The following is a 144179-nucleotide window of genomic DNA, read 5'->3' as shown; positions in this document are numbered from 1 at the left end:
CTGCAGGCCCATGTGTAGACACGCCAGATTGTGTGTCATATCTGCCCTGGGGTAGATTAGTCTGGGTCGGAGTGGCCGCGAGACTAGCTGATATGTATAAGATATGATAGAAAACCCATGCATGTTTATTGCTATTCCCCTATCCTTAGGTGTGAGATGTACATATATGTATCCATATTCATTGTAAATACGTTCTAAGGAGAGAGGTGGTTACGTTCTGACTGGGTTGGAGGGGCCCCTAGGGGCGGATTCCATCTAAGCGGAAAATCCGGTCATTACAAGGATATTTAGATATCGGAAACAAGTTCACCAGGCAGTTTAAGTTCCTATGTCAGGGCTGAGTATCTGACCCAGCTCTGCGTTAAAACATTGCATTCTGGGGGTTGTAGTTCGGAATTTTGTTAGGCGCCGAAAAGAGTACAAATAATAGAAACACTGGAGTGGACAAGGTGCCATCTTTAATCCTGTGCCTGTTATTACTGTAGGATAAATTCCCGCTAACCCCTTCCCCCTTGCACTTTGGCCCGTGGTCACATCCTGGTCAGGTGCGGGCCACTAACTGCAGTTAATGGCCTCCCCCTGCACACGCTGCCAGGCTCGTTTGGGGAGAGTTAATTGCCCTTTTTAAACACGTCTCACTCTCAGCTTTCGCCGCCTGACTCTCGGCCCAATTTGTCCTTCGGAAGATTAAAAACGCGAGGTTGGGGCGGAAAGTGGCACTTCTGAAGCCCGGACACATCCCCGGCCCCTTAAATTGGAAATTGCCGGAGTGAGCTGTCCTTTCGGGGTGATTTACGCCTCTGTAATCCTCGGGCGCGGGCCTCCTTAATAAATTTCACTTTGGAAGGCAGGCAATGTGCCTCGGTAATTAGTGCATTTGAAGCAGGTTCGCCCTTTGAAGTGCCCGTCCTGCTGGGATGACCCGCAAAGACCGGGCCGTGTGCGCGAGATCGAAAGGTGACCTTCAAGGCAGCTTTTTTTGTTGATTCACTTTTTGAAATGTTGTTCTTTTGTTCATTTTTTTTTTTTGCAAGTATGAGACGGCAGTTCCTGCTCCGCTATCTTTGAAGGATTACTTTATAAACGACTTTAAATCTTATCCCCCTCCCCCACAGCAGAGTCTGCTTCTGAGGTATTGTGTGTGTGTTTTATTGTTTTACCGAGCTGTGTATGTGAGCTTCAGAGTGCAGAGTGGAGCTTCAGAGTGGAGCTTCAGAGTGGAGCTTCAGAGTGGAGCTTCAGAGTGGAGAGTGGAGCTTCAGAGTGGAGCTTCAGAGTGGCGCTTCAGAGTGCAGAGTGGAGCTTCAGAGTGGAGCTTCAGAGTGGAGCTTCAGAGTGGAGCTTCAGAGTGGAGCTTCAGAGTGCAGAGTGGAGCTTCAGAGTGCAGATTCAGAGTGGAGCTTCAGAGTGCAGATTCAGAGTGGAGCTTCAGAGTGCAGAGTGGAGCTTCAGAGTGGAGCTTCAGAGTGGAGCTTCAGAGTGGAGCTTCAGAGTGCAGATTGGAGCTTCAGAGTGCAGAGTGGAGCTTCAGAGTGCAGAGTGGAGCTTCAGAGTGGAGCTTCAGAGTGCAGAGTGGAGCTTCAGAGTGGAGCTTCAGAGTGCAGAGTGGAGCTTCAGAGTGGAGCTTCAGAGTGCAGAGTGGAGATTCAGAGTGGAGCTTCAGAGTGCAGAGTGGAGATTCAGAGTGGAGCTTCAGAGTGCAGATTCAGAGTGCAGAGTGGAGATTCAGAGTGCAGAGTGCAGATTCAGAGTGCAGAGTGGAGATTCAGAGTGCAGAGTGGAGATTCAGAGTGCAGATTCAGAGTGCAGAGTGGAGATTCAGAGTGCAGATTCAGAGTGCAGAGTGCAGATTCAGAGTGGAGCTTCAGAGTGCAGAGTGCAGATTCAGAGTGGAGCTTCAGAGTTCAGATTCAGAGTGGAGCTTCAGAGTGCAGAGTGGAGCTTCAGAGTGCAGCTTCAGAGTGCAGAGTGGAGCTTCAGAGTGCAGAGTGGAGCTTCAGAGTGCAGAGTGGAGCTTCAGAGTGCAGAGTGGAGATTCAGAGTGCAGAGTGGAGATTCAGAGTGGAGCTTCAGAGTGCAGAGTGGAGATTCAGAGTGGAGCTTCAGAGTGCAGAGTGGAGCTTCAGAGTGCAGAGTGGAGATTCAGAGTGCAGAGTGGAGATTCAGAGTGGAGATTCAGAGTGCAGAGTGGAGATTCAGAGTGCAGATTCAGAGTGCAGATTCAGAGTGGAGCTTCAGAGTGCAGAGTGCAGATTCAGAGTGGAGCTTCAGAGTTCAGATTCAGAGTGGAGCTTCAGAGTGCAGAGTGGAGCTTCAGAGTGGAGCTTCAGAGTGCAGAGTGGAGCTTCAGAGTGCAGAGTGGAGCTTCAGAGTGCAGAGTGGAGATTCAGAGTGCAGATTCAGAGTGCAGAGTGGAGATTCAGAGTGCAGATTCAGAGTGCAGAGTGCAGATTCAGAGTGGAGCTTCAGAGTTCATATTCAGAGTGGAGCTTCAGAGTGCAGAGAGGAGCTTCAGAGTGCAGATTCAGAGTGGAGCTTCAGAGTTCAGATTCAGAGTGGAGCTTCAGAGTTCAGATTCAGAGTGGAGCTTCAGAGTGCAGCTTCAGAGTGCAGCTTCAGAGTGCAGCTTCAGAGTGGAGCTTCAGAATGCAGAGTGGAGCTTCAGAGTGTCAAGAGCAATGCCAATAGCTCTAACTTTAACAAAGGCAAAACCATTGCATTGTAAATGCTTGTTGTATATTTTTTTCAGAAAAAGAAGGAGCAGAAATGAACCAATCATTTACATAGGAAGGTTCGGAACCAGCTCCAATTAAAGAGAAGTCCTCACACGAGTCAGCACCTTTGTTAACACCCATGGACAAGCTTAGAGGGTCAAGGGAAGAAGGAAGAACTAATAATGGTTGGAAAGTGGAAATAGTTATCTCAGATCCAGTGTCTTCCGGAAGTCTTATAGCGTCAACAGAGGAATACATGACTGAAAGGAAACCATCTTAAAAAGAACACGACATAAAACGGTGGTTGACTCACTTCAAATCCAGGATTGAACAAAAGTCCCCGTCTAGCCCTGGGCCAAGGAATAGGAAAGAGTACATTCCGAGCCCGCAACGAAAACGAAGAGCAGAAATGAAGTTTCCTCGAACAAAACACACAATTGTCTGAAGCGGAACGTTAGGACGTCTGTACGTGGGGACGGTGTGATATCTTTATGACTAACTGGGGTCTGACCTCAAGGAATGTTCAGCTATAAAAGAGGAGGCAATTTTCAAAGCGTAGATTAAAACGCTGAAAATTAGTAAAAAGAAACGGGTTAGTACGAGCATCTGGAAATAAACAGACTTCCCCATTAAGCGTTCGATACATACGTTTTATCACTGAAAGAAAGTGTAAGTTACTTACCCTACACAATAAATCCCTTTCTCGTACAGGCGCAAAGTCTACCACATTATGTCTATCCTAACCACTCTTTTCGGCAGAGCAGTGTGTTTTTCCAATCCCAATCGAGTCTGCTAGGTTATGAGTAATGTGGCCATTATGGGAAATGATGCAGATTGTCACAGGTAAACAGACGTCATGAACATTTTCCTGTCACAAACTTTGACAATCTATAAATAATGCTGTTGCAGGTCTTGGGGTTCCCCTCGGACACTGGCAGGAACCTGAAATGTTCCCATGCATGTAGAAAGTAGTGTAGGGTACATTTTTACTTTCTCACAGTCTGCCACCTCTGGAGTCCGTTTTGTTATTTTTAGATCTGAAACCCCATCAGTTGCAGATTTCCAGTCACTTCAGTCACAGGCTCAATTGTGAACAGTGGTTCGGGTCGGATTACTGTTTTTTTTTACAGAATAAGAGTCAACTGGATTAGCAGCCCTTTTACCTATTCACCTCAACCACAAACACAACAGCATGCAGGAAATATGTAAAGAAAGACGCATATCTATTGCTACCCCCTACAACTGAGATTTCACTCTTGCAGTTGATGCCCTTCTAAGAGATGTGGGGGATGTAAGACTAACACAACCTTGATCAAGTCGCACACAGCACAAAAGGATGCTGGTTACCTCATTCTCAGTTTAAACACCACTAATCGGATTCCCCTAGCTTTAGAAATCACGCCACTGGCTTCCTGTAACACAAAGAATTCCCTTAGTATTTAAAGCTCTGCAGGCCCAGCCCTTGGGATTATCTCACCAAACATTTACTCCAAACCGTCTGGTTAGGAGCCGATCTCCGGATTCCCAAGAGTCTAATTCCACGTGAACACTGAAATGGTTTGGAGTAAGAGCCAATCGCCAACGAGGCTCCTCCCTCAGGAAACCATCGAGCCATTTTGCAGACACCTGAAGACCCACCTCTTCTGACAAGCGTTTACATCCTAATACTCTTAAACTACAACTCGCAGCCATCACCCTCAATGCAGGCACTCTGTAGTTTCTTCCGGTCGCAGGGCCGCCCTCTAAAAGCAATACGTACAAATACCAGTCTTCTGAATGGTTAGACTATTACCACGAAGTTTGACCTTAGGCACAGACTGTCAAGTCTTACTAATCTTTACGCAATGCAGAGTGAAGTTAATTCACCAAGAGCTGCACTTACTTGGAGAGTATGAAGTAGACCTCTTCCCCTCTAATTTCACCATCACCAAGCTCATTCTGGCAAATCGAAGGTCCCCCCCATGAGCATTCTATATCTACTATCACTCCTGTACCTGTTAAGCTAATAACTGTCCAGGTATAGAGTGCAATGCTTCCCTTCCACGATGAATTGGGGCGTTTGCTGTGCATGTCAATAGTACATTTTGACAAACCGTGGGTTCCTTTAGAACAACTCTCCTGCAAGATTCCCTTTAGCCATTTGCCTTGGCTTCCTCAACAAATTCTCACAACCACAGGTCGTCTGTTATCCTCTACCCTGACCATCTTGTACCATTGGAGGAAAGCGGCACGCACTCGACAGATTAAACTACATTCTCCTCATATTTCCCTATTATAGTGAATTCAGACTTTCTTCCAGGTATATTGGATAGGACATTTCTGCAAATTTTACATATAGAGATGTATATGTTCATGGGGTCCCCAAAACTAGAGACAAATGTGTAACAACATCTCTCTTCATCAACATGATCTGTAAAGGGTGACAGCTTGTACACTGGGATCGAAGAGAACCTACCATCCAGGGAGGAACACATGAAACACATCTCACGAAGTATATTGTGGGGGAGCTAGAAAGTACGAAATCGATTTCACACCTATCCAGAGCACTGAAAACTCCTCTAGATATCTCAAAGTTTAATTATATTGCACAATGGTCTCAAGATTTGGGAATGAAGGAAGAGTGGTGTGCTATTTGGCAGAGGGCGGCCAAGACCTCCATCTGTACCAAATATAAAGAAAACACATACAAATTACTCCTGCACTGGTCTCTAATTCCGGCCCCATTATCACACATATTTTGGGGTTGTGGATGGTTGTTGGCGGGGTTGTGATCATATGAAATATATTTCCATATGTGGTGGGAATGTCCTACAGTGGCCAATTTCTGGAAACAGCTGTTCCACCAAATAATTCCGCTTAATGCCCACCCCCTCCAGGTCCTTTTGGGAACACCAAACAAGGAGGGCCTCTACCCCCTTAACCCCCCTTCATGCAAACTGATTACACATTGCCTCCTTACTGCTAGATTAGTGGAAAGGTCCAGAAGCCCCCACTATGATTCTTTGGTGGGCTAAGATTTGGGGCCTTTATACTATGGAGAGTTTGACCGCCACAGTGCATGACATGAGGCCTCATTTTGATAAGATATGGACCCCTTTTCTAACACATTAAAAACAGATCCACACAGCAGGCAATGACATGCCCCTACGGCCTGGTAGCCACTGCGGGTCTGGAGGACCACATGGATGACAGAACAGATAGACTTGTTTGGGAATGTGAAGGCTCCTTGATTATGTCTGGGGCCCTCTCCTTGGTTGTAGAGGTGCTTGCTCTGTACTTGGACAGGCTGGGATGGGGGCTCACCCATAATGTATGGCTGCCTGAGGGGCAAAATGTAAAATTTACTGGAGATGCTAATTAATTTTTCTGATTTTGAGCTACCTAATTTGAAACTATCTGTCATGACCAGCGTTCCCTCTTAGGTGCGTGCTTGAGCGCCCGCGCACTTGTCATCTTGCTGCCATGCAGAAACAGTCTGAGAGCGCACATTGAAATGCCTAAAGCTCAGAGAAAATCAATTATCACCCAGCATTCAGGCCGGATGTGCCTTTAACTTCACTTCCAATAAGCCATTAAACACTTGGCGGACAGTTCTCTGCTGGTTTACAGCTGCCTCACACGCCTCATCAGGCTTCAAGATCAACAAATGCTAAAATACCATGTCTTTGTGATGCAACTACTGACCCTTGGCAACATTTACCTTTCATATGCGGGAGCCTACTTCAGTTATAAAAATTGCTCAAACAAGACCCATTTTAAGTTTGTCTTCAACAAAATAACATTCATGGGCATTGTTCTAGTTTGTTGTTTTTCTCACCTCTCCATTCTATTGTGCCTTTGATGTTTCTGATACCTTTAATTGTGCTCTGTGTTGTTGCTCACATTTTGAGTTCGGTTCAGTACATATTTTTCATGCATGTGTCTTTACAAACAGTATAATATTTACTTCAAATGTTCCATTAAGTTTAAGTACGTTGTAAACATAGTTTTCCTTAAAAGTGCAAATTTATTTTCATTTCATTAATAGTTTTAACACACTTTGCCGAGATTTTGACTGAGTCAGAGAGCAACAAACACATTATTTTGTACGGATGAGAAAACACACAAATCAAATATTTCTGAGCTTGGCAAGCTGGTAAAATGGTTAATTTGTAAAAGAAAAAAAAGGCTATTAAAATCAAATGGAATTGCATATGCCAAAAAAATAAACAGGATAAAAGAAATAGGATTGCAATGAAAAAACAAAGAAAAAAAGTGTTGCATATAATTTTAAGTCAGCAGTACTGGTGTTTCCTACCAGGCAGATGTGTATATATAGCTTGGGTTTAGAGATCCTTTTTAGTTTTTTTTGTGCATGTCAGGAACATTTGATTCTTATTTGCAAAACAGAATAGACTTTTGGGTTTGCAAAACAAAATAGACTTTTGGCTTTGAATTACTGCATCTCAATGCCAACTTTAAACACACAAAGATGACTTAAAAATACAAAAGCAAGATAAAGAATAGTAAATAAAAAAAGCATTGACAAGTAAAGTATTGGCCCACCATCCTCATCACTGAAACACCCTTCTTTTTAGGTGGAGGTGTACATGTGATCATGCAAAATGATGTGAGTCACAGAGCAAGTTAGTCAGTGGCTGAAGTGGACTGACCCATTGCCAATTACTGTATGCAGTGGTAGCAGAAGTAACATGTGAATGAGTGCTGAACAGGCCAATTGATGAATAGGGCGATACAAAGCCAAGGTTTATTATGCTATTTTAAGGATACTAATGCAGCATATTTACATCAAAGTTTCTTGGTGCTATAAAAACTAAGTGGACCAGCGGCAGTTGTAGAAGTCAAGTAAAGAATAATAAAGTTTTAAAAGTTTCCTGAAAATGATTGAAGATTCAGAATGAATGGATATGGAAAAACAATTCCACTTTGTAGTGACCACAGTTAAGACGGCAAGATTTTGCAGGAAGCTAAGTACCAAGAGAATTTACTGAATTAAATGAGAGAAAGTATGCAGTCCTGATAGATACCAAAATTGAGTTTTGGATTCACATATGTACGGCAGGGGTGCCACGATTTAATAGGTGTGCATTTTTATTTATGATTTTTATTATTACTTGAGGCTGGAGAGATACCTAAAGCTGGCTCAAAGCCCTATACAAAATTAACTCCATGAATAAATCATGCATCAAGCTCATGTTAGCACCTAGGTACTCTGCATTAATGTTTACAGATGTTAGAGTTCAAGTATTGCTTGGCCACTTCTGTAGACCAACCCAATACCATAAAAGTGTTTGAGTTGTTTTTGGGCATTCATTTTTTGATTAGTTTCTAAGAGTTGATGTACTGTTCTCTAGGTCCCTGATTTGCCAATGTGCATGGTGTTTCTGATTTTGAAATGGAAAAGTCAACATAAATACAATGACCTGGTGCTCAATGTCGGGTCTGTCCTCTAACTTTATCAGTTGGATCAATATTACCTGGTAATAAGTCTAGAATTCTCTTCCAGGACTTACCCTTTCAAATATCTTTTGCTTAACTTGAGTGTAGCCTCACAATAATATGAACTTTTTTTGTATATAATACTCTATAATGCTCTCCTGTCATTTATTAGCGATGTAAATAAGAGGTAAAATTGGGCTAGCTAGACTAAACAACTGCTGATCAATATTTATATCATTGGCAACCTTTTAACTCACTGAGAACTCCTTTACATGGAGTTAGTATTGTTATTTGCCATTAGTATAATTTGTTTGGCATTTGTGTGGCCTTCTAGTGCTACTTCCATCGTGCATGATAGCACGCTGCCTATGATACTCCTCTGTGGCTCATCACAACTCTATGTTGCGCTCACTGTCTAAAAATGCACGCACACAAAGATGCTGGTGCCGCACACAGACAAGAAGAATTAGAGGGAACATTGGTCATGACCACTGAATAGTAGGTTATTCTTTGTGCGTTAATATGTATTAGGCTGACCAACAACTGTGGACACGTTATTTCTTGTTTGATTATTTTTTTTTCTTCATTATATATATCGCCAAAAAATGGAAAAACGTATATGCATATGGATTATCGCTGCCGGGTTTTCCTGCCTGAGTTTTTCCACTCACCATTCTTCCCGCCTACCTGAAGACCTACCTAATTCAGGCCACAGCACAACCGCATCAGTAGGCACCTCTACACTTAGCCTGCCTCTTGCCTGTGGCCTCCAGTTCCTGCTTGTTCCAGACTGATCCAGTGACACCGCCGCTGCCTGGGTTTTTTGGCCCGAGTTTTTCCACTCACCCTTCTTCCTGTCAACAGGAGCACCGCCCACTTAAGCACCTACTAAATGCAGGCCACTGGTGTTCCAAAGGCAAGCATAACTGTACCCGTCCAGGCCTGGACCTCACCCAGCACCACGACCCCTGGCCCTTACCCAGAAGATACACCATGACAGAGCTCTACACCCTCGACATCGGACACCGCAACAAACACGGCCACTGTGCTGACCCACAGTCAACAGTAGGATCTTTCACCACCACCCACTGCCACTTCACCTGCCAGAGCGTACACACCAGCCCCACCCCTAACATACCACAGACACCACCTAAACAAAAACGCCAACTTACATGTGCCCTACTCAACACATGCTCACTATGCAAGCATTCCACCACCATGCTCGCACCCGACATCATCTTCCTCACTGAGACATGGCTTAAGCCCACATCCACCCCAGACATTGCCAAAGAGATCTCAGACAGATATACAAACACTCACCAGGACTGCACCAACAAGTCAGGAGGAGTAACAGCCAACATCCACAAAGAGACCGTACAGTGTAATAACACCACAACTACCCCATGGAACGTCTCAATGTCAAGCTCCACACGGATGACAAGACAACCATCAAAGGAACCCTCACATACTGACCCCCAGGCTTGCGTTCCAGCTTCTGCAACACCACAGCAGACTTCGTTGCACCCCTAAACTTAGACTCCAAGGACTACATCTTTCTCAGCGACCTACATTTCCACATCGATGACCCCAACAATAACAACACTGCACACCTTTTTGAAAGTATGAGTAGCCTTGGATTGACCAAGATCGTCCACGACCCTACACACATGGCAGGACACATGCTGGACCCCATGAGAACTGCATCATATACTGCCTCATCACAGAATTCACATGGACTGATCACTCCATTGTCCACTTTAGCATCTCTAGGCCCTGCACCACCAAGACGACTAGTGCCCTCCCACCAGAGCCGGAACAAAATCTAAGAGACCAGCTGGACGGATGCCCTCAACACCTCCAACCCTGCTTCCGCCACCAACCTCGAAGAGGGAGTGAAGAATCTCAACACCTGGATCACCAATTGCGGTGACAGAATTGTCCCCATCAAGAACATCCAGAGGAAATCCTCTCAAAAAGACCAGCTAGTACATCCAAGAACTCATAAGAGAAACATGAGACAGCAAACAGCTGGAGAGGAGATGAAATGCCACCAGGACACCTCCGATAGTGCAGTCTTCAAGACGTCCCTCAACCTGTACTATCACCTGCTGAGGGCAACAAAGAAGACAGCCTTAGAAGCAACCATTGCAACCAGCTTCAACACCAAGGAACTTGTCAACATTGTTAAGGAATTATCAAACCCAGCTGCCAGTGAAAAAACATCACAACTTCACAGGAGCTGTGAAACAACCTCGCTGACTTCTTCTAGGAGAAGATTGCAACCATATACAGAAATTTCGAACCCACACTTAGACTTCCTCAACAGATAACCCACTATTACAATGATACGAACCACAGGCTGACTACCTGGAACCTCCTCTCCACCCAGGATACCACCTCCACTAAGAAATCCATCCACTCAGGAATTCACACAGACCCATGCCCGCACCACATTTTCAACCTTGGAAACCAAAGGATCGGCCAGGAAGTCACCACCCTGCTCAACACCTCCATCACCACTGCAACATTTTCCAATGCCTGGAAACATACCAAAATTAGACCGCTACTCAAAAAAACTTCCACTGACCCCAGCAATCTCAAAAACGACTGGCCATTCTCCTTGCTCCTATTCCCAGCAAAGTACAAGCAACTTATGACACACCTGGAGCAGAAGCAGTTACTCGGCACCTCTCAATCCAGCTTCTGCAGCAATCATAGCCCCAGAAACGCCCTAATCGTAGCCACAGACGACATCCAAACCCTCCTCTACCCAGTAGAAACAGCTCTAATCCTCTTCAACCTCTTGACAGCCTTCGAGAACATATCCCACCATGCATTGATCAAAAGTCTCCACCACATCGGCATCCAAGGGGACGCACTCAGATGGATCACCTCCTTCCTCACCGGAAGAAACCAGCAGATCCACCTCCTACTGCTCACCTCCAAACCCTAGAAGATTAACTTTGATGTCCTCGAGGGCTCATCCCTCAGCCCCACAGTCTTCAACGCATACATGACCCCGCCGGCCAACATCATCAGATCCCACAGTTTCAACATAATTTCCTACGCGATGACACCCAACTCATCCTCTCACTCACCAACGACCCCACCAGAAATAACTTCCACAGATGCATGACCAGTGTCGCTGACTGGATGAAGAACAACTGCCTGCAGCTGAACACAGACAAGACGGAAGTACCGATCTTCAGCAAAACATGGAATGAATCCAAGTGGCCATCAGACCTAGGACCTGCACCCACTCCCTCCGACCACACCAGAAACGTCAAAATCATAGGCAACAAGCTCACCATTAAATCAGAGATCAACGCCGTCTCCTCCACCTGCTTCCTCACTCTGCACATGCTACATAAGATCTTCAAGTAGCCACCCCTACATAGGAGATGCAGTGACAAAGGCCCTCATCTACAGCCAACTGTACTACGGCAATACCCTCTACGTAGGAATCGCTGCACAACTACTACAGAGACGTCAAACAAACCAGAACACCGCAGCCAGACTCATCCTTCTCCAATATACCCACATTACACCCCACCTCAGGCAACCCCCATTGGCTCACCGTACAGAAGAGATGCCAATTCAATCTGCTGACCCACACACATAGGCTCTACACAACCAAGGACCCGCCTACATTAACCAAATAAGGAACTTCCACCAACCATTGAGAAGACTACGCTCTGCCTCCCTCTCACTTGCCCATGCTTCACCCATCTATCGAAGGAGAAGTGGAAGACGCTCCTTCTCCCATATTGCAGTAAAGACCTGGAACAGCCTCCCCAAGCAACTCTGGACCATCACCTCACTTCTGGCATTCCAAATGGCCCTCATGTCCTGGATGTTCCAATAAGCCTTCGGGATCTGCAAACGCTCGATACCCTGAAAAGACTAACTATGCATCACTGCCAAACACACTCAAAAAAGTATGTCACAAGGAGAACCAAAATTACACACTCCTTGTGTGAAGATTAATGTATGGAGAGCCACGAAGTGACTATATGAAACACAAATTAGACAGGTGTAAATTGCAACTCTTTAGAGAGTGTAGATGAATTAATTGGTAGTCTATGTTTGCTTGAATTCTGGGTGAAAATTAAATACATCTGATTACTTTACGCTGTTTATTTTTACTTTCAAACAGTATGTTGCCATATTATATTACACTCTCTTAGGTTCCCTCAAACTAATATAGGTTGTAGTGAGCAGTGACAGTTGTGACGTTGTTGATTCAATATACCTTATTGTGAACCATAAATTGAAGAAATGTAATGTTTTCCAGATCTGTTTTAAGAATTTGTTTTATCTGTGCAAGCCTGCTGTTAATTTCATACTCTATTCCTTTTGTTTTCGGGTTTAAAACAAATGCAGACTGTCTTTTTAGACTCAATCACGTTGCGCCGAGGAGATATGCATGAATAGAATTTGTTGTTTCGATGTTTGAGTGCTTCCCTTGTTGACTCTGGGTATGTACTTATTGTACTTTGGGTGCGGTAGCACACCAGCAACATCCAGGTTCCACAAATTTGTACTAAAAGCCATGCGGGTCCAAATGCACAAACTCAAGCACAGATAAAGGAATGCATGCAGCAATACAAAAGACAGAGGCACACAGACGTCAAAGACACCCAAATACACTCAGAGAACCCACATGACATGACAGGTCTACTACACACATGCATGCACAGATAAAGCAAGAGATAATATACATTGGCACTCGAGCACACAGAGGCTGGAGTGAAGGAGTGTGTGTGTGAGAAAGAGAGAGAGAGAAAGAAACGGTAAAAGGGGACCGAAGTAAAGACAATGAACAAGGCACGGTAGAAAAATTGAAATCCATATAATTTATACTTCAATCACGCTGCGATTTAAAAAAACAATTCCAGAAGCATAATGTAAGTTGTCCACTTGGAAGACCTGCAGACAGTAAGCAAAGCTGGGGCATTATGTGATTCCAGTATAAACCACTATAGTAAAGCCTTTTTTTGGTGAGGATTTGCTAACCCAATTTGCACATTGATTATCAGCTGCCATCGATTTGAGTCTGCTCCTGTTTACACTGATTTTATTGCATGCTTGCTTGTTTCCACAGCAGCTGGGGGGGGGGGGGGGACTAAGGGGGTAAGGGAGGAGACTCCCTATCCCTCTGCCCCACTAATCGCGTATTTGCACATTGGTAATTAATTATTATTGAGTCTGCTCTCTGCCTGGAGGGACCAGAAGGCCATTATACCCCTTCCTGAAGGCTTTGAGGAATTACGGGGCAGCACAAACCACTGACACTTGAGTTGTGTGAAAAAGACTACTTTATTGAAACAGGTGCAGATTACAACATAGCCTGGGTCTTTGCCTTACAAAATATTATCCTCATTATACATCTTTACAATGTAATAGGTCTCGCCTTCGAAAAAGTTGGAGCTATTGGCATTGTAAATGACAAACTTTTTATTTATGGGTTTGTTTTGAAAACAGATAAATAAATGGCATTGCCATTTACAATGCCAATAGCTTAATCTCTCGCAAATGCACACAGAGAGCCACACACACACACACACACACACAGAGCCACACAGACACAGAGCCACACAGACACAGAGCCAGAGCCACACACACACACACACACACACAGAGCCACACACACACACACAGAGCCACACACACAGAGCCATACATCATTCAACTATACCTCAGCTTTGTCTGTAAACTTCTGGCACTCAAGTATCTACGTAGACGATAATTAAACTGGTGTATTTATTGCCAATTACAATGAGGAAAAATTGGAGCACAGTCTGATCTCCTGGATTAGAGTAAAACATGCAACTCAAGTTGCGAGACCTTTCATCACCTTTCACATTCAGCTTAGGGGAAGGCGGCACTGGTTATGACAAGTGTTTCTCGTAAGAGTCAGAACCTGTAAGGAAGTGGTTTGTAGCTCCCCCTTTAATTCTCCCTCAGATACAATAACTTACAGCAAGATTCAGCTTCTATTGTATTTAGTAGTTTTCGTTAAAGATGCGGAATAGTTAAAACAATTTTATACTGGCGTTTAAATAAATCCAGTGTATGTGTGCATTTGTAAGACTCGTATTACCCGTACCATACAACTTAAGAAGAAGTGCTCGAAGGGAAAGACAATGTACTGCCTGGCGTCCATTGGAGAAAGAGCTCTCTCGGTTTACATTATGTGCGTATCTTTTTGTTACAATCACAGCAACAGTTCGCTAAGGAAGGCACAAGAAGGGACATATAACACGTGGTTGCCCGTTTTTAGCAAAGTGACGTGTATGTACTGTGGGTGGGACACAAGGACATGGCTCACTCTGGAGTCACTTCACACGCTGGTGGCGTCTCCTCCCTCGAACGAGAGTTTAGATTGGTCAAAATTGGACAGAGTCAGAGTCTGCTCAAGAATGCTGTAGTGGTGTGACTAAAAGTAGGCACCTTAGGGCTAAACTAATCTACACTGGCAGTGCCACTACTTGGAGCACAGTCTCTGTCAGTAAAGTCCTTCTGATCTGAAATCCACTAAGTCAGATCTGCCAAATGAACAATGTTGCTTTAGTAATTGTTTTTTTTTTCACTCTCTGGGTCTTTCTGTCAGACACTCAAAATAAGCCCTCCCACCTTTACCCAACCAGACCGGAGCAGTATATCCCCTCTTCAAGGCACTCCACCGACAGACACCTTGCCTCAAAGCGCGTGAACTCACCCACCGATCACCTCCACCCATATGCCCCAGCACTCACCCCTTCATTGTGCTGGGCCCTCGGGGAAACTTCCAGAAGGCACTAGGCTCCCGCGAAGCACCGTGGCAAGGGGGGGGGGGGGGGGGAAGTGTCCGATTACGGCCTGTTTGGGGCAATGCTCCGGGGTGAGGCCTCCTCCGCACTCTCCCTCCATATGTGGATGGCGCTCCTCACTCTCCAGCCAGACACACCTGACCTTTCACCTGGCCCGCCTCCTGCTCGCGCGCCCTCAACCATCCAACCGCCAACCCTAAAAAAAAGCCTGAGACCCAGGCGGCGAAGCTCCACCCATACAGAGGATAGTTCACTGCAGCGGCCATCTCGGAGAAGAAACCTTTATTTGATCGCCTGATACAGCGCGCGGCTCAAACATGATTTTGTCATAAATAACTGTCGCTGGTTTTGAAAAATGTCTAGCTATGCAAAAGTTTGAATAACATTCATATACAGGTGAATTAAAATAATATGAAACAAACGCCAGAAAGGAAATACATATTCTGCAAATTTCAACAATAATTTTACAACAAATATGCGTACTCGATAAATGCCTTTACCTGTAACTCGGGTTCTGTGAAAGAAACTATGAAAAGTCGCACCAAACACACTTCAACGGAATCCAAAGGCGGAAATGGTAGAGGCGCATGGAAAAGGCTCTGAAAACGCTTTGGTGCAGAGTCCGTGCCGCACATACGGGCATAATGCAGTCAGTGAGAGCCGTCTCACTTGGACGGGCTTGGCCCGACTTACGTGTGTGGTAAAAGGTTTCTTATCTTCTTTATGGGGCCATCTGTTTCACCCCATAAAGAAGATAAGAAAGCTTTTACCACACACATAAGTCAAGGAAGCCAGTCCAAGTGGGACGGCTTCAAAAGAGAGGAGAGTACGTCACTAACACCTCTTTTCCAATGGTTGGCTAACGTTTAACATGAACGGTGACGCCAGCCAATGTAAAAGAGGGGCGGGGCTTAACCTCGCTAGTGAAACTAACTCTAACTCATTAAATCTCACCAGTGAGACTGCGCATGTGCGCAGCCTATGCTAGCCGAGACCTAAAAAGGATTTAAGGGATAAGGCCTGGTCAAATCTGACTCGGCAGCAGAGACCAACAAGAATATCCTGTTCTGGAATATTGTAAATGTCCCATTTTTGAAGAGTGATTCTATTCCTGAATTAACATCGCTTATAGCTTTACAAGCTTGGGTAGATAACGTTAAATGGATCTCTGACCATCAGGCTGATAACATGTCAAAGCCAAGCCCTCAGTTGAATGCAGACATGAGTCCCACTTTGAAGAGTAGGCTGCTTTTGGAGTTCAGCCAGTAAGACGTTCTTGTTGCTTTGAGAGGTTGTGCCAAGAGTAAAGCCCCAGGACTTGATGGGGTCCCGGCTGATGTTTTCACTGGTCTGTGTGAGCTATGGGGTACTGTTTTGACAAGTGTTTAATGCAACAGAAAAGGGTTCTGTACCTCTTACAAGGATTAACTCCATCATTGTTCCCATTTTCAAGAAGGGGAATAGGTCTAACCCGAGGTGCTACCCCTCCATAGCCCTCATGGACTCATATGCAAAACTCCAGGGAAAAGGTTATTTTCCAGAGATTAGAGGGCTGGGCATCCAACAATTCCATTCTCTTGGATATCCAGAATGCATTCAGGAGGGAACTGGGGACAGTAGGAACAATGTGCAAACCTTGAACTTCTTACCGGGAAATACACAAAGGCGTAGGCAAGATCCCTTCATTTGTGCTTCCCCAATCTTAGTAGTGCATTCGATTTAGTGGATAACTCAATTCTGTGCCAGACACTGCTGCCCCCTGGAAATATTGTTTGTCTTCGGTCTCGGCTGTATGAGAATCTTACAGCCAAGGTACATTACGGCCCTAATGGTGAATGTTCTCCATCTTTTACAATTATGCAGGGTGTGAGATAAGGGTGTGTGTTGGCCCCATTTTTATTTTCACTTTTTATAAATTGTGTAGATAATACTCTTCAGTCTTTGCAGGCTGACACACCAACCGGTGGTGGACGCTCAGTGTCTATACTCTTGTCAGCAGAGGAAGTGGTCTATTGTCTAGGACCTCAGGGATTCATATATTCCTTTCCTCGGTTTATGGAATCCAAGAAACTAAAAGATAAATAAATCCAAGAGTTTTACAAAATCTTCTGGAAAATATCACAGAAGACTAGGTGGTTCTTCTTCTTGGAGGGTACACCAATTGCAATGGTGAATTCTTATGGTTATCTAGGCATTCATTTTTCTAGGAATGGTCCTTGGCACCCAACACATCCAAAACGCCCGACTTAAAATGAACAGAGCGTGCAAGGGAGTGTTTAGGTTTACCTGTAAACTCAGCTGTCAACCTATTAAGGATATGATCATCGTCTATAAAGCAAAGGCACTAGCCGTAGCTAATTATGTTGAGGTTGTGTGGGGTTACATGTCTAGCAGTCCCCTACAAGCGGAGGGAAACACCTTCATAAGGCGTCTTTTTTGTATTCCTCCTTCACCATCAACCTCCATTATCCATCAGGAAGTAGGGCTAACTAATTTGGAGGACACGTTGTCACTCTAGTCTAACGTATTCTACTGTGGCGTTCAATTTGGGCCAAACCAAAGACTCAATTCACGAAAACAATCCCACGGAATTGCCTAACGCTAGACTTTGCATGTCTTACATTAATGATACCGTTAAGTAGGTGTTAAGTTTCCCAGGGCTTCAGGATCCATCCAGAATTCTTGTGCTCCAGAAGCCAGAGATGAAAGCAGTTTTTCATGGCATGCGGGCTGGAAAGAGAGACACAGATGACGCCAGCAAACCAATGGTTGATGCATACCCGTCGTACAATCTACCCGAGGGTTTCCAACTTTAATTGCCCCTGGTGACAAGCACGCAACACTGTTTTGTTCTGACTAGATTACGACTGGGCACTGTCCATCACCTGGTGTCTTTCCCCATTATTAATCAATAAAAAAGAGTTTGTTCAGTGAAACATGTGACAGAACTTCAAAACAGATCACTTTGCAATTTATGCTTTTTTGTCAATTTTATTTGGATGCAAGGATTTTTCTTTAAACTGATCCCAATTGCACATAATATCAGGAATCACTGTGTTTCAATGCGTTTCTTGTGCTCTATGGGGGTCTCCTGCTGTGTGTTTTAGTGCTGCCTCTTACATTTAGAGTGCAATTCGTGTTAGGAAAAACATTTATGATTAATTTTACCATTGCTCTGTTTCTGTGTTATTAAGCTTTGGATGCATTTTGTATGTATGTTTTATGCTGTACTGTATTTTAGCCTTTGCTCTTTGCACATAAAATCAGGAATCACAGTGTTGCCATGTGCTTCTTGTGCATTATGGGGTCCCCTGCAGTGTGTTTTAGTGTCGTTTTTTACTTTTGGAGTGCAAGGCATGTTAGGAAAAACATTTCTGAATAATTTTAGCATTGTTCTGTTTGGGTCATTAAGCTTTGGATGCATTTTAATGTTCCAGCTAGTCTTACAATGTATCGTATTTTTGACACCGGCTCTTTCATGGCCTTCCTTGATAGGTGCCGAAATAAAGATTTTGAAACTAAACAACCTCTCAGCGCCATGTCAGGGACATTCTTAAGCAGATTTTATGGCACAAGCTTCTAAATTTTAGATTTTGACAAATTGATTTGCTTCTTGGACTAGAAGATGGGGCAGGCGGAGGGTACATTTTAATCCAATCTGTAAACTAGACAAGTCTCTTTACACGTTATTACATCCTGTACGAAATTAAAAGGCTATCAACTTCTATTAAAAACAAGGTTATGGATGGAATGCTTGAAAGAAGATCAGCCACAGGCAATCACTTCGGGTTGCATCCCAATCCATCGCTTTTCACTAACCATGCCGCCTCAGTTTGGACTATCAGAATCAAAATCAGTCTTGACACTGCTCCAATGGGAAAAGTCCAGCCCGAACTGCCAGGCCAGGGACTCCCTGACCCAGAACACAAGCAACGGAGGACTGGATTCACCCTTATTAGGACACATCAGCCATGTACAGTTTGGTTCCAGTGGCACAGTGAGCATCCTGATCACATTTAGGGTAAAAAAAATCTGTTTAGATACAGCAATATGCAAATCAGTCTTTACCCAGCTCCGAAGGGAACAGACCAGCCCAAACTGTCAGGCCAGACCCTCCGTGAACTGGAACGCAAGAAAACCAGGGCCAGTTTCCCCCTTACTGACCTGACAGCTCAAGTTCGGCAGCTCCCATTGGAACAGGGTTAAGATTGATTTGCATGTGGCTGGGTCCAAACTGAGGTAGCTGTGCCGGTGAAAAAGGATGGATCGGGATATGGCCGGAGCGATTGCAAGTGAATGAGATTATTTATTTAATTATTTCTTCCATTACCTGTTTTTTTGTCACCTACTTCTGTCACTATTTGTAATACCTTTAAACGTATAGCCCAGGAAGCCCATTAATTGCGCTATGGAGCCAAAAAAAATGTGCAAGAATTTTTTCAGTTGCACAAGAATTCTATCCGTTTTGGATCTCAATTTAGGGCTTTTAGGAAGATCAGATGGCTGATGCAGTGGATCTTATCTATGGAAACAGTTATCTCACATAAATAATTGTGATTCGGTCATCGTCAACTAAACAAATTTGTTTAGTCAATTCATTCAGCCTTCTAAGTTATTTATTGATTGTAATTTCTGCATAATTGTTTTTTATGGATTGAGATAAATGCATCAAGAAAATGCCTAAATTAACTGCAGCAAGGTATATTTTTTCCAACCACCCAGGATTTATGGAGCCATATAGCGTTCAGGTGAGAGTCAAGCTGACTAAAAGCATCCAGAGAAGAATAACTCATAAAATGAATACAACACAGCAATAACCAAATAACAAATGAAAAATGCGTGCCTTAAATCTGGTTGCAGTTAAAATGTGGAGCAAAACCAACCTGGGGGCACAGCATCTTTACCTTACGATAACAATATTTTTGGGTAGTTTTTTGCATCTAATTCTGCATTTCAGAGACGGAAATAAAATATAATGTGTTGTACTAATCTTTCTGACTGATCACAACACATAGTATTGCACTTTGAGCAACGTTAGGACTGTACAGATTGCTCCGTGAAATACCTGGAAGAACCCGTGGAGACAAAACCTGTTAACACCGAGCAAATCACGAGCCAGATTTATATTTGGCATCATCTGTAGACAGTTTCCTCCTAATTTCAGATTTAACATGCCCCCTCAGAACTGGGTTGATATTGAAAAGACAAGTGAAAAAGAACGTGTAGCTTAAGACCCAAGATACCCGTACAGATGGCCACGTAACCACTCAGGACGCAAGGGGATAGAGTTCCATAAGTACCCTATTGCTTACGGTCTGGTGGATATACGTGAGATGTTAGGAGGTGCCAACAGTACGGTTCCATCTTTTAGAGGGGGGTTGGGGCACACGCTAATAGATTATATGTTTGTTAGTTCTAACGTATTGAACTTGTTTTACAAAGGGGAAACAATAATGCTCTATGTTCCCTCACGCCTTTACCGATTAAGCGATTCACTCCTAACAGCAATTTAGAATCTACCACACAACCCTTCCTCGGATGGTTTAAGACTGGTCTGGCGCCTGAAAAAACCCACAGAATCATTATCAATCCTTCTCAAATAACACAGAGGAGTATTTCTCAACTGTTTAGCTGAGTATGGGCAAGAATCGATGGCTATGCATTACCATAGGTTAATACGTACATTTAAAGAGTCTATGCTTGAGCCAATCCACTCAAGCAACATGGACCCCAGCTCAAAGGCAAATCGAAAGCTCGGGAATGTCCTAATTGTACGACCCAGGGATAGTAGCAAGATCACTCTGGCATGCAGAGTATAATAGGAAAAGCGAACTTTACAAACAGGAGCGGTTAGAAAAAGCAGCCCTGGGGAAGGATAGTAAAACATTTTGGGATCTTGCAAAATTAATTAGATCTAGAAATTCCCCCACTAACCCATCCTTACAAAATAACATCCTAGGCTCAGATTGGGTCACTCATTTCGTTTCCATCTATTCTATTGAGAAAGATCTTAGTACGCTATCAGTACTATGCAACAGATTACAGAACTTCTTACCCTTTCTAATAACATTGCAGGAAGTAGAATCAGCCATCCAACACAGCAAGGGAGGGAAAGCACCAGGCAAATACAGGGTACCTATGGATTTTTTTTTTTATCCATACCGGAGATTTGGGGCCCTCTTATTACCATCACATTTAATTAATCTTTAACAGCCAATATTCCCCCGTCCTAGACCACTGCAACGGTTGTGCCAATATTTAAAAAGGGGGACACCTGTCCCCAAAGTGTTACCGCCCCATTTCGATTATTGACAGTACGGTCAAAATCATCGGGAAAGTCATATATTACAGTTTAGTTAATCGAGCTGCGGAAAATGACAGTCTTTTCCATTTTCCATTTGGCTTCCGGCCAAACCTAGGTACCAACGAACAGTGTTTGGACCTGCCTTTGATAATTTCTAAGTACACCAACAAAAATATTTTGCTGGGCTATCAAAGCAAAACACTGGCCCACAACATATTAGGGGTTTTACATGTTTTACTACCTGGCATTGTTAGTTCAAGTGAAAATGAAATAGATTGAAGAAATTCTGGTTACAGAATGATTGGTTACAATGCCAGTACTAGGAGAATTAGGCAAATAAAAACAAGCATTGGCAAAGCCAATAGGTCTTGCCTACGTAAGATCTATTGGCATGGTCAGCGTTTTTAGCCCGGCTGTACAGCTGCCCTCCTGCTGTGGAGAATGGCTTAGAGTATAAAAGAAAGTGCTATGACGCAGCTGCCACACAGCTGAAGATGGCTTAAAAAACATTGAAAAGCCAAATGGTAGAGCTAGTTGGCTTTGTTACTGTTTTCTTTGCCATAATGCACAACTGCGTGTTTGCATGTTTTTTTTTTGTTATATATTTTTATTCGGATTTTATGAGTAGTACAATAGTCATAAACATCTCTTGTACCGGCCTGGTTAACTCTTAGGAGAGTGATAATAGAGGGACAGGATAGTGCAGTAAGTGGGAAAAGAGAATAGAGAAGAACGAAGAGGAGAAGGATAGGTAAGCCCTGTATAGAGAGTCCTGCAGCATCGCCTATGCTTCACACCCAATAAGTAAAACGAGAACAAACGCTATAAAAAAAGACATTTCCCCACTACAGATTCTACTGGCTCGGCCAGTCGCGGGCGTCCGAGCATCAAGGGCAAGAGTTGTGGGGCTTCCGTACCGGCGTTTCAAGGAGGTTTATGGGGGGGGTGAGGTACCTGTCCAGGGCCTCCCACAGCCCCCTGGTAGCTTTTCCATGGAGAGTACTGCAGCGCCAGGCTGTCTGCCCCTCTTGGGTACGTGATCCAGTTTAGCCAACTTTGAAAGGTTGCTTTGCTTGAGTCTTTCCAGTTGTTCAGGACGGATTTGACCGTCGCTGTTAGCAGGAGGTCCATAAGTTCCACGTCGTTTTCCGTGGCCATGTCTGATCTTATTCCCGCTGTGACAATCGAGATAAAGTCTCTGCACGTATTGCATTTAAAAATCTCGTCTGTGAAGTCAAAATACCCTTCCCCAGAAGATTTTGAGTGTATGGCAGTGGAAGATTAGGTGTGCTAGGTCTCCCTTCTGTGTGTTGCAGTTCCAGCATAGCGTGTTTGCATGGTTTAAAGTAAAAAAGAAAGTGCTACAAAGCTGCCAGCGTCAACGCCCTTTAAAAAAATCTTTTAGCCATGCTGCCAGCAGCTGTACTGCTGTACAACAAGCCTAAAAATAAAAACACCGGCAAAGCCAAAAGATTTCGCATACATGCGACCTAAAGGAATACAAATATATTTTTTATTTATTTAAAGAAAGCAGTGTTTTCTCTTAAGGTCTGATGTGTGGGTGGGAGAAGGCAGACTCTCGGTGTCAGCTCATCATCCTATGATCCTGGGCAAATCATTTGAGATTAAATTATCGTGAACTTGCATAATGCAACTGCTGCTTTTGGGCATATCGAATTAAATTAAAATGAATTTGATTATTGTGAACTTGTGTAATGTAACTTGTGCTGATTGGGAGCAACGAGGTGAGAAAGTGAACAGTAGCCAGGAGAGCCCTCCCCGCCTATTGAATTGGGTGCAGGAGTATTACAGAGAAGCCAAGAATCCAAATGGAAAAGGAGTGGGTGAGAGGGGGAAGAAGGATGTGGCGCTACGGCCACAGCTGCCGACTTCCGAACTGGAGAACCAGGTTCAAGTCTCTGGGTCAGATCAATGTTCTGTGATCCTGGGAAAATCACTCAAAAGAAAAATATTTAAATTAATGTGAACTTGAGTAACGTAACTAGTACTAATGTAAAGCGCTTCAATACTTTCGGGTTTGGTCGTTATCACGCTACATAATAACCAGTAGTTGGGCAGTTATTGGTCGACTTCTGTTCAGATACTGTGCAGCAGGTGAGCAGCAGTGCCTGTCCCTGCGGGTGAGCAGTGCCTTGCATGTTGCTCCACACTGGGTACTATACTGCAATTGGGTTACAAGTGCCGGTCCTGGTGGCGGAGCAGTAATTGGCTTGGTGCTTAAGTGTGTTCTGTTAGAGGTTTATAGCAGCGCCTATCCGGATGCAGGTCTGACACTACATTGCAGGTAAACAGCAGTGCCTTCTATGGCGATTCTACTGTTTTAGGTGGCCCCCGTAACTTGCCCCACTCCGGTTCCTTGTTATTTTTGGCTCCTTGCCTGATAAGGCATCTGAAGATACTTAGGGCCTGATTATGAGTCTGGTGGTCCATGGACCATCAGACTCGTGGGGGGCACGGCAGTCTCCTGACCGCCCTATTACGATTAGGGTGGTCGGACCGCCATAGATCACCAGGGAACCACCGTTCCCTGGTGGTGTTGTGGCAGTCAGGAGGCATCAATATGCTTGGCGGGACAGTCACAGTCCCGCCAAGCATATTAAGAGTTTCCTCTCTGCCATGGTTTTCATGGCAGTTCCTCCTCCATTAAAACCATGGCGGAGAGAAAACAAAGTGGGTCCTACTAGGCTCCCTTTTGCTTCTGTGCCAAAGGGGTACAAGCAGATGGGAACAATAAGTGCCCTCCTGTGAGCATACACACCAGTTCCTGAACGGCATGGACTTTTCAGTCCATGCCATGCAGGAACTGTTTTTTGGCATTCACATTGCAGTGACCATTTTCAGGCCACCACCGAGGGAATGTAAAAAAAAATGGCTCACCAGAGAGGAGGAAACTCCTAATCTTGTGGGCGCCCCGACCACGGGGTTGGCGGTGGTGCAGTGGGGAGTACCCACTGCCACACTGCCAAACTTGTAACCAGGCCCTTAGCTAGAAATTGCTGAACAACTTTCTCTGTTCCTTAGAAATGGAGTAAAACGGTATGCGCACTCTCGCATCAACAGACACAGACAGGACGCAGGAGGCTGTTAATCCAGACATCTGGGGGCAGTGAGAGGAGATCAGATCATAAACTCCTAATCAGCAAACAACACTCTTCGTGGAAAGCATTTATGGCCATGTTTAGCTAAGCTCAGAAGTTAATTTCTGTGTATAATTGCGAATAAAAGACACTGCGATACCTTTATATTGCGCTGTCACAAGGACTACACTTTACAGGCAGTGCTCCCTTCTGTATCATCAGCTGCATGGAATAAGAAGACAAAACATGAAAAACAGGTGCCCTCAGAAGACAGCACCTGACATTTTACCTCGGTCTTTGAATGCCCATCAAAAGTGATGAGATAAGAACAAGATTTACAGGCCTGTTTATGAAAGAAAACAAGTTTGTGGAAGAATACTGTAAACACGTCTTTGGCATCAGGAGAGACAAACTCAAGCTGCACAGCCTGAAGCAAAAAAAGCCAGAAAATGTGAGTTACAAACAACAAAGCCAATGGCAAGCAACGGGGAAAATGCATTTCCAGGTCAACTTTCTGAAACTCCCCAAGATGTCTTAGGCAAACCAGACAGCTGCACTGTCTGGTAGACTGCGACCTAAAAAAATTGAACTAAAGACACTTTTAGTGCAGGAGGTTTGAGAAGAATAAAGTTTATTTTATTACAAAATAATTTGACATATACATAAAAACATTACAAAATTGGAGACAACATAGGTGAGCAAGGGCAAGTAATCAAAGGAAGGGAACAAAAATAAGTGACACTTGAGTTAGGTATTTCTGTACGAATGCTAGTACAAACTAGTCTTTTTCATGATTCGTAAAAACTCTTGTTCGTTGATCTCTCCATCACCATCTCGATCGGCTTCATCAATCATTTCCTGAAAAAACATAATTTAAGTTATCTGGAAAGCAAAGATTAATTGCTGCAAAATGGAGAAACATGGCGACCAAAACAGTACGCAGTGAAACGAACATAAGATGGAAACTGTTGCTCTAGATTATTTGGAAGTATGGGATTTGGTTCGCAGGTGAATCAGTTTCTAGCTGACATGGATCAAAAATTAAGATGTGATAACAGTTTAATTTTGACTATTTTGTTAGATTCATCTTAGATTTTGTTGATGGCATTACAGCAGTGCAACTTAATTCTTCGTAAAGCGTTTTATCACTTTGCCCGATTTAATTCTAGGGCCCTTAATCATGGTTGACCACTACAGATGTAGTGGTGATACAGACACTCTAAAACACTCTTTTCATCTAAAATTAGCATCCACTGTCCCCGCCCGTATGCCGCGCATTTAGGATGTCACTCCCAAAGTCATTGATATGGATGTCAAAACATCAAACTGCTAACTGGATCAGTGCCTTGCTGACCTAAAGCAACAATGACAACTAGTCGTCACTCTGTGACACCATAGTACCTGCAGACTCAAAGAACAGTATCTCTCAAGCAATTCAACATTGAAACCCTCAAAAAGGCGTCAATCACCACACACTGTACTCAAAGGGTAAGAAAGATAAAACATAAAATGAATTACCATTTTGGAGAATGAAGTTCCAATTTTTAACAAAAGTTGGGCCCCAAGATATAATGAATAGTAACTAGGGGTTTCTACACACACCTGTAAAGTTGCATCCTAAAGAACCTAGCAAAGACTACGCGGTCATACTCATCCATATAGATCGGTCAGCAACTGTTGATACTAAAGTAGAAAATGTACCAAGCTGCAATGTAGAAAGTCAGTTCAATAAAAGACATCTCTCTCAACAGCCCCCCGCCACTCCCCCCCCCCCCCCCCCCCCCCCATCCCGATTATCCTTCTAGGCAGTCAATATGGCCCGCTACATAGCCACTCTTTGCTCCTATGCTTTTGACTGCTGGCCAAAAAACATCAGGTTGCTGTGAGTGAATATTCACCTACATCTGGCCAACCCATAAGTCTAATAAGTCTTCTAGTGAACAAAGCCTTCAAAAGAAAATCAGCACAAAATACTGGATAACAGCAAACTGCCCCCAATTTACTCTTGAAGAAACTGAAATAATGATCTTCGAGCCAAAAAGCAATGCCTAGAATATAACCAAGCTCTACTTCTAGTGTTTGCCCTGCTCTTAACAATATCATCCAGGCAATATTTAATGCCTGGTCTATTATCTCAGTGAAAATTTGTCATGCTGATTTTTCATGTGCAGATATGAATGGAGTAATGCTGTGCATTTTGGTTTGATAAAACACATACATCTTAAACCAAAAAAAGATAAAAGTGCTTTCTTTAGTTCTTTTGAGGACCCGCAGTCTTCTAAAATTCACTTCCATAACTTCATTGCAACTGCACTTGCAGTGTAGGTTGGCTGCATCATGTGGCCTACCCCTGCTGCTCACAGCCAAAGGCCAAGAGCAGTGGAAATTGGCGAGAGTATGCAAACATTAATTTCTTTTAAAATTGACAAACATATTTAAAAAATGTGTTCCAGGATCTTTATTAATTGGAGTTAGTCTACAATTTATTAAATCAGTGCAAACACCCATAACGAAAATGTGAATTTACAGGAACATAAACTCCTACTGTAATTTTTCTTTATGCAGGGAATATTTTGGGTATGGTGCTATGGCAGAATATTCAGAAGCCTACTGTTGCTATTATGGACCGTCCAGAATTTGCTCCTTTGTTATAGAGCAGGCTTGTTTAACGAGTAGCTCATGACCCACTGGTAGCTCTCCTGTGTACAGCCCTGCCTACTAAATTATAAGATTTTGCTTGGCGGAATGAATATATGTAAAAGGAATATTTTAAATGGGAAGGTACTGCCCATCTGAAATAATTTGAAAGTGAGAGTATCTACACCTTTTCAGCTCTGCTGCAATACATTTAATGGGAGAGGACCAGCAGTTCTATATTTCAATTCAAAATGTTGTGTATAAGTAAATTGAAAAGTGTGTATTGAAGACGAAAATGTGTGCATTTTTAGACCTCATAAGCTGATGTGAAATTGGTTGATTTTCCAAAATATATTTAAAGCTGATATTTGAGTGATACATCATGCAGTGTTGGGGAGACCTGTATTGATATTAAATTGGTGTCAGGGCAGTGCAGCTGTGGCTTTTGTGTATTACCCATGCAGAGTAATTCCGCAAAGCACTTTTTACATTACTGTTGGTAGCTGTGCCCTACGCACGGAGGTCATTACAGTTGGTAATCTTGTATAAAGTGGACAATAATGTAATCTTGTCTGATGTGGTCACAACCAATTTTAATAATAGGAGTAGCTCTGGATAATTTTAATTGAGCATAACTAGATATTATTACAGAAAAGCCTAGAGACCCCTGAAAAAGAGCCTTCGAGAGTGGCCAAATGCCTCAGTTCCATTTGAACACATAAGAATGTTACTCATCGGCTCTCTGTACTTTTTGATTCGTTTCTATGAAATGAAGGAAAAGATGTGATAACAGGTTGACGGGTGGGTAAACTTGTATAATTTTGATGAGAAGACCTATTATGGTAAGACATCAGAATTGTAACTCCCTGGCTTCATCACAATGGGGTAGCGGGACTAATGCACGTTTTACTTCTGAGATTATAGGGCCAGTAATCTATGAACAATACATATTTAGAGTTGGCGTTGGGTGGCTTGACGCACAGAGACAGAGTTATGTCCCCTTCTTCCCCTGGGACTTAGAGAATAGGAATACACTACTGGTGAACACTTGCTTAATAAATACAAGTAGGAAACTCGATTTGTCTGAATTGAGGGTTTGGCTACTAATCTGAAAACACACTACACCGGTTTGCTTCGACTTTCAGAGCAGTGCTTATGACGGTTATCAGCTTCAACAAACAGGTTTACTGGAACCGCAAAAGACATATACACGTGCATAAGGTCTTCAAACAAAAGAACTTCAGCCCCAATGCTGATATGAGTTAATTGAGCAAGTGTGGCAGCCTAGATGACACGCTTAGGCACTGGAATGTTCAATTTTGTCATCAACTATACAAAGGCTCCCAGAACCAAACACCTTCTATCCAGTCTTGGTTTGAGTATTCATCCCATCTTTCACACACTGCACCTTTGTGGACTAATTTGGGAACAATTCAGAAATTGTTTTTTCATTGAAAAATCGCCTCTTAACCATTAATACTAACTGCATTTTCAGACTGTGATCGGTTTGCAGAAAATAAGGGCAGGCAGTGGAATGCATTTTGAGCATCAGTTATACGTTTTTAGAAATCATGACAATCTTCCCTCTATCGCAATCCCCAAACCACCATTTGATATACAGTCCCAAATTTTACCATACTATTACCCATATTTTCTTTAGCCCTCATGCAAGGAAAACAAATACCAGAAAGGGGAGTCTCTTACCCCATTAGATATCCACACTTTTGAATTTTATGAAACCGAAGTTTAGTTTACAAAAGTAGAGAGTACCATTTGTATTTTAATGACTTACTTTTCGGTTGCATTTACCTTGCAAGTATGTCGAAATATACAAAAGTAAATGTTTGCACTATGCAGAACTAGTTGTTAAATACCCAAAGCAACAGGCATACGATGTAATTATTATTATTTTTTTTTTTTAAATACCTGGAGTTCTTCATCTGTCAGATTTTCTCCGAGCTCTTTGGCAACCCGCTTTAGATTTTTGAAGGATATCTTTCCAGTCCCGTCATCATCAAACAACCGAAAAGCTTTCATAATTTCTTCTTTTGAATCTTTTTCACTCTGTAAAAACAACCCCAAACAAGTTAATGAACATTTTTGTTCCATCAGAAATAGTTTTAATAAATATTTGTTCCATTAGAACATTTATATTAATACAAGAAAAGGTAGAAGATTACCATTTTAAGAGACATCATCGACAGGAAATCCTCAAAGTCAATTGTGCCTGATCCCTCCTTGTCAATGTCGGCTATCATTTTCTTCAGTTCCTCTTTTTTCGGCTCAAACCCAAGAGCACGCATAGCCACCTGCAATAAAAAATTCTCAATTTACAGAAAACGTAACAGAGCTCCAATTTGGGTAGATAGTAAATGATGTAAATCTCATAATTTGTCTTCAATGGTCAGAGGTCCAAAATAAAGTGGTATCCGTTTTTTTCTGTATCACAGAAGATGATTAATTCGGTTGCCCAGACACAATGACCGTGTCCAGTACACCGACTGGGAAAAGGGTTTAGTTACCAGCTATAAACATTTCTTACATAGCTAAATGCAATTAAAACAGTCCGGAAATGACGGCCTCTTCTTTGAAATGAAAATTATTAGTTTCATTATTTAAAAAAAAAAACACAAAATATACCAGAGAAACAATTCTCAAAAGAGGAATTATGTCAAGGGGGCACTCAGTGTACAGAAAAAGCTCCAACATTGGACTTCTCTTTGTTAGGTCGGATATCTTGAATTTTGCAGTGTCCTAAAAGAGATACATACATTATGCATACAAAATACAATACCGTTTTGAAAGGTTCTTTGCTAAAGGAAAGAGGTGTCTCTAAAGGCATAGACTGTGAACATAGAATATACCCAAACTGAAGACCAGCTCCAAATCATAACTGGGATTGAAGGAATAAAACAAGAACAACTTTTGCACATGCAGCTGTGCTTTCTGCTGAGTGTTTCAACAATGCTGCCCTCAGAATAAAACAAACCTAAGGGCCAGATGTAATAAACATTTTGACTTATTCAGCGTTAACGGTTAAAATGCTTTTTCTTATACGCAAATTCCATTTTAGGAGTCAGAAACTTTTTCAGACTCCTAAAACGGGGTTCCGAGTGGATGTGAATTCAGTATTTGGAAGGGGCATGATGTAGGCATCCCTTACAAATATCAAATCAGTATCTAATGTATCAATGTTTTGCGAGGGAAATTACTCATAAACAGATATTTTTTTATTTTTTACCAACACCTCAAAAGAAATGTGGCAACCCATTCACAAGGGTGAATGTTAACCCATTTACTGCGGCCCCGATTTTCCCGCAGTGCGGCACTTCCGCAAAACGGGCGGGGCCATTGGCCGACGGCAGCACTGTGGAGGTAGTGCTGCCGTCGGCCAATGGCCGACGGCAGCAAGGGAGGGGTTAAAAAAGCAGTTACAGACATGGATTTACTTTCTCAAACAGGCTGAGAAGATCAGGAAAACATCCTGCATCTCTATATTTGCTAACTTCCTCCCTCGGCACAGCTCCTACAGACAGTGTCCTCATTCCACATTCATTCCTACTTTGCTGAAGTGCTGCATTCAGAAATTCCTTGGCCTCTTTCCACTTCAAGCTCTTGTGGGCAGATCCAGACGAGAGTTCACCGAAAGAAGGATTTCAGTGGGAGGCCAGGTTTATCAAGGTTTTTTGCCTGCCATGAGAAAGAGTGAGAGACCTATTTATATTGTGGGATTTTCCTAATGTGTTTTCCAAGGAGCAGGAGGGTGCATGGGGTTAGAAGACACATATTAGTTCATATTTGGTGGCCCTCTTGGGAAGCAGAAATCTAATGTAAAATCCACTGTAAATAACTGGGCTGTCATCAATGCCTTCTTCTCGAATGTTAACTTGCCATAACCTGTTATTGGAAGACTGTTCACCCATACTCAATGACGTAGAGCCCCAAAATCTGATTTTAAAAGCTTTTGTTGTGATCACCCCTAATGGCAAGGATGAGGTGTGGATAATATAGATTATGAAAAGGCTTTCTAGTTTTCAGTTTATTTTTTTGTTAATTCAATGCTTTTCAGTCTTGAGAAAAAAGTAACATTCATTGTTAGCAGAATTTGTGCAGTAATTCGAAACCATTTTACTTTTATTTCCTACCTCCATTTTTTAGTTCCCATTATCAATTCTTCCTTCCTGCTCCTCACTCCCCTTTACTTAAATGTGCGCTTTAAAGTAACTTCTCATTATTTCTCTCTTATCCATTGCCCATCTGGTTTACCCATATTTATACTCCAGCAGTCCACACCCCATGATAAGGGTGTGCATGAATAGAGATATGTTTGTGGTGCATCAAGATTTGATCAGAGAGGATAAAAGCTTAACTCACTGCCAGCATCAATGGTCCACCAATGCTGGTAAGTTTCTTGTGATCCTCTCCACAGGCAGGGGGTGGGGGAGATGCTGGTCCTCAGTCAGGGAGGGCGCCTGCTCTGGTCACTACGGCAGACTCCTTCGCATGATGACAGTCTCAACCAGACCATGCTCCTTTCCTTGTCCCGGTATCCCCCCCGGCATACAAGGTCATCGTCCTCAACCTGTACACAGGCTATGGACTGACAGCATTGCAGCAACCACTTTGTGGCCCCACCTGGCATACTGGGTCGCCGACTTTCGAAGTTCGCTCCCTCCAGTCCTCCTTTTGCTCACAGGGCACACTGGTCTTGGCAAGCAGGCAGGTACTAAAGCTCCAGGCTCTAGGGGCACGCTGTCTTGCAGTTCCTGGGTGATGTCCTCTCACCAAGTTGGGTGTTTGGCAGGCCTTGGCCACCAGTCCTGGTCACGGGCAGAAGTCTTGCAGAGCTTCTCCTCTTCACACAGCCCGACTGGTTGCTTGCCAGTTGACAATTTTGGGGGCCTCGAGCACCCCTTCTTATAGTCCATTTCCAGAAATCAAATGGGATTTAGAGTCTTTGAAGATTATGTTGGGGGTCTGCTTCCCTTTGAAGTGTCATATCTTCTGCCCTGCCTTTCCTTCAGAAAGAAGTCTGTTACAGCAGAAGCGACTCCAAATCCGATAGCCGAAGAACACAGACCATGGGAGTGACTAGAGGTTCAGACCTGGATGTCAGCCACAATGATAGGTGTCAAAGGGTTATCCCTGGGCCTCAGCCCTACTCTTTATGATTCTCTTATCGATGCTATATTCTTCCTGATATATGCCCAGAACCCTTCCTAGTGGCCTCTCTCTGAATCAAAGAGTACCAACTGAAGACCCTGACCCTCCCTTCCTCCAGTTTATTTATTTATTTATTTATTTATTTTTAAGATTTCTAGAGCGCGCAAATACCTTCCGGTGTCTCGGCGCTCAGTGCATGGGTACTCGCAAACATTTGCCCAGGGGCCACAAAATACGGTCTGTGGTGTAACCGAGGGCCGCACTGATGCCAGCAGGGTGGCGGTAGGGGGTCCAAGTGGGTCAGGGATTGTTCAAAAAGGTCTAAAAAAAATTCAATAAACAGGCAAGCATTTATTTTCAAGTTAATAAAGGCTTGGCCGTTTATTGAACACATTTTTCTGTATATTAGTGCTCAGCAACTAAACAGCAGCTCATGATGCGGTTCATCAAGGGGCCGGATGTAAAAGGTCAAGAGGGCCGCAAGTGGCCCCCAGGCCGTACTTTGAGTATCACTACTCCAGTGTGTCCCACCCTGCTCACAGGAATGCAGCAATCCACAAATCTGTCTGGGGGAAACTACTCTACCTCTTAATTTTCCTCCAGTTAGCCCTTGGTCTCCCACAATGGAACCAAGAATCTTCCATGTAGTGTACCATTCGGTCACACGTACACCCAGCACATTCACAGAACACACACGCACTGCACCATCCCTGTATTCGGCCATTCACAAGCACACATACACCCAGCACATGTATGGTGCGTAGTGCTCTTCATTTTATACATCAGCAGAACTATAAATAAGTGAGCTGATAGGTCTCACTCCAGTGAGACAGGTACACAGGTCTGTTCTCTCCTACTGATCACTAGTAACCTTTCACCAGTATGAGGGTAGCACTTTTGGCATCCCCCCGGTACAAAAAAAAAAACACAACTCATGAGACAGGCCTATGTCATGGCCCAAGCACATGATCCGTGTTCACGAATAACAATAAAAATCAACATAAAGGATCATTACAGTTGGGGGCTCAAGGTAGGGGTGGACGTCCATCACCATGATGGGGGAGGAGGTGGTGGTGGTGGGGGTGGCGATGGTGGCAGTGTGTGTGTGTACACCACATATGCACTGTGTGTTTCTGCCCCAGCAAGGTACTGTTTCAATTTCTAATTAAACTAGGAGGGCGCCAAAAAGCTGGGCCACAAGATGGCCGCCACAGCATGAGGCTTTGCCGTCCTGGAGTAAAATCCATCCATAATCACGAACAGAGGGGTGCCATGCATACCCAGCTGTACTGGGAACTGCCTCAGCTGACACCAGGGCATAGTCAGCAGGACCAAAGAGCAGTCGCCATGCGGTAAGGGCAGAGGCGGCTGCAGTGAAGTGAGGGAGGGCTGTGGTGGCTCCCAGAGCAGATGGGCCCATAGCTCCAACTTCCCGCCACCTTGGCAGGGGAGAGAGAGTAGCTCCCCCCTGGACTGCTCTGAGGTGGGGCTGCCTCCCCCCTCCCGATTGCTACTCAGGGAGAGAGAGGGCCAGGGCCAGGGCCACAGCCCAACACCGCCTGACTGCTTTGCAGCCCGCTGGTTCTCCAGGGGAATGGAAATGAAACAAGGCACTGATTGCCCTACACTAGGCACAAAGAATAAACTGGGCCATGTTGGGCTTGCCCAGAGGAGAGGCCTTACGTGCTTGTTTATACACCAAGGCCTGCCTGTGCCTCCTGGGTCACCTGCTTGGTTGGCTGCAGCTCACCTAAACCTGGGATGTGGAGCTGCCCCTCTCCAACACAACTCCGGCAGCATGACGGACAACTGCAAGAGTGCATCAGTCAGTAGCACGCACACAGGAGACCTGGCATTAAACCATATTCATTGCCACGCCTATATGACTGCAACAACCTCCAGGCTTCCAATTGGCCTAATGTTGGGGAAGAAAGACAAGACTTCGGCAAGCGGCACAACCCGAAAGTCATGGGGGCCGCATGGGCAACCACCTCGACAAACACTCAACAAGCTTAGCTCAGTTAGAATAACACGTCTCTGATTCGGAGGATGGAATCGCAACAGGCACGGAGCAACTTTTACAAATGGATATGGTTCATGTGGTAATCAAAGGCAAAAATGAGGACCCGAATCCTCGCACCAGGCACAACAACATCAGAGTCCTGGACCTCCCGAGTCTACCACCACGACCACCGCAGAGGAATAAATTGAAACCCTTTTTGTGCCCTGTTGGAGGACCACTTCACCACCATGTTCTTGTTGGAGAGCACACATCGATCCTTGGGACCATGGCCACCAGGCGCTCTGGCATGACCCATCATAGTACTATTGCTACACTACAGAAACATCATTATGCACCCCACATGCGAAAGGGGTGAGATTCGCTACCAAGGCAGCAGAATATCCATCTATCCTGACTTTAATCTGGTGGTGCAATCTGCCCGCAGAGGGTTTCTCCCTGCAAAGCGCCTCTTGATGAACTCGTGTCTCTTACACCCTGCTCTACCTGGCTAAACTTCAAGTCACTGTCAATGGTAAAGCGTCATTAAGTTCTGCTACTAGTTCCCCTGCAAGTCCCAGGACATGAACTCACAGGCCAATCCAGAAGAAGATAGCATCTCAGCGACAATGATTAAACTCTTACACTGCAGCTTTCAATATGCCTACTCCGGGCCACGTGTCCCACATCCGGGATGGGAGACCACCTGCCTCTTTGACTGACCCAAGAGAGGACTCCCGTTAAGTGTGTTCTTTGCTTTCTTGCTCAGGGTAAAAAGTAGATGGGGGTAGGAATGTTGAGATACATACCAGTCAGAAATTCCCATGCTTCCCTATCTGGTATCATGGGCATCACATTTACACTACTCAGGTACATCAGTGGGGCACCATACTAGAGACGCAGCTACCTGGGTAGCCAGAGTTGCCTCATTGATCCTCTGGACACCATGACTAAAGCCACACTGCTGACCTGGAAGAGGTTCATCTTACAAAAGATACCCAGGAACGGTTGTGGTCCAGGTGGTTCGGGGGAGGCACACATTTCCACATACTTAGCATATGCGCACGTGGTGGCTGTGTTTGTTTGGAAGGGAGTCCAGCTGCAGATGATGGAGGCCTTGATAGATGCAGAGGGCAGATATGCAATACTCTAAGGAGCCCTCTTGGAACAGTGCATCATGATTGCCTGTATATATGGCCCCAATGTTAACTCCTCAGGCTTCTTTACGGACGTGTGGGACAAGATAGTTGCTCTCAGTCACTTGATATTATTACAGGGAGAAGACTTCAATGTTATCCTCGAGCCTCAGATAGTCAGATCCCACTCCGACTGCCACCCACACCCCTGCGATGCAGCTAAGATACATGACATCATGGCCAACCAGTACTTGATAGACATCTGGCTTGCAAGACATCCCTTTGCGAATAAGGGTACCTCCGTGACCACTGCCCGAGGAGCCTGGTCCTGTACAGACTATTAGCTCACTACCAGAGACATTTGCAGATTCATTGAGAACATCAAACAGCTAGCCTGTACGCTTTTGGACTATGCGCCTATCACACTGACCCTCACACTGGGGCACCCAGTGAACATGTTCTCACCAGATGGGTCCCCCATGGCGCACTTGCACTCTTCCATCTAGAGATACGTAGCTCTATCACCGACTACCTCACAAACGACATCGGATCAGTTGATTCTCCGGGGGTACTCTGGGAAGCTTTCAAAGAGTAGATTTGCAGAATATGCATAACAATCAGGAATCCTTTGTAATCTGCGTATCTGTCTACAAGCGCTGAAGCTTGAATTGTACCATTTTGAAACCGTTGATGTAAGCTGGTTAGAAGAGTTCTGAGACAAACTGAGGGAATATGAGGACTGCGTGGACAGGGAAGTGTGCTTCCTTCATTAAGGAGGCATGCTAGTTTGGGAAGGGTGACAGGGAAAGCCATACTCTTGTAGTATTGCTCAAAAAGCAAGGGATCAGCTCTAATATCACAATTACTTGATCCTGCTGTAGATCCTCAGTACACCTGACAGCAATGCTCCTACAGATTGCAAAGAGAAGGGTGGCGATACATCGGGGAGGCCGCACAAGCCCCAAACCAGAGATTGGCAGAAGGACATTGCGTATTGCCAGGAAAGGAAAGAATGGAAGATTACTGGGAACTGATGCTGGTGAAATCTCACCCCACAGTTATTTGGAGACCCCTCAGGTCCTTTCTGACACTTGTCTGGCAGAGAAAACATCTCTACGACGCCATCATTATTACTGCCATACCTGCATGAACGATCGAAATATGTTATTTCCCTCTTTGTACTGGAGTACTTGTGCATTTCTTGTAGATTACAAGATCACTGAATGTGATGGGAGACTTCTAATGTAGTCACAGAAATTTCGAAGAGTACGAAATGTTTTCTGTTGTACAGATTCACAAAACTTAAAAAAACAGCATTTTTTTCTCATTAGGCTAAGAAATAAAATCTAAATTGCTTCTGATTCCTTGCTGGAACACAGAACTGTGCATCTGTGCCCCTGAAAAGATACAGAAGCAGATTGCTTTTTCATTAGCCAAAGAAAAAATTCAAACTGCTTTACAAGGAGCCGAAAGTTGTTTGGGTTCTTACTCAGCCTACGAAAAAAATCCAAATACTTTGCTGGGGAACTGACACACTGCTCTTTTATTTTACAATGCTTCTCTTGGACAGAAAAACCGTATGAACCTAAGGAGCTTTGTGAAACTGAATTGAATTGGGCACCCTCGTCTACCGACCCCCCGGACCCCGCCACCAGTTTAGCGACTCCATAGCCGACTTGATCAGCATGCACGCCATGACCTTCAACGACTACATCCTCCTCAGAGACCTAAACTTTCACCTTGAGAACAACAGCGACAACAACTCCACAACCCTGATCGATAACCTCGCCAACCTCGAACTGAAGCAATTCGTCACAACGCCCGCCCACTCCGCCGGCCACACGCTTGACCCAGTCTTCTCCTCCAGACCGTACGTCTCCATCAGCCACACCACAAACTCCTCTGGACCGACCACAGTTGCATCCACTTCGCCTTCCAGAAACCCACCACCGCACCCAACAGATCCCCCGCCGCTGCTGGAGCAAAATCACCGAACACCAACTACACGCAAACCTCGCTCTCAGCACACCCACCGAACCCTCCAACACCGACGATGCTGCCCACAGCCTCAGACGCTGGATCGAGGACAGCGCCAACACTCTCGCCTGCTGAAGAAACCCCAGCACAGAGACACCAGCAAGAGGGCCAGCTGGTTCCCCCCAGAACTCCTAGCCTCCTGCCGGAAACTAGAGAAGAAATGGCACAGTGAACAAACTCCGGACAGCCACGCAGCACACATGGACGCCATCCGCAACCACCACCACCTCATCAGGGCCGCCAAGAGGACCTCCTTCAAAGACCGCTTTGACAATAACGCACACAATAGCAAGGAGCTCTTCAACATCGTGAAGGAGCTCTTCAACATCGTGAAGGAACTCTCCAACCCCAGCTCCAACACCAACGACATCCTGCCATCGCAATACCCGTGTGACCCCTTCGCCACCTTCTTCCACTGCAAGATAGCAGACATCCACGACAGCTTCAACACCCAGACAGCAGCAACAGACAGCAACACAACAGACCCGCCGTACACCATCGACCACGACCCCCTGCTAGCCTGGGCCAGCATGAGCATCGATGACACCATCAAGACCATGCACTCAATCCACTCCGGCTCTCTGTCGGACCCATTCCTGCACCACGCCTTCAACAGAGCAAGTAGAACCATCGCACCCCACCTGTGCAACGTCATCAATCTCTCCCTCGAGACCGCGACCTTCCCAGAGATTTGGAAACACGCCGAGATAAACGCCCTACTCAAAAAACCTAAGGCAGACCCAAGAGACCTCAAAAACTTCCGGCCCATCTCTCTGCTCCCCTTCCCGGCCAAGGTCATCGAGAAAACCGTCAACAGACAGCTAACCCGATACCTCAAAGAAAACAGAATCCTGGACCCTTCCCAGTCAGGGTTCCGCAGCAACCACAGCACCGTGACTGCCCTCATCGCCCCCACCGACGACATCAGGACCCTGCTGGACAACGCCGAGACCCCAGCACTCATCCTCCTAGACCTCTCTGCCGCCTTCGACACTGTCTGCCACCGCACACTACGCGCACGCCTCCACGCCGCAGGGATCAGAGACAAGGCTCTGGATTGGACCACCTCCTTCCTCTCCGGCAGAACCCAGAGCATCCGCCTCCCCCATTTCCGTTCCAAAGCCTCCGAGATCATCTGCGGTGTACCCCAGGGATCCTCCTTCAGCCCGACGCTGTTCAACATTTACATGGCCCCGCTCGCACACGTAGCCCGACAGCATGACCTCAATATAATCTCCGACGCCGACGACACTCAGATGATCCTCTCCCTAACCAAGGACCCTATCACAGCCAAAGACAACCTCCACGAAGGAATGAAGGCCGTCGCCGACTGGATGAAGACCAGCCGTCTGAAGTTGAACTCGGACAAGACGGGGGGTCCTCATCCTCGGCTCCAATCCTTTAGCCTGGGACAACTCCTGGTGTCCGACGGCACTGGGGGCAGTCCCGACACTCACAGACCACGCACGCAACCTGGGAATCATCCTCGACTCAACGCTCTCAATGACCAAGCAAGTCAACGCCGTCTCTCCTCCTGCTTCAACACCCTCCGCATACTCCGCAAGATCTACAGATGGATCCCGACAGACAAGAAAGACAGTCACCCAGGCCCTCGTCAGCAGCAAACTAGACTACGGAAACGCCCTCTACGCGGAAGCCACGACCAAGCTCATCAAACGACTACAATGCATCCAAAACGCCTCGGCACGACTGATCCTTGGCTTACCACGCCAAAGCCACATCACCCGCCACCTGAGAAACCTGCACTGGCTCCCCGTCAACAAGAGGATATCCTTCAAGCTCCTCACCCACGCACACAAGGCACTCCACAAGACTGGCCCAGCCTACCTCAACAGACGGCTCTCCTTCTACATCCCCAACCGCCAGCTACGCTCCGCTGACCTCTCACTCGCCACCTTCCCGCGCATCCGAAGACCAACCACCGGTGGGAGATCCTTCTCCCAACTCGCCGCCAAGACATGGAACACCCTCCCACTGAGCCTACGACAGACCCAAGACCTGCTGACCTTTAAGAGGATACTTAAGACCTGGCTGTTCGATCAGTAGCGCTCCCCCTCCCAGCGCCTTGAGACCCTCGCGGGTATGTAGTGCGCTTTACAAATGATGTATTGATTGATTAACTGAATTGGTAAGTGGGGAAGGGGATAAACTGGGACCACTCCAAAATGTATTCCATTCCAAATCCCACCTCCTTTCACTTCTTCTGTTGGGGTGGGAGGGTCTAGGAGGATCTTGGTTGCTCCTCCCACAAATAAAAAAAATAAAAATGGATGGGCGATTGCGCATGTTTAGGGGGAGCTAGGGTTAGCAATAGCTGCCCATAGCCCTTCGTATAACCCCTGCCACCATCTCAGTTCTTGGATGGACCTGGGAGGGGCCAGAGAATCCATTTTACGCCCTATTAATGAAGTAAGCACAGGGATGCCTCATTCAAGAAGTTTGCTGCTGCATAAGAAGAATTAGGCACAAGCAAACTCCTTCCCACTGCCTTCACAATAAAAAGGAGTTCATTTGGCACACCTTCCGGTGGCTCTATTCTTCAGTGATGTGGCAATGAACGGCTGAAAGATGATTTTTATTTAGGACGCATGATATTCATTGCAGCGTGGCCAGTGCAAAGTTTGTCTCATGATACCAATGAAGCACTAGGTTAATACGTGTATTACAGCCTGATCAGAGACAATTTCTGATCTACCTCATCAGAGTGGAGAAGCCAGTTAAGGAATTAATAAATGTACTGTGGGCTCTGGGGCCTTTGGTGAGAGCAAAGAGTGCTGCTGAATGAAAAAGCAACTGAGGTAGTAAAGAAATGTCATGCCCTGTAGGAGGCATTGGATCATTCGCCTCTGCAGTTCACACCATAAATGAAAATGGACTGGTCAGGCCAACGAGGTGAACTTGTAACTGTATTATGATCACCAAATCAAGGTCTACCTGCCATAATGCATCTTTTTTTTCCTGCCTATGTTATTTAAATTATCAATTTTCTCAATCAATTGTGAGGGAGGAGAGGAAATCGTGATCCATTCAATTCCCTATAGTTAAATTATAGCTAATCAAAAAGGAAGGATCACTTGTCCTGCATAACATTGGGTATGTGGGAACGGTTCTTAAATCCCAATAAAAAACCCTCATACACGTGTTCACTGATGGTAACGTTAAGCAGTATATTTTCGTTCTCCACTTTCTCTCACACGTGTCTGCATAATCATAGTGTTTAGTGGTTATGCAACCTCCACCTGGAGGTAATACCCTTTGTTAAAACAGTAGTGACCAGAAATGGTGCTCGTGAAAGGTGAAGTGTGTTAAAAGTCTCTAGATTCCAGATACAATTATTTATTCTTTCCGGGTTCTAAGAGGCAATAAAATCAATGTGGGTGATTAAGAGCTATTATGACTCAATCACGCAAAGAATGTGAAAATAGGTCGACATGTTTCAGCCCTCATTCGCCAGGAGGTCGGGTGGGCTTTCTTCAGGACCAGGGGGTGAAGTGTAAAGAAGTGAGAGTTACTCCTAAGTATTACTTAGTGTAGCTATTACAGAACTTCATTTAAGTTGTAGTTCTAAAAGGTCCTTTGGTACCTGTGGAAAGATATTTATAAAATCAGAGTTTTAAGAAACATAACAAAGGGACGGGGTTCGGGGTTCAAACAACATTAAGTACGGTATATACCGATAACATACAATGCTCATTTGAGTAGTATGTGGTCGTCTCTATACTACTGCTCTTACTCCCTATGGCATGGGTAAGGTCAACTCTCTCATGTTATTTGGCAAACCTGTGTTTCAACATGATGTCAAGTCTTTAGGTGCAGTACCAACTGCACGGGCGGGATAAGAAAGGCGTATTTCATATACCTTTCAGATGTTATATTAATACTGTTTTCATACAAAGATCATTCATTTCTAGAAGGCATATCTTATGTACCCTCAATAACGTTACTTTGACACTCTCTCATTTGTTTGTCAAGTGATAAAGGGGACCTGTGGTCTGGAAAGAATAAAGAATTGTATCTGGAATCTAGAGACTTTTAACACACTTCACCTTTCACGAGCATCATTTCTGGTCACTACTGTTTTAACAAAGGGTATTACCTCCAGGTGGAGGTTGCATAACCACTAAACCCTATGATTATGCAGACACGTGTGAGAGAAAGCGGAGAACGAAAATATACCGCTTAACGTTACCATCAGTAAACACGTGTATGAGGGTTTTTTATTGGGATTATTCCGTGTATTATCCATTCAATGACAGGACTCTCTGACATTGTCAATGGTAATCTCTCAAGTTTTTCGATGCTCAGGATTGTATAGTCTGCTCCTTTCTGTGCCAAACTGATCTGTTTATCAGTAAGGTTAAAACTGGAAAATAATGACGTTGTGTTGATTAAACGGCAAGGCACATAGCCTGAACGAAGATTTTGCAGCGTCCAGCCTAGTTCTATAATAGAGCGTAATTGAGACTGGCCATGTTGTAACATTAGCAAGTCTCTGTCTATCACATCAAAGGCAGAGGATACAATATTGTCCAACGAATATATTCTGGAAGACAGAGTCATTAACCCATTGTCTACTACAGAAAGTGATTTCTCCAAATTAATACGATCAATTTCTCGTATTTTTTCGGCAGTTTCAATTTGCTTTACTTTCCAAGCCTCGTTGTAAGCAGCATAGATACTGGTCGCTATGAAACGCTTTTGACGCTGTTTGCGTGGTCCAAGAATGAAGTCGCGCAAATCAGCACCATCTTTTAGCAAAGACAAGTGTTGCTTAATTTCAGCCAGTGTGGATGATGTTAGCCATTCAAGGCAGAGTTTCCCTACACTGTATGTTGTTATAATCCCTGGATGTTGTCTCTGGGAATATCTCGAGTCTAATCTGGTCATTTTTAACCCCTGTGTTTTATTCAGGAATCTATCTTGACAGCTATTTGTGTCTGTAGGCCAGATTAACCACTTTTTACAATCAGGATGAGTTCTGTTGAAATGTAAAATTTGTGACACGTCTAACTCAATATCTGCAGTTATATTTTCTGGTATTGCCTTTGGTATAGACGGTGTTTTAAGGTCTTTGATCTTAGCTAGGCCAAGACAAGATGTTTGGTGTATTGTGTCATTTAAAAATAACATTTGTTCTGGTATCATGCAGGTTCTAAATAGTGCTTCAATGCCTTGCACCTGCCAATCTTTTGTACCCCAGATTGTTTTCGTTTCAATATTATTTTTCCAATAATCAAAACCAAATGTCATCATTTTGTCATAAAATGCTTCTGAATATATCAATTTAGAATTTGTCAGCATTGTTTTCATTCCTGTTTTATCTAACAGTTTATAATAAAACGTTTCTGCATCACTGGTGTTAAACCGTGAGAAGTATTTGAATTTCTCAAAAAATGCTTTAGAACTGCTTTTAGGTGGTGTAGAACAATGTTCCCATTGATTATACATAAAAACATTTCTAGGCTGTGCAGATTTATGCAAGTAATGATCCCCATAGTGGGTGTAACAGAATAACTGCTCATAACTAGATGAACCTTGTAAATAATCATGATCTGTGAATCTAGCTGACATTACTAAATCAGACATCATGTCATTAATACTGTTAAAGTCCCAATCATCAGAGAATGTACTAGGTGTCACAAAGTCACTTAAGGAAACCTTTAGTTGATGAGGATACTTCAGGATTTCGACCGGACCATATATCTATAGTCGGTTTTCTCCCATACTACCCCACCAGGTATTGGAATTGCTGTGACATTTACTGTTGACAGTTCTCTTTTCTTCACGTGGGATGATCTGTGTGGTTTCAGGACTAGGTTGATGTTCTGACTTGCTGTGTCCATTCTAATATATTTTCCTTCAATGAATTTTCCCAAACACAGTACCATGATGAGCCAAAGCAGGAGGAAAAATACACCTAGACCGAACCAGAACTCTAGCCAAGGGGAAATTAGGTAGATTTCCTTCAGTTGATGAAAGAGTTCCGTTGCTTTTTCTTTAAAAGTCTTTTTTGTTTCTGGCATCACTTCGGGGTCGTTTAAATCTTCAGAGAAGTTGTCTAAGTTGATGAAATAACCAGAGGCAGTTCTGTCAATTGATGGGATTGTTCTTTCAATCTGTCTCTCGGTAGCACTTTCTGATGCCACATCATTGTAGACTGGTGTTGTTTCTTGACAAACTGTTTCAATCTGTGTTTCAAGAGGCACGAGTTCCATGGTATTATTGCATAGTCCTTCATTGTGCACTGCAGGCTGATCGAATGTGATGAGTCTTTCAGTTTGAACCTCTTGGATTGTTGCAAGTTTGGGTATTCTGTTGTTTCTTGGGAGTCCACTGGGCCTACTGTTGATTATAGGCCACATGCTTGTGGTTTTACCAGATCGATAGACACAACTCTGTTCTCCTTTTTACCAGCAAGGGGCGGTAGCACAACTGATCTTGTTCCGGTGACTGCCAAGACAGGTACTGCTTTTCTGTAAGAAGGCCCAAATTCCTTCTTAACCGCGATCTTTTCTCTGACTAGATCCCCAATCTTTGGAATCCAGACAGGCCTTGCTGGGGCTGTTGCGGGTGGTGCCTCGTCAGTGGTACTTGGCTGTTGCTTTAACTTTATGTTGCTTAATGATTTTCTTGTTTCATTCAGTTCCTGTAAAACAGCCAAACGATCCTTTACATCAAAGTGCGTTGTTTCTTCTTGTACCACTGACATCTGACTATCGAGGTCCTGAACACGCATTCTAATTCCGAACAATAGTTCGTATGGGCTGAAACCTTTTAGAGAATTTCTTGGCATGTTGTTAAGACTAGTCTGGATACTTATTAAATGTTTGAGCCACCCAGCGCCTGAACCTAATACCTTCGCTGTTATAGATTGCTTTATGTCACGGTTTTTTCTTTCTACCACACTGTTCCCTTCTGGGGTATGACGGACAAGAATACCGCAACCCAATTCCCATGCTGGCCATGGCCTCCTTATAAGCTCGAGAGCTAAAAGCAGGACCCTGGTCAGAATGGAACGTGGTAATTGCGTATGTGCCGATATTGACTCGCAAATCTTTTATAACCGTTCTAGCGTCAGCCGAGCGCTGGAGGCCTCATTTCTTAAGTGCTTTTCGTCTTAACTGTTAATAGGACGCAGGATGGGGTGTAGGCAGCGTTACGCTCTTTCTGACTGGTAGCCGGTAGCAAAGTTCGCTACTGCGATCCCTATTACAGTTTTCACAGTTGTTTGCATATATTTGGTGTTCTACACTCATTCCCGGCCACCAGAATACTGATTGTAATTCAGTCAGTGATTCCTTGATCTCTCTGTGCCTTAGACCCAAACCCATGTGTGCGTCTGCTATTAAAAATATTCTCCTGTTCATGTTTGGAATTACTCTGTCCCCCACTCCAGGGATTCGAGCAAAAGGAACGGAGTTTGCATCGATTGTGTATGCATAATTGAGTGGATAGTTTACGGGTAGTGCTGCACAGTCGCCTTTTACGGTCGTTTTTACTGCCAGCATGGTTTCCCCGTCTATGTATATATCTGTACGCTTTTTTGTGGCTGTACGCTTTTTTGTGGCTACGGAAGCCGGTTTAGTTGCTTCCGCTTTGGCTGTATTAGCCAATGAATTCCCTGCAACGTGAACGCCATCACGTTGAAGACTCTGTGCGTGAATCACGTGAGTCTTTTGTAGTTCTTTGCTTAAAAGAGCTACCTCGTTCCAGAGCAATTTATGCTTTATTGTGGCACCTGTGTCATCTTTGTAGTCGTTTTCGATCCAACTCTGCAGTTTATTGTTGTAAGAGCTGACGCAAAAATGAGAATCGCACACGATAAGTGTCGGGAATTCACGTTCTGCATTTTCGAGCGCCATCTTTAAAGATCTGATTTCAGTTCTCTGAACCGAACAGTTTCTTACAGATTCGGTTTTTGTTACTTTCGGTCTAATTTTACTGCACAGCCAACGACATTTAATAATCGCACATGCTGCATCGTAGGATTTTCTCTCTACGTTGAAATGCTGTACAAAGCTATCTGTATAGATTATACAGGCGTATTGTGGGAGAGGCAGAATTTCGATTGGCAGAGGATATTCTTCTTCATATTCTAAATCATTCAGTTCTTCAAATTGCGGAGCGAAATAATATTTCACGTCTTCCGCTCCTAGAGAATCTATGCACTGTATCCATTTCGGATCCAGTGACACTGTAGGCAGGTTTACTGGGCTGAATAGCGCTTCGAAGGCGGATTCCGCTGTAAGGATATTAATCCGTTTGCCGTGTGCTAGTTCTCGTTCATTTGCTAATGCGATTTGCACTGCTTTCACAGTTCTTTCTGTGGGACTGAATGCTTTTTCTGCTTGTGTGTACAAGTGAGATTTAGTTGAAATTGGTACCTTTTCTCCCTCATTAGAGGTTAAGTACGTGAATCCGCATCTTCCTGGGATGACTCGGATTACAAGATCACGTGTGTTGTCACGTGTATCTAATTTTGTTTTTGCTAACATGTCTGTTTGCAGTGATCTCAAAATTTGTGTGTTTTTGAGTCCAATTGATTTGTTTAAAATCAGGTTTAATTAGTTCGTAGAGAGGTTTAACCCTCTCTGCGTAATTTAGTATGTAAGTTCTTCCGAAATTCAGAAAACCTAGTATGGATTGTAAATTCTTCAGCGTTTTTGAAGCTTGGAGTACAGCGCACTTCTCTAAGAAGTTGTCCGCTAGGCTTTTCCCTTCACTTGATAATTCGTACCCTAAGAACAGTACTGTCAGATGGGCAATTCGAGACTTTTTAAAGTTGAATTTGTAACCCTCTGCTGCGAACCCAAGTATAATGGTGTTCACTCTTTTCAAGTGAGTATCCAAGTCGTCGTCTGTGAGATAAATATCATCTACGTAAGATAATGCTTCATCATCATAGATTTGTAGTAACTCTGTTACCCTAGCTGAGAATAGTCCTGGGCTGTTCTTGAACCCCTGTGGGAGTCGACAGAATTTTTTCTGTGACCCAAATGCAAAGAAAGCGGTCAAATATCTGCTTTCTGGTGCAATGTTTTGACAAAAGAAACCATTAGAAATGTCTAATGTCGTTTTATATTTTTTCCTAACTATATTATTCATTAGGGCTGCACTATGCGAGTTTTGTACTGCAAAGGTTTTGCTACATGTATTAAGGTGTCTGTAGTCCAAAACTAGACGATATGAATTGTCTGGCTTGGAGACAGAAAACAAAGGATTGTTCATTTGAGAGGTGCATGTTTCAATCACCCCCTGGTATTCAAGTTGATCTAAGATCTCCCTGACTTATTTTTTAGCTTCTTGCTTTATGGGATACTGCCGTTGGGCAGTTGGTTCACTTTTTAATTGGATTTTGTGAGGAGGTGAGTCCTCATCCCATCCTACATGATTTTTATATAATGCAGGTGCCTGGGCTACTGCCCATTTCCTTGCATATGTATATTTTTTGTGAATCGGAATGTGATTCGAGAAGGCAGGCATAATCACTTCTTCGCCACGAGGGCACTCCCTGACAAACTCTGAGGGGCCAATCTTTTTCAGCTAACAGAATATCATAGCCTTTTGAGAGCTTATCCCAAAATAGACCCTTAATTTTCCTAGTCTTATCACCCTCTATACGCAATGTTATTTCGTATATTTTATGGGACTCGCTAAGTCTGGCGTCGGCAGTTTCAACCTGAAAGTATTCATTCGTGTCCACTGTCTCCAGATGACTCATCAAGATCTTGCGCGCTATACTGATTTCTGCTGCACTGTCCAACATTGTCAATGCCCACTCCCCGTTTTTCAACTGTGTCCTCAGTATTCTCGGCATGGTTGATTACTCTAATACTGGCTACCTTCTTTTTCTGAAATTGAGATTTCTTATTTTGAGCAGGTTCCTTGTCTTTGGACTTGGTGTGCTCTCCTGGGTCTGACCGTCCTCTTCTTTCCGAATTCTGTGGAAAAGATCGAGAGGGACTTGTATCAATACTTTGATATCTATCAGGTTTTTTCAGATTATCGCTATTTCTAAGGTTATATCTTTTCTCAGAGGGCTCCCTCTGGGGAGACTGGCGTTTTCGAGTCGGAGTTCTTTCCCTCCGTCGAGGAGACCTTCCTCTGGACTGGAAAACTTTTTCCTTGGGAGTGGATTGTTTATTTCCATCCCAGCTCTTTTTAGGAGTGTTTAAATTATTTTTAATAAATAATTTTTCAGGATTTTCGAGCAGTTGGGGCTTTACCGGTTTCCCACCCAAGCTGTCTCTACCTAATTCTTCATAGCATTTCTCTATGATTTTTGCAAGCTCAACAGGATCTTCTATAACTGTTTCCTTCAACTTCTGGCGAATCGCCACAGATGCTGCTTCTCCCTTTATGTTGGCTAATAATATAGCCGTGACCTGCTTGAAGTCTTTCAGTAATTTCATACCTAGATTTAAAGCGGGCTCTGGACCGAATTCATTTTGAATCTGTTTTAGCACTTCTGGTATTACCGCCATAGATGGAACACCGTGTGTTTTTGTGTAAATGGAAGCAAAGGCTGGACCCCAAGTGTCACAGTCCTCCACGTGTGGTGCGATTCCCATAGGAAGGCAGATGGTCAAGATTCTGTGTTTCTCAATAGGGGTAGTATCAGGAAATACTGCCTCTATTTGAGTGATTTTCTGTGCTAACCAGAAAGGAATTTGTTCCCGTTTTACGGGTGTTTTACCAAGACATGACTGTATGTTCTGTGGTGTAATTTTATTTGTGTTCCCCTGATGAGGGGTCAGCTGTGGTACATTAACAGCTGGCTGGACTGTTGCAGTCCGCATTACATATTGGACTAATTGCCTATGTATTTTTATTAATGTGTTTAGCTGTACTAACAGCTCTTCTCTAGACATTTTTACAATGTCAGGATGTGGTGTGTAGCTGGCTAGAACCGGCCACGTTGCTCCTGGTCTACCTAGTGAACCGAGCCTGGTAATGTGATCATTGTGTTTTAGGGCGCCATTAAACCAGAGCAGGTGCTCTTGAAATTTAAGTGGAATTTCAATCTCCTCGAAAGGAGCGTACTCTTCCGGAGGTTTCTCTATTTTGTAATAGTGAAACTCTTTTGTTCTAGCGTTTACCGCTGGAAAGTTTTATCCATGAATAGAATACCTCTGTCTGCCGATACTCGTGAGCCTCTATCACGAAAATTACTGTACCACCTTGTGGTGTCAGTCCGTTCTCTATAAGTTTTAACGTTATAGATCTTCTTAAGTGGACCGGGATGATTATAGCATCCGGGTCTGCTTCTAGGAGACTCGTGTCTTCCTCTATTAGTTGGGTTGCCAGTCTAACTGCTTCCCTTTCTTCTTCACTGTCTGACATTTTTTTTAAAAATGCAGGCTTTGCAGGGTAGGTCTCCAAGGAGACAAAGATTAGATGCACAATATTTTGGAACACTGTATCCTTCAACGTTGAATAAACCAGAGCTTTACATAGGAATCTCTTCCTACTAAGTTCGGGCGGATTTTAACCTTTCACCCACTCCAGACGTCTATTGGAGTATTTACGGGAGAAAGGGGTCTGTGAAATATGCACGACTGAGTTACTCTAACTGTCTTGCGTTAGTTTATCGCCTTACCAAACGTTAGGGCGCCATGTAGTGTAGTTCCTAGTTTCCCACTAGGCCCTGCGCATTGGAATAACATAAACAGTAGTATCGACGTGGAACTGCGGATATTCCAGGCCTCCACTGACTATGCTAAACTTAATTGGGTTGTGTTACCAACTAGCTCAGAGGTCACTGGAAACTTTCTTCTCTGCATAGGAAGTGATCAGCTTCCTTGGCACAGACAAGAAGGGATTCAGCTTTCCAACAACCGTGCAACATGACAACTTTGCTCCTCAGATCAAGAGTCAATCTCTAGGGTCGTGTGAAACAATAGAAATGTATTTCACTCAGTCAGTCTAGTGCAGTTTACTTTCACGAGATGTAGAGAATAGAGAGACGGGCGTTTGTCAATAAAGGGTTAACATTTATTGAACAGTCTTTCTTCTCGTACAAGAGAAATGTATTGCCACAATTGCAAGACTTGTTATTATAAAAAGTACGTACAGTAAGATAAGTATTGCGAAATAGAACTGTAAAAGCATTGATATGGTTTCTTAGCCATACAATGGTTTAAAAGTAATAAAACATATATACAGTCATATATACATTAGGCTAACATACTCAACTGGTGCTTCTAACTAAGCCTACCCCAGTGTGCCTGACCTAAGCCTAACACGTGGAAGGGGAGTAAGTAAGTAGCTTTAAGTTAAGTTGGTTTTGCCAAGGTTTGTTTCAAGAATTCTCGTCTAAGGGTTTAGTCAACACCATACCTCTGAATAGAATGATGGAGGATTGGTATCTCTTTCAGGGGTCACTCTCGATATCCCAGTCACCTGCGAGGGTAGACCGGAAACGCCGGGGCTGGATTTCTCTGCAGGAGAAAGGCAGCGGGTCTCTTCAGCGCGTCGAGGAAGGAGGGGGGACAGCGTCCGCGGGCAGCTGGAATCTGCTGGATGTCTTCGCAGAGGGACGGCTGTTCAGCTCCTAAGCGTACTGCACCATAGTTCGCGCTTTAGCAGCGATAATGGTATCAGCAGCTTCACCACCACAGGGACAGCAGGCTGCAGCGACAGAGTGCTAGATTCACCAACACGGGGTCTTGCAGGCAGCTGGCATCAGCAACAGTAGCTCGCATTGCTTAAGGCAACGTTGGTAATATTTATACCTGACAGGTGCCGGGTTTGACGCAAGTTTGTTGGACATAAGACGTCAATTAAAGATGTCACTCGGAAGTGATAGTTATCAGTTGCTCATTAGAGTTCCATTACTAATCAAAACACAGCAAGCGGGGATTTCCAGGTTTGCTGAGTTTTTATCTTGTTGAAGAACTCGGAGTGTTAATCTAGGAATATCAGATAGTGACTTCTGCTATGTCATTGCACTAATTGGTCGCAAAGGAAGTGGCAGAGAGCTATGCTGGAATGTGACTCTGTTCGTGTGAGGCCAGAGATGACTTTTCTGAAAATCGCACTTGAACGGTTATGCCAATATAGGGAATAAATGGATTTATAGCCGAATAGGGGCATAAGGTCACAGTATCGATCAGGAACCTAGATAAACACGCAACAATGGTGAGGGCCGGCAGCGCCCACACCAATAAGGTTTTACAAAAACCATACCAATACAATTCACACATTGACAAAACTAAAAAGCTGACCACCAATTTCAGACCTACTGGATTAGCCATTGCTTGTTTATTTTTGTTTCCCGTAATCGTACAGAAACTGGTTACACTGAACTTCCATTATGAATATTTTTGGGAAATACTAACATGCATCAACACGTTACCAAATGATGCTGCAAAGAAATGGTACCTGAAATTTCACAGTAGTTTAGAAAAACAAAATGTTTTGCCTGCTTTTATTTTTTTATGAACGTTTAATTTTGTAAGGAAAGAATCCTCAATCTTGCTTTCAAGCTTCTGAAAATATTTGCATCAAATCAGAGAGCATTTTACATAGCCGCAAACTGTTAAATTTTGAAAACGTGTGTACGCCACTGTCAGTAGTGCAGTCAGAGCTTACAACATACAGCGCTCACCCTAATAATAAAGGCTTTAAATTAATGAACCATAAATACAAGTTTGAACAGCATTAACATATAACAAAAATATTACCTTAATTGCAGACAGTGCCCTTCCCTGATACATAATGTGGTACTGCAGACTGGCAGCTAAAGGGTTTGTGTTGAAGGGAGGGGGTTTGGGCCTACTTGTCCCAAGGACAATATACACATGAAAACTTGTTGCCCTTGACCCCAAACAATATGTCCTGGGCATCGGGCTATAGGAATTCCACATCCCTGCCAGTTTCAACATCAGCTTTTAACTTCTGCTGGGTCTTTGAGCTGGAGGGACCCGCACAACTTAAAGCCCTGGTCCCAGCTCTGGCTCAGTGGAATACGAATCATGGCTGTTCTTGGCCGCTCCTTCACATTTCCAGAATCAAATTGTGCTTTTGTGAAATAGACTAAATCTTCTGACTTACTGACTATCCCTCCACTATTTAAATCAAAGCAAAAAATGTTAAACCCAGATTGCCAATTCAAGATAATCAATGAAATGCCTCAGAACAATTATATATCATTAAAGAGGGAGATCATAAAAACTTGTTGCTAACCTTCAGTTCTTTCACGTCAATGTTTCCAGAACCATCAGTATCAAACAGATCAAAAGCTTCCCGGATCTCTTGCTTCTGCTCTTCAGTTAGTTCAGGTTTTGTTCCAGTTTTTTTCCGCTGAGCTGCACCCAGACCACCAGCTTTTCGAAAGCCAGTAGCCTTCAGTGTAAAAAAGAAAACAGTGAGGTCAATTTCATGGCTAGCAAGTGCTGCTTTTAGAAAATGAAAATACAAAAAAGTGATGGATGGAATGCTTGAATTAATCTCAGACACTGGTAATTACTCAGGCTGCACTCCAGTCCAACTTTATTTGCCGACCATGGCACCTCAAATTAGACCAAGCAGTTTGTAACTAAACATTGATTGTGCTCCAATCGGAATGTTCTAGCCCAAACTACCAAACCAGGTCCTCTCTGAACTGGAACACAAGCAACCCACTCCTATCACCTTGTTGTTTTTGCAGTAAATTCTGGGTATTGTGACGGATATGCCCAGACGTAGGCCCAGTGCTGATTGAGCCATAGGACTCAAGTCATACCTCACTGACGACCTAAGTAAGTCAAAACCAGTCTGGATGGACCTTATGTCCATCTGGAGGGGACCTGGCCTGACTAGACTGTTCCTTTTGCAGATGGCCCAAAACTGATTTGCAAAAGGCAGGTCTCTGTCTAAAATGGTACACAGGGTGAAAAACAAAGGGCTGGTATGCGCTGAGATTAATTCAACTATTCCTTCCAATACTTTGTTGTTTTATGTGTATGCTGCATAAGGAATAAGACTTTGAAACCCTATAGCTACATCACAACCAAGGACTTGCAACACCTTTTCACAAGCAATCACACAAGATATGGATGGAAGGAGTGGCTCTCTGATCACACCCTTGTAATGTATTACGGCACTACTTCTAACTCATCTTCTCCAGATGTAATTAAAAATAATTCCTTTTGCTTGATCACTCTGTGGTCCCAGCAATCCATAGCACCTTTGGTAACACCATCACATCTAATTCCTCCCAACATTTTACTCATGGTCTCAAATTCGGAAAATATAGATTTTGTTTCCTGTTGACGGGGAAAAATGTGAATTTGGGTCTGATTTAATGTTTGTCGGAGTAGGTACCCTGTTGCAACATTAAAGTCACTGTCCGCACGTCCAACTTAGAGGTGAAGGGACAGAGTGACCATATGGTGACAACAGAGCCCACTCCAGCTCGGTCGCCAACAAGCTCCTCTGATGGCAAGTGAAGATAACATGGCAAACGGAGCACTGGATGAGAACTGGAAATACCATTGTATGTGAGTCATTGACTCAAATACTACAGGGAAAATGGGAATATAGCTCTAGAGTGGAAAACGAATCAGGGTACCCCAATGTGAATGAATACCTAAGCAAAATGAGAAAACACTGGTAAAAACTGGTTCGTAAGATCTCCAATTGCTGAAGAACATGCAGGGCCCCTGGGCTATGTAGTGCAGAAGTATGTAGACTTCGCTGAAGGTGTGTGCCTCTCCTGATGTTGCTAATCATTTGAGCAGAATACAAGCACAATAAGACTTCGATTCCTCAACACAATTGTAGCATTCAATAAGGAAAATGCTACTTACCAGTATGCATCTTTTCTTGGCATGTAGAGCTGCAGAGTTGTACACTTAACATTAGATCGCCACCTGGTGTTGGGCTCGGATGATTGCATGTTGTTGTCGTCTTGGAAGAAGTCTTTGTAGTCACGAGATAGGCGACTCCTCCCTAGGACGATAGTGCGCATGGGTATCGGCTCCGTCCTTAGATTGTTTTTCGCCATGATGGGAATGATGGAGTTAATGGAAGTAAAGAAACGGATGTGCATCTAAGTAAGATATAACTGGAATGGATACAGGTCCCGTGGAGGTGGGAGGGCATGTACAACTCTGCAGCTCTACATGCCAAGAACAGATGCATACTGGTAAGTAGCATTTTCCGTTCCAGGCATATGAGCTGCAGATTGTACACTTAGCATCGATTCTGCAGCAGTGTCTCCCCTAGCGGTGGTCACCTGTATCCGTTGCAGTAGTTTGAAAGAGAGTTTTAAGGACAGCTTGGCCTGTTGCAGCTTGCTGAATGGCTTGCACATCAACACAATAGTGTTTAGTGAAGGTGTGTGTTGTAGACCATGTTGCCCCCTTGCATATGTCCTCTAGGGGTATGTTTCCTAAGAAAGCCATAGAGGCTCCTAGTTTGCGTGTGGAGTGCGCTCTAGGAGGAACTGTTAATGTACGTTTTGCTTTTTGAAAGCATATTTGTATACATTTTACAATCCACCTTGTAATTCCCCCTTTAGAGATGGGGTTGCCTTTATGAGGTGGAGAGAAAGACACAAACAGTTGTTTTGTTTTTCGAAAAGACTTAGTTCTATCTATATAGTAGAGAAGAGCTCTTTTAACATCTAGTGTGTGTAAAGCCCTTTCTACTACAGAGTCTGGGTTTTGGAAAAACAAAGGTAACTCTACAGATTGGTTTAAATGAAAAGGAGTAATGACTTTTGGATTAGTTCTTAGAACCACTTTATTACGATGTAGTTGTAAAAATGGTTCTTGTATTGTGAAAGCTTGTATCTCACTTACTCTTCTAAGAGAGGTAATAGCAATAAGGAAAGCTGTTTTCCACGTGAGGAATTGCAGTTCACATTTATGTAAAGGCACAAAAGGGGGTCCCATGAGTCTTGTAAGAACAACGTTTAGGTTCCATACTGGAGAAGGTGGCAACCTGGGAGGGATGATTCTTTTTAATCCCTCCATAAATGCTTTATTTGCAGGCACTCTGAAAAGAGACAAATGTTGTCTGTTTTGTAAATATGCTGCAATTGCTGCAAGGTGCAGGCGTATAAATGAATATGCTAAGTTACACCTTTGTAAAATGTAAAAGGTAACAAATGATATTCTGAATGGAGGCATCCAGGGGATCAATTTGGTTATTGTTGCAATAGATGGCAAATCTTTTCCATTTAGCAGCATAACAAGCTCTGGTAGTAGGTCTTCTGGCCTCTTTAATAATGTTCATACAATCAGGTGGTAGGTTAAGATAACCAAACTCTAAGACTTCAGGAGCCAGATCACAAAATTCAGTTGATTTGAGTCTGGATGTCGGATGTCTCCATGGTTCTGCGTTAGCAGGGGTGGATTTAGTCGTAGCTTTTGGTGTGGGAGCTACTAGGATTAGTTTGAGAGACTGTTGTCTGAGCTTGCGTACTACTAATGGTATTCATGGCATTGGCGGAAAAGCGTATGCAAATCTGCCTGACCAGTTCATCCATATTGCATTGCCCTGGGACAGCGGGTGTGGATACCTGGCAGTGAAGGGTGGGCATTTTGCGTTTTTGTGTGTGGAGAACAGATCTATGTCTGGATGACCCCACTTGTGAAAGAATGGTTGAAGAACCTGCGGATGTAGTTCCCATTCGTGAATTTGTTGTGTCTGCCGACTCAACAGATCTGCTATCTGATTGTGAACTCCTGGAAGGTGCTCTGCCAACAGATATATGTTTTGTGGAATGGCCCATCTCCAAATGTTCTGTGCGAGCTGAGACAGTTGTAGAGAGTGTGTCCCCCCCTGTTTTTGTATAGAATACATAGCTGTCATGTTGTCAGTCCGGATCAAGACAGCTTTATTCTGTACTTGTATTTGGAACATTTTGAGTGCTAAGAATATTGCTAGCAGCTCTAGGTGGTTGATATGGAACGATTTTTGTTGACTGTTCCATTTTCCTCGAGTTGTATGATGTAGGATATGGGCTCCCCATCCTGTGAGAGATGCGTCTGTTGTGAGCACTAGTTGTGGAACAGGCTTGAGGAACGGCCGCCCCTTTGTCAAGTTTTTGGTGTATAAGATCACTTGCTTGTGCCTTATATTGGTCAGGAAGATGTTATAGCAGTTTCTCTACCTGATCATAATGAGCACTATCATATCGGGAAAGGAGGCTTGTGTATTAGCTATACGCCATATGTTGGTAGCTTGCTCAGCTATTCTTTTGCCTGAGGCATCTATGACCTTGGATTCTTTTTCAGGTGGGGGTGCCTCACCTGAAGTTTGTGAGTTTGCTCTCTTCCTAGCATTTGACACAACTAGTGAATCTAATGGTAGTTGTCCTTTAATGTAGGCTGGATCTGCAGGTGCAGGCCTATATTTTTTCTCAATTCCAGGGTTTAAAATCCTAGTACGTACAGGGTCTTTAAAAATGTCTGGAGTATGTTTGATGACCCCTTTAATCATAGGAAGAATTTGAACAGATCTCTGCGATTGTTCAAATGTATCTAATAGAAAATCTTCCTCTGCCTCATCAGAATGCATAGTGACCCCATTGTAAATGGCAGCTCTGTTCAATAGGTGCCCAAAGCCAATGTTATCTTCTGGGGGAGAAGGTTTTGATGGGTATGACTGTGGGTCAGGAATATCTGGTATATCCTGTGGGTTTGGGTACTCCCAGTCTGGGTCATCTGTAGGGTATGGGAAAGGATCATCCGTGTCTATCCCTCCCGCTAAACTATAATCATCATCCTTTTGGAGGTGAGTGTGGGGATAAGAGAGGAGAATGTGAAGGAGACATCTGTGGTGAATTGTTAAGAGGAGCAGGAGATGAAGGAGAAGGAATTATAGGTAAAGAAGGGTGCATAGGGGATGTGGCAGAGTCCTTCTTGGCAGGAACCACAGGTGTGGATGTTTCATCTGCTTTTCTTTTCTTATGTGGTGTAGTGGACACCTGACCTGTCTTTGGGTCAATGTAGATCTTCTTTTGCAGAGGATCTGGCTGGAAAAGTTTTTCTCCTTGTGGAACCTTTGTCAGCGCCGATTTTTTCGAGACCGGACGAGGTTGCTGCTAGTCTTTAGCCTTAGGAATGGTTGTTACAGTGTCCTTTGGCGTAGTTTTTGGCACCAAAGGTGTTGTTTTCGGTGTTGAAGGCTGTTTCGAGGTCTTGGACGCGTCGGAATCAGGCCTTGTTGGTTTCGGCACCTAAGACGATGTCTTCGGAGTGGAAGCTGGTCTCATCGGCTTCGAGGCGTCGGACGCTGGCTTCCTACCCTTGTCTTTAGAAGTCGACGGTTTCGGAGCCGAGACTTTTTTCGGTTTCGGTGCCGAGGGAGCTGGTGGGATCGGCACGTGCGGCTTGCTCAGTACCGAGCTACCGGAAGGCTTAGTTACTTTCTTCGGAGCCGGGTTCGATGGCGGGGCTGTCAAAGTGGTTTTTCGGTCGCGACTGGTCCCCGGAGGCGGAGTGTAGCAGGGTTTCCGTTCTCCCACAGAACTGTGCATAGAGATCTAGAACCTCAGTGAGTTAGGATGATCCAAAACTCATCTCAGTGTCAGAAATCTCCTTACCTAGCTAGCTACAGTGTCTCATGGATCATTATGGAATGAACCATGTCTTAGACAAACCAGAACATGATCTTTAGAATACCTCAGGAATCGTGGAACACATGAACACTCTTTCGTTATATAATCATTTCAAACCAAAACTGGGAGTCAAAGAACACAAATGCAAGTTTGAAATATTTATTATTCAATGCAAAGTTCTCAAACGCAGTATCTTGTATAATACCAAAATGCAGATTATAAAAATCAGAGTTAGCAGCATAGTCACTAATCCATAGTAAGCAAAAGGTGCTAGCATGTTATAATGCAAAACCTATAGAATCGATATCACCTATATTTCGCGCACCCTATCTAGTATATTATTTTATATCTAAGAAGGTCTCATTCGGGCTTTAGCAGGGCGGCCCCATACCTCTCAATGTCAGTAGGAGCAGTTCACATCAACAGCTACCAGCTCTCTCCATGCGCAGCACCAAGTGTCTACGTTCATTCCGTGTAACTCTATCTTAAACCCGCGTAGAGCCCAAAATGTTGGCATCAACATTATTTGTGTTATGTCTAATGTGGTGCGAGGATCAGGCCTCTCAGCAACCTTGTGTTAGGTTAATCTTAGAGTGTGTAGCTCTCAGTGTGCAGACAGTTGTACCAAGTGTACCAGGCAAAGCTGATAGCATAGAAATAACATATTATTCTCTAATAAACCACCTCACCGCTTCTAGGGTGAAAGCTACAACAACAAGTATGTGTCGTGTGCAAAACTGAAGCCGAAGGCAAACGGGCTGTTTAAACATGAAATACACTCATGCTAACTTAACGCAATATATGTAATGAAGTATCCATATGACACCCCCCCATTGGTCCGAGCACCGTCAAACATAAGGGAAAAGGCAATACTAAATCAGACACAACAATTGAAAGCAAAGTTCAATAATCTTGAGCTAAAATAAGCTAAAAATATGTATGAATGAATATGTATGAATGCCTACAGTGGCCTCAAATCTAAAAATAAAAACAAAACTTTTGAACCAAAAGTCATTCACCAGGTCTCAAAAATATGAAACGTAGGACCAGGTTTCATCAAATCAAATGTTTGGAAGAGAAAAAACAAGGCACGTAATCGATTTCCAAAGTCATGTGCCACATTGACGTTATCCCCAGCGACATCACATGATTGTACTCTCCATCAGCTGAACATAGTCCATCCCTCCAATCCAGCGAGGGGAAAGTCATATTTCACAACAAAGCATTCCTCCCAGGCATCTCACGATTGGAAAGTATATGCAAAGAAAGTTGCCACAGCCTCCAGCATGAAATCACTGCCATCATCCGAAAATAGTTCAGCAATCCAATTTAGCAATGGGAAAGAACATACGTGCTCCTCCAGCATCGGATCCTCCTGTAACGTCAGAGGACAACTCGGTGGGTTCACCAGATCGCTGTGTGTCAGAAAGGCATCCGCCGCTGCAGAAATCTCCCATTGGCCCAGAACTCCATTTATCGCTGCCAAGGCCATAACTCTCTCGCCAGAACAGATCAGTTCGTGAGCCACCACGGGACGCATTAGCTGATCAAAAATCGACGTCAGGAGCTGTTCTCAAGCATAGGCACAAATCAATGGCCCAATCGAACTCGCAGCTCAGGCAGTGAAACACAGGTTGGACACACGTGAAGTCGGTGAACCGAAATGACAATCTATAGGCCGTGCTTAATGCTGCAAGCGGCAATGTTCCATAGTAATTGAGCATCCGATTACGGCACAGTGTCAGGAGGCGTTGAACGGCGTCTTGCGCAGGATGGGCATCCATGTTTTATGAAGAAAAACACCAACAGAATGCCTGCTGCTATAGCCAGCAACACAGGTAGTCCACCAAACAGACTCGAAAAAATAGTGTGGAAAAACGTGGGAATGATACCAAAAACTTTTTCAAACGTAGTCACGAGGCCACTGCTTACTAACTTAAAAAAATGTGCAAGTCCAGTCGTTGAAGAAGCATTACAAATCTGGTGCACCAGTTCACAGAAATGAAACGGCAAATCAGTATTTAAAAGCGCCTGCACCTCTGTGCGGGTGTTAGCTATGTGAAGGACATAAGTTTCCCGGGCCGAACTCAGGGTCACTTGTTTTTGAGACAAAAGGGCCCTTATTCTGCTTAAACCATTGAATTTTGCTTCCAAGGTTGGAATTCGTGGCCAGATGGAGACATCTGAAGACCCATGCGTGGGTGGGTATAGAACATTCTTGCAGCACACCACACGCTCAGATACAGTTACCACATAAGCCACACCAATTAATAAACCACAACATAACTCGTTGTTTAAAAGTAAATAACTACCATTAGCTAATAATGTGAACGTGGGAACCACTGCTGGAACTGGTGTGCCTTTTAAAACACATGCTAAATTTGGGCGGTCCTGATTACAAGAACCGTGTAACTGAATGTGTCTGCATATTAATGACTGGTCAGGTGACTGTGTGCAATCCTCACCATTAAGATTCACTTCTTTTCCATCCTTCAGACATCTGTATGTGTATGGTAACGACCATGCCTCGTGTAAGAAAGCATTGCCTAGTGGTTCATATCGTCCTATAGCAATATACCGCATACAGTTAGTAAATTTGTATAAAGGAAATGGTAATGTAATTAAACTATGAATCAGCCACGTGGCAGTAGTTGTTTCAGCAACAGAGAAAGGCAAGGATTCAAGCTTCTCAATATGTAACATAGAAAATGATGCATCACGCATTGAAAGCATGCGCTGTTTTTCAGTAAGATTAAAAGGGGCGAAAAGGGATGAAACGTTTAACGAGGTCCAGGGAACTCGACCTGCCTTAATTGTCTGTAGAGTCCAAGCAAACTGCATTACAGAACGCAATTGATTTTGACCATGGTATAACGTGGACACTTCATCATGTACAATATCAACAACAGAAGAAACAATATTATCCAATGTGTAAATCCTGGAAGAAAGCATGTTAATACTGTTATCTACTACAGCCAGCACTTTTTCTAAATTTGCTTGATCAATCGCTCTCAGGCGTTTAGCTGCCTCAACCTGTGAAAATTTCCAAATCTCATTGTATACAGCATAAATAAAGCGTTTAGATCTACCCCTAGTCGGGCCTTTTATAAAATCATTTAGCTCTATATTCTCATTCAACTGGGACAGATGCAGTTTAACAGCAGCCAAAGTGGAATGTTGTAACCAGTTCTGACACAATTTACCTACTGAATAAGTGGTGACAGTGTGATCTGTGTCAAACCTGGGATCTGGCCTGATGTGCGTAAAACCTTCAGATAAACCCAAAAACCTACGTTGGCAAGCATCAGTGCTTCTTTGCCACAAAAGCCATCCCTCCGGATCAAAACGGGAAATATTAAAGGAGGAATTCTGCAAAAGTGCTTGTATCCCATTTATGGATATTGTAGTGAAATTACTCCAACCTGAATACTCTTCCAAGTCAGGGATAGTAGGGGTATTTAATTTTTTTGATGTAGCCAATCCAAAACATGTTGTTTGAGAAACAGTAGAATTTAAAAACAACATGTGATTCGGGATGAGACATGCACGATGCAAAGCCTCAGTGCCTTGTACCTGCCAATCTTTGGTACCCCAAACCGATTTAAGGTCAATAGCATCCTTCCATAACTCATAGCCATCCACAGATAACCTATCTAAAAAGGACTTTGAATACAGCAATTTTGTATCAGTAAGTCTAACTTTGGGCATGAATTTCTGGTTCACTTTAAAATAAAACGACTCAGGATTTGATTGATTAAAATCTGTAAAATAAGAGTATTTTCCCAGAAATGTACTTGAGCTCCCCTGTAAGGGAGTAGGGCAATGTTCCCACTGAGTGTAATTCACAGGAACCCTCCTGGAACTTGTCTTGTGTAAGAAATGATTCCCATAATGTTGATAACAAAACAAATCACCATAATTGACAGAATCTAAGTACAAATCCTCAGCATCAAAGGCCGCATAATATTTCAAATCAGAGAACAATGCTTCTACGGCCTGAAGATCCCAATCATCAGAACGAACATCTTGCTTAATCACATCTCCCATGTTTACTCTAAGCACATTAGGAACATTAATAACTTCTGTGGGGCCATGTATCTGAAACCTAACCGCATCCCACACAATCCCATCAAGGACTGGCCAAGCAGTAATCTGTACTGAATGTAAGTCTCTCTTTAGTCTGTGTACCGAATGTGAGGAGGATAGAGGGGCCAATGTTCCATTAAGGTACCGAATTCCTGTTCTTTCTATCACATAATGGCCATCGATCAAGCGGAAAAAATAAAACACAAAACCAATTGACATAAAAAGATAAAATGAAAATAGTATCAGCCAAACGTATGTCCAAGGTGGAATTAGAAAATGTTTTTTAAACAACGTGGCATATTTTGCAATAGTCGATGGTTTCTTTGAAAGTTCCGAATCAGAGTCAAAAGAGAATCTGGACTGGTTAGCCAAACGGGCATGTAGGTCGGACATAGATAAATCAGCAGGATCCGCATAGGTCAGCTCATCAATGTTAGCAAGAGGAATAGTATTTAATAAAGGACTGGATAAAGCAGGCATCTCGAGGGACACCTCCTGATCTGTACCAGATGTAATAGCCAGCACAGAGTTCCTCACCATGGAAGGACAGGATGCAGCCGGTGTCATGCTATGAAGAATCGGCCACCCTGTGTGTCTTGACATTGTCAATAGAAATAAATCTTTTTTCTTTACGACCTGGAAGTGGTGGTAAAATGACTGTTCTTGTGCCCCTCACTCCAAGGACTCGAACCGGCGGTCGATATGAGGGACCAAACTCTTTCTTGTTATCGATCTTCTCTCGAACCAGTTCTCCAACTTGGGGTAGCCAGCCAACTACCGGGATCTGCAACGCATCATCCGATGTGGAGGGCAAGTGTTCCTTTGCAAGACTGTCTCTGGTCTTTTGTAGATCCTGTAAAACATTGCAATGTTCATCTACGTCAAAGGCCGCGGCCTGGGCCTGGCAGTCTGCACCATCAAGGTCAGGGACGTACATCTTGATACCAAAGAGCATTTCGTATGGGGTCCGCCCACCCAGAGACCTTCTAGGGAGATTATTAAGCGCACGCTGCACGCCGTAGAGGTGGGTCAGCCAGTTTCTACCAGTGCCTATAACACGGGCTGTCAAAGATTGCTTTAAGTCGCGGTTCATTCTTTCTACTACAGAATTGCCCTCAGGCCTGTAGGGGCTTGAAAACTTCACCTGTACTCCCAACGAAACCATAGCATCCTTATACGCCTTAGAGGCGAAAGCCGGACCCTGGTCCGAATGGAAAGTACCACAAGCAAAGATTCCCACAAAGACACGCAAATCCTTAATGACAGTTCGCGAATCAGCGCTTCGATGCGGCCATACCCATACAAAGCGTGTGCATGAGTCAACTGCTACTAAGATGTATTTATAAGCAGTATCAGAAGAAAAAGGACCGCAGTGATCCAAATAAACGCAACCAAGCGGTTTATTAGAGATGCACAACTGTGTCTGAGGCGGACGCGCAGCAGTAGAAGGCTTAATCTGCTGACAAATGTCACACATAAGGACATAATCGCGCGTCTGTTTGTACAGTCCCCGCCACCAGAACCTCTGTTGTAGCTGAGATACAGTGGCTGAGACGCCCGCATGCGCAGACGCCACACCTTCATGAGCCGCTGTAATCAGAGAAGCTCTGCGATCCGAGTTGGGAACTAAACGCTCTCCAACTTCAGGAATTTTCACATAAGGAACCTTATCGGGACTTAAGTGGTATGTGTACTTCGAAGGGAACCCCGCAGGATATTTACCTCCCTTCGCCGTGGCAGCAACAGCCGCCAAGATGTCATCATCTATTTTGCTTTTGGACCTCGTGACCGCTGCAACTAAGTATTTTGATACCGCTGACTTCGCTGCTTCATCAGCAAGCGAGTTGCCAACAGCGTGGACTCCCACGCGCTGGTGGCCGAGAGTATGAATCACAAACACGAGCGGCAGTTTCTCTTTAAGTTCCGCCACTCGGACCCAGATCATTTTATGTTTTATTGTGCTACCTTTGGAATCACGAAAATCATTCTGAATCCAAAAGAACAAGTTCTCATTGTAAGACTGGACACAGTAGTAAGAATCACTTACGATTAAAGTCGTCACACAAGGATCAGCGTACTCCAATGCAAGCATTAGAGCACGGAGCTCTGCTAATTGTGCGGTGCAGTCCCCTAGTGTTTGCGTGTGCACGACACTGGACTTGAACTCATCGTTCACCATGGCACCGACCACAATGGCGCAAGCGGAAACGTAGGCATGTTTAGAGCCATGCGCAACCTGCGCCGAACCATCCGTGTAAATGATACAGTGGAAATCCTCCAACGGTCGCATTGCTAAAGGAGCAGGATGAACAAATTCATACTGTAAATACTCCTGCGACCGTAAAGCGGCGTCAAAAATAAACGTGACATCCTGAGATGTCAAGGATGTAGCCCACTGAATCCACCGAGGGTGCAAAGCTTTAGAATTTGGTACACTGGCTTTCGTGACCGCCTCCAAGGCTGGACACGGGGTGACAACCAACATGCGCTTTCCCTGCGACAGGGCACGTTCCTTAAGAATTGCCATCTGCACAGCCGTTAAAACTTTCTCCACAGTGGAAAAACGCAGTTCAGCCGAAGTGTACAAGTGTGACTTGTAAGCAATAGGTACAGTATCCCCTTCATTAAAAGTCAGGTACGTGAAACCCACCGTCCCAGGGATAATTCTTATCACCAGGTTGGTCTGGTTATCACGAGTCTGTAAGTAGTCAGAAGCTAGCATATCAGCCTGCAAGGACTGCAGAATGGCTGAATGCTCAGGCAGCCAGCATGATTTGGAAAAAGATGGTTGTACCAAGGCATATAAAGGCTTGATACGCTGGGCATATTCCGGAATGTATGTCCTCCCGAAATTTAAAAAACCCAGCAAAGACTGTAATTTTTTCAGCGTTGTCGGAGAGCGCAACTGCGCGCACTTCTCCAGGAACTGAGGAGCCAATCCCTTTCCTTCATGGTTAAGTTCATAACCTAGAAACAACACTGTGTACTCCGCAATGTGCGATTTTGCAAAGTTAAACTTGTAACCCATGTCTGCAAAGTTACAAATTATGCTGTTTACTCGACACAGATGCACCCAAAGCTCGTCGTCTGTGAGATAAATATCATCCACATATGAACATGCAACTGGATCGAAACTCTCCAAAAGAGAGACTATGCGGGCGGAAAACACTCCAGGACTATTTTTATATCCCATTGGGAGTCGATTAAACTTTTTTTGTACGCCGCCGCATGTAAAACTGGTCCATTGGGAACTTAGACCATCTAATCTATGTGCATAAAAACCATTGGAAATGTCAAGCGTGGTTTTGAACCGTTTACGCTCAAGACTATTCACTAGGGCAGAGCCGTGAGTATTCTGTACTGCACAGTTACGGCAATGCGAGTTCAAATGCCGGTAATCCAAAACCAGACGATATGAGCCGTCCGGCTTGTTAACAGTAAAAAGGGGATTATTCATCGGTGACACACACGTTTCAATTACACCTTGATATTCCAATTGTTCAAGGATAGCCGCGACCGAAGCTTTAGCTTCACGCCGTATGGGATATTGGGGTTGTGGCTGCGGCTGTGACCGTAACGGAATCTCATGGCTCGGGGACAATTTATCCCAGCCACACTGATTCCGGTACACAGCCGGCGCAAGCGCCAGAGCCCACTCTTCTGCAAAATGCAGCGCTTCCACTCTCGGCACAGTGTGCGCGAAACTGGGGAGGATTACCTCCTCCCCTCGCGGAGCTGCGAGAACAAAAGGTGGGGGCCAGTCAGCCTCCGAAAGCAAAATGTCATACGTATCCGAAAGATTTTCCCAAAATACCCCTTTTACAGTTCGCTGCATGTCACCTTCAATTAACAGGACAATTTCAAAAAGTCTTTCAGGGGGAGCAACATGTGTATCAGCTGTTTCAATCACAATAAAAGTCTCAGTCGCTGTCACCTTCAACAGTGGACGGAGGGCCTCTCTCACTATGGTAATCTCCGCCGCGCTGTCCAGCAAGGTCAGAGCCCACGTCAGATTCCGAAGCCGCGTTCTCACTATCTGGGGCATATCGATGCGCCGTTAAGGCAGCGACTTTCTTCTTGGCAAACTGCGGTCTCTTTGGCGTAGAGTCGTCCCGCTGATCCCCTTCACTTCGTGTGCGGGGCTGGCCACGTCCTTGCTGGCCACCCCTGCCCCTGCCGCCCCCTCCACCACCGGTTGACGGAGCCGATGAGTCCTGAAAGGAACGAGGAGAGCGTTGGTCAGATGCCTGATATCTTTCAGGCGATTTAATCGTAGCGCGATCGCGCAATTCATAAACTCGCTCTGACTGCGCAGGTTGTGAAGGCGCCGGACTCGAAACCTGTGTCTGTTGTTGTTGTTGCTTACCCTGATTCTGCTTTTTAGGCCAATTTTGTTTTTTGGACTTGGGCTGTCCACCTGTTTCCGAAGACTGTCCCTGGGGCTGCTTCCTTTCTTTTTCAAGAAAAACCTTTGCACCCTTAGAATTGCGGCCAACCGTTTTATAAGCCGCCACAATAATTTTTGCCAGCTGACGGGGTTTCTCGGCATCGGGAATTAACGCCAGACCATTGGCCACCTGAAAGTTCACAGCATCCCCTTTTACATTGGCAAGGATAATACCGCAAACTGTCTCAAATGAACCGTTCAGGCGCATACCCAACTCAACCGCCGACTCAGGTCCGTGATCATCTTGAACACGTTTGAGGATCGCAGACAGGTTCGACACTGTCGGTGTGCCAAAGCACCTCGAGTAAACCGCTGCAAAAGTCTTACCCCATGTTTCACAGTCAGCAAGTTCAGGGGCTAAATCCTTCGGTAAACTAAGCGTAAGAATCCGGTGTTTCTCACCCGGAGTCGTATTAGGAAACACAGCCTCCAGCTGGTCGAATTTCTCGGCAAGCCAGTAAGGAAAATCATCCTTATTTTCTGGCTTTCTGCCCATTACGGAATTCACCATGACAGGACTGATTTTCAAACCAGCCTGTTCCGCTCGAAGCTGCGCACCTGCGGGGGCAGCGCCATGTATATTACGACCAATGTAATGAACAAGCGCTCTAATCACGTCAACCGCGACATCATGCAGACGTCGCAAATCACCCACATTACAAGTGGCGCGATTAGGATGAGGAGTAAATCCGCCCAAGGCGGGCCAGGCTGTGCCCGGAATGGACAACGGACCTAACCTCGGAGCCGTTAAAGAGTGGGGTAGGACGCCACCAAACCAAACTCCGTGCTGCCAAGCATCGATAGGTACTTCCAGTGCTCTGTACGGAGCATAAGCCGCCGGAACAGCCGAGGCAGTGTACGAGTGGTAGACGCCCGAATTAGCGTTTACTTCCGGAAACGTCACCCAGGAATAAAACAATTCGTACGGGTACGCATGTTCCGCACTCACCACTAGAACCACAGCCAAACCTTCCGCAGGGACATTATATGCCCTCAAGTGGTCGCGAACCGCGACGCGGCTATGCTGCGCTATTTCCACGGCCATGTAGCACCGGAAGTGAAAAAAGTACAAATAACACTTTGTAGCACAACTGGGTAGTAATTCAAAGAAACCGTTTAAAGTAGAATTCAAGCTTGAAAAGACCTATTTCAAAAATAGGTAGGTTTTTCCGACACCACCGTTTACCGGAAACGGGAATGAAGGTGTTAAGGTTTGAATGATATACTACTCGAGTGTCATGAAATACGGCCAACCAATCCGTTGGGCGCCATGTAGCATGGTTTCCGTTCTCCCACAGAACTGTGCATAGAGATCTAGAACCTCAGTGAGTTAGGATGATCCAAAACTCATCTCAGTGTCAGAAATCTCCTTACCTAGCTAGCTACAGTGTCTCATGGATCATTATGGAATGAACCATGTCTTAGACAAACCAGAACATGATCTTTAGAATACCTCAGGAATCGTGGAACACATGAACACTCTTTCGTTATATAATCATTTCAAACCAAAACTGGGAGTCAAAGAACACAAATGCAAGTTTGAAATATTTATTATTCAATGCAAAGTTCTCAAACGCAGTATCTTGTATAATACCAAAATGCAGATTATAAAAATCAGAGTTAGCAGCATAGTCACTAATCCATAGTAAGCAAAAGGTGCTAGCATGTTATAATGCAAAACCTATAGAATCGATATCACCTATATTTCGCGCACCCTATCTAGTATATTATTTTATATCTAAGAAGGTCTCATTCGGGCTTTAGCAGGGCGGCCCCATACCTCTCAATGTCAGTAGGAGCAGTTCACATCAACAGCTACCAGCTCTCTCCATGCGCAGCACCAAGTGTCTACGTTCATTCCGTGTAACTCTATCTTAAACCCGCGTAGAGCCCAAAATGTTGGCATCAACATTATTTGTGTTATGTCTAATGTGGTGCGAGGATCAGGCCTCTCAGCAACCTTGTGTTAGGTTAATCTTAGAGTGTGTAGCTCTCAGTGTGCAGACAGTTGTACCAAGTGTACCAGGCAAAGCTGATAGCATAGAAATAACATATTATTCTCTAATAAACCACCTCACCGCTTCTAGGGTGAAAGCTACAACAACAAGTATGTGTCGTGTGCAAAACTGAAGCCGAAGGCAAACGGGCTGTTTAAACATGAAATACACTCATGCTAACTTAACGCAATATATGTAATGAAGTATCCATATGACAGGAGTGTTGACCTTTGTCTTCGATCTGGGTGCTGTGTGTGGTGCAAAGGAAACAACGAAGGCTTGGGTCTATATACTAACTGGCCTAGACCACTCAAATTGAAACAGCAAAAACATTGGCCAGGTAGATTGTCTGTAAAGACAAAATCAAGTGGTGCAGGTGCAGTAGTACTCACGCGCTGACCCAATGGTATGGAGTCATCTGAGTCGTCTGCCTCTGATACGATCTGGAGATCATCTGAATCTTCTTCGGGAACGAGCGGAACCTCCTCGTCGAAGATATCTACCGGTTCCGGAGCTGATCTCTGCATGTCGTGTCGACGGGACCTCCGATCTCTGATGTTTTCGTGGATCGAAAGGACACGCAGGCTGCACAGCTGGATTCGTTGTGTTCTGGCGATAAGCACAGGTTGCAGACCTCGTGGTGGTCACTGTGTGGAAACTTTGCTCCACACTCGGGGTATCTCTTGAATGGCGTCCGTTCCATGAGGTGTAGGCCTCACGGCGTGGATAGGCCCAACGGCCAGCGTCGATGACCGGAATCGAGCTGGAGTCAAAACGATGTCAGTCGATATCGAAAGTTTCGGTACGTTTTTAGGAAGTTTTTTGCGCTTCGAAGTGCTTGAAAAGTCTATTTCTAGCCGGAGCGGAAAACTTTCATCCGAACCCAGTGGCGGAAAAAAACAATCTAAGGAAGGAGCCGATGCCCATGCACACTATCGTCCAAGGGAGGAGTCACCTATTTCGTGACTACAAAGATTTCTTCCAAGACAACAACAACATGCAATCATCCGAGCCCAACACCAGGTGGCGATCTAATTCTAAGTGTTCAATCTGCAGCTCATAAGCCCCGAACACAGGTTTATCCAATAATCAAGATGTTTAAGATTAAATGGTGGCTCAAAAGGATTGGGGGGGTGTACAGTTTAAAATAAACATGAATGCAGATATTAGAGTAAGTTAGAACCATGACTGAGCTACAATGACCATGATAAGAGTGAAGATCCAGTGATGAAAGCTGTGGGAGATGGACACAAAATTGTAATGATCTCTCTCTATGACCAGCTAACAACAGGGGAAAAGATCAAACTTGCATATGTGAACAGAGATCACCCGTAGATTAGTAAGAGCATATATATTTGAAATGGACATGTGGCCGATGTATAATTAGATAGGTTATAGATATAATGCATTAGGTAACAAAGTAAAGGACAAGACTGTGTTCACTTCGCATTCCCTCCTTTGGTTTATATGGAAGTGGCAGTGTGTCTACAAATAAGTAAATGTTGGTCTTCAGCAAGGGTATTTTGCTGGAAAAAGTTGCCAAGATAGGTACTGGGTGGCAGCGACAAGAGCAATAAGTCTGTAAACATGTCATAGTGGCCTTGGTAGGCTTATTTATAGGACGCCGAAAAAGAGGTTTGAGGCATGCAATTTGTGGCCTGGAATGTACGTGGATAATAATGCCTATTTTCGAGGTGCAAAAAGTAAAACAGCGACAAGAATCTCCAAACAAGGACATAGACAGTTTAGGCATTTTCCAAGTGTTTTGCTGTCAAAATTGGTTTGTGTTTATGTCAACTGGCCATCCTACCAGGTGAGTAAAAAGATCACAAGTTTAGACGCAGCTGAATACCCCACTACGTGTGAGTACTGGGGCACAAAGTCAACCCAAATACCACCTAATTGTGCAGTCACCCTATAACCAGTCCCTGCTGAAGTGGATACCTGTATCACAGCCGAGTGTTAAGGGCATTCGACTAAGCCTTGGGGGCATTCAGCCAGTCCCAATACTGCGTAGACTTGGTACTTGCATTCTTGCACAACAGTAGTTCACTTTATGAATGTCAGTGGAAAATGCAAATGTTGGGTGGTCCATATAACTTCCTACCCAACTGGCCAATCTGGAAGCTAATTTTCTTGCCCTAATTTAGTGGGCTTATCTTGTTTTTGGAAAGAAATGTCTCATGCAGAATCGTTGTTGAGAGCAAAAGAAACCAAAATGAATGCCTATTCTTACAAAAAAAGAAGTGTATATTGTCCATAAGCTATACGTTACATAATGGGTTCATTCCAGTCCTCCCTGGAGTGCGAGTGCACTTGTTCTCGGTTACCCATCCATGGCCCCAGAAACATCATTTCCGGAATGGTATCTGCTGAGTTCACAGCAGTTCATGGACGATAGGACAGCACAAAAATAGCAGACAATGCAAAACGTTCAGCTCCAAACAGTTAAATCAGTCTCTACATGTAACTGTGCACTTTTGCAATCATAAACAGTTTGTGAATGTAATGGTCAACTTGCAGTCTTTGAAACCTGCTTGACAGTTAAAATTATGACATATGGTATGGATGACTACCCCCAGGGCACAGCTGAAGGCCCTTCACTGTGCTGTGGTACAGGCTTTCACTTGTATCCATCAGGTACTGGTTGTATGGTTGCAGCATAACGTGGTGGCCTTTGGGCCATCCAATAATGCAGTGAGGTGTGCCCAGATTTCGTTGCTAATGTTTGGGCAGTCTGGCACTGCTGAAGGACAGAAACGATGGACTGATAGGGATCAAAGAGCTCAGGACACAACCCTGGGGCAGAGGTCGCCCTTTACCATCCTGTCACCCAGACTCTGCTGGATGTGTTCTGCAGGGAGATTCGTTGATGCCTTCAGCCATGTGCAGCTTCTCCAGTGCACTCAGATGATAGAAGGACCCAAGAAGAAACCGCCTATCACAGCCAACTGCAATCCATTACCCGGCCCTGATCCCACACCTAGGCTTGACTCATCAATAGTAAGCAACGTTTTACCTTGGGATAGAAAGGATAGACACTGTGTTCTCCCAGCCAGTCACATTAAAGATTTCAGGAATAGATATATGCTATCCACATACCATCATGGATTTACCATAGAGATTACCCAAGTCTCTACCATTCGGACTGGCTGTTAATATGAGTGCTACAGCTCAGTCCCTAATTTTTGTCATTTAATGTCTAGCTGCCAGACTTTCACAATGGTCCATAAAAATTCTTGCCTCCTAAAGTAAATGCACATGTACTGAGCCATTTATCTTCTATATCCCTGAAGGTATTTGTTTTCAGTATAGTTTTTAAGCAGAAGGTCGACCAATCTCATGTTACTGTTTGAATACCACATTTTCCACGCACTAAATAAATGTAATATTTAGGGCCTGATTACGAGTTCGCCGGTCCATCAGACCGCCGAACCTGTGGTGGAGGTGCAGTGGCAGTTGGGGACAGCCGCACCTGTGGTCCAACCGCCGTATTACCAGTACTACAGTCTGACCGTAAGTGGGCTGCCGCAGCCACTAGGGGTCCGCGATCTCTGGCGCTGGCGGGGCAGTCTTGAGGCAGCACCGCCAAGCATATGACAAGTTTCCTCACTGCAACCCTAACCACGGTGGTAAGACTGCATTTCTTAGGGTGTCGGGGAGGAAACAAAGGAGGCCCTACACGGCCCCCTGTTGCCTCTGGGCACTTGAGTGCATGCAGGGGGCACATGGTGTGCCCCCTGTGTGCATGCACCCCCTCTCCTGCACGGTGTGGACTTTACAGTCCATGCCGTGAAGGAAAGGGCTTTGTCATTCCGATGCTGTGGGAACGCCAATGGACCACCTGCCAAACAACGAGAGAACTTGCAATCTGGCAGAAGACCGGCGGTTGAGTTCCCTGCAACACCAAACTCAGAATCTGGCCTTTAGTCCTTGGGGCTAGATTGATTCATCTGCTTCTCTGAAGTCTCATTCAGAAGCACGGATTACTGGCTTTACTGCCACAATTCAAAGTGTTGTTTACAGAGATCCAATAATGGGGTTAATATATATATACCTATATATAACCTTAAAGGCAGCCGTAATGCCTTTCTCATTTAGGATGATAAGCTAATCTTATGAACACAAATTTTGTTAGGCACTGCTTGACCAATCTTTAAGAAATGTTACCGAAAACTGCATTTCATTTCTGTGTAATTTTTTTCAAATGCTGAGCAAATTGGTCACCAGATGCTTAAAAAGAATGTCCAAAACATGATTTCTCCATGTAAATTTGTATAAGGAGTCTAAAAAATTAGATAGAGAAAAACAGCTGTCTCCTGGAATTTGGGTGTGGAATTTAACAAAATATCTACTTGTCCATGGGACAGGTCACTTCATAGAATTAACTTCTCCTGTAAAAAAAGAACAACAAAGACCTGCTTGTCTCTTTGGTGCCACATAGTGTGTTGACAAATTATGGCAGCAATCTCATTATATAAGAGCTCTGATAAAAAGCCTCTCTGATTATGTCTGGTCTCACACTACAGTAGGGTTTGAAAACTAGCAATTTCCTTATTTTGTCACCTCACCGCAGATCTACATACTAGGTCTGGAGGTAGCGGTAAGCAGTAGTTCGAGTGTTGGAATGCCCTTTTGAGTCAATGAAAACCTACTAACTTGTTTGTTTTCGGGGTTTTCACCAGCTCTTCTCTAATCTTTTCCCCTACGGAGAAAGATTGGAAATTTACTCCTGATAGGTGCAGAGGTACAACTTCTTCCAGGGTTGGGGAAAAAAGTGGCTAGTGGGAAAATGAACTTGTAAACGCTCAATTGATTTTCGCATGAGCAAATCTACACATGCATATTTGCTTGTGCTAAAATGCAGTTAACAAATATTTTCTAGGAATAAGATTTCCTGGCCTGTATCTCATAAAAGCCATAAACCTGCACTAATGCAAGGACATTTAAAATGGGTGCACTATTCTGACTTTTAGAATTGGGTCTGGGTTAACGAAGACCTTTTGTTTTTACTAAAATTCTCTCTTCATCCATCAGTTGCTTCACTGTGAGTGACAGTATTCTGCTCTTTTACAAGGTACACAAAGTAGTTTTGTTCAGTGCCAGGGACTACTGTGGTAATGTGTGCTTTTTGAGACCCAAAAATATTTTTGCTTGTTGCCAAAGTTTGTTATAATGGTGAAAGCCCTGGAAGCTAATGCAACAATAACATTTTTAAATAAGTCATTTCAAAACAAGGCACGCATTGACAAAACCCAAAGGCTGACCATCAACGTCAGACCTATTAGCTTCGCCAATGCTAGTTTATTTTGATGTTTTCCATAATCTTGTTGAGCGGTTACACTGAGTTTTTGAGGACCTACTCGGGCGTCAAGATCAACTGGGGGCAATCCCTCCTATACCCTGTGCAGAGCCTCCCTGAGGGGCTAGTGATGGAGGATGTGGGTTTTAAATATCTTGGCCTCTATGTTACCAGGAGGCCTGATCTTTTCATCTCCATTAATCTGTACTCCGTGCTGGGGTGTCTTAAAGCAGATGTGCAGCATTAGCGGTTGCTACCGTTGTCGCTCCTTGGGAAAGTTGCAATCTATAAAATGACAATGCTGAAACTCCTCTACATGCTACAAAATACGCTGTATCGCGATCCGTACAAGTTTTTGAGTAGGGTCAACCAAACAGTTCAACAGCTCCTATGGGATGGCGGGATCGGCCAGCACAGCTCTTACTAAACTTAAGAGAGGGTGGTATAATGGTGGCACTGCTGTCTCTGATGTGAAGAAATAATATTTGGCTTCACAATTGATACTTATAAATGAGTGGGCCTTTGGCCGTCAGAAGGAGCCCTCGTTCAGGCCGGAACGTAGGACATTGGGTCCTCGGGCCTACCTGAGTGCATTTTATTCCAGGAGGGGTTACAGGTCTCTTCCGCCTTTGAAGAAGGTTTCGGCTTTCATAAGATGGGCGGCTAAGAGATTCCTAGATTGGCAAGGGAGGCCCATCACTCTGGGACAGCGATATGCTGACTGAGGTGGGGAGTTTCATGGAGTTTTCTAGATTGGACTTGATTAGAATCTCCACTTTGGGAGATGTGTGGACGGGCGAGGATCTGGCCTCCTGTGAGACATTGTGGGAGCAGTATGAAATGGCACCCGGGGAACTCTTTCGGTACCATCAGCTGCGCCATGCACTCATGGTGCATATGGAACGGGGCACACCACTGGAAGAAGCCTCGCCATTAGAGGAAATATTGTTGAAAGAATCAATGGGCAAAAATTGTATTTCCCTTACTTACAGTAAACTGATGAACAATGCCCAAGACCACATACTGAAGTTGAGAGAGGCCTGGGTGACAGATATAAAGGACAAGGAGGATGTGGAATGGGAACAGGCGATTCGATCGCCCAGGGAGGTGGCCGTCCTAGTACGTTTTACGCTAGAGCAGTTGCATCTATTGCACAGGTCATACTACACGAGGGTGCTTATGCATAGGATGGGATGGGCTTCCTCTGACAGGAGCAACAAGGGATGTGGGCGTCAGGGGGGCTTTCTACTAGTATTTGAGACTGTCCACGTCTTGATGGCTTTTGGGTGGGTGTTCGGGAGGGACTCCGGCAGGGGCCAGTCTCTGTACCGAGATCACAGTCAAGGTGATTCTGTTGAATGTGTGGGGGGAGGAGAATCCCTGCAGATATCCCAGACTGCTGTCCACCCTGGGATTCATGATGGCTAAGAGCAATGTTTACGCCTGTGGGGGCGGCTGAACCACCAAGTGTGGAATAGTGGAAAATGGACACAGATTGGTGCAGAGCGGCAGGTTTAAGAAGGGAGGTGAAGACCCCAAAGTGGCAGAAGGTCTGGCGACTGTGGGGGGCTATCAGGGCCTCCTTGATGGTCCGTTGAGGATGTAGTAGTTATATTTCCAGGATTGTGGATCACGGATGACGTATTCTCTTAGTCTATGAGGGGGAGCTTAAGGGTTAGAAAGGTAATACCGGGCGCTTAACTGATATATTGTTGTAGTATCCGGCGTGATACATTGTGCTGACATGGTTGTGTTTTTTTTATTTAAAAAAACTTGTTTTTAAATAAGGAAGTATGTTTGATTTGTTTTATTAATGGTCAGAGAGTCAGGTGGTGAATACGTTGAAAACTGTTGAATTTCTTGACAGAATTTTTCATTGGGAAGCGTTTTCTTTGTGTGTTCTGACAAACACATGGAGACCAGTTTAAGTCAGTTAAGATTATGAACTACTTAAAACATTCTGGAATCGATCATAAAAGAGCTTCTTTATACTAACTAAGTGGTATAGCTGCTGTCGAGTGATTAGGTACTTTAGAATAAGCAGAAAGGAAAGGTCTGGATTTGAACATCAAAAGAAATGTTTGGGCATAGAGGGAGGATTTCCAACTCAAACCTTTCTTCAAGTGGGTGTTTGGGTACACGTAATGAGTGCAATCCTAGAAGCTAAAGGGGACTGCTATTTATTGGGGGGAAAGAGACTTGTCAACTTATCAAGAATATTGAAACTCTGGATGATAAAAAAAAAAGTACAGCACCAGAGTTGGATTGCAATGATATAGGGTAATCAAAGAACTTGTTGTATGGAAACAGGCATACCTTAGATGAGATTTCTGGTAAGAGTTCATGGTGGATGAAAATTGTGAATGCAGACACAGAGGAAGAAGAAATCAGGAGAAGTTGTGGAACAGATGAAAGGTCGAGTATACCTTCCACTGGGAAGGTTGAACCTGAAAACGACTGAGCTTGTGTCTGGTGAAGTTGTTACGGTGCTACTGATTGAGGATGATGTTCTGGTTCATTATGATGTTATTAAAAACAACAAGCGCTGGCAAAGCCAATATCTAGATATGATGTGCTAACATGCAACGTTAGAAATGTATAATGAGAAACACAGAGGGTAGGATACGTGATGTGGCAGGGAAACTCCCTCCTACAAATGAGTGCGCTGTTTTTCAATGAAACACAACGGTTTCTTCTCCACTTTTTCAAAATTTCATTTTCAAATTATTCCAGATATAGTTGATCAATAATCCATACTAAATCTGTATTTGATTTGCAGTTTTATTTCACAATTTCATGTAAGATAATGTGCCCTGGTTAGCCCTCCTCTTCCTCATTCCTCGCCAGTTTCAGCCACGGCTCCTTGACGCCCAGAGGCTGAGGTCCTCAGCCTCTGGGCGTCAAGGAGCCGTGGCTGAAACTTCGGGCGCCTCTTACTGGCGCACAGACAACGAAACGATCAAAAGGCGAGGAATGAGGAAGAGGAGGGCTAACCAGGGGCATGAGGGGCCGCACGCCCCCTGATGAAGGGTCCAATGTATGAGACCCGAAATGCATTGGGAATATAAAACGTTTGGATGATTGGCACATTATCTTACATCAAATTGTGAAATAAAACTGCAAATCAAATACAGATTTAGTATGGATTATTGATCAACTATATCTGGAATAATTTGAAAATGAAATTTTGAAAAAGTGGAGAAGAAACCGTTGTGTTTCATTGAAAAACAGCGCACTCATTTGTAGGAGGGAGTTTCCCTGCCACATCACGTATCCTGTTATTGTAAGACAAGGGCTAGGACGCCTTGTGACATGAGTTGCGCTAAATAAGAACTACCTTAATACATGCTGATAAAACTTTATCACTACAGAGTGCACCAGGATAACAAGCTTTCAGTTAAACACAGAGGGTAGTCAGGTGGAGGGTACACGGAGGACTGTAGCTGTAAAGGTGTCCTTTATGTCGCTCAAAGCAAGCAATCGAGTGGCAAGGGGAAGGATACCACACACAGAAAATAACATTAGGTGAGAGATTAATGTTTTGGCAATGTGTCAAGTGAATGGTTGAAAGAGGCTGATTGTGGATAGCCAGCAGTTAACATCGGCAGCCCCAAAGCTCACTACATGTATTTTTTTAAGCAGTAGTTCTATTTCACAGCTGTGCAGTCAAACCCCACCCCTACAAATGACCTTCCTAATGCTAATCAACAACAAAACCGTGGCTCGCTGTTGGGGGAAGAGTTCTAAGAATCCTTAACACATTTTTAGGGTTATGACTGTAAATAGTTATTTGGATTCTGTACATAGTTATTGTTTTCCTTCTTCAGAAAGTATTTTCAATATTTTGGTTGTCACCTGGGGGACATGTGTGGTGTGATCCTTGGGTCTGTTCCTTTAATACTGTGAGGTTGTTGCCGTTGTTCTAGGTTCTGTCGGTTTGAGATCGGGAGATGTGTTTAGCGGTAGAAAGTGAACGGGGCTCATCTGGAGTAGAGACAGGGCTGTGGTACACCTCTAATGAGGTGGGCAAAAATGTTTTTCACTTGAAACTTTCAGGATGCGATGTTACCAGTTCCAAAGGGATTCGAGCGCGCAAAACCCCCACCGCCCTCAATCCTCAGCAAAACTCTAGCAAGCAAGGCAAAGAGGCAAACACACACTGTGGTCTTTCGCTCTTACCATGGTGGGATCCAATCACTCGGTACGGAAGTTTAAGACGCCTCTGTATGGATGCAGTAGATCTTTGACTGCTTCGATTCAAGAGTCGAGATAGCAACTTAAAGATCTCTCCGGCCCCTACTGTTGCTAATAAACTGTCGCAAACCGCCCAATCACCGCATGCGCAGGTGTCACTGGCCCCACCTACATCCTTTCGGCCGGCCAACCAAAAGCCGCGCTTACCAGGGAGCCCGGAAGACCGGCGGTTTACAGCGCTGCCAAGAAGCCATCTTTGTCGCTTGCTTTCGGTCCCCTAGCAACGCTCCCGCTCAAGCTGGCGCGCGCTAGTGTGGGCATGCGCGTTGTTCCTCTTTGGTGGAATGAACGAGCAACTATTTACACGGCGGCTGGGAAGCGAGGCGGAGAAAATACAGAAAGAACAGCAATCACTAGGTCTGTACGTAGCTGCCCAAGGGGTGTTCTCAGAGCCTCAATCCTAAGTCAAAGCTGCATCGTCATTGTGCTACGTAGTGGCGGCTTTTATGACCTCACGATTTTTATTTGTATATGCAAGTCATTAGCGATCCTTTTTTTGTAGTTTTATATAGCGCGAGCTAGACTCGAAGGTATTAGAGTAGAGCGCTTACTTAACGTTTATCGTTTGTGCGTTGTTTTGGAAGTATGTGTAGCCCAAGTCGTGTGAATCGTAGGTGTAAGTGAAATAGAGCAATCACAATGATGTGGGAGGTACCCTTATTTCCATAGGGGATAGAGTTAGTCACAAGACAAGAATAGCGTCCCCCACGTTTCTCCAATGTTCTTTTCCAAACCACCAACTCTTCAAGCTACTCATCCACACACCCAGGGCCTGTCCTAGGATTTGTGGGGCCCAGGGCATGATAGGAACATGCGAGGCCCCTCTAATTTGCATAAGATCTAATGTCACAGGAAGTGACGTCATAGGAAATGTCAACTGACCATTCATCTTCTGGCACTGTTAAAGCAGCTTTGCAAGAAGCTACTTCTCTAATGTGGATATCACTGAGATGGCTACAAATATTAGCCCTAATAGATATCCAGTGGGTCTTCAGGTGACTCCCCGGTACTCAAGTTGCACCAGTGAAGTTCATGGTTAAGGCATTTGGTTTTACCAGACAGGGGCATCAACACAAAGGTTTACATGCTACCTTCACTGCTCATCTCTCTCCAGCATCATAAAGTTTTTCACTGGTTCTGCCCCATTTACATCCTCTTTCCCTTTTCATCATTCTGAACACTTTTCGCACTGATTTTGCGCTTCTTACATCCCCTTTTTCCATTCATGCTCTACTCTTATTCTCATTTCTTCTTCAAGCCATATTTTGTGGATTTTGCCCCTCTTAAATCGATATCTCTGCTATCCCCAGCTTTGTCGCTCCTCTTTCTCGTTCTGTCCCTCTTATAGCCACCTTTTTCCTCCATGCTGTATGCCTCCTCTCTCCCCCTGGCTCCTACTTTTCTCATTGATTCTGGCATTCTACACCCATCTCTCACCATTCCCTCTCTCTTCTCTGTGTGAGGTGTCTTGATTGTTCCGTCTTTCTTACATCTACCAGCCCCATCCATGTACTGCCCTTCACCTCTCATTTCTTCCTCCACCCTCCTAATGCTTTTTTGCTGGTCTGTCCCCTTAATACCCACCTCTCCTCTTTGAACCCCCTGCCTCTTACATTGTCTCACTGTTTCTTCCTCTCTTACATCCTCATCTCCTTTCCATACTCTACACTTCACGTTATTTCTGGTACAGTCTCACTAGTTTCGTCACTAATTCTGCCTCTATTACACCCACCTCTTATCTACCTGCGGAACCCTTCATCTATCCACAGCCTCTAACCTTTTCTCACTGGTTCTACCTCTCTACAATATACCTCTCCCCTGCCTCTCTCCGACAGCCTCTTACTTGCTCCTTGTTGTCCTACCCTCTTACATTCATCACTCACCATTCCCTTTCCATGACACTTAAGTTCTCCTGATGGTTCGCTTCTCTTATATCTACCTCTCCTATCCAAGCACTGCCTTTTCACCTTTCATCTTTCTCTCCAGCCTCAACTGCGTTAGCTGGTTCTGTCCCATTTATGTCCACCTCTCCCCTCCATGCTCTACCCTTAATGTTTTATCTATCTCTCTCACCTCTACCTTCCATTCTCTGTTTCTGCTCCTGTAGGTTCCGCTTCCCCCCTACATGTGCTGGTATTCACCGGCTGCTTACCTTGTTTCGCATCTTGTGCCAGGACACTGTACAAGGCCCCTGCAGCTCAGGTGGGCCCACAATATTTCAGGGGACCCCCAACCCATCAGGGGGCTCCCATGCAGCCTAGGGCCAAATGAATATCTGTGAGATGTGGGAGTCTCAGGGCCCCATTATCACATTCTGCAGATCAGGACCCCATCGTTTTGTGTTACACCTCTGCTCGTGTTACTTTACATCATTCTCTCCCCTCCCACTCTCCCAAAGCATCTTACCTTTCATTTTTGCATGCTATTTCTTGTACCTAACCAAAACTCTTCCCTTCTCCCGTTGATTCTGCCATTCATACACATCACTCCTTTCCCATCCCCCTTAAGTGTCTTGTGCTTTATAGCTGTTTTGCCCCTCATGTTCAGATCTCCCCTCTCTGCTGTATTCTATCATCTCCCCCACCTCTTCCCTTCTTTTATTTATCTTACTTCTTTTAGATGTGCCTCTCCTTTTATACTACTATTAAAAGTAAAAGAGAACACCAGACGTACAGATGCACCCAGGAACATGAGAATTAGGGATTTCAGATGCGAACAAACATGCCATCCTCCATTTTGTCATCTTGTTTGTTTGTTGTGGACCCCCTTGGCCCGCCTACCCTCCCCTGCTACCGCCTCCCAGCTGACCCTCCCACCCACGAATACAGCGCTCACCTCCTCCTCGCAGCTGTGACGGTCTGGATCTGTTCCTAAGAGGTCGCTCCCCCCATGCTCCCTGGCCACAGAATCTGCCTGCTATCCTCGTTCCTGAAGCGCCTCTGCAGATTTCACCGTGGTATCGTAGGCACAGCGCTCTGGTCGCGATTGTTATAGACATTTAATTCATAGCGCATTGACTTTAATACAGCGCCGAACCTCGCATGATAATTAACTTTGAAGCGCAACGTTGTCTGTTTGGATTGTAACTACTGCCGCCATTGACTCACTATATTTAGTGCTGCTTTACTGTGTGCATTAATTTGAGCAATTTAGCCTTATAGTAACCTGCCCCCGTTTCACGTGCCATCCTCCATTTTGTCATCTTGTTTGTTTGTTGTAGACCCCCTTGGCCCGCCTACCCTCCCCTGCTACCGCCTCCCAGCTGACCCTCCCACGCTCCGCCCCCCATTCTCCATTTAGATAGATGGTTTTACTCGCAGCGTCCACGCGCAGGGGTCACGCCGAAGGTGCGCCAAAGGTAAGCCCGTCTGTGCCCGTCCGCGCCAAGCCCAGCGCCAGACCCCCTGGCCCCCGTTCCACCCACCCCACCCGCATTACATACGGCCCCTCCACCCTCTTAGCCCCGGCCGCCTCCCCAACTGCGCCCAAGCCGCTCCTGGACACACCCATGGACCCTTCACATGCAACTCCTGCAAGTTTGACGGCACCAAGACCAACTCATCATCCACTAACACCAAACAAAGACCTGACACCAACCACCTAAAATGCATCCTGCTCAACACCCGCTCGGTCCACAGACACGCCATCGACCTCTGGAATCTACTAGACACCAACTCCCCGGACGTCGCCTTCCTAACAGAAACATGGATGAACACCTCCTCTGCCCCAGACATCACCATTGCCATCCCGGAAGGCTACAAGATCATCCGAAAAGACCGCACCAAGCAAACAGGAGGAGGCATCGCTATCGTCCATAAGAATTCCATCCGCATCTCAACCAGCTCAGACGTCAACCTCGCTAGCGCCGAACACCTTCACTTCCAGATCCACACCGACCCCAAGACCACACTCCGAGGCACCCTCCTCTACAGACCACCAGGACCCCGTGTACAATTCTGTGAAGACATCACTGACTTTATCACCCCACACGCCCTCCCCTCCGAGGACTACATCCTACTGGGAGACCTCAACTTTCACCTGGAAAAGAGCAACGACAGCAACACCACCACCCTTCTGGACAATCTCGCCAACCTTGGACTCAAACAACTTGTTAATACCCCCACTCACTACGCAGGTCACACACTCGACCCTATCTTCACCTCCAGCAAACATATCTCCTTCAGTCACACCACAGCTCTCCATTGGACGGACCACAGCTGCGTTCACTTTATCTACAAAAAGACCATAACCCACAACCACCCTCAACCTACACTGCGAAGAAACTGGAAAAAAATCACCATCGACCAGATCTCCTCATCGCTTCTTCAAAACCCCCCTGCCCTCTCTTCGAACGCCAACCAAGCAGCCATTAACCTCACTCAATGGCTAACCAACAGCGCCGACAACCTAGCCCCCCTGAAAAAACGTCAAAACAAACTAGGCAACAAAAACGCCCCCTGGTTCAACGATGATCTTAAGAAATCCAAGAAACTCTGTCGCTCCCTTGAGAAGGCATGGAAAAAAGACCCAAACACCAGCACCAGGGACGCCTTCAAAAACGCCACCCGCATACACCACCAACTGATCCGGACTGCCAAAAAAGCCGCATTTAAAAACCGTCTAGACAACAACGCCCACAACAGCAAGGAACTATTCAACATCGTCAAAGAGTTTACCAACCCCACTGCCAACTCCAACGACATCACTCCCTCTCAAGCCCTCTGCGACTCCCTAGCTTCGTTCTTCCACGACAAAATCGCAGACATCCACAACAGCTTCGTCAACCAACCCGGAGACCAACCCACCCAACCCTCTGCCGTACCTTCACCCCCCCCCTGAAAATCCTCAATGACTGGAACCCAATCTCCACTGAGGACACCATCCGCCTGATGAACTCCATCCACTCAGGATCCCCCACAGACCCATGCCCTCACCACATCCTCAACAAAGCAGATTCCATCATAGCACCACATCTCCGAGACGTCATCAACTGCTCCCTCAACTCCGCCACCTTCCCGGAAAGCTGGAAACACGCCGAACTCAGCGCCCTTCTGAAAAAACCCACAGCTGACCCCACCGAACTCAAAAACTACCGCCCCATCTCGCTCCTTCCATTCCTGGCCAAGGTCATCGAGAAAGCTGTCAACAACCAGCTCGCCGCCTTCCTCGAAACCAACAAATCCCTCGACTCCTCACAGTCCGGCTTCCGAGCCAAACACAGCACTGAGACCGCACTCATCGCAGCAACAGACGACATTCGAACTCTACTGGACAATGGAGACACAGTCGCCCTCATCCTCCTCGACCTCTCCGCAGCCTTTGACACAGTCTGTCATAGCACCCTGTTACAACGCCTCAGAAACATCGTAACCAAGGAAAAGCACTGGATTGGATCACCTCGTTCCTTGCCGGAAGAACCCAGAGAGTCCGCCTCCCACCATTCAAGTCAGAGGCCTCTGAAGTCATTTGCGGAGTACCACAAGGATCCTCACTCAGTCCCACCCTCTTCAACATATACATGAGCCCCCTCGCGGCCATCGCACGCCAACACAACCTCAACATCATCTCCTACGCTGATGACACTCAACTGATCCTCTCACTCACCAAAGACACAAACACCGCCAAAACCAACCTGCATGAAGGAATGAAAGAAGTAGCCGAGTGGATGAAGCTCAGCCGTCTGAAACTGAATTCCGACAAAACAGAAGTCCTTATCTTAGGTACCTCCCCCTCTGCCTGGGACGACTCTTGGTAGCCAGAGTCCCTTGGTAAAGCACCCATCCCGACTGACTACGCACGGAACCTGGGCGTCATTCTGGACTCCTCACTCTCGATGACCAGACAAGTCAATGCCGCTTCTTCATCATGCTTCAACATTCTTCGCATGCTCAAAAAAACATTTCGCTGGATCCCCACCGAAACTAGAAAAACGGTCACCCACGCACTGGTTACAAGCCGACTGGACTACGGAAACACCCTATACGCCAGTACCACCGCAGAACTTCAGAAAAAACTCCAACGCATCCAGAACGCTTCAGCCAGACTCATACTAGACATCCCGCGTAATGACCACATTTCTGGTCACCTGAAAAACCTCCACTGGCTCCCCGTCAATAAGAGGATAACATTCCGCCTCCCAACCCACGCACACAAAGCACTTTACGAACTTGGACCCGACTGCCTCAACACACGACTCTCCTTCTTCACCCCCTCCCGCCAGCTACGCTCCTCCAACCAAGCCCTTGCTGCTGTACCTCACATCAACAAAACCACCATGGGAGGAAGATCCTTCTCCTACCTGGCGGCTAAAACATGGAACTCACTTCCCATTCACCTTCGCCTCACTCAGAACCACCTAGCATTCAGAAAGCAACTTAAAACCTGGATATTCAACAAGTAATTCACCACCCTTCTCCAAGCGCCTTGAGACCCTCTGGGTATGTAGCGCGCTATATAAATACATTGAATTGAATTGAATTGAATTGAGTAGTGCAACCTTTTCAGATGTATAAAACAAGGCATGGTGTGTGGGTGGCTTGAGGGGTTATATAACTTGGGTGTATCTTGGAGGGTTCATTCACTCCACCCCAGGTGGTAAGGATGGATGTGGGGTCACCCCTCCGTCCCTCCCCCATCTGGATGTTATCATCTCTATTCGTTAACACACCCAATTGTTCATTCTTCCTTCGTTTCATGTAAATTACATGAAAGTAAAAATCACCAGGTGCTTATACTCAATTGGAGTTACTACTTATGTTTAACTGTTTTTATGTTCCATTTGAATGCACGTGCTTGTTTGGAGAAAAAAAATACAATAAAACGGAACTGTTAAAAAAATAAAATAATAATAATAACCTTTTTCTCCGTTTTCTGCTCTTCTCCCTTTCCCTTCATTGAAAGTGAGCGGCGCCCATCGTGACATGAGGTCACTTGTTTTTGTGTTGTGAGCCCTGCAGGATGCTCTGCTTTACATTAATGCAGGGCTCACTTCACACCTAATGCCAGTTCAAGCATCTGCCTAGCCGCTGTTATCATGTAGATGCGGCGATTATAAAAAGAGAAAGAGGTGCTGGCAAAGGACGGCCAGAAACCCAGCCCTGCCCTGTCTGCGGCAGCTGAAATGGATGCAGGAGTCACATTACACTTTAAGCCCATGGCAGCAGGGCACAGGTGAGGGGCCCCGCCTTGGCCCTTGCACGCTGTACGATGGCTGCAAACGCCAAGGGAGAGGGCTAACCATCTGGAATTCGTACAATGGCGCATTTTTAAAAGTATGATGGACTCGCGGGTCCCCGTGGCAGTTAGAAGGTCGTGGGGCCCTGGGCAGCTGCCCATGCCTAGCGCCGGCTCTGCACACACCAATTCTGAACTCTTCAACCTGTGACCATTTTAGCTGTGTTCATACTGCAATTACACAGCACTATTCCAAAGTCTCCACAAAAAGATATTTGCAGGAGTAAATCCAAAACAATTTATTAAAAAGTATATTGTGTAATCACACAAACAAATATTATATTAAATATGACTATTGTTTTTAATAGACCTCCTCTTTCAACACAAAGCTCTGCCATTTGCTTATTATCAAACTAAGTCAAATGGTACAGGGACTTTAGCGACTTAGTACTTTACCAAGAACTGCCACTTGGGATGCCAATGGAGCAAGCAAGATGTTTGGTTTTTGCGAGTTTTTAGGTCGAGCTGATGTTGCATTCATGCGAAGCATGAATGCATCAGCTCGACAACTTATGCTGCCCGTATTTAGGAGAGTGGACAGCTACCAGACGCGCGCTTTGACGAGGTCGGATTTCACCTCGGGAGCGAGCGTCTGATAGCTGCGCATGCGTGGTGCAAGCCCTGGCTCTCACACAGACACAGACAGCCCCCACCCCTCTGCATGCACGCACGCACACACACACACACACACAGGCGCGCGCATGCACACGCAGGCATACAGCACAGATACAGGCACACTATCCCCTACCTCGCATTCTCTCTCAATCACACACAGTCACGCATGCGCACACACTTTCTTCGCGCACACATGTACACACGCGCGCACACACTCCCACCTCCCCACCCCCCCAGGCATACACACAGGCACGCACGCACTTCACATCAGCCCTGGGCCCCACTCACCGACTGCGCTCTTCCGGCGGGGCTCCTCACGGCGCGGCGCGTCTCATCCTCTAAATCGGGGCTCCCTCAGGTCAGAGGAGCCCCGCAACAGGCGCCACACTCCTCCTTCTCCCCGGCCCCCTCCTGGGGATCCGGGCTACCCCGGACGTCAGGGCGCTCCATGCGCCGGCAGCTCGCAGCTCGCGGACCTCGGGAGGTGGGACTTCCGGTCGGCCGCGAGCTGATTGGCCGGCCGGGCAAGAGCTTCCGGGTCGCCGCAAGATCAGCTTTCAGCGGCGCCGGCACACGGAGCTCGCTTCTCCAGGCTCTGACTGCCCCTGTGACTTGGATTTTGCCCACCAGGACCGTCCGAGGGAAGGCGGTGAGGACTCGTTTTTAAAGGTAGTTCTATTTGTGATGAAATGCAGGCTGTGAAGACAAAAGTTCTGCAATCGGGTGCCTGAATCTGAATGTCTCACTCCACATGTGCAAGTATTAAAGCAACCGGATAGCAAACACAATCACAGTCATATGAAAACGAAGGAAGTACTTCAGAACATGGGTAACAAAAATATTTTTTTTTGGATCCATTTCACGGCGAAGCCTGTAACACATCTTCCTGCCAGCAGGTCTCCCAGCCTGTTCCCAACCCGTAGTTATCTGTCAGCCCTTCTCCCAGCGCACAGCTCTCCGAGCCCATACCGTTCCCTGGCCGCACAGTTCCCTTTCCCTGTTTCTGCCCACATGCCTCGGTCTGCACCCCTCCATGCCTGTACCTCTCCCCGGCTGCTCCGCTCCATCAACCTTCGCAGCCCATTGCTCTTCCTGCCCACACATCGCCATACATTTTCCCAGCCGGTTCTGCCCTTTCTTCCCTCCTCCTCCTTTTACCCCTTCACCTCTACCCTGTGCTGTCCTGACCTACTCCCTTTTGTACCTCGGCCCCAATGCCTGCTACTCCCAGCTCCATTCACCGCGCCTTTTCGCCTCCTTCCTCAGGTAATAATAACTCCTGCGTCACATAGCGCTTCATAAAGCGCCGCTGCCATATCTAAGCCCATGAAATAAGAGAAGGTAAGAGATGGTACTATCAGTGAGTGCTACTCTCCGGTTTACTTTGAAAACATGGTCACACAACTCGGGGGTTTCCTGCAGCTTGTGTTGGGGGTCCTCCAGCCTAAGTGACGTGTGGGCGCCCTTCACTGGAGCAGGCTCCCAGGGTCACACACTGACGCAGCGCTTGCACTGCTGCGGGCACCGAGGGTGCTGCACTGACTGTGGTGGTGGGCCTGGGCCAGGCCTGAAAATAGCCGAGCTTGAGTTGTGTACTTCCCTCAGATTCATCCAGTGTTTTGTTAATGACCTTTGAATCCTCCTGGCATGCGGCTTCCTGTGTTTGAGGGGGAGGAAGAGGGAACAATGGTGGCTGCGGTGCTCTTACCTCACTTTTTCTCAGAGATAGAGGCTCAGCTTTATCTCGTGGGCTAGGTGGAAAGTCTTCCCCAGAGAAGGCTCCGGGGACCGGCCTCTCAGACACACACTGGCTGGTGGTGGTGGAGTTACTCTACGCCCAGAGTCTAGCCTCTCAGACAGAGTCAAACACGGCCTCTGTGGTGGGGTTACCAGGCCTCTCGGACACAGCCTCAGTAGTGGGGTTAGCCGTCCTCACGCACAGTGACTGTGGGTTCTCTAGTGAGAGACAGTGCTGCGGCACTGCGAGTCCTCTAGTGAGAGTGCTGCAGCAGTGACTGAGTGCACCAGTGAGAGAGAGGGATGCAGCACTGTGAGTGCTCTAGTGAGTGCTGCAGCAGCGACTGCGTGCTACAGTGAGAGAGAGGGATGCAGCAGTGAATGATTGCTCCAGTGAGAGAGAGTGCTGCGGCACTGCGAGTGCTCTTGTGAGAGTGCTGCAGCAGTGACTGTGTGCTCCAGTGAGAGAGAGGGATGCAGCACTGTGAGTGCTCTAGTGAGTGCTGCAGCAGTAACTGCGTGCTACAGTGAGAGGGAGTGCTACAGTGAATGAGTGCTACAGTGAGAGAGAGTGCTACAGCAGTGAATGAGTGCTAACGTGAGAGAGAGTGCTACAGCAGTGAATGAGTGCTACAGTGAGAGAGAGTGCTACAGCAGTGAATGATTGCTCCAGTGAGAGGGAGTGCTGCGGCACTGCGAGTGCTCTAGTGAGAGGGAGTGCTGCGGCACTGCGAGTGCTCTAGTGAGAGTGCTGCAGCAATTACTGAGTGCTAGTTTTAGTTAGTCATACACCATATGAATGTTACAGTCTCTTAAAGTGAAACTCCCCCAAAAGGAGTGTTATCTTCACAATATTGAGATTACAGGGGTATCCTAATAAACATAATATTGGCTGGTGATCAGGAGCGTTCTGCTTCTACTCTTGCCCTTCCGGAGCAGCTATGCCAGGCTGTCTAGGGTATCTCTTTTCCAGTTTCCTAGGGTGTGTATATCTAAGATGTCTTTTATATTTGAGTTTTATTTATACCATTATTTGCTGCATTATTGACAAATATATATGATTTAGTATCCTGAAGGCATGCCTTACTTCTCTTCCCATTTAATAGGCTGTTCAAATACACTGAACATAATCCTCACAAAAGTTTAATCTATTGCCATTATAAATTACAATAACTTTTATTTAAGTATTAATAAAAAAAATTAAAAGCCATTGTTATTTTTAATATCAATACATCTAAGTCACGTAAATACAACACATTGCATGACAAATGCTATAGGTATCACATTTGCGAAAGTTAAAACTATTAGCATTGTAAATGACAAAGCTATTAATTTCGCTATTTTCAAAACCAACACATAAATAAAACATTTGTCATTTACAAGACCAATAGCTCAAACTTTCCTAATGCGAGACCTATTGCATTGCAAATGCTTGTTATTTTAAATTTGTGAATCAACAAGTAGAATACATGAGAAAAATACACCTTTTCGATCAGGCTGAAAATCAGTTTGTTTTCAAAGCAAATAGATCTGGATCTAACATCCCAAAACATGCACATAGTGTATTTCCATGCTTGTTGTGTTGGCATATTAAAGCATACCCGTCAAATTTTCAAGGTCCATGTGTGACTTGTTAGTCCAGTCTTTTTCTGAGAATTATGAGCCTTGTCTTTATACTGGGTTAAATAAGACTACAAGTCCCAGAATTCTTCCCCAAAACAGGACTAGTCTAATTAGTCACTTGTGGACCTTGCCAGACCCATTGGCATTCCATTGGAGTACATGTGTTTTCTTGCTCTGTACCCTCTTCTGTTGCTTCCCCACACTTCTGTGCTTGGCTTTGTGTGTTCAGCACCCTCCAGGCTGCACTATTGTTCCTTGTCGCCAAACGACGTTGTATTGCTCCCATCCGCCCCCCCAGGAGGTAAGCAACTCTGTCTTTTTTTTCTTTCATTTTTGGAGGGTCACATGCCTGCAGTTTGCAATGGGGCGCTCCTTTCTTTCTAGTGCACTTTTGCACTCTTTCATCTCTTATTTTACCCCCTAGATGGGTATAGTAGCACAGCAAAACTTAAGGCTAAAAAGAAAAGGGTTACGCAGTGTCATGACGCAACACACACGTGTCGTGATGCTTGCGTGCGCCTACATCATCGCTCTTGACCTGGCCTTTTTACCTCAAGCCTAAGCAGAGTTTGCGCTGTCTCTTCGAGACATGCTGAATCTACTCGGTGGGCTTTCAGCACGCCCATCACTTTTCACTCGTTCCTTCATGTGCCTTTCGAAGTTCCTAGCTTTTCAGTGGTGAATCGCTGGCATCTGTCCCTTCGTTTAGTGTGTTGTTCCATCCCATGGACACTGGCCCTGTTACATGTCTCATTTCACTTCTGGCCATTTGTTACTTCCGGCGCTCTACTATTTTTAGTTGGTTTCTAGCTGTAATACAACCGCTCAGGTATTTTCACTTCTGGCCATTTAGGCTACTTTCGACGTACAATATATTTTGTTGGTTTCTGGCTGTAACACAAGAGCTCATATTTTTAGTGGCTCCGTTCCTGTTTTTCGTTTTGTGGCCATAACACAAGCGCTTGTCTTTTCTATCACTACTGAGTTAACCCATCCTCATTTTGTTTTTGTTTTTTGCAGTTTTATCTTGCGCAAACTTGAAGCGAAGGTATTGTAACTGGTACTTATGTAAAGCGCTTCATTACACAAAGCCTTGTTTGTGAGGCCCAGCCTGACTCTTGTTCCTGAGTTCAACCAAAGCTCAGAGTGACTGCTGTGCAATGACAAAGGGAGGTTCTCTGGGCCTTTAGAGCAGGGAGCCCACCCGAAAAGCCAACCTCCAATAAAAGCTGCTTAGTGACTAATGCATGTGGGTTTATTTGCAGAGGCAGCCCGGCTAGTGCCAGACTGAGCACCGCAGGGGCTGTATGACGGTCCAGTAGATGGCCTATCTTTTTAAACACAGTTACCTTGATGTTCAATGTCTTGCAGAGCTGTCTAAACAAACCTTATTCCGATAAATTACAGCCTGTGTGTAGCAATATTTCATTGGGACATACATTGTAGTCTGTGTTATAGAAGATTGTCATCAGGGACACGAAGTTCCTTTCCTGGACCTTTATTTAGGGGCTCAGTGCATAATGTGGACTGTAGTCCTCATTCACCTCAGTTCACCCCAAGTTCTAGACAACAATGGTTTTTATAATGTTGGCGCTGCCAACATGCAGTTTTGGAGCACTTTAAAGGCCAAACAAAACGAGATGTTGGGGTTGAGTTCAGAGCAATTGTTTATTTCAAATGTATAATAATAACAGAAAAATACATACATGTGCTTTCTGTGATATTGTATATCTTTGTACCATCATTGTTCCTCCTCCCTTCCACCGCCCTCTCGTCCCTGTTTCTCCTCTGCCCTCCTGTCTCTTCTCTGGTCTCTGTTTCTCCCTCCCCATCTCTGTGTCTCCCTCCCCATGCCTGTTCGCCACTCCCACCTGATAGTCAAAAGCTCGCCCACAGGCTTGACCTTTTGGCTTTGCCAGTGCTTGTTTAAGTTAATTTTTGAAACTGCAGTTCAGCATCGGCAAAAACAATTTTTTCCTTTTGCAGATGCTTTTCAGCATTGGCAGCAAACATTGCAAAGACAAAAGGGCAGCAAATGACTTTCAAAGGCGAGACCTAATGGCTTTTCAAATACTTTTTTGTTTCACATTCTAATAAATTTCTCCAAAATACAGCAAAACCAACAAGGGAGAAGACCAATAGAGCAAAAATGGGAAAGGGAAGAATTCCAATGGGAAGAGGATAAATGAATGATGGCTCAGGGTGTTGCCAGATAGCTAGGGATGGCCTATCAGTTTAATCATTGGATTGAGTCCATGATCAGATGGTACCTAATGTGTTTTGGGTTGTGGAGCAGTAGAATCTTTGTGTCTAAGTCACCTCTCAAAGCGTGTAGAGCAGATTTAAAAGAGGGAATGTCGAATTTCCTCTGGAAAGTTTGCCAATGTGTCATCTTCTTTAGCTACATCTTCTTTGTTATAAGCCATATGTTCTGAATGCCATGGCAGGAGGCTGGTACCACTGTCGGTTTCTGTCATGTGCAACACCATCAAATGTGTCTTCTGCTCGCTAACAGTGTTCATATGTGCAGAAATAAAAGAGCAGAACAGTATTGTTGATTTGGATTTTCTGGGCACTCCCAGGGCCGTGTGGAGATTTAGGCAACACTTGAACAAATGTATGAGATTATTTGGAACATGAAAGAGCAAAGCTAAAAACGGTGGTTGGACTGAAGTGACGCATCATTTTGGTTATCCTTGGGGGAAGATGAAGGGAAGGGAGATTATTTTAATGCCTTCAATAAGCCCAAAATAATCCAGTCTGGCCAGTTAAGGGGATAAACAAGTTGATCATATTACACTGTCCAGATGATCGCATCAGAGACTCCATGTCAGAGGATTTATCAAATTTAATGTTTGCTTCCTTATAACAAACTGATCTAGAATTTCGCTGCCAGAGGTCTAACCCGTAGGATCATTAGGTATCACTTAGAAAGTACTCCAAGAAGCAAGAAATGCCAAAATATAGCGGATTAAACTTATCAGTCACTGTTGAGTCTACTTGTTTGGAGAAGTGCACTCCAAAATATTTGATAGCGGGTCACCTCCAGCAGATCCATACAAAATTTGGCGAGCCAAGATGCATGATGTCTAACATATCAAGATTTAATTCATACTTGGAGATGGCTGATTAGGCAAGGATACTGTATGTACCCATCGAAATGGACTGTAGAGGCTAAAAAATATTCATGTAAAAGATTCTTCAATTCTGCAATCTTGCTGCGGGATCAACCAGCATGCAAAATGTAGAATGTGGCTCTGGTGAAAATATCTTTGAATGAGTATTGACCAGCTCAAGGATGTGTTCAACCTTGGCTTAGGTGATCTTTTTCATTTTAACATTTCTCTGGACTTTAGTTTTGTTTTTCTGTCGGTCTGATTTGTTGATGGAACCAAACCGTGGTAAAAAGCGTGGTAAAATCTGTGTGTACTTTTGCCATTTATCGTTATTTTGGGATCATCGGTACTGTGCCCTATGGTAACATTAATATTATTTAGGACACAACTTACAAGGAGTGGTACAGTGCCATAGGCTAGGTTTTGATGTGGCCAGGAAGACAGAGAGGAAATATAATAAGGTAGTTGCTTTCCACCAGAGTGAAGGATTCCGTATTACTAAGACAAAAGTAACATAAATAAAATAAGCTAGAGCAACAAGCAGTATAAAATCCTGTCAGTAATCTCATTATGAGAGCACCTCGAGTGTGAAGATGGCTGGCTGAAAAATATTAATATGTAAAGTATTCATTTTGTATTTGTAAAGTCTGCTGTACATATGTGTTTGTTGCAGAAAATATTCAATACTTTTTCAAGGAAAGATGATGAATTTCCTTTTTATTTAAATTGTAGGTCAAGTTGGGAAGGTAATGAACACACGCCGCCACATTGGACTTCAGCAGCTTTCATCATTAGCAAGTTCAGGACGAACCCTTCTAGGTCCAGTAAAATCACAGAAGTTCATTATTGATGAAAGCACTCTGGAATGTACGTTAACTTCCTCTGCCTTTCGGCTGCTGGAAAATTTGGATTTAACAAGTGCAGTTGGACAACTTTTCAATGAATCAGTTTTGATACAGAATAAGACCTATGGAACTGGAACGAGCACCCTCATGTTTCTGGTTGGTGCTTGGAGCAATGCTGCATTGGAATGCCTTTCCCAAGGTATTCCAGTATCAGTGGTGGTGTCAGTGATGTCAGAAGCGCTTACTTCATGCATCAAAGAAGTAAAATCTCTGCAAATTGCACTTTCTGATATTTTGAAACAACCAGGACCTAAAAGCATGTATGCAGGCAGTCATACTTCAGAAACACCTTTGATGCCTTTTCCCAGAGAAAGTGGGTTAGAAAGTGATAATTCCCAACAGATAGTCGCATGTGATCCCTGTAAAAGCAAATTTATAAGCCCCACACCCACTTCAGAATGTAAAGGTTACTCAGGGCCTACAGTATTACAAGACAAACCCTTGTGTGGGATTCCTAAAAATTGTTTCTCCATGAAGACTGTTGGCCAAAGAGTAAAGTTAACCCACAGCAGACACTTTCAAACAAAAGAAGAGCAGTCCTGTGTAGACTCTAAATTGGTCAATTATCAAGACCGTGCTAATGAATTTACAGACATTTCTTGTGATCGGATGCGCCTTGAGCAGCTCACTGTGGGTCTGAGCCATGGCCATACACATTGCATGAAACTTGTACGGGACGCTGCTAACCACATTTGTCAAAAAGCCGGTAACATGATTGATGCCCTCTCAGCTGATTCAGTATACACTTTTTCCAAAATCGTGTTATGCTGCTTACCTGGATTGTCTGAGGATCACTCTGGTGTCCACTCTGGCTATGTGACTTTTGTGTCAATGGAACAGGCTTCTGTGGCTGTTCATCTTCGGGATAGGCCTCTAAAGGTTCTTGTTGTTGAAGGTGACCTGACTGAAACTTATCGTCATTTGGGATTTAACTCTTCCTCTTGGGTAAAAACAGTGACTGAGTACAGTTATACTTCAGGAAATAGATCTGAAGATTTGTGGTCTGATCGTGCATTCAACCAAATTGCTCAGTTAAATGTAAACTTAATTTTAGTGACAGGAACTGTGTCTGTAAATTTAATGCAGAACTGCACCCCTGGTAACATTTTAGTTATCAGTCATGTGCCTCAAAATGTGCTGCAAGCTTTTTGTGAGGCCACAGGAGCGGTTCCTGTGACGTATTTCACCCAGATGAGTAGGTGTTGTGTGGGGACTGGTGCCTGTGTAAGTGTCTTGAGAACAGTTAACTTAAAAACGGTAGGGTTGGGCCACAGAATGCTCATCAGTATTAAAACCAATGATATTCCTCTGGTAACAGCCGTACTTAGTACCCCTATAGTATCCAAAATGCAATCCATAGAAGATCAGTTCTGGACTTGCGCTTATCGATTGCACAATGCTATAGTTGACCAAAATGTTTTTTTGGGTGCTGGCGCTGTAGAACTTTTGTGTCTAAGTCACCTCCGAAAGCTTGAAGAGCAGTGTTCAAAGAGGGAAGGCCAAAACTCAACTGGCCAATTTCACAACTTGTCATCTTGGTTGGCTACATCGTCTTTATGTTATAAGCCATGTGTTCTCCGGGCTATGGCAGAAGGCTGGTACCAGTACTTGTCTTCTGTCATGTGCAACACCACCAAATGTGCATCTGCGATGGAAAGCAGGACTAATATACAGCGCCATCTTAATAATTTAGCTGTCTGCAGCTCCCCATTAGCATACGTATGTGCAGAGATTGTTAAAGAGCAGAACAGTATTGCTGCTTTGGATTTTCTCTGCAATCCCATGGGTAGTCAACCGGTTTATGATAATGTATTAGCAAAGGAGGAAGCCTGGCGCAGAGCTCTGGATTTGGTTCTACTTGTACTTCAAACGGATAACGAAATTCTAACAGGTTCTTTTACACAAACGCAGTTCTTGCATTCAAACGAATGTCAACGTCTATAATATTTGAAGGCCCAATGTATTTATTTAATGCAGATATTGTCAGAATGTTTTCATATTGTACTTTTTAAACTGTTGTCTATGTAGTCAGTATTTTGTAAAGTTGAAATTGCATATGACATTTACATTTGTGCCCTTTAGTTATATAGCTCCCAACTCTAGGACTATTATCCTGTCATTATTTCGTTTTAAGACTATTTGAATTATGCCATATAAAGTGCAGGCACGTCAAACATGAATATTGCATCAATTTGCTAAATATGGGTAACAATAAAGATAATAACGCTATAGCACACTGGTAGGAGAAAAGTAGTGTAGTTCCGGCTTCAGTACTAGGGCACAGTTCAGAGAAGAATTCCATGTAAAACTTAAGTTGAAAAGAAAAAAGCAAAGTGACAAAAACATTTTTTTACAGTCTCCTTCCTCCTTTTCTGATGTAAGGATTAGGCATGGCTGAAGTGCCGCTATGCCGAACTCCGTAAAGTGACCAAAAAACTCGGCTGCGCTACGTGGAGCTACGCAAGCGACAGAGTGCGTTACGTCGCATCCTTTGCGCTGATTTTTAGGGCGAGTCTTTGTCCCGCACTATAAAATCAGCGCACACGGCACCATGCGCAGCGCAAGAAGGCACAGTTTATTTCTGCCGCCCGAATAAATGTTCTACACGATCGGCCGCTTACTCAATGCGAACAGAAGGTTTCTCAATGCAGGCGGTAGCTACCATCTGCGACCACCCGCATAGAGAAATCTCACCTGGAGGTGGTCTGTAGTAAGATTCTTGTTAGGTAGCGAGGAAAAAACTTGGCTACGCTGAGCGGAGTTTTTCGGAACTCCTCGCGCTACGCAGACTTGGAAAGATTCCGCAAACTCCACGAGCGGAGTGGAAATTTACACGCAGGCCTAGTTATGATCCACAGAGGCAAATTTCAAATGGGGCATTTCTGGCTAAGGGATATGAGCACAATGCCCATATACCAAGCAGAATTTACTTGCATGCTCTGTCAGTGTCAGGTCATAGTAGAGCACATATAAAGTATTAATATTTAGGGTGCAAGTCTAAGGAACATAAGAACATGAAAAAAGCAAAAATGGACATAAAGAACTACTTTGTATGTTTATGTTCTTAATGTGGGGCAAAAGATAGTCCCTTTTGACAATCCTTAAATCAGCTGTAAAGCAGTCAAATATGTATGCATGTCTAAATACCTGAGACCACGTGACAGTTTAACTGCATTCATAGGTAAAAAACATGTAACAGTTAATTGTAGAACTTGCAGGAAAGAACTTAAATATATAAACAGTATAGCAGCTGAGAAACTATAGAAGTGACTGACATAACATCAAGGGGTTTATATTCTAATGTAGGGCAAAAATTGCGTCTAACTTTGGCAAGCTGGTGGAACAGTAACTTTTTTTTATTGCAAACTCCTGCCAGAAAAGGAAAAGAATTAGAAAAGCTTAAATGTGGTGACCATATGTTTGTGCTGAACAAACAGTATTCAAACATAAACATTCATATCTAATTTTAATATAACAGTATGGGTGCTTCCTAGCAGGCAGGTGTACGTAGAAAACATTTTAAGGATAGTGCACGTCACTGGAAAATATGATTATTATTGGCAGAAAGAAAATATACTACTGGATTTGAATTACTGTAGCTAGAAATGCACATGGATGACAAAAAAAGAATAAAAACATTGAAAGAAAACACATTGGCAAAGTGAAGTATTGGTCCACCAGCCCTGGCATAGAAGTGTATTCTTCTTCAGTGGATGTGCCCATGTGATAATTATAAATGCTGGAACTGTGTAAGATTGCATATGGCTGAAGTAGACTGACCCGATTGTCCTATGCTGTTGTGGACAGAAGCATGTAATTATGTATGCATAAATATTTTTTCTTACTTGAGACTGACGACACCGCTAAACCTGTCTCTAGGCCACACCTAAAAAAAAATAACAATACATTTCCGAGGCAAAGAACACTGCATACTTTGTGAATACACAAGTGAAATATCCGATGGTTCGATGTAAAAGATGTAAAGTCAAACAGCTATTGTCACTTCAACATTTTATTTTTTGAAACCCTGGTAGGCTTCAAACCAAACATTACTGTGGAAATCGATTTGGACTCTCAAGTGAAATAGTCTGGAAGGTCAAATAAATACAACTGTGAAAGATAGGTTAAAGTGATGTTATAGTTAGGTATGTAATATCTTACTTTTCATTAAAAAAAACTCAGTCACTGACAAAAACAAAGGTTAAGAGGATGTTATAGTTAGGCATGGAATATCTTTTTTTTTTATGTAGAGTTGTATATAGCGCGAACTAGACCCGAAGATATCTGGTATCAAAGCCCTTTACATAGCACCAGTTTCGTTACATGAAGGCACATTAATTTTTGTTAGGCACAGGAAGATTAAGTGATCTGCCCAGAATCACAGGATGGTGAGCGTCGTTGCCGAGACTCGAACCCAGTTCCCCAGCTTCGACGTCGACCGCTCTAGCCGTAAGGTTACATCCTCTCCCAAAGGAGAGGATGCATTACTTTGCCTAAAAAAAAATACTCAAAGTCACTGACAAAAACAAAGGTTAAAGTGATGTTATAGTTAGGTGAAATTGTCCGTTTAAACATAGCATTTTAAACAAAAAAATCCCTGAAATTCATCAGTTATAGTTATTTAAAGTAACTATGACTAGCACCCCTGTCATTTCAGATGTCATCAGTGATATTATCAATGATGTCATGAGTGATGGCATATATGAGGTCATAAGCAGTGCATGGCAAGGTTAAGTCATATATTCTCAAGTTTAGTCCTGTATGCTGGGTACAGCTTCTAATGGCCCAGGTGCAGCTATCTCATTGTAAGTATATCCGCATATGCTTGGTTTGTGTCACCATATGCTCAAGTATGCTACACTTTTTCGCATAGTCCCTGGTATAGCCATGATTTGTTCAACACAGCCCTCAGCTGCCCAGATGTTGCCTTCAAAGTTCCATTGCTGCAAATGCATATAATATACACTCTCATATGACACTCTCCTGTGACAGAAGCAACTATGTGGAAAGATGGACAAGTATGCAAACTATACAAACTCCTACTTGAAGATTTATATCTTTTAGGTCACTGACACCAGTTGTTCATCTTAGAAGATCCATTATGCTTTGTATTGTTTAAGTTCTAAAGGAAATGGCTCACAACTCTGAGTCTGTAATTACTGAAATTGGTAAAAAAGAAGACACAAAAGTGTATTGATCGTTGAACTGCTCCATTTAATGTCTCATTAGTAGTCCCAAGTATCACTGTTTCCATGTAAATATTTCCGGAACGGCAGAAACAGGCTAGATGAAGGTGTGTGTGTTTCCTTTTTTCTTAGTAATTTATTTTTTCCAGATTTCGTTTTTGAATTCCGAGTATGTTTGCAGTTGTTTGCAAACGCAGTGGGCATTGCTACCTCATGAGGTCCGAAGCCCACCATCCTCATGGATTTACTCATGAAAAACATTGTGAGAGTAAATCATTTAAATAGTGCAAAACCAGCTTTTGAGAATAGATGAAATGGCTTAGCACTTGTAAAAAATTGAATATCAAATAAGATAATTCTTTCTTTGAAGAATAAATTGAATAGAATGGCGTCTGTGTTTTAAACTTTGTTTAACTTCTACTGAACAGTTTGTAAATCAATTATAGTAGTGCGTACCTGAGTCTAGCAGGCAGTTTGGCAGGCTAGCCCCCACTTTAGTTACTTCTGCAGGGTCAGACATACTCCTTTTCTCTCTTAGCAGGAAGGCAGGCTTCTAGGCTTTTTTTTCAATTCTTCCTTTAGAAGGGAGTGGTTTGAGTTGATGTCTCCTCATCTCCAGGAGACTGGCAGGCAGGCAGACACCAGCCAGAGATTAGCAGCTCTTCAAATACTTTCTGGAAATTCCCTTCCTTGCACAAGAAGAACTTGGGATTGTAACAAAGGTTGGTGATTTGGATCCCAGCTTTATGCACATTGTTTAGGCAGGGGACGTGGAGCCACTGTCTCAAACTTTAGAACCGATTTGGTGTATGTCTATTTCCATCTTCCTTCTCCAGTTGCTGTCCAGACACAGCTTTTGTATAAAGTGATGTTTTTCCCAACTATAGCACTGGGATTGTCCAAGCAGGAGGAACCACAACATGGGTTCAATGAAGCATGAGTTTTCTGCCCTTGGCTGTCATCACCCTTACTGAAGCAGTAAAAAGGGGCAGGCTTTCCCTAGAAACCTCTGCCCTTAAACCATCTATCAAGTGGCAATGCTCGGGAAGGACTAATCAGCAGGTCCTTCTTAACAAAGCCTTCACATAATTTCCAAAGGTTGCCCTGTCTTCATCCTTCTCACTACAGTGTCTCTAGCCACAACAATGCAGGCAATATGGGGAAAGCTGCCCTATTTAAGATGATGGCCCTCCCCGCTTTTTGTACTCACTTCAGAAAACACCTTACCTAGTTCCATAGCCCTACTTTCAAGCCATAGATAGAACACTTCTCCATACACTTCCTGGGATGCCCCCCCCCCCCGAATACCGCTCCAGAAACCGACATGGGGCTGGTATGATGGGGGGGGGTAGCTCTCCATTATCTGCAAAAGTACTGTTGGGCGTCAAAACTTATTGTCATTAATCATTGGGTTAATCAACCTGAAGACGATCCTGCCTATAGGACGGACAGGAGGAACATGTGGCTTGGGGGCCAGACATTGCACCTCTCCCCAGGCCCACAGCGGTCACACCCTATTGCAGACGGCACTGAAGACTATGGGCTAGGAGGGGGAAATCATGCTTGCCACCATGGGAATTCGCGTGCCTGGGCTTCTTGGCCTTGCTGAGGGTCTTCGATAAGTTGGATTTCTTTGGCCTGTCCAGGGTGGGAAACATGTGGAAACAAGGTGAGGTATTAACATTTGAAGAGTTGCAAAGAGAATACCTAATGGCACTTAATGAGGCCTACCCCTATTTACAAATCTGTCACAGCCTACAAAAAGTATTGCCAAAGGATAAGGAACTTCCTCAATCCTCCCTGCTTGAAGATCGGTTCTTAGATTATCATATACCGAAAAAGACGACTTTGCTTTCATACATAAAATGATTGAATTACTCCCCTGACCCTTTGACCCATCTGTGTGAGAACTGGGAGCGTGATTTAGGGACCCTGGCTGATGATACATGCCTAAGGCTGCAGCATCGATTGAGATTCCACCTAGTGCAGCTAAAAGTTCTCCACAGGTGTTACTATGCTTGCACCACATTGGTTAATATGGGCGAAAATGATATGGCATTGTGCCCCAATAAATGTGGTCATATGGGAAAATATTTTGACACAATATGGAGCTGCCCGAGGCTCCAAAGATACCAATGGAGTATGTGGCAGGGATATGGTATCGTCACCGAAATGTGCCTCCTGAATATCTGGGACTAAATGGATATCACCCATATGAACTGCCTCTGGCTTACACTGGGGTTGATGGTAGCTCAACATAATGTGGCGTGACGATGGGGGCTGAATTGGCACCGTGCCTAAGTGATTGGAGGAGGGACATGGATTGGTGTAAGCAGGTGGAGAGAGTGGTCTACAAGGGCAGGGGCTGTCCTAATAAATGGACTAAAATATGGGGGAAATGAAATGCATACCTGAAAGCGCTGTGTGCTCCAATTTCTGAGGCCACTAGGGATCAAAGACATCTCGATTTTGACACTGCTTCGTGATCTTTTGGGGGAGGGGGGTTGACTGGGTGTGTGGGGGCCACAGAGTCATGGGGGGAAATTAGTCACCATATGTCTGGTTTTCCAATGTGCTTCATGCTGCCGAATCTCAGCACATTTCTGCTTGTTACACGTGCAATAAAAATATCTTTAACAAAAAAAAGAATGCGGGCAATGTATTTCCACTCTCTGTTGAAACTTTCCTCACCCCTCATGTTGTTCTATGCTATGCCAGGACCATCCAAAATGGACCCAACTGGCTTCAGTATTCACACTCATACCCAGAGTCCTACTACCATATATTTATCACAAACGTACTGCACATGCACTCCAGATTCGCACAAGAGATCAGTTCTAGTGGTTGGGTCTCAGATTGCAATGGAACGTTACACCAGAGGGGTCAGCAAGCAGATACAAAGGTCTTGTCACACTATGGAGTATCAAAGACAGTACACTGCCCCCACTCCTTTAGGCGATAAGACAAAAACAGGGGTTCACAAGTCCACTGTTCACTGTGAGGGCATGCTTTTGTGCTTCCTCCGGTCACAGGACAGGTCCTGGATCTCACATCATAAACAACAATTCTGGTTAGCATGCCTCCAGAACCACATTAAAAGTGAGGAAAGTATGCATTCTGGCACTTGGAGCAGGGGAAGACATCTGTATACTATTCTGGGAACATTCCCGTCCCTACAGATACCCCTCCCGGATCTGACTATTTGGATCCTTATTCCTCTGTTAAAGCCTGGTCGAATTGGGAAAACTGTCAGTAAAGTCCATCTGCTTTCCCATGATGCATTCCAGTTTTGTGCTCCACTGTGAAATCTAGATTCTATAATGAGATCGACCGTCTCAAATCAAATCAAATCAGGCTTTATTCGGTACATGCACAATGTCCATAAAAGCATACTATAAATAAAAATACAATACAATCCATTTATATACAAGGATATCAATAAGCAATGTTTTTACATAAAAAATTACCATGGTCCTTATCCAATTGTACATTTCATGAGGGAACTTCTATCAAATACAATTTAAATTGTTGCATAGTTAAATTTTTCCAAATAAACAAGTTCATTCTTTTGTTTAGTTACAGACATTATATAGCAAATGACTGCGTTACAAATGAATGCGTTCTACAAATTTCGAATATAGTTAAAACCAGCTTTGTAGGAATACAGGAAATTTTCTCTAAAAATAGAACGGAGAAAGATTTTTCTAATTTCCGTATAACAATTACAGAAAAGTAAAAAGTGAAAGGTACTCTGTATAGACCTACCATCGCACTGACATTTTGGAAGATTAGAGCACCACTTACCCCTCTTGGGGAAGGCAAAGAGGTAATGGAGCTTATTCATCCGTAATCTGGTTAGGTAGAATCTATTCTGGACATTAGTAATAAATATGCGATATGGCTGTATACCCATAGCAATTGGCCCTTCAAGATAGAATGAAACAGTTGTCTTACTGCTTGAGACCTTGTCTCTTGACTCCGTCCTAGCATTTAAGAGACTCTTTTTTATTTCCACCTTACTAATATTTTGTATATCTTCGGGTTGATCCCAATTCTGGGTCAAATTGCATTCTTTTAAAAGACCAATGATATAGGTGAGCCATGGTACCTTCTTACTACGGTCTTGGGACAGGCAATCTAATATTATATCCCTCGTAAAATGTGTTTCTTCCCTAGTCCAGACACAGTGCCACAGATTTAAGGTGGCCATACTAATCAAATTGTGTATGTATGGTATTCCAGTTTCTCTATGCAAAATGATGGAAGGTGTAAAGGCGGGTACGGCTAGCAAGTGTCTTAAAAAATTATTTTCACGGGTTTGTAACGGCGAGGTATCTGCCAAGCCCCAAAGGGCTCCCCCGTAGCAACTCGGTGATGCACTTTGCTCCATATACTGTTTTTTTTTACCAATTTTTGGGGAGAATCTGAAGATGGCCTCCACTGATTTCACAAACTTCAATTAGCATAGGGTTATGTGTGTATTTCAGGTGCCCTTACTGTTAAAAAGGATCCCCAAGTATGAACAGGAGAATGTTCTCTCTACCTAGGCCATCTCAGTAAGTTGAATGTTTATCCTTCATTGCCATCAACCATTGTAATCACTCTAGACCCTAAACGTGGTACCAAACGGGTAAGGCTAGAACCTCTTTCAAGCCCACATTATTACAATATATTCTTTTTAAATGGCTGTTCAGTTTTCTTCCATACAAAGCAGTCTGCAACTGATGAAGACCTCTAAACGCTTTCTACCCTTATCATCAACTTGAACCAGTTTGGCTCCAACTCCCATATTGTATTGTATTGTAATTGCATTTATTATATCGCTTACTACCCATGACGAGGCGTTGAAGCGCTTTTTCATCGAGTAGCACACTACTCCGGAACCCATAAAGGATTAGTGGTGAATTAGTATAGTGAAAATATGAAAGTAATTTGAGTGGTGGATATGTTAGTCAGTTGTTTGGATTGAGAAGGATAGCGAAGGGACAGAAGAGAGAAAAATGTTTGCATTTCTATAGCGCTTGCTATCCCTGATGAGGTGTTGAAGTGCTTTTTCGGTGAGTAGCACACTGCTCCAGAACCCATGAAGCATTATTGGTGAATTAGTATAGTGAAATATGAAATTAATTTGAGTGGTGAATAGGTTAGTCAGTTATTTGGATTCAGAAAGATAGTGGTCTGCGGCATCAGTCTATACAATGAAGGGCTGATCATAGTCATGCCTCTAATACAGCTGCATTACATAGAAATGTCTTCATGTCCTCAAAGGCCTTCGGCGTTACGCAGTCCAAATCATTTTCTTAGGCTGTTCTTCTGGTCAAAGGCACAACTATAGTCCCATAGTTAGCCACAGAGTTTATGTAGTATTCGGTGAGTACTAAGAAGGCTCTCACCTAACTCTGAGTGATTGGTACCTAACACTCAGACAGACACTGGATCTTGACATTCAACAGGTGGATCCTTTCCTTTCCAATCTGATGCCCAAGATGGGCTACAGATGACTGCCCTATGTGGCACTTGGTAGCCTTGATGGCCTGTTTGGCTCCCTGTATTCTGACTAAGGCATGTTCTAGATGCCTCAGGTGGTCTTCGCACAAATTGTTAAAAATGGCAGTGTCGTCAAGGGAGATCACGCAGAACTCTTCCAGTCCTGAAAGAGCATGGTTCACTTGTGCTAAAAAGTGGCAGGAATATTCTTAAGCTCAAAAGCATCACCCTAACTGGCTTAGAGAACACAATCTTCTGTGTGGAACTAGATGCTAATGCAGCCTTCCAATAACCATTGATCCGATCAAAGGTTATCAGCTAGTTGCACCTTTCCAGTCCACTAGCACATCAGCTTTGTGAATCAAGAGTTCATCAGTCTTGGCCACTTCGTTGAGGACCCAGTAGCCCTTACAAAGCGCATGTTCTTGTTTGGGTTTCAAGGCTATTGCTCTGGCCCAAGGAATGTGAGATTGCTCAACCACCTCCAAATGCAGTATTGTGGCAACTTCTGCCTTGATGCATTCCTGTGTAACCTGCTCTTCATTGGCAAGCTATCCCCTGTATTTCTTTCATGCACACAGACAGCAGCAAGGGATGGGGAAATCATCCCAGCACATATCTACACGCTCTTTGCTGCTCAGGGTCAAGTTTGTACCACAACCACACAACTATCCTTCACATCACCAAGCAGAAGGTCAAGAGTGGCTCACTTTCTTCCTCTACCTTGTGTGTCATTCCCTTGATGCTTACTGTGAAATCACTCCAGATGTATTGATTTAGCCAGTTAACATGGAGCAGCTCTTAGGCTTCCTTGTAGCACGTGTGTCCACCAAGCAGTTTGCCTCAGATCAGAAACCTTCTGTACTACATTGGAAGCCTAAACCACTTATCTTCTATATTTCTTGGACAAATGGGCTTCAGCACCAACACCTGACCTTCAGCCAGTGTTTCTTTCTGGTCACACCATTCCTGAAGGCTTTCCTTTGCCTGACTCCTGTATTGTGCCATCAACTTCATAAGGCCAGTCACATACTCCACCACTTCCTTTTGGTGTGACTCAAGTTCCTTTTCACCCTTCTATGACTAAGGTTAATGGGGCACACATTGGGTGTCCAAACAAAAGTTCAAAGGGACTCAGCCAAACGATATAATAACTGTTAGAACTGGCTATTTCTGGTAGGCTAAGGCTGATGCCAAAGCCAGGCAGAAACCACCAATCTAGTCAGGGCAAGGAAGTCACACGCCAAGATAACCCCTGCTCACCCCCTTGGTAGCTTGGCACGAGCAGTCTAGGCTAAACTCGGAGGCAATGTGTAAAGCATTTGCGTCAGCGCACAACAGCAACAACATACTCGGTACACCACAAAAGAGACTCCACACAAGGTTATTATAAAAATACCTTTTGTATTGTAAAAGCACATCAGATAAAATTAGACATATACATGGTGCCAATTGGCACGGGCAATATTCACATGGGATTATTCACAAGACAGGGCCACAAGGGCCACCGTCACAATCAGCACTTAGTAGAAACGAAATACTGTCAGAACTTAGAATAAGCATATAAAATCACTGTAGCACAAAGTAACAGTTATGAATCACATCCAGTAACTACTGGGAACAGGTAAGTTCGCACTACGCAACCCTAAACACCTTAGGAGCATGTCACGCAGGTACCCAGGACCTCACTAGGTCCACCTGTACTAGAAAGAACAACCACCTAAGGATGAAATCCACTTAGGGGTATAACTCAGAACACACTACCCATGATGCATGAATATACATTCAGAGGAGTAGTAAAGAAAGAAAACACATGATGTATAGACCTACACATTCAGCGGTGTTAAGGACAGAGCACATGATGTAATCACAATACATTCAGGGGTGCAGCGCAAGAAGACACATGATGACTAAACATTCAGAGGTGCAGCGCATGAAAAGAAAGACACATAATGCATCAAACATTCAGAGGTGTCAAGAGTAAAGCAATAGCGCAAAAATCACATGAGGCCTAAAAACCTTCAGAGGTGCAGGAATAACACATGATGCAAAAGATCACATTCAGAGGTGCAATAACCATACCATTGCGCAAACTCACATAAGCCACCACCTGTGGCAGTCCCTAGGCCAATGGCCTTGTTGGGGATCAGACGCCCTGAGTCTCAATGTCAGGGTGCCAGTCTCAAAGTCCAAAAAGCCTAAACGTGGCAGATGCCCACTAAGTGCTGGGCACCTGTGTACAAAAAGCTGTGGCAGGGCTCTCAGTAGCCCCTAGACCAAATCTGCGCCACCTGAGCCACACAAACAAACACTGCGCACGTTGGAGCCACACAGGCTCTGGCCAACACTGGTCAAACGTGGGAGCCACTCTGGCTCTAAAGCACATGCCCCCTGGAGCCTCCCTGGACTCTCCAAGCGTTGGGGCGACCCACTGTCAACTGGGGCCGCCCTTGAAGCCCTCCTCACGGTTGAGTCCGCTACGGGGGACTCTAACTTCTCAAAATGCCCCCCAGAGCCTCTCAGGGCTCCAAATACAAAAATGCGGCGGGGAGCCTCTCCGGGCTTCGTGCACGTTGGGGCGACCCACTGCCCACCGGGGCCGCCCTTGAAGCCTTCATGGCTTCGCGATGGCACTAGACGCGACGTTGGGGCGGCCCACTGCCAGCTGGGGCCGCCCTATTGCTCTCGCTCCCGGTGCCGCTCTCCGGCACCAACCACAGCCGCGTCGAGCCCCCCCCTAGCCCTTCCAACTCACCGGGCTGTCTTCGGGGCGGGGCTCCTCCGGGCGGCGGCTGCATGCGAGGTCTCTCTGCTCCTGCCGCCGGCTTCACTGTGGCGGCGGGGGAATCTCCGGTCTCCCTCTGCACACGGGAAACCGGCAACGATCATCAGAGCTTCCCCCAGGCAGGGGGGAGCGGGAACAGCTCTCTCCCGGCCGCCATGCGTCCTTCCTCCTCCTCGGCCTCCGGACTCGGGGGCCGACCAGCCAATCGCGTCGCGGCCCTCCGGACGAGCCCCTTCAGTACCCGGGAGTCAGCCAATGACAGAGCGGCTCCCAGGACAGTCAGGCGATGACGCTCCGCTACTTCGGCCAATCACGGCCCACCACGCGGATGACGCTGCGCCGCACGGGCCAATCCCGTCGCGGCCCCTTCGTAGTTTGTTTTCCTACAAGGCAGATCGAGGTGGGCACTCGTAATTGATTAATCCATGCAGGCAGGAATCTTCAGCGCGTCCAGCGCTATAAACGAGCAGGGAAAACGCTCCTCAGCGCTACAAAGTCCAGAGAAGGCGCTCTCAAGCGCTTGGGGGAAATGAAGCGCCCCAGAGCTCTAGACAGCAGGCAGAGCGCTCCCAGGCGCTCAGGGGGAAGCACAGCGCCTCCAGGCGCTAGAAATCACTCCAGGGCTCTCCCCAGGAAAAGGCAGCTTCTCCATGCTGCCAAGGTCCCAGAGCTTCCCCAGGGGCAAAGCCAAGTCCCCCCTTCAGCCCAGGCAGGGCAGAAGGGTCCCCCAGGAGTCCAGGAATCCAGGCACCCAGGGGCTGGGCAGCGCCCACCCCTGGTAGATCCAAGTCAGCCACAAGAGCTAGAACAAGACCAAGTTGGAGGGAGACACAGCTCCTTCTTATACCCAGGAATGCCTTTGAAGTACTTCGTGCAAGGGACCCCGAGTGCTGGAATGTCTCTGGTTTATGTCTTTCCTGACAGCTTCAGGGCCAGAGGTGACAGTGGGCCGTCAGGATAGAGAGCTAGCAGGGTGGGCGACAGGCACGGCCCGGCACCACCAGACGCTCTTTCCTCCCATCCCTGACAGCAGAGGGGCCTTTCATCCACGGCTGACTCAGACCCCCTCCTCTGGGGCCTTGCAGACCCTGCAGACCCTGTCCTACTCAAACCGGACAGTCCATCCACCAGCAGGTCCAGGCACTCCTGGGCAGACTCACCAGCCAATCACACGCTAGCACCAACTTACACAATTATGCCAACTTCCAAAAGTGGTACTTCTAGACTAGACACAGTCATGCTGCATACATCATTTTGCAGCATTCATTTTCACGAGTTCACACATATCAAACTCGACCCCTGCACTCCCCACACAACAGGAACTACCATGGGCATACATATTCCCCATTCATTCCTATGGGAGGGCAGGTCACTCACTCTTCATACAGAGAGCTCAAGCACTTTACACTGTACCACAGTGAAAAAAGTGCGCAGAGGCCTAGAATCACCAACACCAGGTTCCAGAAACAGGCTAGGAAAAAGCAAAAAGTCTAGGGGTGAACCTGCCCAAAGGGCCGGGTCCAACACAGCCCCCTTCCAGCCAAAACGCAGGGTAGACCAATCACTCCACTGATGGGCTTCACTGCTTTGGGCGACAAAAACCACGGACACGGACCTGCACGGCAGGGACACCCTCCGGTTTTTCGCCACTCTGAACCTACCTGGTTACCTCTAAACAATAACTCTCTGACACAACTAGGACACCCCACTGGTGCTTCCTAGTCATCCACAGCCGAGACCATCCAAATCACAGGTCCTAACCAATCCACAGAGCGGGGGGCAATAACCCCTGGCACACAATAGCCATTCTCCACTCCCTCTCTCAGTGTAGCTACAACTACCACTGATCCAACAACCTAGGGTCCACACCCCCAAGCTGACCAGAGGTCACGGGCAAGAATGCCCCAACCTACCTCTACTTCTGGGTTTCCGCACCCTCACAGAGAAGCATTCACCAGAACACAATTCTCCTACCAGATCAGGACCTCACTCCATCACTGGTCTACCACCTGGAAACTATTCCACTTCTGAGGTACAAAGCACATAGCACAGTCCCTCTTCAAGCAGGTGGGGGGACACAGCACACCGCAAAGCCCCCTTTCCTCTACCTTAGTGGAAACAACAAACTGCAGGTGAGCCCCACATCACACAGCAAGGGCAGCCCCCTCAGTCTCTTCAGCTGATCCACTTTGGCAGAGATTCCTCTTGACCTAGAAGTTTCCTAATCTCCCAACCTAAGATCTAAACCCTCAGGTTGCACCGGGGTCAGAAGTAAGGACACAGTCCCTCTGCGCCCCCTTCCAGTTCCATTACTACAGGCCCAGTATGTCTCAGGCTAGACAAAGCACACGCCAGCGGCGTATCAGCGACACACCCTCCTCCAGTACTCCCTATCACAGGGTAATTCTCAGTATGTCCCAGGCTAGACAGAGCACACGCCAGCGGCGTATCAGTGACACACTCTCCTTCAGTACTCCCTATCACAGGGTGATTCTCAGTATGTCCAAGGCTAGACAGAGCACACGCCAGCGGCGTATCAGTGACACACTTTCCTCCAGTACTCCTCCCAGGTCAGGCCACAACCCCAACCCGGCTTCCCCCCTCCTCGGGGAACGACCTCCAGAGGCCCCACAAATGGTTAAGCACTCTAGACGGTCAAATGCTCAGCGAGCCAGGACTTCTGCACCCTCCACTTAGGAGCGGTACTGCCCCACACTAGGACCGCCGGAGTTCTGGTTACAGACACTCCCCGTCCTCTAGACACAGGAAGATCCTCCTCAAATGACCTGTATGTACAGCCTAGGCCCCTGACCTGGCGCTCCCTTAGGGAACCCTCCGGGCCCTGAGATAAGGTTTCAGGCCAACGTGGGACACACTGTCCCACACTCACTCCGCCTCCACTGAGACAGGACGTGAGCCCCTACACCCCTACCATGCTACTGGGATCTAGCTGGGCTACACATGAACCTCTTCACCTACACAGGATCATCAGATACACAAGCCACTCCTTTTAAAGTCACTTCCTAATGCCTCAGCCAGACATCTAGCACACCGCCAGACATCCACCTTCTTGTCCAGTTCCTCTGCAGGACCTCCTGCACACCACCAGAGGTACACCTCACGTGCAAGCTCCGTTTAAAAAAACTCACACCAGCTCCTCCAGTTCAAGACACCACCCATCCACACACTCCCCCCCCCTCGGACTGGTAAGGTAGTTTCTACCACCCCTGATTCCTCAACCTGACCACACGTGACACAGGTACCAAACTCTGGGAGCGGGGAATGGGATTTCACGCGCACTGGACAAATTAAAGCTGCCACCACTGGATCCTACCACACTGGGGAATCCAGACACACACACTACACTCAGGGAACAACCACCCCCCTGAGCTAGTCTTTTCTCCTCACACTCCTCTCTCCTATCTACACACACATGGGGATAGGATTTGGGATTGGACACTGGACCCAGCAAGGGATTCCTAATCTATGGGAACCTCCCCCTCTACTGGCGTCCCGCCCTGTCACTTTCTCTCATCTGCCGCTAAACATAAAGCGCAGAAACACATTTGAAAATGACACTCTTGAGGAAAAAAAAAAATCAAAAGCAATAATCCCAAACATGTGACTATCTGAAAAAACAATTGCAGAGTTTTGTAATGTAGCCAGTTGTCGCTATGGCACTGAGCAAACGCAAGTCCCAAATCCCACCGCTGCCACCAATGTTAGAACTGGCTATTTCTGGTAGGCTAAGGCTGACGCCAAAGCCAGGCAGAAACCACCAATCTAGTCAGGGCAAGGAAGTCACACGCCAAGATAACCCCTGCTCACCCCCTTCGTAGCTTGGCACGAGCAGTCTAGGCTAAACTCGGAGGCAATGTGTAAAGCATTTGCGTCAGCGCACAACAGCAACAACATACTCGGTACACCACAAAAGAGACTCCACACAAGGTTATTATAAAAATACCTTTTGTATTGTAAAAGCACATCAGATAAAATCACACATATACATGGAGCCAATTGGCACGGGCAATATTCACATGGGATTATTCACAAGACAGGGCCACAAGGGCCACCGTCACAATCAGCACTTAGTAGAAACAAAATACTGTCAGAACTTAGAATAAGCATATAAAATCACTGTAGCACAAAGTAACAGTTATGAATCACATCCAGTAACTACTGGGAACAGGTAAGTTCGCACTACGCAACCCTAAACACCTTCGGAGCATGTCACGCAGGTACCCAGGACCTCACTAGGTCCACCTGTACTAGAAAGAACAACCACCTAAGGATGAAATCCACTTAGGGGTATAACTCAGAACACACTACCCATGATGCATGAATATACATTCAGAGGAGTAGTAAAGAAAGAAAACACATGATGTATAGACCTACACATTCAGCGGTGTTAAGGACAGAGCACATGATGTAATCACAATACATTCAGGGGTGCAGCGCAAGAAGACACATGATGACTAAACATTCAGAGGTGCAGCGCATGAAAAGAAAGACACATAATGCATCAAACATTCAGAGGTGTCAAGAGTAAAGCAATAGCGCAAAAATCACATGAGGCCTAAAAACCTTCAGAGGTGCAGGAATAACACATGATGCAAAAGATCACATTCAGAGGTGCAATAACCATACCATTGCGCAAACTCACATAAGCCACCACCTGTGGCAGTCCCTAGGCCAATGGCCTTGTTGGGGCTCAGACGCCCTGAGTCTCAATGTCAGGGTGCCAGTCTCAAAGTTCAAAAAGCCTAAACGTGGCAGATGCCCACTAAGTGCTGGGCACCTGTGTACAAAAAGCTGTGGCAGGGCTCTCAGTAGCCCCTAGACCAAATCTGCGCCACCTGAGCCACACAAACAAACACTGCGCACGTTGGAGCCACACAGGCTCTGGCCAACACTGGTCAAACGTGGGAGCCGCTCTGGCTCTAAAGCACATGCCCCCTGGAGCCTCCCTGGACTCTCCAAGCGTTGGGGCGACCCACTGTCAACTGGGGCCGCCCTTGAAGCCCTCCTCACGGTGGAGTCCCCTACGGGGGACTCTAACTTCTCAAAATGCCCCCCAGAGCCTCTCAGGGCTCCAAATACAAAAATGCGGCGGGGAGCCTCTCCGGGCTTCGTGCACGTTGGGGCGACCCACTGCCCACCGGGGCCGCCCTTGAAGCCTTCATGGCTTCGCGATGGCACTAGACGCGACGTTGGGGCGGCCCACTGCCAGCTGGGGCCGCCCTATTGCTCTCGCTCCCGGTGCCGCTCTCCGGCACCAACCACAGCCGCGTCGAGCCCCCCCCTAGCCCTTCTAACTCACCGGGCTGTCTTCGGGGCGGGGCTCCTCCGGGCGGCGGCTGCACGCGAGGTCTCTCTGCTCCTGCCGCCGGCTTCACTGTGGCGGCGGGGGAATCTCCGGTCTCCCTCTGCACACGGGAGACCGGCAACGATCATCAGAGCTTCCCCCAGGCAGGGGGAAGCGGGAACAGCTCTCTCCCGGCCGCCATGCGTCCTTCCTCCTCCTCGGCCTCCGGACTCGGGGGCCGACCAGCCAATCGCGTCGCGGCCCTCCGGACGAGCCCCTTCAGTACCCGGGAGTCAGCCAATGACAGAGCGGCTCCCGGGACAGTCAGGCGATGACACTCCGCTACTTCGGCCAATCACGGCCCACCACGCGGATGACGCTGCGCCGCACGGGCCAATCCCGTCGCGGCCCCTTCGTAGTTTGTTTTCCTACAAGGCAGATCGAGGTGGGCACTCGTAATTGATTAAATCCATGCAGGCAGGAATCTTCAGCGCGTCCAGCGCTATAAACGAGCAGGGAAAACGCTCCTCAGCGCTACAAAGTCCAGAGAAGGCGCTCTCAAGTGCTTGGGGGAAATGAAGCGCCCCAGAGCTCTAGACAGCAGGCAGAGCGCTCCCAGGCGCTCAGGGGGAAGCACAGCGCCTCCAGGCGCTAGAAATCACTCCAGGGCTCTCCCCAGGAAAAGGCAGCTTCTCCATGCTGCCAAGGTCCCAGAGCTTCCCCAGGGGCAAAGCCAAGTCCCCCCTTCAGCCCAGGCCGGGCAGAAGGGTCCCCCAGGAGTCCAGGAATCCAGGCACCCAGGGGCTGGGCAGCGCCCACCCCTGGTAGATCCAAGTCAGCCACAAGAGCTAGAACAAGACCAAGTTGGAGGGAGACACAGCTCCTTCTTATACCCAGGAATGCCTTTGAAGTACTTCGTGCAAGGGACCCCGAGTGCTGGAATGTCTCTGGTTTATGTCTTTCCTGACAGCTTCAGGGCCAGAGGTGACAGTGGGCCGTCAGGATAGAGAGCTAGCAGGGTGGGCGACAGGCACGGCCCGGCACCACCAGACGCTCTTTCCTCCCATCCCTGACAGCAGAGGGGCCTTTCATCCACGGCTGACTCAGACCCCCTCCTCTGGGGCCTTGCAGACCCTGCAGACCCTGTCCTACTCAAACCGGACAGTCCATCCACCAGCAGGTCCAGGCACTCCTGGGCAGACTCACCAGCCAATCACACGCTAGCACCAACTTACACAATTATGCCAACTTCCAAAAGTGGTACTTCTAGACTAGACACAGTCATGCTGCATACATCATTTTGCAGCATTCATTCTCACGAGTTCACACATATCAAACTCGACCCCTGCACTCCCCACACAACAGGAACTACCATGGGCATACATATTCCCCATTCATTCCTATGGGAGGGCAGGTCACTCACTCTTCATACAGAGAGCTCAAGCACTTTACACTGTACCACAGTGAAAAAAGTGCGCAGAGGCCTAGAATCACCAACACCAGGTTCCAGAAACAGGCTAGGAAAAAGCAAAAAGTCTAGGGGTGAACCTGCCCAAAGGGCCGGGTCCAACAATAACCTTTTACTTTGTGGGTGGTATTCAGTGGAGAAGTAGTAGGCCACACCTGCTTGCTCTCACATCTCTCGTGTATGTAGTGAAAAAGTTTGTTCCTGGTCAAAGCTCATCATCTTTGGAATCCAACTCTAGAAAATATACCTATGAGTGCCCTACCAACCATCTTTGTAGGCATTCTTCTCAGAGGTACCAGCTCCAGGTATGTGGTGGCATAATCCATAATATACTGGTTGACAGGTGCTGGGGGGTATGTCCAAACTGACCATCAATGTCAATTCCCACCTACTCAAACAGTACATCTACTGATGGCAGTGGCACTAACTGTGCCTTGGTCTTACATCCTGACTTACCACTCAGTTAGCAAATAGAACAGGTCCTACAGAACCTCACAGTGACTCTGTCTTTGCTAATAGAATAAAGAGTCCAACCTATCCTGTGTGTTTCCTAAGCCCTAGTATCCTGTTAGGGGCACCTCATGGGTCTGTGACAAATGAAAATTCCTGAGTACTAGGGTGCCACTAGCCTTTTCCTACCTCCTGGGTCAGGATTCATGGGCTCACTATAGGACAGTCCATCCCCCAAGCCAGCATAATGCCTTTCTACATCCCCCTTGCTAACCTGGTTACCTGGGTAGCAGCTAACAAATCCTGTAGCTCTGGCAGCAACCCAGACTTTAACACCTGATCTGTGTGGTCTCATTCTCATCCCGCTCTGGAGCAGGGGCCATGGATGCCATGGTCATGACCTGCTCTGCCCCGATCTGTCCACTACCTGTCTCTAGTCCTTGCAGACCTGGGATAGTTACTTTCCCTTCTTAAGACTTAACGTGCCACCTGTGCTCTGGTCAACTCCGCTAATGTGGTATAAGCCATGTAGGCATCTGGTCCTGGTGCTAAACCAAGAGCAAACAAGTGATTGCTCAAGATACATGCAGTACCATGCCTCTTTCTCACTCCTGCATTAACTGTGGCTAACTCGTCATCAATTTCTATTTGAACTCAGTTAATTAGTTACTCCATATCGTCCCAACTTGCTACCAACCTTGTGCTGTTGGAACCAAGGAGAATCTCCTTGGGTTTGAGAATCTTCCTTTCAACCATATTACTATAATAACATCTATCCCTCAAAGCATGAACCTTTCTCCCAATGATTCTAACTTCCAACACAAACCCATGGTATTTGGATGGTTGTTATCCGAAATGTCCATTGCTTCCAAGTTGAGTGCTGCAAAACAAACAATTGATTGACGAAATGCTGGACAATGCAAACATTCACCCGCAGTCACAAGGATCTGGGTGTAATCCATCATTCTTTTGCTCACCACACCACCCCAGTTTGGACCCAGCCATGTGCAAATCAGTCTTATTCCTTGTGGGAACAGTCCCGCCCGAACTGCCGAACCAGGTCCTCCCTGGACCGGAAACAAGTATCCTGAGACCGGTTTCAGGGCATCACCCTTCATCAGCCAGGCTAGCTTGAATCCAGTGGTGTAGTGAGCACGGGACCCACATCTGGGCACACCCTTCCCACTTAGGGCGACATATGCAAAAGAAACAATTGATGGACGGAATGCTCAACAATGCAAACATTCACCCCTAGTCACAAGGATCTGGTTTAATCCATCATTCTTTTGCTCACCGGAGCAGGTCCCTTGCTCACTGTGCCACTGGATTCAAGCTAGCCTGGCTGATGAAGGGTGACGTACCCTGAAACCGGTCCCAGGATGCTTGTTTCCGGTCCAGGGAGGACCTGGCTTGGCAGTTCGGTCTGGACTGTTCTCATGAGGCAAACATTCACCCCCAGTCACAAACATTCACCCCCAGTCACAAGGATCTGGGTTTAATCCATCATTCTTTTGCTCACCAGAGCAGGTCCTTGCTCACTTTGCCACTGGATTCAGGCTAGCCTCGCTGATGAAGGGTGTCATACCCTGAAACCGATCCCAGGAGGCATGTTTGCGGTCCAGGGAGGACCTGGCTTGACAGTTCAGTCTGGACTGTTCCCAAGAGGCACAGGGTCAAGACTGATTTGCATATGGCTGGGTCCAAACTGGTGTGGCGTAGTGGGCAAAAGAACGATGGATTTAACCCAGATCTCTTGACTGGGGAGAATGTTTGAATCATTCAGCATTCCGTCCATCATTTGTTGCAGTTACACCAAGTTGAATGCAGCAGTGCCTCTTTGGGCCCCTCGACCCATAGTCAATACACTTCCCATGGTGGATGTAGCTGGTACAGGGTCTTTCACCTGACCCCTAGTGACACCTATAACAAGTAATCATCTGGAGCTTGAAGAACCTTCCTATCCTGCCTTCTTGTGTTCCTGACTTGGAACCCAATTTTCTTTTGCTTATGTCCTCGCTTGGGTTTTAACCAGCCCTTACCCTCCAGGTTGGAACCAGTCTGTTGAGAGTTCCTTTCTCCCTTCAGTATAGAGCCATGCTGCTAAAGCTATTTGTTAACCCTGTTAGCTAACCTCATGTCAGTCAATACTGCAAACTTCTCTATTAAGTCTGACCGGTATTGCCTACGTGGGGTAGAGCAATCTTTGAGTCGCTCTGTCACCTTTTACTGGTTAGGAGCATAAGAATCCTTGGCCTCCATCCCTCGCACTCTCTCATTCCAGTCACTCAACACACCACAATTCAAAGTTTCAAATGAAATACTACCCTCTCTATTTCTTTTTCGAATTTTGTTTTGACGTCTTCGGCCGGAATCCTCTGATCAGAGCTTTTTTCATTTGTTTATAGCTCATTCCTTCAGCCACAGGCATTCTAATAACTGTTGTTCCATGTATGAGCAAGCCACTCATTGAAGTGGCTGCCCTAGGCACTTTGTTCAAAGCCTGAACCCTATAATCGATCTCACAGCCTGAACCCTATAATCGATCTCACAACTCGCAAGCTCTTCCAAAATATCATAACCTTCCACATACACGCAAACAAGCTCTTTTGATACCTTTGCAGATACACCTGCATTGCTGGAAATGGTTTCACCTTTACCAGTTGTAGCTTTCTGCTGGCATCATGAGATTTTCCTTCATGAAGAGTATTCTCTCTCCATCTCTTACCCCCTCCCCCAATCAGCAGTTCATTACTAACAACGTATTCATGCAATTCTAAAAGGCTGCCCCATCTTCATCATCCTCACGTCAGTTGTCAGGGACACGCTTACCTCTGCACACGCACTGTATCACTGTGAATCCAGGGCCAAAATAAAATTAGGATACCAGATTTACAAACAATCGGACACTCAAAGCAGAGCAATACACCCATGCACCATGCAGGGACCTTCCCGTCCTATCATTGGGGTTGAGCTTCAGGTAGGTATTGGACATCCAGAAGTGAATGAGGTGCAGGCAGTGTTTGAGGCATTGGATGTATGAAACAGATGAGACTTTCAAGTAGAGTTGTGTATTGTCAGCATATCAGTGACTTTTGATGCTGTAGTCAGTGAGTGGTGCCCCCTGGGGTTCTATGTAATGTAGTGAGAGGGTTGATGTGGGGATCAGATGTGTTATAACTGTGCATGAATATTTTTGTATGGAATACATCATTTATGTTTGTCTAGCTATTGTCCCAAGACAGTTATTCATTAGATGTGAACAGTTTCCATACCATTAATGTTGTATTAGATGGTAGAACATACCACCAGATCGAATCAGGCATACCCACATGCATCAAGTGAACATTGAGTTATGCAAATTCAATATGGAAATAAAATAACAACGAATAGACCTGTTTGTTTTCTACTACAAGTGTGGCTCCAGCAGTCATTACTCTATTTCACACACACAGTCACACAGTTTAATGTTTATTGCTTAATTAAAATCATCACAATAACCCCCTACATAAAATAAGTGAGTTTCATCTACTCAAACAACTAGAAGTGTCATATATGCAAATGTACATCTGTTCTCTGTCTCCCATACATTTCAAATGTGTAAAATTTTGTTATTATAAAATCATTCTAAGATTATGTTTAGATCAAGTTACAGCAAAAAATTAAAATTATGTACCAACCAAATTAAAAGTATGGGGATGTGTTACATGCAATTGTGATTAAAGATCATCCGCTTGCAATAAGCAGCTGTTGACTAGTCTCATAAACTTGACTCCTCGGCAAGACAAGATGCATGACGAGCCCTCCAGCCAGCTTATTACTGCTTGTCTGCTAGATCGAATGTTCAGGTTGATAAAAATCGCCTTTAGGTATTGTCTCCCTTGGGTTAACATGGCTGGGCATGCACACAGCAAATGGGTCAAGGTTTCCTTTTGGAATCCGCATAAGCGACAACGTTCTGAGTTAAAATCTGTCAACCAAGAAGGGGATAAATCCTTGGAGACATGCACCCCCATCCTGAACTTTAGAAAGCACATCTTTAAATAGGAACTAAAATGGGCAGATAAGTAGGCTTGTGGCTTTGAAGACCTGTATGAATTCGTGACTGTCCATCCATGCCGTCTCTTTGTGAGCGCAAATTAATCTTCCAATAAAGATTTCTTTTTGCTTGCGACATTCACAGTTTTGTTAAAGGACGCTCGATCCATCTTGTTGTCCCATCCTGGTTGGACTTCCAGAGTGGCCAAAGATGTACTCAGGTAACTCACCCAAGAGTTTGGGGTTTCTTGCTCGAACTGTGACCTTACTTCGTCCCAGCAGAGTCTGTTTAGAGTGTCCACTTCGGATAACCGGAGGGTGTGGCAGAATTTTATAAAGTTGCTCATTGCCCTGTATTTAAGATCCTGAAGCCCAAATTCCAGTCTTACCTGGGCGGGCGAGGCACATTTTGGCAAATCAAAAACTGCTTTATAGATTTTTGACTGCAATTCGTTCTGGAAATGTGAATCTTTGCCACACCAGGGGACAAGACCGTATGACAAACTTGGTTGGATTTGAGCAGCCATAACTTTTAACAAATGCGAATGGTTAGGACAGTCCAATTTTCTGCGCAAGGATCTGTAGGCATAGATCAGGGACTGGGTCTTTGCTTTGAGGGAGATTTTGTGTTCTTTGTGACTTGTGCCCTGCCTGATTATTACGCCCAGATATTTGTATGAACTTTTTTCTTCCACATGGGCCCCCTTTACCCTCCATTTGAACTTTAATTTCCTACTGTTAACCAGACAAACGATTTTTGTTTTGTCTTTGTTTGTTACTCTATTTCATGTCCTTACCCTGTCTGTCTGTAGCATGTGGATAGCATGGATATGTGATAAAAATACTGTGAAAAAAATGCGTTTGGGACAATAAGAAAGGTAAAGGGGTTTGTGACACAAGTGGGCATGTAGAAATGAGAGTTGTATGGTGACATCAGGGGAAGAGTCTGGGAGGAAGTGAGGTAAAAAAAGAAGGGGTATTTGGAGGAGGGGAGCCATAAAAAAATAAAAAGGGGTAGTGAATTAAATGATGTCACCAATTAAAATAAGAACAATGTGGGCTAAGTCTAGTAAAGTGTAAGAGTGGAGGCAAAGTACATAGTTGATGTGCAGGAAACTTTATTTTTGAAACGATAGGTAGTGGTGATAGGGTGAGGTCAAGGGTGTCGAGGTGTTGACATATTTCCCCTGCCAAATGTAGCTGGCACCTCACGGGCCCAGTGGACCTGCGTCACCAATCTTAGCCATTTGCAACTAAGGTAAGAACCTTTTTTAAACCCCGTCTCCTATATGCACAGGGCAGAGGGAAATCCCATTCTACCAGAGCAACAGGACATTTAGCTTTAAGAGAAACTCCGACACAATCATTCCCTCGGGTAGAAATTGTCAGCCTGGTCAAACCCAGTAACATCTTGAGCTGTCATAAAAACCAGTTGATAGCATAATGTAGTCACTATACACCTGCTTCCGTGTACCTTTTCTCTATCTGCTTTGCAAGTGGTCTCCTCGCAGACATTTTGGTATGGTTGCCATTCCTCTGCCCTGATATCCCTGATGCAAGTCCATTTGGACTTAAATATGGCCTTCTTTTGGTAACGTACATTGAGAACCATTGTGCTATCCCAGACCACCGTCCTTTTCTGGTTACTGTGAGCGCCGGTCTCAAAATCCTGTGCAGTATTTTAATAAACACGGAACAGCACCCCACAGTCAGTACCATCTACTCATCCTAAAAGACTCATATTTTGGTTTAGGAGTTTGCCTTTGCGTAGGGGTGCTGAAGGACTGTGCATGGAAGTTCTCAGGCTAGGCCCAACTGTAGTTTAAGGCACAAGTTGATTTTATTATTTGGAGTTGCAGTCTGTCAGTCAGGATGTCACGAACTGTTCGAGTCATGTAACAGAAATAAACGAAATTGTAGGTGATCTTTTTTTTTTATACGCGACGTCATTTGTACCTCAGCCACGCGGTGGCAGTGTTTCCTTAGAGTTCTGAATTAAGCCGCTATTTCCACAAAATGGAAATCAACCCGATAAATGTAAGTTAGTCGTAACCAGTGCTTTAAATGGGGAAAAATAAGTGCAGGTACTCATCAAATTGAGCTAGGGGGCGGGGCAAGGGGCGGAGCTGAGGGCGGGCATAAATATATAAAGACACTACTGCCATCTGTCAAGTAATCATTTTGCCCTTAAACACTTATCAACATTCTCAAATTGCCTGCATGTGCAAATTACCTCTGCACATGTGCGCACGGCATATGAGACAATTATAACCTGTCTCCTAATATGCCCCTTTCAACTGTGCAAGCCGCTCATTGCATTTAAAGGAACATGTTAGTTACAGCAGTTTCAGCACACACCAAAAAAACATGATAAATGTATGAACATAAAGTAGTTATTTCCTCACAAAAAGTTACATCAAGGCCAAACAATGTGTTATGCTTTAGTTTCTGCGTTTTTTTTATATTTGCAGCTTCAGTTCTTATTTGTTTTATTTTGGTACCGCATTCATACATTCTTGCCTATGAGCATACGCTCACACACAGGCCCACGAACAAGCAGACATGCACACACAAAACATTCCTCACATTTTCAGTTAAAATACCTTCACATTATGTCCTGATGCTCTCTCTGTCGCTTCCGCTCTCTCACACAAAAGCAGATATTCAATGACACAAAAGGCTCACCACAGAACTAACAAGCATTGGCATAGCCAATAGGTCTCGCCTTTGGGACCTTATAAGTGTAACAGCTGATGTTGTTTCACCAAGGATATTGTGCTGTATAACTAAATACTTATGAGGTACCAAAAGCGAGACCTATTGGCTATGCCAACACAGAGACATCTCACTTCAAGCCCAAATCTGAAGATCCCAGAACCCAGCTCAGCTCAGGGATGATCCCAGCCTTGGGTCCAACCCACCCCAGCCAAGTCTAGAGCTAATCTCCTTCAGTGAACCAGTCCTGCCCTCAGCTCACCTCTCTTTGCAAGTGCAACCCAACCCTGCCCTTTAATCTATCCTACCCTTGGCTCAGCCCTTTCCTTCTCACAGCACAGCCAGGAGCCAGTCTGTCCCATGCTCAGACGAGGGTGGAGTCCAGCTCAGGGCCTAAGACAGGACCATGCCCTGAACACAGCTGTGTCCAGAAGAACCCAGTGCAGAACCCAAACCTACCCAGAAGAACCCAGTGCAGCACCCAACCTTCTCCAGAAGAACACAGCCCAGAACACAACCCTGCCCAGAAGAACGCAGTCCAGAACCCAAGACCCCAGTCCAGAACCTAACCCTGCCCAGAAGAACTCAGTCCAGAACACAACATTGCCCAGAAGAACCCAGTGCAGAATCCAACCCTGCCCAGAAGAACCCAGTGCAGAATCCAACCCTGCCCAGAAGAACCCAGTCCAGAACCCAAAAACCCAGTCCAGAACCTAACCCTGCCCAGAAGAACTCAGTTCAGAACCCAACCCTGCCTGAAGAACCGAGCCCTGAACCCAATCCTATCTAGAAGAACCCAACCCAGAACCCAACCCTGCCCAGAATAACCTAGCCCATAACCCAACCCTGCCCAGAAGAACTCAGTCCAGAACCCAACTCTGCCCAGAAGAACCCAGTGCAGAATCCAACCCTGACCAGAAGCACCCAGTCCAGAACCCAACCCTGCCCAGAAGAACCGAGCCCTGAACCCAACCCTATCTAGAAGAATACAAAACAGGGGTAACAGTTAGAAAAGAGCGCACAGCAAATATAGGTAAGTCTCAATAACACAAGTCTATAAATGGTGCTCCAGGAATAAACAGGGTTGGTTACCACAACCCCAAATTTAAAACCACCAACTGGTGATTTAAACAAAGCGAAAGGGGTTCTTCCGAGCACTCCAAGTAATTTCTTAAGAACAACAGTTCTTCAGTCTTTATAATTCAGTTGACAGTGTCCAAGTTTAATTTTTTTAAATTAAACTTGGACACTGTCAACTGAATTATAAAGACTGAAGAACTGTTGTTCTTAAGAAATTACATGGAGTGCTCGGAAGAACCCTTTTCGCCTATCTAGAAGAACCCAACCCAGAACACAATCCTGCCCAGAAGAACCCAGCCCATAACCCAATCCTGCCCAGAAGAACTCAGTGCAGAAGCCAAGCCTGCCCAGAAGAACCCAGCCCATAACCCAACCCTGCCCAGAAGAACTCAGTGCAGATTCCAACCCTGTCCAGAAGAACCCGGTTCAGAACCTAACCCGGCCCAGAAGAACTCAGTCCAGAACCCAACTCCCAGAACACAACCCTGCCCAGAAGAACCCAGTGCAGAATCCAACCCTGCCCAGAAGAACACAGTCCAGAACCCAAGAACCCAGTCCAGAGCCTAACTCTGCCCAGAGAACTCAGTCCAGAACCACTCTGCCCAGAATAACTCAGTGCAGAACCCAACCCTATCCAGGAGAACCCAACCCTACCCAAAATGACCCATCCCATTACCCTGCCTGGGCCAGAGACAGGAGCTGCTTGCGAGCCACTCCCTGTTCTTGTGAGGCGATGTGTGAGTAGTGAGTGTTGTCAGTCCGTCTTCGGTAAGTGTGTGGCAGGTGCAGATCTGTCCCAGTTGTACTTTCTGTGAGTAAACTCCAGCATCAGCCTCCCACGTGCAGCCATTTTATCACCAGTTTTCAGCGCGCCCATGTCTGCAGCTCACTTCAGTCCTGTTCTCTGTCCAACCGGGTGAGGGTTAATGATTCGAGCCCATTCACTGACCAATTGATGAACCAGTACAGCTCAGAGCCCACCTACGTTTAGAGTTTAGTTTTTTTGTCCAGCTCAGAGCTTAGACGAGCACATAATTCATCAATCTCTCCGGCTGGGCACAAAACGCAGCCCAGGCCTGCCTGTCTTCCATCCTAAAACTAGAGACCACCCCCCAGTCCCACAGAGACCCTAAATCACAGTCCAGTTCAGCTTTGAAACCTGAAAAGATTTTAACTCCGACCCCACCCCAACCACAGATCAACCTTGCTCGGATTTTCAGGCCAGAGGCCAGGCTCAGGACAGCATCGATATTACCAGGAGCAGACCTTGGCGGTAAGCTGTGTATCAACAGGAATAGAGCCTTAAATATGTACGTCTTTAGCTCCTTTCACTTTCAAATCAAGAACCCACACGATTCCTTTACTATACACCCGTTTTCATGACTCTTGTCAATAATCAGGATTCGCCAAAACCCTAGTTTTATGTATTTATGCTTCGTGGTGTGCAGTATACAAACTTTAGCCTCATTATTTGTGAACATAGCTCAAATTCATCCAGATCACAATTCTGTAAAAATTTTATTTTGATTATAATATACGGATTGCTGAGTGGAACTATCTTTGACTAACACCACATAAACCACTATGGTTCCCATCCAGAATGCTTCTGCAGATGCCGGTGAAATATGCATTTTTTTCTTTACTTTGGTGGCTGCCAGTAAATGGTAGAAACTACACGGAGCCAGTAGAGACATCTCAATGGTGAAAAGTGAAGGAGCAGGAGACAGGTGAAGATCGAAGCCTGCACCACAGAAAAGAGAGACAGTGTCTCCCAACACCCCTCTCGCCCGGTCAAGAGAGCATCAATGCCACCAGTTCCTACCTCCCACGGCTTTCTCCTTGCAGAATCTCAGCCAGTTGTCTGGACCTTGAGTGGGTGCCAAATTTCACACCTGTGATCTAAAGCGCAGGGTCTGATCAGACCCTGTAACTCACAGGGTGATACTGAGCGTGCCCCTGTCACTCACAGCGTGATACCGAGGTTGCTCTCCTGCCACACTAACAAAATGTAATGAGCCGCTGCTGAATGATTCAGCTGAGGCTCGGCACAGGGCTACGGTGGCGCTGTGTCGGAGTGGCGTTCAGACAGCCTCATCCTCAGCAGCACATGTACCACTGAGCCTACCAGTCATGAGTACCGGTACGCTCCATGGTGATGAAAAAAGTGCTGGTACTCGGGAGAGAAAAAATGAAAAGTGCCGGTACTCAGTACCGGTGAGTACCGGCCCATTTAAAGCACTGGTCGTAACATAGACTAACATTTTATTTTATAATATTGGCTCAGTCCCTTTCTTCCAGCTCCGGGCGACAGAGAACCCGCCTGAGCGGCTGACAACAAAGGACGAGTGATGCGTGGTTGGCAGCAGGTTGGTTGGCAGTGCATGCTTGCTGTTGCTGAGGCGGCAGCTTGACGCCACTGCAGAAGTGTAGTCGCGTCTCTCCCCGGCTGGCCTGGTCCGTTAGCACTACAGAGAGGTGCTACAAACCTCCATGTATCAGGTTAAAACTTATTTACAAGGAAGGAAGCGAACTGGTCAGTCACACGCTAGATGGCTTCCCTTCTCACAAGCATGCGTAGCAGTAGTTTCCAAGTGCTCGAGGGACCTTGTGTTCCAGTGTGAGATCCTCGAATAACGACCAGATGAATAATGAATGTGTAATGTTGCTTTACTACATCCTATGTGCCTGGTTTAGAGTGGAGGGGGTAGGGGGTAACCAAGCCTAACTATATTAGGGGAAAATAACTGAGGCAACTACTCGGTAGCTCAGTCCGTGGCGTCAGCCACGAGCGCTGACGTCACTGTTTATTTACAGTGGCGGCTGGTGACATTTGAAAGTGGTAAGGCGTAGCGCGCGTACCCGAACAAACACCCCCTCCTCTCCCCCCCCCCCCAAAAATTGTCTTTATGTATGAACTGGAATTTTAAAGCAAAACTACTAATCCCAGAATGCAACATCCCGTTATCTAAATTGCCGAACCAACTTGAAGGTGTCACACATTAGATGGTTTTACTTAGCCACAAAGAAAAGGTTAAAGTGTGAAATAAAGCATATGTGTGACGGTCTGTGCACACGCAACATGTTATTTTGATAACAGGAGTCTGCACATAGGCGGGTGACGGGTGACGGGTGAGTGACACCAATGCTGGTGCTGTTGTATCATAACAATTTTCACCAGTCTTCCTAGATATTATACTCGGGTCAACTACGCTGTCAGAATGGTGTCAAATGTGTCATTTTATTTGTCCAAAAGACCACCTTTCATTCTAAATCGGTGTCCTCTGCAATCCCCTTGGGAACCGCAAAAAAGCGGTCTCCGTTGCTTATCAGCGCCAGGATTGGCTGTGGAGCAGCGTAACTCCCTGCCCCATTCGGAGACCGGAGGCTGCGGCATGAGGCAACCCTCGGTCTCCCAAGGGGGAGGCTACTGCGCATGTTTGGGCTGGTCAGAAAAATGATCAGCCCAAAGCAAACATGCGCGCCAGCCGCCAGTAGCACTACTGAGCAGCGTTAGCATGCACGCTCACAACAACCCGATCAAGTACAGCCCCATCCCCTTTCTCACCTATAAGCTACATCTGGTGCGGCTGGTGAAGTTTCAGATGGCGGTGCGCAGTGGTTGGTGGGGCAACGCCCGAACGCCCCAATGGACGCACCGCCGCTGTTTATTTATACCTCCTGGTCCGCACCCAGCCCAGAAGGGTGAAAGTGCAACATTGTATATGTAGGGTCAGGTGGCTCACTACTTCCCTCCTTATCCATGGACTTCAAAAAACAAACTAAAACAACAAACCAGCATAACAACTGTAACATAATAAAGTCAAAGAAAGAGTTCAAAGTATCCTTCTTCTTGCGTGTACTCAGGATTCCTCAACATAGAAAGTCTTTCAACTTTTGGCTTGGCCGGGGGTTGTTTCTCAGTCCATAAGGTCCCCTTCTTTGGGAGGTGACCTCTCCTGGCTCTGCAAAGTTCTCCTCCTGATGTGTTACGTCTTCTCCTGGTTCCCTTTCCTCCTCCGGGGTTCTTCTCTGGCTGTGATCACCCTCTTCCATTGCACTCTGTCCATTCCCCAGACCGGTTTCCCGAACTTGAGGGAAAGGCACTATGAGCTTCTTAAACCACGAAACATTTCTGGCTATCCGTCACTCTCCTCTTCGGACAGTCACCATGGTTCCTCGTATCTCATCTAATTCCCAGGTTTCCAATTCAAATGGCGTTCTGATTTTCTACCCCGGGTGTCTGTCCTTTACAATCACCTCGCTCTTCTCCTTTTACTGGCCTGATCGTTGGTGGCTGTTCTATTGGCATGGTCTGCCGCACGCCATTGCCCCGGGCTCCCATTCTTCACTCACCAGCACCACATCCCTTACGGCTGGCTTCATGATGAGATCACTTGGGGCACACCCGGTGGTGCTCTGAGGCGTTTGCCGATAAGCTCTCAGAAACAGATGCAAGCACGTCTCAAGCTCTTCTTGTTGATCCACCCCAATTCTGAGAGCTTTATTGATCGTCTGCATAAGGCGCTCCACCTCGCCATTGGCTTGAGGCTACTGGGGAATATCTTCCTGTGATGGATATTGTGGTGCTCTAGGTACTCCTTGAACTCTTGCCCATGGAATGGCGTCCCATTGTCTGTTCTCATCTCTTCGGGCGTTCCCAACAGTGCAAATGTTTCCTCCAGCACCGGCTTGATGTTTTTAAATGCTGTTGACCTCACAATTTCCACGCCCACTCCATGATGACTGCTGGAGCGGGTGCGTCACTCCCAGTAATCTGGCATTCATGACAGCTTCTCACTTTCTCCTCCACCATCCGGTCCATCCCCGGGGAAGCACACCTTGGTGCGCAGGCGAGACTTGGTCTTTTCAATTTCCTGATGCCCTTGGTGGGCCAGGTTATTCGTTCTCCCCCACAGTCGTATGGGCACCACAATTCTCGTTTTGCAAAGTACGATTCCTTTGCTGCTCTTACTTAGTTCTTTTCGGCACCTCCATTCTCCCATCCATACTTCTCTTTCCTCTTCACTCTGACTGTCCACGCCATCCAAAAAATGCTTCTATGTGTGATTTCTCAACCTGTCTTATACTGCCACTAGGCAGTCATCTTCCTCAGTGGCTGTCCGGCTCTCCTCTATGAACAAGGCTTGGGGACACAACTCTCCCGTGCTGCGCTTGATGAACAATTCTGCTCCCTCATCTACCTCCTGTGGCTGGTCTGGGTCAAGAGCCACAGGATGTCACGATAGATAATCCACCGGATTGTTAGCTCCAGGGCAATAAACTACTTCAAAGTTGTAGTGCTGGATCTGCACCGCCCATCTCTCGATCCGGGGTGGCCTATTTCTCACGGTCCTGGTGTATAGTGGAACCAACGGCTTGTGGTCTGTCACAACTCTAAATTTGTGACCACACATATAAATGCCGAAGTGCTGACATGATTAGAACTAAGGGGGGCAACACTTGTGCTCCTTACTGCTGCACTGCGAAGGTGAGGAATCTTCCTCTTATAATGAACCATATTTGAACCAGGTAAACCACAGTAGTCCATAATAATCCAATTACATGCCAATCTTATCGCCAGTGCCTCCCTCTCAATCTGCACATAGCGAATCTCCACCGCCGTCAATGCCCTGCTGGCATATGCGATCGGCATCCCCTCATCCGCCCCGTCTTGCTGCAAGAACACTGCCCCCAGACCGGCTGGGCTCACGTCAACCACCAGTTCCGTGGGATGTCCGGGTTTGAAATAGGCTACGGTTGCTCCCTGTAGTAGTGCTCTTATGATGTCCCGGAACGCCTTTGCCGCTTCACTTGTCTACTGCCACTTTACATCCTTTTTCGTGAGCGCTCTCAGCGGCAGCGACAAGGTTGCCAGGTGGGGAATGAAACGGCTGCAGTAGTTTGCCATCCCTAGAAAACTTCTTACTTCCGTTTGGTTCTGAGGGGTTGTAGCTGCCCGAATTACTTCCACTTTTGCCCGGTCCACCTGTAGTCCGTCCTTCGAGAACCGGTACGCAAACAATTCCACTTCGTTCGCGTAGAACTGACATTTTTCTCTATGCAGCGTCAGACCTTGCTCGACCAGCCATTGGAGGGTGGCTGTCAGGCGCTCATGGTGTCCCTTGAATGATTTGGAAAAAGTCAGCAAATCATCGGTCACGTTTAACACCACCCCCATGAGTCCCGATAGTGCTCCCCTGATCGCGTCCTGAAACACCTCGGCCTCCAATGAGACTCCAAAACTGAGCCTTTTAAATCTTCTCAATCCTACATGGGTGGAAAAAGTAGTTATGTAATGGCTCGACTCATCCAGCAGTAACTGGTGATATCCAGAATTGAGGTCCACCTTGGAGAACCATTGTCGCCCGTTAATGTCTGCCACTATCTCATCTATTGTAGGCGTGATGTGCCTTTCTCTTTTGATGGCGGCATTGGGAAGGCGCATGTCCACACACAATCTTATCACTCCCAGTTGTTTTGGTTTCAGAGTAATCACCAACGGGGACACCCATGGGGTTGGCCCCAACACTTTCTCGATTACTACTGCCTTCTCCAACCTCTCTAACTCCGCCTCTACCAATGGCCGCAAGTGGAATGGCACCCTTCGGTGCCTCAGCACCACAGGTTTGATAGTCTCGTCGATGTGCAGCTTTACTTTTACACCTTTGAGGCACCCCAACCCTTCAAAGAGGCTCGGAAACTCCTCCATGATCCTGTCCGCATGAGATTGATGTATCTGCCGAGCAAACATCACCAGACCCAGGTCTTCGGCTGAGTGGCAGCCCAGTGGCGTCCCCGCACTGTCCTTGGTCACATGAAATCTGGTTGTCGCTGACCTGCTACCATGAGTGACCTTCACTTCAATCATGTCCTGCAATGGGATAGGGGTGTCTCCCCCGTAGGTGAAAATCCTCGCCTTTGTGGATTGCAGCGGTGGTTTGGGATTGAGTTGTTCATATTGCTTGGCATCTAGGATATTCACTGACGCCCCAGTGTCTATCAGTGTCGTGACATGGTTGTATCCTATGCATATCTGGCGGTGGTCTTTTCTGGAAATTCATCCTCCCTGTGTAGGATATGACAAACACTTCATCTTCCTCATCGTCTTCCGTTATCCTCATGTTCTGGAACAGCCTTTCTCCTTCCTCTGCGACCTCAGCCATGTGTACCACTTGCCGGTACGGCCCAAATTTCTTCGCCTGGTTGCCTGGGCCCTGCATTCTCATCGCACCCATACACACCTTCGCAAAATGTCTGAATTTTCCACATTTTAGACACGCCTGTCCTTGCCCAGGACATCTTCGAGGGGGAGGCGATTCTCCAATCCGCACTTTCCACATCCTCAACCACTCATGCGCCCTGCCATACCTTCTCTTCCTCTGCTGGGCCCTTTCCTGATGGCGTCAACTTTTTCCTCCTTGACTACTGCTGTGAGTCCTTGCATGGTTCCTCTCGATCTTCTCGCAAACGCCAACTCCATCTCTCCTGCACATGCATCGGCCAGCTCATGAGACCTTCCCAAGATTAGAATGTCATCTTATGATATTACCGGCTGTCGTAGAATCAGTCTTCTCAAATCTGACGACTTGCAGCCCTGGATGAGTTGAGCCATGATTTTTAGCTGTTTATCAATGCCTGTGCACGAGCTGGCCTGCTTGTGCAGCTGCGCACAAGACATATCAACTGACTCCTCTTCTCTTTGTTTAGCCTGGCGCAGTTTAAAATGTTCAAAGTCTGCCTGACTTGCGGGTGAAAGTAGCTTTCCAGTGCTCTTACTGCCCTATCGTAGTCGTTCCTGAGGCCGGTGTCAGGTAGGTCAAGGAACAGTTCATATAGTTCATCCCTGCCCATGTGTAGCATGGTAGACCTCTTGACAGCATTATTAGTCTCTCTCACCGCTATGAAATAGTTATCCACTTGCGCCACCGCAGCAGCGCTGTGGCTGGATCCGCCAACTGGCTGAATGGCAGTAGCGCCGTTAAAGTGTTGCACAGGCTTTGATATGCAGCCTCTGGACCCCATGCCTCTGCCTGCTGTGACATCGCACCTTGCGCCCTTGTGACCTCTGCAGTAGTGTTCCTGCTCTTCTGTAGGCTTTGTGTTACAGGGTATGGGTATGGCCAGCTATGTCTTCTCCCGTTGTGGTGCCCACTTTCTTCCTGCCACCTCTCTTATGGGGTCCACACTCCCGTCCTGTAGTCCTGCACCCCCTCACGTGGTGTATCTTCACTCCTTCAGAGCTCCTGATGCCCCCACTTGCAGCTCTTCTGTAGGGTGTACCCGAGTGCCACCCACACGCGCTGTGCCCAGCGTGTTCCTCACTCTTGCCTGCCTTCTCATGTGCCAATTTGTCTTTTCATGACGTCTTTGTGCGTATTGCCCGCAGTTGTGGCTTGCTTGGCGTAACAGATATGGAGCGCGGGTCGGCCACTCCTCTCCTGCTGCCCCGCTGTCAGCGTGCTCACTCACTGCTTCTTTCCCCGATGCTCCTTACTTCCGGCACTGTCGCACACTCGCCCTCTGCACACTGGCACGATCCGCCACTTCTCAACGACGTCCTCGCACTCCTGCTGCCCCTCGCCATCACACGTGAAAGCATCTCTTCTCCTTCCTCGCGACGTGCCCTCGATCTCCTGCGAGCCGGACGGCTCCAGCGCCCCGCTCTGGTATTTCACACTTGTTCTGACATGGTTTTTGGCTCTATTTCGGAGTGATGATGACTTTAAGCTTGCTAACATCTATAATCTGTATTCTTACCTTGTGTTGGCCCTTTTAAGCCCTTTCTTCCAGACCTAGAAGAGGATAGCTGCTTTATATGATGATAGATCCCTTATTCTTGACTCTAATCCATCTATTGCCTATTGGCTTTGACATAATTATGTGTCCTTTGTAGTCCTGACTTTATATTACATATTGGTATGGTTTGTGTAGGTACTCTGACAGAGCTAAGGGTTATTTCATCCTTCTCAGGCCTACAAGGCCCAGAACTAGAGAGACTCCATTTTGCTTTCTGTCCCTGCATAGCTGAGATGCTTGCAGGGTAAAGGTAATGTTTATAGTTAAGGCTGTTGTCCGCTAGGGGAAAACCAGCCAGGACTGGTTCTTATCGGAAGAATGTGTTTGTCTCTTGGGCCCAGACGTAACATGCAGATGGCCACTGCAGTTGCACGGAGAGTTCTGGAGCTAGCACAGGAATTCGGTGGGAGGCAGCCCTCTGTTGGAAATTTCCATGAGGGGAGAGGATTCCATATTAGCGAATTGCAGGAGAGGAGGAGTGTTCAGTTTGGTTCTTGAAGAGTGAAGAGTAGAATGGTTGCTGGAGCTGAAGAGTATAGTTCAGTTCAATTGGTTTTCTGGAATGGAGAAAGAAGGCAGATGATTGCTGAAGCTGGAGAGAGCAGTCATATGAACAAAGTTGGAACTATCAGCTGGGGCTGCCAGTTTATCAGAATGCATTAAAGCAGATGGAGGAGTTGAAGCTGCCAGCTGGAGCAGTTGAGCCGGAGGAGTGAAGCTGTGGTGACGGAGGGAGAGAGAGAGAGCCCTGATTCCACCAGAGAGAGAGAGAAACATTCCTTCTAATAGGTGAGGTAGTCTGAACTAGTTTGCTTTACACTTACACCTTAATCTTGTCTTTATTCCCTAGGCTATTGTATGTCTAATCCTTTTTCTTTTAGCGGTGTGTTACAGTTCCTGTTAGTTACAGAGACCCCGCAGATTTGTGTATGTGTCTATTCCCATTTTATTGTTATAGTAATAAAGATACTCCAGTTCTTAGTGAACCAGTGTGCATGTGTTGTTCTTATGATAGAGCTAACCTTTCAAAAGGAAATAGGAGCGCTTAAATCGGGGAATAACTCTTGCATTCAGTGTGTGTCTCTTATTCTTAAAGCGCAGGTAACCTTTCCTTCTAGTCAGGTGTTACAGCCAGAACAGATGCTGCCCCTGATCAGGTAAGTAGCCACTGAATAATTAGGGAGAGAGAGAAGCCCTTGAGCTAGGAGAATAGGTTATACACTAAGTAATTCGGCCATTCCATAATATTATTGTAGTAGTGAACCTCTAGTGAATAGTGAGAGAAACTTCCCAACATAGAGAGAGAGAGAGAGATGAAGGTATTCATAGGAAAGTGATCGTCGTTGGGATGCGGCGTTATACCCACCGGATTGTGGCTTGTTAATGAGAGCACCGGAGGGACACGGTGTGTAGTGAGATTGCTGCTAGAGAGAGAGTGGCATTAGTGAGAGCACTGATTGTGGTCAGTGTGTATACCCACAGGATTGTGGCTTGGGACCTGGATGAAATAGTGAGAGCACTGGGGGGATACAGTGCCTATCTTGAGCGAGCACTGGGTGTAACCAGTGTGTAATGGTAAATAATCAGAACTGCCCCAGGGTAGATTAGTCTGGACCCATGTGGTCGCGAGACTATGAGGTATGAGTGTGGTGTAGGGCATGGACGTCCTTAGTAATCAGTGAGTATTCCTAGTAATCCCTATAGATTTAGTGGTGTTTCTGATGATATGAGCTTGTATATTGCGAGTTCCTCATCTCAGGTAGGTACCCAGGTGCCTGGACAGATGGGTCCTGAGGAGGGAGGTGGTTACGTTCCGGCTGGGTTGGAGGTGCTCTGAGGAGCTGATCCTATCTGGTCCGAGAATCCGGCCGTTACAACACTCCAGGGGTGCAGTGTGCCCCGGTACTCATGCAGTGGCGGTCGTACCGCCTCATCACCAATGTACTTAAACAAAAACAATGGTTCTGTTGGGAATCACATTTACATTGAAGATATATTGAATATACAAATGTAGAGATATATCCAGTGAGTGATATATCAAGGAACACGACTAATGCTGAAATCAAAGGAAAAAATCAAAGGAAAGAATAAAACAAACAACTGACCACAATGGAAGGTATAGGCAAATCTTTTGTATTTAGCCTTTTTGACGGTTCGATTCCCAAATAAGCATGGGCGAATTTTGCGAATCTGGCGTTCGCGAACTTGCGTATTTGCGAACTCGCAATCCGCAAAATCCGCAAATTCTCACGAATTTGCGGATTTTTTATTTTTTTTGTGTTCGCAAGGGTTTCTGCCAGTTCGCGAGGGTTTGGTACCAGTTCGCAATTGCGAACTTACTTGTCGGCTCGCAACGGTCGCAACTATGTTGTTTCTACGTCTGGTTCATCATCACAGGTTCCCAGCACCCTCTGTTTCACCACTGCCACCCTCTGTTTCACCCATGCCACCCTCTGGTACATCAATGCCACCCTCTGGTTCATCATCACTGTAGATTATGGGGGGGGAAAGCAAGCACACCTGCCCTGCTTCAACTGACATGAATTAATTTGGGGTTGGTTTATTAACATCTTGGCTGCTAGGGAGATTTTTCTCCTGTGCTGCATTTGCAGGATCCCCATTGTGCATGACGAGCTCAGCTCGTCATAAGCACATGACCAGTGTACTTCATGACGAGCTGAGCTCGTCATGAGCAGCGAAGGGGTTAATGTGTCACTGTTTTAAAATTCCAGTCTGGCACCTGCTTCCTTATCAGTAATTTGCTTTCTGTTGCAGTGCATTTTTTTCCAGGACCTTTGTGGCCTACTTGTAGCTATTCTATGAGCCTGCTGTGAGGGTCAGAGCAGGGTCATACAATTGTTGCAACTAGCAACTGAACTCTGGAGGGGCCCCAGTCAGGAAGCACTACAGGGAATGGTTACTAATGATGAGTTTGAACTTTTGCACCTGCTGAGTGCTTTCAGTTTTGCAAAACTCGTTTTTCGGCAATTTCGCGGGATTCGCGGGCGCTAACTTGCGCGAGATCAAATTCGGAAGCCGCAAATTCGTTTGAATATGCAATTTGTTTTTTTGCGGAGTGTTGGTTCGCAAGGTTTTGTGCGTTTTAGCGAGCCGCTTGTAGCACAACGGCGCGAAGTTACTCTCGCGGTCGTTCATGGGCGCGGTCATCTTGTTTGCATGACGTATTTCCGTTTCCGGGCGCGATGTGTAATCTCGCAAAGTGTGCGGCTCGCTAGTACAATTTCGCGTGTGTTCGCGAGGAAAATCTCGCGCAAACTTACCCACGCGGTCGTGAACGGACGCGGCCATCTTGTTTCTCATTCATTGCTATGGTTCTGGGCATGCTTTTTGTATCCTCTCTGAATCTCTGCCATCCTTTGCTTGTTTGAAGTTTTTTTTTATCTATTTTACTTATTACCTATCCCTCTATTTTTCTAGCTCTAATTTTTGTGTTTTCTGCTACTTTTGGTTAATTTTAAACTACTTTTTTAAACTTTTCTTTTCTTCTCTTCCCTATTCTATTTTCTTTATTATTTAGCTTTCTTTCTGCCCAGACCATGGTAAAGGGAGCCGGGAAGCATCCCGAGAAGGGGAAGGGTCCCGCACCCCGTGCCCGGCTCCCGTGCAGGCGTTTGAGGGGGGAGCAGGTCGCACCCCGGGAGATCTTCAGCCCGGAGGAGGTGGCCGCACTAATTTTTTATGTTCAGCGCCGCCTCCCCAGGACCATCATGGCAGGCGGCAAGATCGGTAGCGGGTACGGGATCCGGGAGCGCCGGAAGCGGTGGGAGAAGGTGTGCCGGGCCATGTACCACCAGTCTCGGGTCCGGCGCACCTACAACCAGGCCACCCACCGCTGGACGGATGTCCTGGACCGAGAATGCGATCTGCTCCACCTTGAGATCCCCGGGCTTGGTGAGTAGTAGTAGCTATTTCTTTACTATGTTTTCTCCTGCTCTGTGTGTTATTATCTTGCAAATGTTTGTTTTTTACCAAGAGCAATAATGCTGCTGATTACATTGTAGGTAAGTATGGGCGGAAAATCCGTTCCGCTCGCGGATTTTGCGGATTTTCGGGAAATTCGCAATCCGCGAGATTCGCGAATCTCCCGCAAAATCCGCAAATCCGCGAGCAGCGGATTTTGCTCGCACTGCTCGCACTGTTCGCGTGAGTTCGCGCCCCGCGAATAAGTGCAAAATTGCAGAAATACGATCTTAGCAAAACTGAAAGTAACTACTTACCAGGTTCAAAAGTTCAGGCTCATCATTAGTAGCCATTTCCTGTAGTGCTTCCTGAGGGGCCCCTCCAGAGTTCAGTTGCCAGTTGAAACTATTATGTGACCCTGCTCTGAACCTCAGAATAGTTACACATATGCCACAAAGGTCCTGAATTACAGCTAAGGGAGACAAGCAGGAGCCAGGCTGGAAGTTAAAATCCATTAATCAGCCCCTAATTCATTATTGTCAGTTGGGGCAGGGCAGGTGTTGTAACTAATTTTGCAACAATGAAAGCACTTAGCAAGTGCAAAAGATCACTAATCAGGGCGCACTAAGGAAGCAGGTGCCAGCTAAAAAAATATTCTGTGACACATTAATCAGCCCCAAATTAATTCAGGTCACTTGAGGCAGGGAAGGTGTGCTTTGCTTTGCCGAAAATAATGTACACTGGACAACCAGAGGGTGTGGTGATGAAACAGAGGGTGGCATGGGTGGGCCAGAGGGTGGCATGAGTAGTCAGAGAGTGGCAGTGGTGACAGAGAGTGGCAGTGATGAAGAAGAGTGTCCCAAACAGGCTGGACACGTAGAAACAACAAGTTCGCAAAACTTGCGACCCGACAGGTAAGTTCGCAAATTGCGAAATTGTAAAAACCCTCGCGAACTGGCAGAAACACGGGCGAACACAAAAAAAAAAAATCCGCAAATTCGCGGGAATTCGCGGATTTTGCGGATTGCGAATCCGCAAATCCGCAAAATTCGCGAACGCGAGATCCGCAAAATTCGCCCATGCTTAATTGTAGGTAAATTATATTTCAAAATCTTCTGTGCATTTCAGGTGCACTGCTCTCCTTCTCAGTAGCGCTGCTACTATGCTTATTTGTTTTCGATTTTGTGCTCATTTCATTGGCCTGTGAAATTATGCATGAGTGTAGTTTAAAGAACTGCCTAATGCTAGACACTAAGGGTCAGATTTTTAATTACCCGCGCATCCCTGCAAAGTAGCAGGGATGCGCCAGTAATTGTGCGCCACGCCACCACCACCCATGGTGCGCCGTATTTACAATGCGGCGCACCATGGGCCCAAAACGTCACCAAAGCGTTACGCATCTGTGCCGTAAAGACGGCGCATTGCTGGAGTTTCGTCGCAACGATGGCGCAGCTCCAGCAATGCTCTGGGGTGCCCTATCTCCCCAATGCTGCGTCAAGCCCTACGTCTGCTTCAAGCAGGCGCAGGGTTTAAGTCACGCATCATTGTCCTCAAAGTGACTGATTGAAATCTTGTACATTTCCCTCAGCCACTTTTAGGATGCGTTCCTGCGCAGGAACGCCCTCCCTTGCGCCGGACCGCCCCCTGATGGCGCAGGGCTTTACAACGTGATGCATCTCCCATATGCGTCATGTTGTTAATATATGCCGCACCATGGCGCCTCTTTTGTTCTACCGCTGGGTCACAAAAGTCACGCTACAATGGAGCAAAAGAGCTGCAAGGGGCTTCTAAATCAGCCCCTACAGACTCAAGTCCAGTCCTTCCTTTGTACACATGGCGATAAGAAGAAATAGTGGTGGTGGATTGATAGTTTGAGTATTTTAATGACTGGTTAATGTAGTAGGAAACTTTAGTGTTGTCACTGATCTGCAATCACGATGGACTTTGTCTGTCACTTCGCGTGCTGCGGACTGCTGCCTGCCAGTCCTAGGCAAACCTTTTTAGTACTTTGTTTAGTGAGTTACATAAGAACTTTCCAAGTCGACGGTCCGCAAATCAAGCAATACTAATAACGTAGTAGACCACATGAGATCGGTCATTATATCCCGTGGAATAGTTGTCTATTTGCTATTTCGCCAAAATATTTTGTTATTGTTCTTTTGAAATGTTTGATTTGGTTGACAAATCTCATCCATGTTTTCTGGTCTTTCTTTCTTTCATGTTGTACATCAGCTCCCCCCAGGGGCAAGAGGACACAGGAGGAGGAGGCTGCTGTTCGCCAGGATGCAGGCCAGGATCGGGCAGGCGAGGGCTCCTTTGCTGGCCCCGGTAAGTTTTAATTTTAATATAGAGTACCTATTTTTTCCTAGCGTTCCTCATTCGATTTTTTCTAAATCGTCTTTGATCTTCTTGTAGACTGGATCTAAATTCTTATCCTGCCTCGACTATGACTCCCTGTGGTATTACTAGATTATTCTTATTAGTCTGTCTGTGTAGCTAACTAAGATTGCACATTTGGCAATTCCATTGGACTCCCATTCTAGTCAGCAATAGCTCTATGCACTGAGTACAGTTCTCTGGGATTGTCCATACTGTCTTTTCAAGTCTACTAAATGTTTATGCTTTGACAATTGCCAACAATAAAAAGGTGAATGACCACCAAGAAAGAATAAGATACTACTTTACTTTTGGTTTGGATAGGAGGACAATCCATTCTACTAGGACAATCCATTCTACTACTGTTGCAGGGACAAATATGCACAAACAGAACTATGGACACTAAATAATGCATTGCTTAGCTTATCAATTATAATAGGCGCTGTCAGACTTTCCACATACCTCAGTGATAACAGACTTTGTAGTTGAACCCCCAATCTCCTTACTGACTAGATAGTGTGGCAGAGTCATTTAGCTCCCAAAGTCACCGATGATTGATCCCCAATGATGATTAGATTATCCAACGCAGGACAAGAGTACGGAGTCAGAGTCAAGAAGTGTCAGAGGCACAGACTCACGCTTGCAAAAATTCCAAAACCTTTAGCTCAGCCACTCTATTCTGGAGGACCAAATACCACAGAGTCTATTTAAGTTTAAAAGCTTTATTAAAAGTAAACACATTTATTAAAATCAAGTTTGTCATAAAAGTAAACGTTTAACTGAAAATGGAAAAGTGCTTAGTGCTGGATTATTAATTGGACACATTTCTTGTGGTCGAGCCGAGCTCTCACCTGGTTTGAACTTGATCTTGCTCGTGTTCTTAGAAGTCAAGCTTCTGTCTGTTAGGAGAAAAAGTGGTGCGTGTTAAAAATAAAAAGCAAGCATTCATCAGTTGTGCCAAAAAGTGCAGCAAGACAACAGCCTTCCCTGGAAAAAGGGACATTTTTACTTTAGAGTAGACAGCCACAAATTATTACATTGTTTGCTGTTTTTTTAACATTTCTTTATTCCTAGACCAAATATTTTATAGTAGTGAGTGGTGTATTCTAACGTTCTTAAATGTTCTTTGTAGGTGGAACATCTGGTGGCCGGGCCAGCGCGGAGGTGGTGGTGGTGGATGAGGGGAACACTTCTGGGGAGGATGCGGTGCAAGTGCCGGACGACACCAGTGTGCCTGTGAGGGTTCACACGGTGGTGGCGGGCAGAGGTAAGCTATATATTCCTTACTTATTGAGATTGAAGACTGCAGAGTGTGCTATCTGGGGCTCTGGGAGGGGGAGGGGGCACACCAGCAAGTGCAAGGAGCCTGCGCCCGCTATCTGCACGGGTGTATTATAAATCAACCAGGTAGTAGCCTCCTCTAAATGTACTTCGACTTAGCTGTGTAGTTTTTGGCGAGAAGAATCCCAATCAGATCTGAGATGAACTTGATGGATGGGATGAACGAAAAGTGAAAGAAGGGTGTAAGTAAGTGTGGAAGGACGAAAAATTTAATGATGACTGGCAAAGAAGAATGATATTTGTTTGCTTGGTCCCCGAGGTGGCTGGGAAGGAAAGAATTTGGTATGGTGCATGGCTGGGTGAATGATGAAGCAAGGATGGGTGGAAGGAGAACAGCCTGGGTGGGTGAAACAGAAACTGTATGTATGCATATACTTTGAATGGATGGATGCCTGGATCATGGTACTATCTGACTCTTAGATAGCATATACTCTTAGATAGCATATGTGTATCTAAAGAGAGTAGACGGTCACTGGATGAACTAAGTGTTACTTTGAAGAGCATGTAACACCACACCCGCACGTCCGTTCCAGTGTATGAAAGGCAAGGAAAAGAAGTTGTAATTTTGTCCAAATACTACCATGAATAGTAGCAGTAGTTTGTATTGCAACTGCAAGCACAGCATATATCCGGTTCTTACGGTGGACACTCCCTACCTCTCTTAATAACTTTAGTTTAGTAGTAGTAAGTCATTCATGTGTGGGTGTATCACTGTTCACTCAATAATAAGCAAAGCACCTAAAGTCATCCCATATGTAATCAAATACATCCCATGTGAAGTGATAGATAATCAGATTATTTAGCTTCTTCATTTTCCTTTTCTAGTACTCATTTGCACTGTAGGGTGAAAGCTAAATTAATTAAGCAGTAGCCCTTTTAACAGAGTATTCTCAGTGCCACCCATAATAGAAAAGTAAGAGCTTCACCACCTGCATGTACTGGACCGGTACAGTAACGCAAGTCTGTCTCACTCATCATGGTGTGCGTCTGTTTTTCTCGGGTGCAAGTTCACTGCGCTGGCATTATGCCGGCTTGCATAAGATAACGTACCAATTTTCCTAACAAGAGAGAAGAAGAAGAATAAGACTGCTGTACTGTCATAGTCGACTGTAATGGAAGTCCATAGTGCTCGTAGAATTGGTTCCTTAAACTCCCACTAATGTTAGAGCAAGGATGAAGAAGTGGGAGGTTAGATAGATACTGTCCTCAATAGTTATGTACTGTGCTTTCAATTTGCTACTTGTACTGTGACACAACTTTCTGCTCAATCATTTTGTGTTAATCTTAAGGAGCATTGGTTACAGACTATGTCTTTCTTTCTTCATATAGTTGCTCCTTCCAAAACAAACAGGCCATCAAGGAAGGAGCTGGCTCGAATGGCCCGGCAACGGAGGCTGGATGCCACTGTCGCCGAATATCGGCGGCTGGTGGCCCTGGAGGAGGAGGACACGCAGTCTACCGGTACAACATCCACTGGGACAGCTGCATCCTCCTCCGTGCCCCCACGGGATGCCAGCCAGCGCAGTGCTCCAGCGGTACGGAGCCGGGCTACCAAAGCCAACCGCCACCGCCGAGCAGCAAAGACAGCAGCTGCCCCCCACAGGAGTTGCAAGGCACGCCAGCACCGCTTATGCCTCAGAGTGTCCTACCTGGAGCAGGAGGTCCTAACGTATAAGACCTTGGTGGAGGGACTCCGCTCCGAACATGCCACCCTCCGCAAGGAGTATGATGCCCTGGTCGCAAAAGTGAACAGCAGCCTGCCGTAGTGTCCCTTGCCCCTTTTTTAGAGACTTTTGGGGGGTGGGAATTGGGAGTTGGGTTGTTTTTGGGACTTTTGAAGGACAATCGTCGGGTTAGGGAGGGTCTTGCGGGAGATTATTTTGTTAGGGCTTTAAAAATATACTTTTTGAAACTTTATCTGAGCATACCTGTTTTTTACTGCTTTTGAGTCTGGTGGGTGGGGGTTTAACAGAAAGTTTGTGTTCCTGAAACTTAAGTCTGTGTCATTTTGTTCCTTAAAGTGTAAATGGCTAAATGTTTTCAACACTAAGTGCCTCTCACAGAGTAAGTGAATTTAAGAGTCCTAGGACTTTAGTAGTACTACCGTCAATCTCTTGTCTCTCCTAATACTCCATTATACTACCTCCCACCAAACGCTTATCATACCTGTAATTTGTGTGCGAAAGTAGGGCTAGGCCCAGGGCTGGCTCCACGGGAAATGGCGATTATGGTTGGCAATCCTGGGCGGATGAAATGTCCTCCTCATTGCGGTGGTACTAGTGGTGTGACACAGTGGCAGTTGCATGCCTATGGAAAAAAAGAAAATGAAACCTGGTTTGTCCTTACTGTAGCATTACAACGGTACGATAGAGAATATAGCAAGTGACAGTACACTAGAACAGTGCCACAATGTAGCCTAACAAATGGTAAAGTATTGAAAGTATAACTAGTACTTGCGTTGAATTTCTTTGACATTGGCTACTACTACAAGAAATAGTACTGAAGCTGAGTACGTCTAGAATATATCCTCGGATTCCTTCACCAGCCTGTTGCTATGACCTTATCCTCCCCAGCAAGTGTGTGGAATTATTGATGTCATTTAGTCACACATCAATCAAAACCACACAGCCCGGGGGAAGAGGGTTAGGGTTTGGAAAATGGATGGGAATGGGGGTTTCTTTTTGGGTAGGTTTTGTTGAGAGAAGAAAAAAAAAGCACAGCATGGACAAATAATAATTGAAGATAAAGAAATCTTTGGGTACAAAGCTAATCATAAATCTTTTAAGTGACATAAAGGAAGTGCATGCACTACTGCATGCATTGTTACTGAAAAGTAAGTAGTACTTTCGACAACCGTGAATGACAGAATGCGACAGTACAGGGCTGCAGCGTTTTCACTTGCCTATATCTGCACTCAGAGAAACACTTCTTACATTAAATTAGGTTTAAAAAATAGCCGAAGTAAAACCTATAGAATGGCTGTAGGGATAAATTTAGAAGCAGAGAGAGATCCAAGAAATGCAGTCACACTCATAGAAGAAAACAATGGATACTGTATCTGTATGTTGTTGTAGTTGTCCTGTTGAATTTGGTAAGTAAGTTGCATGCAGCAAACAATTCCTCTTATTAGCGGCACTCCTCCATTCCAGCTGACGCTTTGTCCATCAATGTTGGTGACCAGAAGACACCCTGTCCACTGCCTGCCTGGCGGATCCTGAATTGCGGCTCGCTAATGTGAAGCCTGACTCCATCCTTTTTTCCCCATTTGCACAGACTGAAACCCGGCCTGTAATTATTGAACGAAAAACAGGAAGTGATATTACTACACCACTGATAAATAAATATAAGGTATGTACGCTGTGTAGTGCAAAAAGTCACACTTTGAGTTTCCTAATAGACAGTACAATATTTTTGAAAGTGCGTACTCTGTCTGAGTCTCCTTTTGAAGGATAAATAAGTATGGGCAAATTAATTCAGCGTATCTTTCCCCTCAAGCTAGGTGTACTGTAAACTGTGTTTTAGAACGAAATTAGACCTTCCCAGCAGTGCTCCCACCCAGACCCTTACTAAAGCCAGTCGCAAAAATGTAGAAGACCCCCAATCAGATCTCAAAAAACGAGGCCTAGCAGAAAACTGGTGACAAAACGTACTTTGAAAGTAAAAGTAGGCCCAAATACCCCCTTACCCACCGTGGATTGTATTCAAACCACTTGCAAGCAAGCAAAAGTATCCATAGCCAGCATCGCTCCAAGACTCGAAAACCCCCCACCCAAACACATGCAATAGAAATACTGCTAACCCTAACGAGCCCTAAGTTAAGAATAGTGGCAAAGGCTTTCTTTAACTATGCCAAATTCCCCCTTTCCCATCATGGATTTTCTTCAAATGACTTGCAACCAAAATTACACATTCCCACGAGTGCTCTAAGACCCCAGAACTCAGTTGCAAAAATCTAGAACACCCCGAAACACATGCAATCCTGCTGCTAGGGCTAACCCTAAGAACCCTAAGTTACAAAAAGTGCCAAAAGGCTTTTCCTTATGGATTTTGTCCAAACCACTTCTATCTAGACCTTCCCAGCAATGCCCCAAGACCGCCAACCCACCCGCCAAAAAGCACAACACCCCCAAACAGCCAAAAAGGAAAATCTCATACTTACAATATTTATCGGCCTTCGGTCCAAACGCGCTGTGCAGCTAAGTCATAACTCCCGTTTTCCACCACGGATTTCCTGAAAAGCAAAAACGCAAAAACAATTTCGCCTCCGATTTGGTCCAAACCACTTGTATCCGGTATTAGAGCTTCCCAGCAATGGCCCCAGAGCCATCAACCCAGGCGCAACTAGTAGAAGACCCCCAAACAGCCAAAAAGCAAAAGTACAAAAATGGGGACTTAGTCATTTTCTTGGCAATTTCCAAAATCACTCCGCGCGCGCTCTGCAGCTAGGCCCTAACTCCCCTCTGCCACCATGGATTTGCTTCAAACCTCTTGCAATCTAAAGTATCCATAGCCAGCAGTGCTCCCAGACCCCGAAACCCACCCACAAACACCAGGAAGCCCCCCAAACAGGCCCCCGAAAATGCTACATTGAGCAAAATGTCAGAAATAGCAAAAAAAAAATCTGCATGGATTTTGTACAAACCACTTCTATCCGGTATTAGACCTTCCCAGCAATGCCCCAAGACCCGCCAACCCACCCGCCAAAAAGCACAACACCCCCAAATAGCCAAAAAGGAAAATCTCATACTTACAATATTTCTCGGCCTTCGGTCCAAACGTGCTGTGCAGCTAGGTCATAACTCCTGTTTTCCACCACGGATTTCCTGAAAAGCAAATGCAATCAAAATTAGAGTGTCCCAGCAGTGCTCCCAGACCCCAAAACTCACCCACAAACACCCGGAACCCCCCCAAAGAGCACCTCAAAGGCAAGCAAGTCAGCAAAAACGCAAAAAAAATGTCTCCTCCGATTTGGTCCAAACCACTTGTATCCGGTATTAGAGCTTCCCAGCAATGGCCCCAGAGCCGTCAACTCACCCGCAAAGAAGTAGAACACCCCCAGAAGTGCAGAGTCTTTTTTCATTGGGCGTAATCCAGCCCTCTGCTTTGAGGGAAATAGGAGTCTGGAGGAGGAGGATAGAGGAGCATGTTCTTGTGAACCTGAAGAATGCAGACTGCGGCACCTTCAAATCAATAAGCAAACAAGTGAAGACAGTTCTGCTGCTGGGCTTGTTTTTGTGATTAGGTGATTAAAGTTTGAATTATATTAACTGTGCACAACAAAGAAAGACAGACACATAGGAATAAAAGTGAATAAGGACGAAAAAGAAAGTTATTGATTCATTGTCTCATTTTCAGGGCTCGGTGTCAGTGAATAAGAATAAGGCTTCGTCATCATACTCTGCCAATTCAGGCAGGGTGAGGTCAGTGTCACCTAACAGAGAAGAAATTCCCTCATCTACGTTGCTGTCCACCTCGTCTTCATCCGGCGTGCTTTCTCGTACTTTGTAATCTGGTGGTATGAGGTGCTGATTCATCTTGATCATTGTTAACCTCTCCACATTTTTGGGCGAGGGGCGGCTCCGTTTGGAAGTTACAATGCCACCAGCAGCACTGAAAACACGTTCAGAAGACACGCTTGCGAGTGGGCAAGACAAGTAGTTTATAGCCAGGTTGGAGAGCTGTGCCCACAATTCTTTTTTCCCATGCCAATACGCCAATGGGTCAGCATTAACATAGACCTCTGTTGAGTCATTCAGATAGTCCTGCACCATCGACTCAAGGTCCTCCAAGGTTCCTCCACTTTGCTTACTTTTTGCTGTGACCTTTTGAGAACCAAACCCAAGCCGAGTTAGCCAATCCTCTTCTGCATCCAATGTTACTGTTGTGTCTGGTGCAGATGATCCGGATGCCGGTGTCTTTAACGGCTGAGAGGTCACTTGTGCCACAGCCACAGGTGCAGAAGTGGACTCTTTTGACTTGGGATGGCCTGCAGATGCTGATGTACTGCCTTTTCCTTCAATTTGCTGCCATTCTCTTTCAAACCTCTTGGCTGAGAAGGCTAGCCAACGTTTGTACTTTGTAACATCTTGATCACCAAAAGGAAAGAATGCTTGGCCTGCCAGCGCCTTTTTGTAGCGTGGATCCAGAATAGTAGCACAAATGTAATGCTGTTCTGAGTGGATCATTTTAAGATGTTCATCACCAAGTAGGCGCTTTAATAATTTCTCCGCCAAAAGAAAAGCGTCTTTCTTTTCTTCATCTTTTTCAAACATAGAAGACACCGCCTTCAGTTGGTGCTCCAGCATACGCAACAATGGGATAGCTTTTCCCAAATTACAGTCCTCCTTGCTGACTGAACGTGTGAAGACCTCAAAAGGATGAAGCATGTCTGTCAGGCTTTTAACTAGGTTCCATTGCGCCGCATCTAGCCTCAGGTCCTTCTGAGCTGTACCCAGTGTTAAGAAATAGTGATCGAGTACCGTATACTGTTCATACAGACGCTCAAGCATGTAGAAGGTTGAGTTCCAACGTGTTGCCACCTCCTGGATGAGTGCTTTCACTGGCATTCGACGTTCATGTAGCAGGCTCCTCGGATGCTTCCGGGCCTTAAAAGAATGGCTGAAATGGTTGCACATTCTTCGGCAGGTGGCCACTAACTCGCACGCTGGACTGTCTTCATCACTGAAGAATTTTTTAACAACCAGGTTTATACAGTGTGCCAAACACGGCACTCTGAAATTTTGACCCAGCTCCATGGCCATTATCCGTGGAAACATAACCAATCTGGTGTTTTTTTGGGGACAGCCAGTGAAAGACGTTTGTGTTAAACTCATTCAAAATGTTTTCTGCTGTGTGACGTTTCTCCAAGCCAAACATGGCTAGTGTTGCATGTTTCCGAGCAGCTTTAAAAACTTGGTCCGGGTCAACACCTGCATTTAGCTTTGCTTTAACCCCTGAAAAAGAGACCCAGTGTGCAGTGATGCACATATAATCACCGCCTGCGCCAC

At 45.5% G+C, this 144179-nt stretch overlaps 2 protein-coding genes across 2 annotated transcripts; one reads left to right on the top strand and one right to left on the bottom strand.

Annotated features, from left to right (window-relative positions):
• Window positions 1-24981: 24981 nt before the first annotated feature.
• Window positions 24982-77088, bottom strand: LOC147728425 (uncharacterized). Its single transcript, XM_086963284.1, has 5 exons — window positions 76924-77088; window positions 51548-51706; window positions 29185-29313; window positions 28931-29068; window positions 24982-25225 (listed from the first exon to the last, which is right to left on the bottom strand). Exons 1-5 carry the CDS (start codon window positions 76924-76926, stop codon window positions 25136-25138), a joined length of 519 nt encoding a protein of 172 aa, XP_086819410.1. The 5' UTR covers window positions 76927-77088; the 3' UTR covers window positions 24982-25135.
• A 140-nt stretch (window positions 77089-77228) lies between these two features.
• On the top strand, window positions 77229-95863 carry BBS12 (Bardet-Biedl syndrome 12). Its single transcript, XM_086962192.1, has 2 exons — window positions 77229-77355; window positions 92055-95863. The coding sequence occupies exons 1-2, from the start codon at window positions 77283-77285 to the stop codon at window positions 94169-94171; spliced, it is 2190 nt and encodes a 729-aa protein (XP_086818318.1). The 5' UTR covers window positions 77229-77282; the 3' UTR covers window positions 94172-95863.
• The last annotated feature ends 48316 nt before the right edge of the window (window positions 95864-144179 follow it).

This window comes from Lissotriton vulgaris, chromosome 3_1 (genome assembly GCF_964263255.1).
Source record: "Lissotriton vulgaris chromosome 3_1, aLisVul1.2, whole genome shotgun sequence".
Taxonomy (NCBI): domain Eukaryota; kingdom Metazoa; phylum Chordata; class Amphibia; order Caudata; family Salamandridae; genus Lissotriton; species Lissotriton vulgaris.
This window is presented reverse-complemented; position numbering and strand designations above follow the sequence as displayed.

Bases quoted from the DNA above. Each gene is read 5' to 3' on its own strand.
- LOC147728425 (XM_086963284.1), bottom strand. The intron at 29,314-51,547 runs GTTAGCAACAAG...TTTTTATTGCAG, and splicing joins TTGACGTGAAAGAACTGAAG to GTGGCTATGCGTGCTCTTGG. The intron at 25,226-28,930 runs GTATTTAAAAAA...ATGTTTTTTCAG, and splicing joins TGACAGATGAAGAACTCCAG to GAAATGATTGATGAAGCCGA.
- BBS12 (XM_086962192.1), top strand. From the start codon at position 77,283: ATGAACGAGCAACTATTTACACGGCGGCTGGGAAGCGAGGCGGAGAAA. The intron at 77,356-92,054 runs GTCTGTACGTAG...TTTAAATTGTAG, and splicing joins GAAAGAACAGCAATCACTAG to GTCAAGTTGGGAAGGTAATG.